This window comes from Myiozetetes cayanensis, unplaced genomic scaffold (genome assembly GCF_022539395.1).
Source record: "Myiozetetes cayanensis isolate MyiCay16 unplaced genomic scaffold, myiCay2020 scf12, whole genome shotgun sequence".
Lineage (NCBI taxonomy): Eukaryota > Metazoa > Chordata > Aves > Passeriformes > Tyrannidae > Myiozetetes > Myiozetetes cayanensis.
In genome coordinates this window covers 12378199-12500740 of record NW_026086826.1, presented here as the reverse complement: position 1 = coordinate 12500740, position 122542 = coordinate 12378199, and the positions used below count along the sequence as shown (strand labels likewise).

The 122542-nt window shown below is 45.9% G+C and overlaps 4 protein-coding genes across 14 annotated transcripts; all 4 read right to left on the bottom strand.

The window, feature by feature from the left end:
* Positions 1–2744: 2744 nt before the first annotated feature.
* Positions 2745–34083, bottom strand: LEPR (leptin receptor). Of its 7 annotated transcripts, none has more exons than XM_050307426.1 (20): positions 33990–34083; positions 29655–33490; positions 29497–29555; positions 27035–27337; positions 25943–26093; positions 20887–21092; positions 18766–18911; positions 17975–18119; positions 15776–16072; positions 15502–15619; positions 12660–12859; positions 11666–11814; positions 11261–11420; positions 11088–11170; positions 10280–10496; positions 9366–9548; positions 8745–8840; positions 8261–8363; positions 7556–7631; positions 2745–5942 (listed from the first exon to the last, which is right to left on the bottom strand). In XM_050307426.1, the coding sequence occupies exons 2-20, from the start codon at positions 29672–29674 to the stop codon at positions 5139–5141; spliced, it is 3516 nt and encodes a 1171-aa protein (XP_050163383.1). In that variant the 5' UTR covers positions 29675–33490; positions 33990–34083; the 3' UTR covers positions 2745–5138. The 7 variants fall into 7 exon arrangements, 6 of the variants coding, with proteins under 6 accessions (XP_050163383.1, XP_050163382.1, XP_050163384.1 ...); XM_050307425.1 differs by having other exon boundaries at positions 29655–29753; positions 33358–34033; XM_050307427.1 differs by having other exon boundaries at positions 29497–29578; positions 29655–34033.
* A 12892-nt stretch (positions 34084–46975) lies between these two features.
* LEPROT (leptin receptor overlapping transcript) lies at positions 46976–52394 on the bottom strand. The gene is made up of 4 exons (XM_050307461.1): positions 52331–52394; positions 51981–52056; positions 50998–51184; positions 46976–49660 (listed from the first exon to the last, which is right to left on the bottom strand). Exons 1-4 carry the CDS (start codon positions 52344–52346, stop codon positions 49544–49546), a joined length of 396 nt encoding a protein of 131 aa, XP_050163418.1. The 5' UTR covers positions 52347–52394; the 3' UTR covers positions 46976–49543.
* Positions 52395–53381: 987 nt separating this feature from the next.
* Positions 53382–97395, bottom strand: DNAJC6 (DnaJ heat shock protein family (Hsp40) member C6). Of its 3 annotated transcripts, XM_050307434.1 has the most exons (20): positions 97193–97350; positions 88445–88574; positions 74850–75000; positions 73989–74038; positions 73754–73902; positions 69947–70069; positions 67526–67659; positions 66681–66875; positions 66208–66325; positions 65445–65524; positions 65072–65265; positions 64898–64978; positions 63791–64237; positions 62102–62254; positions 60674–60742; positions 59812–59946; positions 57935–58195; positions 57293–57438; positions 56560–56736; positions 53382–55590 (listed from the first exon to the last, which is right to left on the bottom strand). In XM_050307434.1, the coding sequence occupies exons 2-20, from the start codon at positions 88455–88457 to the stop codon at positions 55489–55491; spliced, it is 2778 nt and encodes a 925-aa protein (XP_050163391.1). In that variant the 5' UTR covers positions 88458–88574; positions 97193–97350; the 3' UTR covers positions 53382–55488. The 3 variants fall into 3 exon arrangements, with proteins under 3 accessions (XP_050163391.1, XP_050163390.1, XP_050163389.1); XM_050307433.1 differs by lacking the exon at positions 88445–88574 and having other exon boundaries at positions 97193–97395; XM_050307432.1 differs by lacking the exon at positions 97193–97350 and having other exon boundaries at positions 88445–88634.
* A 1638-nt stretch (positions 97396–99033) lies between these two features.
* AK4 (adenylate kinase 4) lies at positions 99034–113399 on the bottom strand. 3 transcript variants are annotated; one of them, XM_050307456.1, is made up of 6 exons: positions 110833–110973; positions 109175–110564; positions 104369–104488; positions 102929–103101; positions 102515–102633; positions 99034–101696 (listed from the first exon to the last, which is right to left on the bottom strand). In XM_050307456.1, the coding sequence occupies exons 2-6, from the start codon at positions 109332–109334 to the stop codon at positions 101582–101584; spliced, it is 687 nt and encodes a 228-aa protein (XP_050163413.1). In that variant the 5' UTR covers positions 109335–110564; positions 110833–110973; the 3' UTR covers positions 99034–101581. The 3 variants fall into 3 exon arrangements, with proteins under 3 accessions (XP_050163413.1, XP_050163412.1, XP_050163414.1); XM_050307455.1 differs by lacking the exons at positions 109175–110564; positions 110833–110973 and adding an exon at positions 113165–113399; XM_050307457.1 differs by lacking the exon at positions 109175–110564 and having other exon boundaries at positions 110833–111091.
* Positions 113400–122542: the final 9143 nt, after the last annotated feature.

The window sequence follows — 122542 nt, the reverse complement described above, 5'->3', positions numbered from 1 at the left end:
GGCTCTGGGTCAGCACTGAAACCCCCGAGTTTGATTGCGGCACGTTGGAAAAATCTGGATGCACGCCACGGCCTATGGACTTAATTCAAACCTTGATAAAAGTAACTCCTATTGCTTTCCCAGCAGAAGGAGGACTGGAAGAATGGGATCCTTCCTCTTGCAGAAATTCCCACCAGAAACCTGCATTTTAATTATCTTTTCTGCAACAGAGAACACATAATGTGGAACATCCACAGCAAAATCACAGTTTGGGTAATGACTCGAAGGATGTATCACTCACTTCTGTGCTTTAAAATTATGGAATCCTGGGTTGCAAAGGACCTTAAAGGTCATCTAGTTCCAAGTCCTGACATAAAAGCAGTTTTGTGTTATTATCATAAAACTCTGACTAAGGGGGCACACTGAGAGTTAATGGAGAGCAACAGCGAGTGAGTCCCTGTGTCCCAGAGAGATGCAGGGATACCTTGTCAGTGATAGTGGTATTTTACTGCAGTAAAACTAAAATAAAGTGGGATAATAAAAGCAACTGTTTTGTATAGTACCATATTACTTAAATAATATTTGAGTATTATAATATTTGCATATATGTATTCAAATAACTATAAAAACTCCCTCCAGAAGTGCATCATACTGAAGTATTTATTATAGGTAACCTTAGCAGTCTCCAAAAATCAGTACTCCTCCCCCAGCACACCAATTTTTGGGTTAGATTGGGGATTTTTATAGAAGGACACACAAAAGGAGTGTGTCCTGTTCCTGCCTCCCCATCCCCAGCTATCCATTGGCTTCCCAGTTCCAAGCAGGTTCTCCAGGAGCTGATCAGGGTGAGCCCAGCAGTGGGTGATGCAGGGGGGGAGGCAGGTGAAGATTTCAGGCCTTGCCCATGGAGGCCTCATGGAGATGGTGGCTATAAAAAAAATACCTAAAGGGGTAATTTTGTTGCTTCTGTGTTTATTTAGAGACCAAAAATACCCCCACCAGCCTACACCAACACACCTGTGTATCCCTTGGAAAACCCCCCAACTTTCCATGTGTTCACTGCTCACCTCCATTGGTGTCTCTCTCCCCATCCAGTGTCCAGCTGCAAAGCCCAGTTGCATCACAGGATTTTCCTCAGGTGTCCCAAAATAAGTGATCCATTGATCCTTCACACTTCCCAGGGCAGGGGTGGCCATGCCTGGCCTGTCCCCTGGGCTCTGAACTGCCTGCAGGGAAGATTAAGGGTGGGGACATGGGGGGTCCTTCCCCCTGAGCAGGGAAGGGGAGGTTGGGACAACCCATCCCGAGGGACTTTGTGGCTTTTCAGGGCGCTCAAAGGCTTCATGTTGCCATTTCAGTCGCAGATCATCCTGAACTGTGACTGTGGGGAGCAGGAGCTGCTCACAGCGATGCCTCAGCTCTCTCCAAATAACAGGGACACCTTGCAGTGTCTCAGCACAGAAAGATCCTGCTCAAATTCACGTGGGAAATGCCAAGCCCGGAGCAGACTCCAAGCAGTTCGTGCTGTGCCAGCAGCACCAATGGAGGAGGATTCGGGCAGGAAATCTGCTCTTCCATCAGTTACTGCTACACCTGCCCACATGGACACAGCAGGACCAGGTGTGTGAGCACCAAATGAGCCAGATCAGAGAATCCCAGAGTCATTCAGGTTGGAAAAGACCCTTAAGATCATCCAGCCAAGCAAAAGCAGGGACACCTGCCCCTGATCCTCTGAGCTCTCCCTGTGCCCAGCTGCACAGTGTGGGGCACTGCAGGACAACAGGATCTCACACTTCCAGAGCGAGCTGAGAGAAATGTGTATCAGGCAGCAACTCTGGGCTCCTCAGGTCCAGCCCTGCAAAGTGACACTCTAAGGATTTTCCCAAATTAAAAAAAAAACATGTCGATGAGTGAGTTTTCCAGTGGGAAACCCTGGGGCAGGACTGGCTCCCAGACCAGGTGATGGCTCGCTGTGACAGGCAAACACCTGCTCGCCAGTGACAGCCACTGACAGAGGAGACCCCATCAGACCAGGGGTGAAGATGAAGGGCATCAATTGAAACCCACTTTGTCCCCAGCAACCCTGCTCCTCTGATGCAGATCCCAGCATGACCCTCTTCCCTACTTTCTCCCTGTGTCTTGGCAGGGACTTCCCAGGTCTCCTGCCAAGAGAGGCAGCAAGCACTGACTCCTGGCTCTGTTCCACTCCAGTTTCAAGGACAGCTCCTGCTACAAAACTCCTTCCAGCTCCTTCCTCTGTCCCTTAGGCCCCACGGACAGTTGTTTTGAAATGAGTAGGAGCTCCTATTCTGATTACAACAAAAATCACCTTACCTTCCAAAGCCACCTTTGCCCGGGCACTGCACCTTCCCATCTCTGTCCCTACCACGATATTTTGCTCCTGCCTCAAACACGTGTAGTGGCTGCACTGTGGCAGAAGGAGCTGGCTGGAAACACAGAATAAACCCCTGTGACCCACCACAGCACGGGAAGGCCTCAGCTGTGTTACACAAATAAACTGACCTGGAGCTGAGGTGGAAAATAACAAGATAACTTGTCCCAGCTCCTCATTTCCTCTCCCAAAGGTGGCTGCTGTCTGCAGGAGCGGCCGGAGCTGAAGCCGTAACCGGAGCCAGGGCAAGGCAGACGCAGCAGATGGTGGGTTCAGAATATGCAGATTTTGGCTTTATGTGAGAGCAGAGAGAGGTGAAGAGAGGGATCGAATGTCCATTTGATCCGGATGAAAATGCCAGACTGAGAAGCAGTTTCAGGAATTATTTATTGGATAAACTGGTACAGCTGTGACCTCAGCTGTGGGTCGGGACCTGGGTTCACCTGCACGACCAGGAACCTCAGGAAGGGATTCTGTCACTGGGTTCTACAGTAATTACACCGAAAATCTCTTTTTGCTGAAGCAGAAGAGACCAGCTCACATTTGCTGTATTTCCTACCTCCACAGCAGGACTTTTGTAGAGCAGATGAATTTGTTTTCCTAAGGAGCAACACTTGGTCTGGCCATTTGGAAACACCATGGGATGGCAGTGCGAGGACAGGCTGGACTCCCAGAAGTGCTGCCACCACCATCCATCGAGGGAAGACCCTGTGCACTTCTCCTAACACAGCAATTCCTGAGCACAGCTGCAGGCACAGTCCTGCATGACAGGGACAGAAGATTAACTCCTGCATTTTCCCATGTTCCCAGGAAAGCCTTCCCTGGTTCCCTCAGCTGATCTTTCCCATGGTTAATGCTACTCCTGTCCTTACAGAGTTACTGGGTAAGGACTGTGTGCTCTAAAATCAATGTGAGCTTTTCATGTCTTGAGAAAGATGATCTTCACACACAACTAAATTAATTTTCTGGACACTCACCTCCCCATCTTCACACTCCAGGGGATGTTGGATCTGATGGACAAACCACCTGGAGAGGCAGAACCCAACAGCCGAGCCTATTCCCGGGACCTTGGAGTTGTGCCATATCAAGTTCCCATGCCAGCAGGAGGGAATTCCTTCTCTCAGATAAATCCTAAGCCAGCATTCCCCTGGGTGCTCATCACAGCTTTACCCCTGGAATGCTGCAGGAACCTGCAGGTTTGTCCCACAGCCTCCAATCATAGCGACAGCAAGTTTTGGGGTCCCCAACACAAAACATCTTTTAATCCCTTACCACACACAATATTTTTGAAACCAAAACATCAGATCTGTATCACAGTCAACATCAGAAATGAAGCAGCCCACAAGAGCCAGGTCAGCAGCTTGTCCAAAAAAACAGCAGTTGGGTTTTGTGTGAAGCTGGGCTTAAATTCACACTTGCTTTGGTTTTCACTGTTGTTGCTTGGTTTTGCCTCTGTTAAGTTTTACAGAGATTTAGCTTTGGAATACACAATAAATTCATCCTTCTTAGCTCCTCAAAATAGTTCTCTGAAAAGGCACATGTACAAAAATATTTACCAACTATGAAGTAAAAAAACACCCAGATTTGGCTTGCAAATAGGTGTGGGCTTTTTTACCTGTCTATCCCAGAAAATACAGCCAGGATGCAAGACCTGATTTCCCTCCCACCTGGAGCTTTCCCACTGAGTGGAGTAGGGCCATGGAGGCAAACTGACTTCTCCAAGTCTATACAGACAGGTTAGCTCACACAAGATCAAAAATACAGGTTCCTTGGATCAAATTCCTGTCTTTTCCACTGCAGACTCTTAGGAAAGCAGTCAGGAGGGATGTCGGTTTTATGGTAGTACCATTTGTACTGGAATCTTGTGTTCAACAACAAAAGTGTGGATGTTTAACTTCCAAACATCAGTTTATCCAGGTAACACCCACAATTAATGGAAACTCAAGAATTTTTATTCTCTTCCTCTTCTTGAGGCTTCCCTGAGCCTTTCACTGCTTGACCCCTTCCGTCCAAACACATCCAGCTCAACTCAGCCCGTAGCATTCAGTGTCACAAATCATTCCCAGTGAAATGACACATTCAAGCTCTCCCCCCCACAAACCACCTCCTATATAAATATTTCAGTCTACATATCAGGTCACTCCTTGCTCCCTCATCCTCAGGCTCCCCAGGTGAACCCTAAAACCAGAACATGCTCTTTGAATGCAGTTTGAGGAGACACTTCACTCCTGAACAGAGAGAAGATGTGTGTGTGGGTCTGTGCTGCCAACACACGTGCTCTTCCCAGGGGAAAACTGTTGGACAACAAGAAATGGAGGGAAGCCCAAGGCTACAGAACCGGATGGAACCCACACCAGGACAAAGGGACAGTCAGTGACTGCACAAGAAAGGCACTGGGTTCATTTGGTGGATGGTGTTGAATCCTTCTGAACCCCTGGTGGGTGTATGAGAGTTTCCCAAAGCCTCTCACTCCACTGTCTACAGCACCCAATCCGATTTCAAGTCCAATTCTTCACTGGAGTTCTCAGACCTAACACCTCTAACAGGCACCACCAATAGGTAACCTGGTACCTGAAGTAACTTGGACAATCAGATCTCTAAGGAAAGGCCTCACATTTGAAAATTAGCTCAAGGGATGGAATTTTATCCTCCTAAAATCCTGGCACTTAAACACAGAACCCAGCTCCAAGAGAGCTCCTGGAGGGAGTCAGGAGAGGGAAAAACAGGGGAATGCATCAACACCTAAAAAACCACCAGGAGTCTCAAATTATGGTGCGATGACAGCAGAGTTTTTCTCTGTGGCCTCCTTTCCCTTGGCAGCAGCCATCCCAAACTGTGGCACATATGGCACCAGGGCTTTGGGCTTGAGGCTACTTTGGACAAACCCACGGACATCCGTCGGTGTGTGCTGGAGATCCCCCGTGTCTGTGAGCAGATCCCTTGCATGGAACTGACACAGCACCCCAGAACTTTCTGTTAGAAAAATATCATTTTCTCTTTTTTCCAATGGAGTTATCCCAAGGTAACACAGGCTCCGCTCAGGACTGTCCATGAAAGCATCGTCGTGGTCGGAAGGCTCTGAAAACCCCTCTGAAGAGATAAGGGAGAGGGTCTTGCTGGGCTGCCTGCCAGGTGAGCCAGGGAACACCAGAAACACCCCACTTCCCACCTCCCAAGTGCTACCGGAGAAGGCACCTGAAACTGTGGAATCTTCTGCTAAGAAGCGCCGATCAAAACAACTGCTTGGACTCATTTTCCGCTCGCAAAGCCCATCGGATCGGGAGTTGCCGATGACAGTCGCGTATTTGAGGTCGATTCCTCCACATCCCTGCTCCTCCTGGGAGCTCTGGGAGGAACTGCTGCTGTTGAAGTGGCTGCTCGAGCAAGCAGAGTCACGTTCAGAGTCTTGGGCGTTTGGAAACATGGAAGCAATTCCTAAAAAATCTTGTGTGTCTTCTTTTTCTGGAGCTTTGGTGACACTGATGTCTTCCAGCACTATCTCTGCATCCAGGAGAGGCTCAAATGATGTGGCTTCGGGGTGCTTGGTAAAAAGATGCTCAAAAGTTTCAGGCTGGAAGAAAAGAGATATTTTAATGCTCATCTCTTGCTTAAAAGCTTTACTGCAGTAGCAAGATACTGGTTTTATGGATCACAGAACCAAACACCCGAGTGCATTCCCAGGGCACTCTCAGGACCTTGGAGTTTTGCCACATCAAGTTTCCACATTGTTTTTCAAGAGTATATAGTTGAAAATCCTCTATAATGTATTTCCTCAATAGATTTAATCATTTATGTGTCAGCTGAAGTAACTTTCCCTGCTAGGATTGTATTATACAGGGTCAAATTCAGCCTGTCTGCCTTTCTGGAACATCTCCATCTAAGCAGCAGGTCTATGTTCTGGGTGAAGAGAAACACCTTTTCTTGGGAGAAATATAGGATTTATTACTACCTAATATAGGTGTGTGTAAAATATGCAGCAGGATGAACTGACAGCAACACCAGCACTCGGAGAGCTACAAAGGAAAACTCATTTGAAAAACAAGTACTTCCTAATGAATTCAGGACAAAACAGACTAAACCCAGGTTTTATGTAATCAACAAACCATGCTTTACAGCAGGGAAGCTGCCAAAACAATGAGGAACTGGTCAAAATACTCAGAGGAGTGTGGAATTATAGCAAAGAGTGTACAACTCGTGCATCTTGGCCTTCTGCTCCCTCCAAACTTGCTATCGGTGTTGCCTCGGCCCTCGCGTGACAGGACCGATTTCTGGGTGACTTCAGCACTAGTCCCACATAAGTTCATCACCAAAATTAACAGGAAGCTTTTGAACAACCAAAAAACCTTGTCTCCCCCTCATACACCTGCTCTCCTAAGGTAGGTGGTTTATCCTGAACACAGGTGTTTATATCCCTGCCCTCATCCCAGCCCCCGGAATCTGCTCTCTGGGCACCACAGCAAACACAGATAGAGTTGCCCACAGGGATTAAACCCATCCCATCCAAGGACCAGGGGTTTTGTGTGGCAAAGGCCACCATCTGTCAGCTCTGACGCATCACTCATTAAAGCCTGTCAGACATTTATCAAATACAATGCATAATCCAGTGTCCTGGGAAATGGAATCCTCTGGAGGATCAGCCAGGACACAGCTGGATTTCCACAGGAGATGCATGTATGGCATGAGCTAGGCACAAACTGCATTAAACAACAGGCAAGGAGCTCCATAAAACTCAGGAGAAAAGCCAGTCTCAGGTCACCAGCTCCCAGACTTTGCTGACCAGATGGAACTAGATCCAAACCCACAGGGAATCTCAAGCACGGCCCTTAGATGCTCTTTTGCAATTACCAGACCTAAATCTGGATTACTGTCTCAGTGATGATACCCTGGGAAAAGGAGAAGCTTTGCTGGTGCAAACTAAGGTGCATAAACCTTCCACCCTCGGGATTCTACAACTGATTCACTAATTGCTCTAAAATTTAAACATTCAAAAGAGGTCGTGCGGTCTGGTCCTGGCACTTTTCCAGCTCTTAGCTCTCCGTATTGCTGACTCCAGAGGCTTTGAGTTCTTCCTTCAGAAGAAGTTAAGCAGGGTCTAGGTCAATCCACAGGTAGAGCCCAGTCCTGAACTCACAGCAGCCAGAACCCCTGGGCTGGGGGCAGCAGCATCTCCAGGGAAATACACACCTGCTGAAAATTAACTCCTTGTGCCCACGAGCAATTCTTGGGGTTCGGAACATCCTCCCAAAGCAGCTTCTTCATTCTGAAATGTCAGGTAAATGCTGGAGTTGGTACTGTTGTCATAGGGGCTGTACTGTACAGAGAAGGAATCTGTGCAATTTTATTTATCCAGAGCACTACGACCATGAAACATTCATGTTAGATATTATAGGTGGCTGAAATTTAATGCAAACTATAAAGAAATAAAGAAGTGACATACCAGCTGGCAGTTCTGTAAATTATCAAAGGTACAGACAGTCTGTGCTGGATGACCCCAACCCACCAATGCCTGAAGGGGCTTCAAGAGATGTGGAGAGAGACTTTGGACAAGGGTCTGGAGGGACAGGACAAGGGGAATGGCTTCCCACTGCAAGAGGGCAGGGATAGTTGGGATGTTGGGAAGGAATTCTTGGCTGGTGAGGCCCTGGCACAGGTTGCCCAGAGAAGCTGTGGCTGCCCCATCCCTGGAAGTGGCCGAGGCCAGGTCAGACAAGGCTTGGAACAACCTGGGATAGTGGAAGGTGTCTCTGCCCATGGCAGGGGGTGGAACTGGAAGAGCTTTAAGGTCCCTCCCAATCCAAACCAGTCTGGAATTCTGTGAAACCAGTCCAGCAGACTGGGACCAGTGAAGCTGCACCACCTGGGACTTTTCGATGACAACAAAAAACGTACCTTTGGTGTGAAACCAGCAACACTCCCAGCAACAAAACTGAGGCTGAAATAACTATTGGCAGAACCACGGAGAGGCTGCCATTATTCTCATTTTCAAATCCACCTGGAAATAAAGGAGTTCAGATATTAATGCAGAAAAATAATTTGTCTGCAAACAGTTTCCAACAGGGAAATAACACACAGCAGAAACAACTGCTTAAATGGGAAAAAGCCTCAATAAACAGTGTCATTGCAAATCAACAAACCTTTCCCTTGAGAATAAATAGACAAAAATGAAGGAATTATTTTAAATAGGAATTTAGTCTCTCACTGAACTAATTCTACAGAGTTTTCAAATCAAAACTACTGAAGTCTGTTTGTAGTTACATTACAATTGCTTCATTACTAACATTTTTTTCTGGTAAGACAGAGACTTTTGCATTTAAAGGTCACTTTTACAAGCTCCTATTTCATAAAAGACACAGAGAAAGATCCTGTCAGTCACCTTTGCTAAATTGATCCGTTGCTCTGGCTCTGCCAACTCCTCCAGCAAACACAGGGTACAGACTGAACTGGTACTTCTCAATCAGAATAAAGTAATCTGGAAGGAGGAAATCAGCCTTTTGAATCCAAAATATTATCCAACTTTTAGACAATTCCCTCCACAGAGGCTCTGGTCACAGATCAGAGTTCAGATCAACCCAGAGAAGGCAATAAGGAAAATCATCCTTTATAGATCCCTACTTTAATATCACAAGATTAAAACTATTAATCCATCCTGGATAATCCAGCATTATTCTGTCATGGAATTAACACTTTCATGGTGCTACTGTAAAAACTCCTAAGTTTAAAGCCAAAATGCAAATGAAAAGCACATACTAAATTAATTAGTTGCTGTACTCAATATTCCAGAACTAATTTTATTGTATTGCCACAAAGTGAACACACTCCTGAGCCTCACTCTGTTAATCTGATTATTAAAACAGTCAATCCTCTAATGATCATCAAAAATCAGTCTGTTAGTTCTTACCATGAAAGACATTAGAAATAAAGAGGGAGTAAAATAGGGCTCCAAAATCTCAGTAAAATGACATATTATGTGTTATATTTTCAAGTGCACACTCACCATAAATGTAATATTTACTCATATTTGGAGGAACTCGCACCCATTTCGTCTCCTCTTCTTTGTTAAGGTTCTTCCACTCAATAACAAAGGATGTTATCACATAGATTTGGGGTGAGAGAGTCCAGACCACGACGACACAGGTGCTGTTCACGGGGTAAGCGCTCAGCGACCGCACGGCGTCCACTGAGGGAACAGGGGAACAGCCACCATCAGCATCCATTAACTACACAGCACTGCTAAATTTCAGCACTTTAACACTTGCTTCACTATCTCCTACCTGATCTTCAGTTCACATCAGCAGAGATGTTTCTCTCTAAGCTCAGTTTACACCAACCAGTCCCAAAGATTAAACAGATCAAGTTTCTTACAGACATCAAATATCCCGTTTCTCACGTGCAACTACTTATTTATCTTTAACCAAACAATCATCAGCAAATACTGAACTGCCAGGAATAAACACAGCAGAGAGCAGCCAAATCCATGAATTGCTGCTCAGGAAGTCAAGCCAAACCTCTGAGAACTCTGCACCCTGCCAGCCTGTCAGGTGAGCAGCCAGAAACCCAACCACACTTCATTTTGGAAACAACAAAACATTCCCCAGCAGGAATGTTGGGTGTTCCCAAGACAAAGTAGATGAAAAATTAGTTCTACAGTAGGATTTAATTTTTCTTCGTTTAATTACTTTATATGCTGTTAGAAGGGAAGTCAGCCCCATAACAGAGAACTTTTTTCCCAACCCAAAGATCACAAGGATTTTCATACAGTGGAAATTTCAGGTTTCAAATAGTTTTCTTGGTGCTGAATGTATCACCATAAAACATTTCTTATTCTGACAGAGGGAATTTTATTATAAAGAAAGAGCATCACAAGGGTTCCTTGTGATTCCCAAAATGGCTGCTCATCATTGTTCTTACCTTTGCTCATTTGCTGTGAGAGGGTTAAATTAAAATTAACTGAAGAAACTCCAATGGAATTCATGGCTAAAACTGTGATGGTGTGAGTGTGCTCCGTCCATGGAAAAGACCAAGTGGTGCCATGATCAACATATTCCACCCAGGAGGTGTTCCCTGATGTCTGGTGCTTTATGATGTATCGGCTCACGCTGCACAACGAGTGGTTCTTCATCAGTGGCTGTGGCAAACACGGGCATTAAGTCATGTCCCTGGCTCTGATTTCCAAAGCAAATGTTATTTGGGCAGCTACAATTTTAAGAAAATATGACCCAATATATATATATATATATTCTGTAGCCTAGCTCCAGTCCTTCTAGCCAAGGCACTGGAGTCCATATAAAGACTTAATTCCTTCTGTGCCTCTCTGAGAGCTGACACTTATTCCCTCTCTTCCCAGAAGAAGCAAAGACAAACTTTTAGATTCCTACAGTAATTCACTGTTTCACACATTTTTCAGGGTTCAAAACCCAGAGCAGCCAACTGCATACAACATGGGCAAACAGGAGTGAGCAGGCACTGAGGGACTTTTTCCTCTGTCCTGCATCAGCCTTCAAAAGCCAAGAAGGAAAAATCATCTCCAACAACATATCAGTATTACAAGCAGTATTCACCAGGATCATACAACCATTATTCACCAGATTCCAAGTCCCATAAGCAGTGACTGCCTGAGTTTGGCTCACAGGGAAGCATGTGCTTGTCAGACTCCCTTTTTGGCACTTCTTCCCATTGTTTGGAACAAAATAAAAGACTAAAATGTGGCTGCTCTCACCTTCCACACGAGCGTAACGTTCTTCTGCCTCCTTGCTGGATCTTCGGTAACGATTCTCCAAAATTCAGGGCCTTGCAAGGGAGCTGCAAAATGACAGTTTGGAAGAACAGTGTCACTCCTCAGTCTGGAAAACACCAGCACAGATCTCAAAGTGCCCCTGAAAGGACCCAGACCTCTGATGTCCTGCACAAGTGTTTGGGCTGATCCGCTCCAGTCGCTCCAGTAGCCGGCTCCGTCCAGCTCCCTGCACCGCACCTGGACAACGTACTCCACACACAGCTGCTCAACTTCGATCACAGCTGAGCTGCTTGGGGGGTTTGAGACTTCACAGAGCTGTGACACAAAGTTAAAAAAATGTAAAATAGAGCAAAAGGCTGTTTAGGCAGCTCTTGGAGTCAAAACTCCTGAAAATTAATCCAAAGAGAAAGTGGGATAAGCAGTAATATTCCTTTGCTAGATACTGCAAATGCTTATGCCTGTGATTTCTTCCATGCCATACATTCCATAAAAACCAGTTACACACTAAATGACAACACTGCAGTGATTCCTGCTCCAATTCGGACTAGAAAAGACAGTACCTCCCATGGAATCTCTTCCCTGTTCACTGCATACCGGATCTGGAATTTCAGATCACTGTTTGTAAACACAGGGTTTGTCCAGCTCACGTTCAGCAGCCCCACATTCCTGGTGAGTTCTGCTCTGATATTGGAAGGGGGAAGCGGCTTCACTGGAAAATTGGAAGAGAAAAAAATCAACTGTAATATCTGCACTGACATTTCTCATTAAATCCAATCATGATGGATTACTTTTTCCTCATCCTGGGGGTAGCAGGTAACATGTTGTGGCCTCTGCAATTCCAAGGAAAGCAGGACTGTGCTGCAAACACATAATCCATGGGCATGTTTCCTTGTGTTTCATTTTAATTTCAGGCACAACAGGTTATTTTGGTGCTGGCATTTGGTACCTGCCCTGGGACAAACAGCTAAAGATGTTCACATTTGTGTCCAAAAAATATCCATTGAACGCTCTGAGTCACAGAACAGATTTATAAAGTGTGATATGTACATTTTTGAGTTTTTGAAAACACTCAAGCACTGCTCCTGCCTCTTGATTTATACAAATTTAAGTGCTGTGTGTGTCACAAAAGAAAGTTTGCATAGGCATGAATGAGCATGAACAGTCCCCATGATTTTAAATTAATATATAACTGCGTAAATAATACATACTGTGCTCCACTTATCAAAATAAAAACTAATTGAAGACATATTAGGCATGAAAAGTTAGATAAACCAAAAATTACCCAATTAAAATCAAGCTGCCTTTTTCAATATAACATTTGGGTTTTGTGTAGGGAAAATAAACATGCATGAACAGGATATTTAATTTTACAGGTATTAGGTGCAGTTACAATCTGCTCCTGTGCCAAGCAAAATGTATGGAAATAACATGTAATCCAAAGCAATATCAAATTTTTTATGTTCTTTAAGTTATTTTAAATGCTGTGGAAAACTTTAACTACACCATCTAAGAACTGAAACCCAAAGTCAGAGGTGTGCATGAACCTCAACCTACCCACATCTGCTGGAATGACACAGGCTGGGGAGGATTCAAGTGTTCCTAGGAAGTGCTTGAACTCTATCCACAGGGTATATCCAGATAAAAGGAAAATAGGCTGAAATGTGCACTCGTAGGAATGATTCTTCTGCAAATGGCATTCTTTCACCTCTGATTCTGGAGATGGGCTTGGAAAGTCAGAACAATAAATTTGGCTCCTTAAAAGAGAAAAAAACCCACATTCAGTTGATACATTGCAATTCTAAGCTGCTCGTGGCAGCAACAAAATAGAAGTCTGGAGGTAATTAAAACAAATAGTGTCACTGGAACCATCCTGGGGGGTTTGATGATTATTTGGGCAGATCTTGAACTTGAATCTGCACTAAATGGCTAAACAGCACTGCAGTGTCACTCCTCAAAGCTTTGGCTCTTTGCCTGGAAAAAGCAGGACACGAAGGCTCTCCCCGGTGCAAAATGTTTTAATAGAAGACTAATGACAAGAAGAAACAGGTACAGCAAGAGCAGCTCCATAAACTCATCAATCATGTGATTTGAGGTGTTAGCAATAAACACAGCAAGGCAGATCCCCTGCCAAGAATTCATTCCAGTCAGAATGACTTCCAAAATACCAACTGGAAATCAGGGGAAAGCTGCCACACAGACCAATCAGGCATGTACAGTGAGGTCTCCAGGAGATGGAAATCCAATAAAATATCAGTTCTGGAGGCTGCTTTTAAAATAGTGTTATCACATCTGGCAACAGAATAGAGGAGACTGGCTTCTGGATAAAATGGCCCTGGATAACTTGTTGGAAATGGAAAGTTTTCAAATTTCTCCTAAGCTTGTGCACAGCTCAGACTTCTGGTGAGAGGGGCCAGAGAGGGTATTAGTTACTCAACTGAACCACAAGAGTTACACTTGGTTGAATCTCTCCTCTTCCTGTCCTGTTTAATACCGATTAAAGCAGTGCCTTGTGCTTTGGAGGTTTGGTTTGGCATTCCCTGCTCTCCCAGAATGATTCTTTCGGAGCTGTTTCTGTTGGCAGCACTGACTGGAGAGGAAGATGTAGTAACAACCCAAGCAAAACAAAACCCCAGCAGCCAAACTGTCACACACATCACTGCAGGGCTGCATTTCAGCTGCAAAATCTCACAGCAGCAGTAACTCCCAAGATTTCTTTTTTTTATTTTCCACTCTTTCAGATCTTACTATGAGCAAACAACCAAAAAAAAACCAAACAAAAAAGAACAAAAAGAAGGATCACAGTAAGCACCAGCTTTTGGGAAGGATTTGCAGGCAGTGTTAAAGTCACTCTTTGATCTAGCAGGAATACTGACAAATGTACAGATTATCACCTCCTACTAGAAAATAACATTTTTAGCTAAACCTGAACAGTGAAAAGGTGGGAATAAAAAACATGGCAAGAGCAGCATAGGTTTTATTCCAAGCTCCCTGCCCAGCAGTACACTCATTATAGTCATACTTGTGAAGACAGTTTAAACAAAACCTACCTTAGCAGTCAGCCAGTCACTAATCCTGCCTGAAAAGCCTTTACTTGAAATTTCAAGCGTTCCAGTTATTGCTTTAGTCCAGAAAACCCTGAGAAATATTCACCTGGGTACAGGATACTTCAAAACTTCAGTCTACCTCCAACAGAGAAGACAGTCTGTCTTTCCAAAGGATTAGGCCCTCATTAGTTTGCCAAAATTTCTGCATATCCAGTCCAACAGAACAGTAAGATTGGAGATTTTTTTCCTCAGGAAGGGTTGTCTGTCTGTCTGTCTTGTTTATATAAAGAGTAAAGTAGTTCTAGGAAACTCTCAAGCTCAATGTATCAGTAACTCAAAGGGATTCTTTAATTTCATGGTAAAACAATACTACCAGGACCAATATTTGTGCAGATGAATGAAGATAAGGGTGATGGTACCACTGATTTCATAATCAGGTTTGTATTTTGCAAACAATCATGTGTTTGCTCCACACCACATCCCAGTTCTCCTGCTCTGTCTAAAAGACAGACAAAATTAAACTATCTGAAAACCAAACATCTGAAAACTGAGAGCTCCCCCTCTCTGGGAGTGTTCAAGGCCAGGTTGGACAGGGCTTTGGAGCCACCTGATCTAGTGGAAGGTGTCCCTCTGCCCAGGAATGAGACGAGTTTTGAGGTCCCTTCCAACCCAAACCATTCTGGCATTCTAGGATTCTATGAATTGCTGTAGTCAAAGATGCAACATCCCCTTCATGAACTAAGATTTGATTCTCTAAGCAAGATTTTTTCCATCTGGAATTAATTTATTTCATCCTCTATTTTTATCTGTCTGCACGTAGAAAAAAACATAACAGAATTATAGAAAAATCAAAGACTGAATGGAGACCTCAAGAGGCCCCACGTCCTACACCTGACTCAGAGCAGGGTTAAATTCAAAGACAGATGGAGTTGCCCAGGGTCCCATCCAGTCAGGATCTGAGAGTCTCCAGGGACAGAGATTCCCAGGCCATTGCTCCAGTGCTCAGACACTCTGTGAATGGACTTTTTCCTTATTTCTTTACGATTTGTTAATATGAGCAACCAGAACAATTTTTATAACAGACCCAAGCAAACCACTTGAAGAGAGCTGGCTCCCAAAGCTCATCTACAGTTTTGAAGATGCTGAAAACCACAAATAGATGTATGTTACGTACTCAGGTATCCGTGGTTCCCTTCTGCACACACAGTTACACCTTTGGAGTTCCAGCTGGGAAGAAATCCAGGTTACGGAAACTGGAATTTTCTAATTGCATGTATTCAGAATTCTTTCCTGGGATAGTATTTTGAGCAATGCTTTCCTATCATAAAGAGAGAATTAAAAGCTCTACATACCTGTAGTATCTTAACTGCAAGGAACTCCCAGGGAGCAACATGTTTGGGTTTGCAGACCAACTGCAAGTCATTTTAGTCAAGTATCCATCTGTTTCACAGGTGATATTAATATTCATATCTAATTAAAAACACATTGAAAGCTTATTAATAAAGATACAATGGTTTATACAAAAAACAACGCTCAATAAAAGCTCTTGGAGTTCAAATGGAAATATTCTGACCTTACTATTAAAATGCACCAAAAGGAGAATTTAAAATCCAGCTGGAATCTTACCTACTACATATAATTCAGCGTATCTAGGATGACATTCCCTACTTTGGTGACAACAGTACAATGTGTCATAGAAGAAACTTCCTCTAGGTTTGGTTGCTTTCAAGTTGAAAAGAGTAACTTTGCTTACGCGATCGCTCACAAGGGTATAAAGACTGGCTGGGATTTCTTCTGCTAAATTCAGCCACCAAACAACCTCCTGGGGCTCTACAATCTTGCTTTTGTTTTTATAGATGCAGTGAAATGAAACATTAGAACCAGCACTGGTCAGGATCTGAGGAGGGAAGTACAGGACTTCAGCTGCACAAAAGGGAAGAGAGGGGAAAAAAGCTGTTGAGATCAGAAACTGAACAAAAAGAAAACATAGAAAATAGCAATTACAATTATTATTATCATCACCATTATTATTATCATTATCATCATCATCCAGTTGTATTTCTAGCTTCTTAATCACTGTTAGCAACTACAATGCAGAGGAGCAGAAATTATCCTTGGACTGTCTCTCTCCATAACTCATGTTTGTAAATTCTGATAAAAATAAACTTTACTATCCCCGGGCAAACATGAATGAAATGAGCAGAAAATCACTGGAGGGTACAGTGGAAGCAACACACAGCAGCACAAAGGAAACATAAGAAAATTAATCAATCTTCCCAGGAGCTGCTGCTCCTGTTCCTACTGAAGTCAGCAGATTAAAGTCTCAAAAAGTTGTTTTACAATCTCAGCAGTGTAATTAACACCAAATGGTGGCAGTGGTACAAAAATTCACTCAGGCATACAGCCACTGCATTTCCCAAGGATGTAAAGATGCACAAGCTGAGCCTCCATCAGTCAGCGACTCAGGGGAGGTACAGGTGTTGAACACCTGCTGGAATGGAGCAGTTTGCCAAAGATCATCCCAAAGCCAGCATGAAAATCCTTAAAAGGTCAGGTTTACTTTCAGCAGAGGAACCACTTCAGAGATTTACAGAATTTCCCCAAAATACAGGCCTGCTCAGAGAGCAGAGCACATTTAGGATACTGTCACTGTCAAGGCTTTTCATGTTAAATATATATCAGAACATGAGGCTCATCAGTTTTACAAAACCAGAACTCCCTGCATGAAGAAGTTAACCCCTCTCTGCTGCCATCAGGTTGTCACACTGGGATTATTCTGCTGATGAGGTGTATTTTTAATACAATTACATATCCCATAAATGGAATTAATAAAAAATAATCTAACAGTAACTACTGCACCTCTTTTAAATCTGTATTTCTCAATACACCCATAAACCTTCTCTGAAAATATCAGTACATACATATGTGAGAGAAAATGTGTAATTCACCCCTAAAAAATTCTCAAAGTTATGTAGTTCTATACATAGACACACTTTTTTTAATTAATTTATATATCTATATATAGATGTATAGATGTAAAGCCAAAACATTAAGGGCCAGTTAGGCCTCTAGACCTATAATCAGGCATCCTGTGCATCATGTTTATTTGCCATGAGGGTGTGTGCATTTTCAGTTTTCCTGGGAAAAAGCTCCATTTCCAAAGTCTAGTTCTTTCCTCAGTACTTGGTTTAAGCACACACATGACATGTTTAGCCACAGTAAGAGGTGTCCATGTAAGGGCTCAGGCAGAGCATTAGTTCTGGCATGGAATGGGTCAGAGGATTCCTGGGACAGCACAGACCAAACCATCTCCAGTTAATCCTAAGCAAAGCATGGAAAAATCCAACAAAAAAAACCCAGAAAGGCGGTTTGTGCCCAGCATTACACACCTAAGGGGGTGTTAAATGTACTCTGAACTGTGTTCTGGGTGTCCAGTTCAGCTACAAAGTGAGAGAAAGCATTAGAAGAAAAATCTTGTACTGAGCAGAGGTTCAGCACTGCCAACTGTCTTTTGAAATGGAAAAACTCTTGGAAAAAGCTTTTCCTGGGTCTGAAGAGCTGCTGGGTGAGCAAGGCTCAGACATGGAGGTGTCTGCACATGCACTGCCACTGCAGTCTGCACATGTTATCCAGAACTTCTAATGCAGGTCTGGCACAGAGAAAAGAGCTGAGCCTCAGGTAAAGCCAGGCACGAAGAGAAGCAGAAGGGGAAAGGGCTGCCACAGGATTTTTCAGCCCATAATGCCCTCAAATACTCATTCCACAAACCAAATAAACTGGGACAACTGTTCTGTTCCAAAAGACTACTCACTGCACCTGACCTACCTCCCAAACTGAGATCATAGGGTGTGCTCCAGTCACTCCAGAACCCAAGACCCTGGTGATTCCTGCACCTCACTTGAACCAAGGAAGAGGAATCAAGTAGGGTGTTGTCAATGGCCAGTGAGGCTTCCAGAGCAACTTGAACCATCTGTTGGATCATCACCAGCCATTATTGTTGTATAATGAAACAGGAAAAGAGAAAGACACAGAGGGAACCAAAATAATTAGTCAAGAGAGTAGTTTTTAGGTAGCAAATTGGGTAAAAAAGCTTTCTTCTTTAAATTTACTGTGAATTTGATTCTGGTAGAAGCTGCATAACTCTGTGGAAAACAAGTTACTTCATTACAGATTGCTAATTAATGGCTGCTTTTTATTCCAGAGCCAGTTGTGTAGTAGAAAAAGTAACTCACTAATAAAATCTACAAATATTAAACATACACACATGCATCATAGAATTTGGGGATTGCTGAAAGAAAAAGGCTTTGCCTTTAGACTTCACAGAATCTAGGATTTCATGCAAACAGAAAGATGGGAGTTTGTAAGACCCAACAGGAAATGGGCCTTTCATCCCTGTGTAATGGCTTTTTACAGATGTGAAGTGCAGCTTTCCCAGCTCAGGGAAAGGCAGCCTGCCATGCCCAGCTCCACCAGACCTGCCATGTTCCTCAACCCACCAGAGCCTCTACCCAAAGACAAGGAGGGTTGTGAGGAATCCTGGGCTGGGGAAGAGCCCCCTGGCCTGCACTGCTTCATGGGAAAACCCTGGGAAATCCAAGAGCACGGAGCTGCCTCACCTGCCAAGTGCTGTGCCCTGGCCTTGCAGAGATCCTCACTTGGTACTGCAGAGGGTATGGCAGCAGTGCAGGGTCAGACCAGCACATCTTCACCTCACCTCCCTCTGTCATTTCCAGGTGCAGGTTCAAAGGAGGTTCAGGCTTTACTGCAGACAAATTCATTGATAAGTTCAGCTCCAACCTCGCTGTCTGTGACTGTTGGGTTTTACTGAGCCACAACTCTCTCACCTTCTCTTTAAACTCAGTTCTCAAGAGCTGCTCTACAGCTGCTGTGTGACACTGATGTTGTGCAGTATCACTGGAAAAGTGTGCCCTGGCACTGTTATATAGTTGGTGATCACAAAGTGCTGTTTCACCTCCTGTTTGCCTTAAATCTACATGAATTCCTTGCCTTGGGCCATGACTTTTCCCAAGCACTGACTTACCTGCCTGGCTGAAAAGAGGGGATGGGTAAGAGAGGGATGGGAGAGCTGAGCAGATCAATTTGCTCCTTAGAAGACAGGAGATAACCTCCTCATACAAAGACTTTCTAAATATTCCCATCCTTCCACAGTGATTCTGGCTCTGAAAGAAGGTCTCCAGTAGAGCTGCCTTAGGGCAAAGTAAAAATGGAGGGTTTGGGAATTTCCCACAAGGATGAAGAGGACTCTCTGGAGAGGGGAATGGATGGGCACTTGAGAATGAGCACTAGGATTGCAGTCACACTTCCTCAGACAAAGCCAAGGACCCCAGGCCCTACTTCCATCTGTTTCTCAGACCTTTACAGATCAGCAGCCTTTTGGTTGGCCTTGTCCTCATTCACAGAGTTTCTCTGTTACAAAACACTGCAGGGTGAGCAGCACGTGCAAAACTGAAGAGAAAACACTCCCCAAACATTCCCATTGGGCAGTGGGGATGTGTTCCCTTCCAGTTCCATCTGCACTGAGTCTCCAGCTCTCCAAATTGTCTCATCTAAGCAGTATCACTGGAATCTCACTCAGTTATACCAACAACCTCGTTATTTTCAGTATAAATTCACTCCACTAAGTCAGATCTTATTTAGTTATTACTTATAAACCATCTTAAAGCAATTAAATTCATGAAGCCCAGAAGGGAGTGATTTGGGAGGAGGCAGAGCTTTGAAAACCAAAGTCAGAGGCTTTTACATCACACTCTCATGAATCAGATCACACTTTCTGAACACAGACAATGATGTCTGTTCTGCTGACGCCACCTGCTCTACTATAAGCAAATAAAATCCACATTACACAAGCATTCAGAGTTTTACATTCAAAATAATTTTAATTGAGCTAAATCTTGGCAGAACATATACTAATATTATGCATTTTTAAAACACACTTCACTAAGCAGAACTAAGTAATTATGTCATTTTAAATACTGGCAGACTCGAGTTTGAATTTTTAATTTTTTCCTGTAGCATAATTTAAAAGCAGCAGGATGAAAAATGCAACCTCTCCTCTTCAAAACCAGCTTACCCAGAGACTTTGTACTGATTCTGTCTGCAAAGCACATCAGTTAGGAAGAAGCTATAAAACTCATAAGTTTTTAAATTAATAAGAAGTTTAGAAAACTTCAATTCCACACACACACAGAGCTGACAGACTCCTTGCCTTTATGGAATTCACACAAATCTGCAGTAACTGGGCATATTGGACAGCAACACATATAAAATTCATAACGTCAGTATAGTTTAACTTGATCAAACACAGAGGAATGTTTTCCAGCTTGGACAATGCTGGTGTTGAATGTGTAAGGAGGGGAAGCAGCAGGATGACAGAGCTGGTTGGGAAGAGAGGTGGGTTTATTTGTTAAGTAACTTTTGGAGCAGCTTTCTTCTCCCCTCAGTTTTTAAGTCCTCAGCCACACGGACAGAAAAGCTCTGTCAGAGCCCCACAATGAGACACAGAGAGGCTCCGATTAGAAGGGAAAGAATTAGAAATAACAAGTCCATTGACTGCCTGGCCTCCGCTCACTTTGGTTTGTACTGGAGCCCAGACAGGCATTAGGAGCTGAGAAATCCCAGGAAGCCTTTTCCTGTCCTGTCTGTGCCCTCCTTTTCCAGGAGAGACATCCTGCTGCTGTTGCCCATTAAAAAAAATTGAAAATATAGGTCATACTCACCTATGTCAATGGGCTTGACTGACAACAAAGGTGACCACAGAGGTGTCACACCAACCAGCATCTTCAGCCACATGATGTAGGTGTGGTTGAGCCTCAGAGAGGGCACAAGACACTCACATGTGTCACCCTCAGTGCAGTCACACTGAGCAACCCTCACAGTCCCCTGGAGAGAGCTGGTGGACACATCTCCCAGGGACAGCTCCGAGCTACAGAGGGGAAAACGAAACCATGAACCAAAACAAACCATACACCAAAACAAAGCACTATTTTTTCTATATCTCAGGAGGTCTGTCCATCTGGATAAGGTTTATTTACAAAAAATAATATTAATTGATGAAAAAAGTAAACATTGTAACTAATGGTTTTGACTTTGCTGCTTCTCCCTTTCCAAATGGTTTCCAAGTAAAACAGTTAGCAAGATTTCATTAAAAGTGTTCCTAAGGCTTGGCTTTAAAACAAATGTGTTACAACACTAGATGATACCTGTATTTTACTCAGACCAGCTCCTGACTCTTGAAGGTCTCATTCCTAGATCCTTCTTAAGCACATAAAGTTAGTTTACCTTCCAGTGGACTAATTGTCAGCTCCCTGCACCCTCCCCCTCGAGATTATGTTCTAATTTCTCTTCAGGAGGCACTGAAATAATATTGAAACAATTTCATATTCCTTCCAGCTTCTGCTACAATGAAACATTACAAGTAATGATATCATCATGGAACAGACTGGGTGGGGAGGGACCTCAAAGCCCATCCAGTCCCACCCCCTGCCATGAGCAGGGACACCTTCCACTGTCCCAGGTTGCTCCAACCTGGCCTTGGCCACTTCCAGGGATGGGGCAGCCACAGCTTCTCTGGGCAACCTGTGCCAGGGCCTCACCTCCCTCACAGCCAGGAATTCCTTCCCAATATCCCATCTAAACCTACTCTCCTTGGAACCAGCAGTTCCCAAAGTATTCTTTATTCTCATTTCTAATCCATAGATATTCTTCAGGCTCTTCCCAACACAGCTCCATGTTTATGGAGTCCTGCAGGTATTCAGTGGCACAGGCCTCTCTAAGGTAGGGAATTTAGAGTGTGAATAGTTTGTGGCCAAACTTCTCATAGCAGCAAAGCCAAGACAAATCCTGACAGTTAAACCACCTTGGATTCTTTCCTGGTTTTGACTTTTCATCCTTAAAAAAAAAAAAAAAAAAAAGCTGCTGTTTTGAACTGTTCCAAAGTAATTTTTGGAATAATTTCTGTGCAGTAAGGGTTTTGTTTCACTAATTCACAGAAAGAAATTGAAGTTCAGAGAAAAGAACCTTTCTGTACATTTTTTAAATAGTTTTATAGCTGGCATGACTCATTGGAACACTTGAATTCAAGGAGGGCAGAGAACTAAAAGAAAGGACAAGATTTTCTGTGCTTTTTTTGGTTTTAGTCAATTTGCTGTCTAATACTTTTATTTGAGTGTAGAGCACAGGGGACTGGGCATGATTCACTGCTTCTGTTACCATCCCCTGCCCTACTTAAAGAGGAAAAGGTCAAAACCAGAAGAATTATGGATTATGGGAAGAGAACTTTTAAAGCACAGGCTGGGACTGCAGGAACCCCACTGGGGTCAGTCCTGGCTCATCTTGAGTCAGGGCCTCATCCCCTCATCCTGCACTGATCAACACACACAGTGCATCCCCCTCGGGATGAGGATATTCTGAGGCTGGAAGGAAGGATTTGTAGCCCCACTCTGCCCTCCTAGCACTGTGCTCTGCAGGAACCACCCCACAAGCTCTGCAAGTTCCTGTGAAGATGCAGTTCACGTTTATTAACGCTCCAGCCAGCCAATACTGACATTCCTAAAATCATTTTCACCAGGGCTCACAGGCTTTAGGACACAAGAATTATGCTGATGGTATCTGGCAGACACACAGCTTTTAAATTACTTGGAATTACTTTGTTTTTGTAGTTGTGGCTCCATTTTTTTCTCCTGAGTTCTCTTTCAAAGACTTTGCAGAATTTTCTTTTAAGTTTCCCTGCTTTCTACTGTTTCTCACTGATTTTATTAGTCTCAAAAAAAGCCACAATCGATCCATAAGAATGTAGTCTTTTCATCAGACCATGTCTTTGGTCTGACCTATTTGGAAACTGGTTACCACCACCCCACCCCCTAATCTTTCTAATCATTATTTCAGTTTTTAACCATCAAAATGAACTTATTGCACCCAAAAAATGGTGTACAGGAGGAAAAGTGGTAAAGAGTTTTTCTCCTTATTATGCCAGTGTCAGTGCTACTGACTCATCAACCCTCACAAGTTCAGGAGAGGTCAGTGCCCTCACATAGTAGAACGAGAGGAGAAATTTGGGGCAGACTTCAAACAAGTCAAAGGCAGCATGACTTTCAGCTGGAAACAATGGGACTAAAGCATAAGAAGAAGGAAAACAATGAAATACTGCATGCCCTGAGCCATAGAAATAATTAATACTGCCCAAGGTTTGCTTTTCTCCTCCACTCCAAACCCTATCACAGATTTAGTCACCACCTTAACACCTCCTAAATATTTTATATTTTGGTGCACTATTCAACTCTATTTCAGAAGGTGATGTTACTTATGCTACATTAATCTGTGGCCCTGTGGTGACCTTTGAAACTTTAAATGTCTTGACTGAATTTCAACCACATTCTTGCAATTGGAAAAACGAACTGAAAATAAAAAGTCAAAATTATTTTAGGAAGAAATACGTGAACTTCTACAGCCCCTCTAATTTCAGGAAAGGTACATCCCATGCAGGTAGCTATGAAATAAAGGTACTACTGTAATTCTGCTCTCAGTGTATCTATATACTGTGTTTGTACAAGCACCACCTTTATTAGGAATCAGTGGAGCTGTCCAGGGTTCAAGGATTTTCCATAAAACTATTCCAGTGCATTTGATACATAACAGCTCTAGAAGAATCCTTCATTGAGAAAGCTGCTCTGTCAAACTGGAGAGCATCTGATGGCTGCTGAGCTCATGGGAGGATAAATCTCTGATGAAAGGCTGATATCCTCTGGCTGAAGAAGGCTCGATGTATGACTGATGAACTCAACTAAGACACCAGTCTTGAGGCAAACTGGATGGCTTATCCTTCAAAAATATGGGAGTCAAGTCTCAGAACTAAAGGAGAGCCCCACAGGTGCTTCAAATAAGTCAGAAATATGAACGTGCTTTATGCACCACCATCTGCTGAAAGGGCAAGTGATAATCAGTGCTCCAAACGAAGTTGGGAACATTCATCTGTGTCACCCCAAAGGGATCCCTAAGGCTAAGGCATTTCAGCTCATGGAATTAACCACTGGGGTTTACAACATTCCTAGGAAGATCAGTCATTTTTCATAGACAACTAATCTTAATTATCTAATTTGGAATAATCTTTTCTCTCCCAAAGCCAAACCAAGGGGAAGGTGAAGCTGCATCATCACCTTTGCTTGAGCCTCTCCCAGAACATGGCACTGGTTTGGGCAGAACAAAACATTTCTATTCCAATGATACCGTTTACAGGTGGAAAACTGCTGATGTGTAAAATAAGAGGATATTTCTTTAATGCTGAAAAAGATAAAAGCTGGGAAGGACCCAAGCTTTTTTGTTGTGGATTCTTCTAGGTCATTATTTTTGTGCATTGCCTGTCCTGTATGTGAGAATTCTGGCTTGGTCTCCTGACTCCCAGGGAGAAACACATGCCAGGAATGCATATTTTTAAAACTGGGCATATTTTCAAAGTATTTTGGCTCATGTGAATAAAATGTTAAGGTATCAGCAAGCCAACAGGGAAAGCTGTCACCTTACCAAAGTCTGAAATGCTTTCCCTAACTGCTCCCCCAGCACGCAGGGACCCCAAAGGAAAAATGTAAATACAGATTCTGGGGGAGTGAAACAAGTTCTTCAATGTCAGGGACAGCTCTGTATCTCACCTTTGCAGCAAAGAGGAATCAAACAGAGGAAGGCCAGGAGGACTCTGGTGAGTCCTTAGGGCCTGCTCTCCTAAATTACATGGCACTTACTGAATTCCCTTCATAACACAAAGAACCTCTTCATCCCAGCTGAGACTCCAATCTGTTGTTCCATGGATGTTTGGCATACCAAAAAAATTCACTACAGAGATTAGTGCCCTGGGAGCACTGGCAAAGATCATCCTATTGCAGTTGGGACTGGATGGCAAAGTCAGATTTACTCCCATAAACACCCGTGTAATGGTATTTCAGAAATCAAAGTAATGAAGAACCCACTCAATCCAAACCTGATTTCAGCTTTAGAGTATTCTGTCAGCTAACCAACCATATTTATTCCTAGTTAATACATTTGCTTTCTACCCTGACTACAGAAATGATTTGTAGCAAGGCACTGTTTTGTTACGTTAAAAGACATCAGCTGTAAATTCAACTAAATCATCTATTTAAGTTTATCCTGCTTCCTAAAGAAATTAACTGCCTGTGTTTATGCCATTCCTTCCAAGCCATCAGTAAGTCAAAAAAAGCAGCGTGGTTTCATGGAATCACACAGATCTCTTTATAACCAAATTAGGCAGTTCATACACATAAGACCTGCCCACCCCACAGCCAGGGTGATTCCATCTATCACCATTCCAGGGAATAGTTACCACAGTGACAGCTGCTCAGGTGAGTGTCTCTCAGAGGCACTATTGGGATTAGAGTAGCATTTGGCACTGCATTACGTGTCAAGCACCATAATTACTTCAAGAGAGACAATACTATGGTCAAAAGCAAATAAAAGGCAGAACCAAGAGGGCAGCCTTAAAACTAAGCAAAGAAACTTTAACAAATCAATATCGATTTCACTGAAGGATTTTAAGAAACACAGAAGACACAAAGGAGGAGGACTCTTGATTCCAACCACTTCTCATTAAAGAAACCCAAATTTTCCATATTGTCCAAGATTACTTTTAGACAAGACAAAGGTACATAACATAATCTGCTTGCTAAACTCAGGCTACCACTGTGCTGCAACCTGGAATGCTGATATTTTAGAAAATGCTTTCAGATTTCCAATGTCAATAGTGCTAAATTTAACAGAGTCTGTACTTACCCAGCATATAAAAGATTAACCTTCAAGTCCTCTCTCAAGTGCAACCTCAAAACCCGCAGGTTACAAACCAACAGGTCCAGCTTGCCTTTAATCCAACATTCCATGTTCCAGTTTGAATCTAAACAAAAGAAAGGGATTACCCATTCCTGACCTATATTAAAACAAAATAAAACCACAACTGAAGAGCCAGGATACAATTCACTCACAACGAGAGGACAAGTGACAGATATTCATGAAGGTGAGGATGCACCACAAATGTGCAAACGTTTATGAATAATCTGTATTGAATTAGGTGCCCTTAAACACTTGCAAGGCTCCCAGTCTGTGGTACTGCAGCACTGGTATTATTAAAGAAGGAATGTTTTTTACCTGGCTTTATGGACAAGGCTGCAGGGTGGAGAAAAAAGAAGCTGCTGCTTCTGCTGGTGGCTGTGTTGCTGTTGTGAAGGGGGACAGCTCTCTGTGGCTGTGCTGTGGGTTTGTGCACATGCAACTGCAACACGTGTGACAGACTTCAACAGAGAGTCTTTTGTTCCGTGGGGAAGTTCTTGGAAAATGAAATTCTACTCTACCGAGCTCAGTGAGATTCCTGCAGGCCAGTATGTTCCTCAGAGACTGAGGTTTACAGGAGGAGAAAAAAACAGCCTTGGAAAAAATAATTCTAATCCATGTACAGATATTTACTAAAGCATCACAATTCATGTAGAAATTATGCCATTTGCTCTCCATCTTCCCCACCTCCTAAAGGAGATTAAAGCCCACATCCATAAAAAAATATATAAAATATTTCTCATAGTGTGTAAACTCCTTTGAAGTTCTGGGCTTACATCCTCATATACAGTGCTTCATATTTTATTCAGAACTCTGCTAGAAAGGCAGCTAACTTTTTTTCCCCTTTGAAACTGTGCTCTACAATTTCCTTCATCTTCCACCACAGACCTCTGTGAGGAAGGATTTTACCACACTGTGTTGTGTGCCCAGGATAAAAGTGAATCCCCACTAATACAACCCAGCCCTCTCCTCCCAAACAGCAAAAAACCCCAACCTTCTTTTGAAGAAGTAACTTCTTCTGCCCTTGAATGCTAAACCCACCTATTTCCTGAGAAGCAGAGATATTTATTTCTGAAGGAATAAACTTCCTTGCCTGCAGGCTCGCTCTGTACAAAGAGCAGTCAATGTTGTTGTCACTCCAAAGGCAACACAGAAAACTTTCTTCATTCATTAGAGGTTTGATTTCAGATGTCCCATGATGGTCTCTCCTCAAACCAGACCAACTCTCAACTCCAGCAGAGAATGGGCTCAAAAATGTCTCATTCAGCAGCACACAGGGTAATGTAAAGTTCCTGGGAGGAACTGGATGGACCACACAATGGGCAACTGCCATTTGAAGAGAGTCTGCAAATATAAAGGCAAACATATTGGAAATAAACAAAAAAGTCTATCTTGTCAGATAGAGAGCGGTTGGTGTTATACAGAAACACATAACATGAAAATCAGGCTGTTTTCAGGGGCTATTCTATGAGTTGCTGACACAATTACTAAAAATATGCCCTCTGAACTGGTGCCACAGCTGACAGATGTCAGCCTTTCCTCCCAAACTCACTACACCTAACCTTTGGATTTCTCGGCCTCCTGAAATAAGGCCAAGATTGTAGATTAAGAACTTCTTTGGGTTAAAATGCCTTATATTAATCCAAAACACAGTGAATCCTAAACCCAAGTTCACACACTCTACAGGTATGAGTCTCATCTCCCCTGCAGTGCTGGAACACATTCACTCCAGCTCTTAGAACACAGCTCCATTTCTGTAGGAAAAAAATAATCCTGTTGTAAATATAAGACACTGTAAATATAATCACACTGTAACTGTCAAATACCAAAGGACAGTGTTACAAGAATGTATGACTGGGTGCATTATCTGGGAAATGAGATGCAGAGAAAGAACAATTTTTTCCGTCAGATCCTTCAAAATGAAATTGCTCTGACCACATTTGCAGCTCTTGTTGGTAAGTCAGAACTTGAATTCCACTCCCGAGGATTTTGAGAATGATGAGAGTGTGGGTTTTGGAGACAGCTTACTGTAAAACACTGTGATTTCAAAGATTAAACCCTAGTTACAGAAAGGCATGTGGGTCATTTGTGCACTTTGCACTTAGCTGTTTGCTCAGTAAGGGCATAAATATTTTAAGCAGTTCATTAGATAGAAATTAATTGATGCTCTATGCTTGCAAGGGCCAAAATAAGAAAAAAAATGTAATTTCTCCAGCACTGTTTGATTAATAGCACAGAAACATGAGCTAAATAATAGAAAAGTACAAAAGTTTTTCAAAAAGGTAGGTGCAGTGTGTTATTATGCAGAGTGTTAAAGTGTTTAGTTTTCTCTCTCCACAGATTTTGTGTTGCCACCCTCCTGGAGGCTCCTGCTCTTTCCTTCTCTCCCAGTTCAGAGTTTGTGCCCCTGTAAACAGCAGCTTCAACAGGCCTCCTGGCTGCCTGGGGAGGATGCACTTGAGCAAACAGAGCCTTAGTCCCTAATACATGATTAAAAAAGGACAAACAAGTGACATGAAGCAGGACAGACAACCAATGCACCACCCAATTCACAGCCCGTCAGCTCCTCTTCTAAGGAACAACTTCCCCCCACATATCACACCCCAAGGGATTAATTAAATCTTATCAAGTCAAAATGTGTGCAGCTCTGTCTCACTTCTTCAGAAATGTAAGAAATAACGTTAAAATGACCCAGAGGAAGCCCAGAACAGCAGCATATCATATATAGCAAGATAAAAAAGATGTGTATGTATTAAAAAAGGTATATAGAAAAGATACAGAAATCTAATGATTTATTCATCTTTTATAAAGACATAAGATGACACAAATTTTGAGATTAACTTCACTGGATTAGAGTTTGCTTTCTCCCTAAGCATCATCATCAAAAGTCTTTAATAGTTCTTATTTTAATAAAAAAATGAAAGGCAAATACCAGCTGTTCCTGAACAGCATCTGCCAATATTGTTACAGACATTTCCCAGTTAGGAAACCAGTTTATTAAATCCAACATTTGCAGTCAGTTGAGCACCCTTTAACAGCCCAGTGCCCATGGAAGCAGGAATATCAGACTCCTAAAAAGCTCAGACTCAGAGTGACACCTTGGTTACACTGAGAAACTTTGCAGCTCTGGTGGATAAGGGATCTTTCCTTACGCTTTTGGACCTATTTGGGTAACTAAACAAATCACCCACAAATTTCTATCTTATCAAATTCTGACTGGGGCATTTATTTGAATGTCTTGACTTACCACATACTTTCTACTGATGTTTCCTGAGCTTAAAAGTCAGCTCACTGTTTTGGGGTAAGAGGCACAGGCACAACCCTGGGAGGGTCAACATTTCAATTCCACACAATGACAACATCAAGTTCTTTGTATATTCTAGATGCATGCTGTGATAAGATACTAATCCAGAAGCATGACTTGAGACACTACTTTGAAACAGAAATGTGATTACTCTTTATTCTACACAACTTCCAACAGACTGGTTTTTTTAGTAACTTACCCAACAGCACAAGCATGGTCAGAACGATTTGCCAATACATCTTCTTTTGTAGAGCTGATCTGAAAAACATACAGAAATTTAACTGAGAGCTGACAATTATCAGTCTATTATTTCATTAGGGTTTCATTTTGGTGCACTTCATTTCATTTGATACTCACACCTTTGTAAACACAATCATAGAATCCCAGGGTTTGGGTTGGAAGGGACCTTGAAGATCATCTTGTTCCACCCTGTGCTATGGGCAGGGACACCTTCCACTGGACCAGGGAAAGGAAGAACAGGCCAGAAAGGAAAAACAAAATCAGAATGTCATTTGAGGAAAAAAGCTTTGCTTAGAATACCAATTAAACACAAATACAACTCTTTCATCATTAGGGCCCTCACTCCTCCAGGCTTTTGCTGATCACTGTTCACCTTCTGGGTTTGGTCTGAAAGGCACCACAAACCCAAACAACCAAAATGTCCCAGGGATACCCAATTTTCCAAGTGCAGCATAAAGAAAAGCACTTGGGCACCCATTTCAACAGTGAAGACTTCACTAAATTTTACAGTACTATTTCAATATTGTTCTTTCATTTCAGGCACTTTGTCCTTTTTTATTTTCATTCCATAGTTATACAAATTCTGTTCAAATCTAAATATAAGCATTTTTATGCTTAAAACTCCATAAAGGATATCAGAATAAAACAGAGTTTGGCTGGTGTTGTATTTAACCAGAACTGAGTGATGAGTAAAACCTACAGCTCAACTCAGACAGCAAATGCCAGGGCAAGAAATCATACTGAGGGAATCCCTCCAAAGTATTCCATTCCTTAAATATTTCTGAGAACCGTTTCCTTGAGAACATCAATGTAGCCAAAAGAGTCAGTGCCAGGGTTATGTAATCCACCTGCCTTCCAGTTTGGGGCTGCATGTACTGTTGTATATTATCTGTATATATGCAGACAACTGACCAGTGAAGTGACAATATTCCAGAATTCTTGTCTCCCCACAAGAAAACCCCTTGCAAATTCAGCTGGAGCCAGAGCTGAGCCATTTCTCCAGCACAGACCATCTGCACTGTGGTCTGCAAGATGATTCAGTCCCATTCACTTTCTTCCCACTCACCAGGTTACAATCAGGATACATTTAAGCTACATTTTCAGCAATTAAAGAGGACAGCTCAAATTTTCCCAGCCCCTACTTGAGAGAACAATTTGCCTCAGCACGGTTGTCAGATGGACCTGTACCTCTTCCATTAGCCTATTCCTAACAGGAGAGCCATGAAGGCCAGAGGAACGACCTGGCTCCAATCTGCTGTCAAATCTGTCATTTCACAAAGATACAGGCAGAGACTATTTCCAAAAGGCTGTAATTGAAGTTACTCAGATTTTCTCCAAATTTCTGAGAGAAGAGAAAAAAACCCTCTAAAACCAGTTTACTTGACAGCAGTGTACATTATTTATACTATTAAATGGTTTAATGAGAAACGGTCCATATCCCTCTTTTACAGGTGCAACAAAAATTCCCTGTTTGTAGCTCAGCCACTTCTCAGCAGGAAACTGGCACAAATCACTTCCATATGTTGTACAAGAAGATTGGATATACATTTCAGAAACTTATAAAATTATCCATAGGCCATGGATGTTATAGTTTCCTCCATGCAATACCTACACACACTGAAAATAAAACAACTACAGGTGCCCAGAACCCCCTACACCTTAAAGAGGGAAAATGATAACTATATGTAGTCTACTGAAGATAAAGGCTTTGTCACTTCCTGCTAGAAATGAAAAAGACTCAGGAAGAATTCCTTCCTGGAAAGAGTGTTCAGGCATTGGAAGGGGCTGCCCAGGGAGGTGGTGGAGTCCTTATCCCTGGAGGTGTCAAAGGAACAACTGGATGTGGCACTCAGTGCTCTGGGCTGGGTGACAAGGTGGGGATCAGGCACAGGCTGGACTCGACGATCTTGGGAGGGCTTTTCCAGCCTCAAGGAATCTGCCATAAAAATGACCAGACAGAACAATCAAAGAGATTCTGATGTCAGCACTAGTTCAGTCATAATGAACAATATTTGGACCAGGAGGTAAAAATAAAGTTCAGACCAGCTTGGACATCTTCTCTTCCTACTTCTGTCACATTGATTTTTACAAAGGAGTTATTTTCCAATCCTGGCTCCAGCAACATCCATGAACCAGTGCTGTACATGATCAAAAAGCTGCACGTCCCCAGCATTTTTCTGTTCAGAGTTCAATCTTCCTTATGTAAACTCTATAGGGGAATTGAGTAAAAAGAGATATCTACAGATAAATCCCAGGGCAGGATAAATGTACTACTGGACCACAGAGGGATTCTCAAAATCTTTTCCAGTGACAATATTGAACTGGCCAAAATTTCTAATTTCACCATAAGAAAGAATACAACTGTTACCAGAACAGTTACAGGGAACAGGGAGCTAAATAAGGAGATTTATTAAAACTTGTAACTATCACTTTATCCCAGAGAGTGTAAGTTAACACAGCAAGGATAAACCATTTTATGTATAACTGGGAAAGTGTCCATAAAAAGGAAGGAATCAGAGTCCGTTTTAACACATGTATCTTAAAAGACTGTGTTCCAGAACCACTGACTTTGCTGTTGTGTATAAGAAATTTTTCCATTTCTTATGTAAATAGTGTGTTTTTCTCCCTGCCAATCACTGTGCAAAACACTTCAGCAAGTAGAGTCCCCGATTTGACAAAAACACTGGATTAAAACCAAAACACAGCCAAGGAGGACAGCAATGAAATAAGATCATTTTTCTTTACAGTTCAAGTGAGAAGTCACAGAATCCACTGGCATTTCAACATGGGAAACATTTTCAGCACAGCCTGAAACAAGCAGGACCCACAAACACCCACACTGGGCACAGAAAATATACTGAAAGTTTTCCTTTTCCTTCTGGAGCTGTTTTTTCTTCAGTTTCTTGTCTCAACAACTCACATTTCTGCACATCTCCTTTCTGAACCTCAGGAAGAGGGGTTGAGGTGAGGAGGGGATTGCAGAACGAGGCAGGTCTACCTGTCCAGGTTGAACAGAGGGTGGCACTGGTGGATCCCTACAACCCATCCCAGACACAGCGGAGCAGCACAACCCCAACACCGACAAACTCAGCTGTAAAATCCTCACCAACTTTCACAGAGGCACAGAGATCACATGAGAAGTGTTGCAATGAGCCAATGATGAATTTCAAAGCTTACAGAAACGTATAGAAACCTAATTTCCAGGATCTCCTATTTTTCCCCAACTAATGTAACCTACACACACGGGGTCTAGAGCTCTCTTTTTCTCATTCCCACTCTCTCAAAAACCAACAGCTGCCTGTTAATGGGAAACAGGAACATAATACTGCAGTCATACAAACTTTTTACAAGCACTGCACCACAGCTGTTTTTAAATATTTCAAAAATCTCTATAAAGCATAAAAACATTTTAGTAATAATGTCTATGCACAGCATCTTCTGACCTGCTTTTTAAGGGTGCTGAGGGCTTCCCAGTCCTGTTGATTTGGGCAAGACACTCCTGGGCATGGAATTTCATTGCATTTGTTTGCCATTGAGTACATTAGATATCATTATTAATAAAGAGTTTGGAGTAAGTGGAATTTACAAAGCAGAAATATGTATGACTTACACTGAAAAATTTTGCTTTCTAATACTAAAACTTTAACCAAGGCAACCCGAGCTGGGCAAAAGCACAGCTACAAAATCAGGCTCCAAGTCTGCTGGTGGAGCCCTCCCCTGAGACTTAACAGTAAAATGTCCCAAACTCTAAAGAGTTTCTCCAGATTGTACAGTTTCCCTTGTTTGTACCGAAAATACCCCCTCATCCACAGATACTCACGCTGCTCACAGGCAGCTTCCCATCACCAGCCCAAGATCCAGCAGCATTTTCTCCTTCATCTTCACTCCACAGCGCTGAAGTTTGGGCACAGTCTCAACATGCAATCTGAGAGACTTGAGTTTCATAAATACTCCTGATTTTATGCCAGCAATAGAGAAAAGCATTTTTAATAAAAACTCTCCCTTGTGGTTTTTCACATGTATCTGTCTTTTCTTATGTGCTGCTGGAAGCAGAGCTCCTGTGCTTACCTGGCACTTAGGGGTTATACCACGTTACAGCCACGCTTGGTAGCCAAGGGCTCTCATTATAAACGCTGTTTATAAATGCTGTATCACTAATTAAGTTTCCAAAGTGCTCTTCTATCAGAGCGGGCTATCACAGCTCCAGCAGCATCAGGAATTCACAGCCTACGTTCACTGAGATTTATTTTTCTTTTGCTTCAGAATTGAATCTCGGGGAATATACGGAGGGGAAGGGCCGGTTTGGGTACGCCGTGCCTGCCTCTAAAATCTCCTGGATTCTGCCAGGGGAAGGCAACGCTCCCCCTCCGGCTGCGGTCAGGGGTAACCTCAGGGGGGTGTTTGGAGAAATCAGAGGGGGGAAAAAAGGAGAAGAAAAGTAAATTCACCTACCTGCTCCTCTTCGCTCCCAGAGTCCCGACCGACAGCCGAAGTGACACCGCCGCCGCTCCGCTGTCCAGCCCCGGCCCCTCAGCCTGCCCCGGCCCCGCTCCCTCAGCCGCCCCGCCCCGCCCCGCTCCCTCTCACGGCTCCTCACACTCAGCTGAGGGAGCTGGGGGGGCTCAGCCTGGAGAAAAGGAGGCGCAGGGGGAACCTTCTCGCTCTCCACAACTCCCTGACAGGAGGGTGGAGCCAGGTGGGGGTCGGGCTCTGCTCCCAGGGAACAAGGGACAGGATGAGAGGGAACGGCCTCCAGCTGTGCCAGGGGAGGGTCAGGTTGGGTATCGCGAAAATTGCTGCCCAGGGCAGCGGTGGAGTCCCCGTCCCTGGAGGGATTCAAAAGCCGTGTGGATGTGGCACTTGGGCACATGGGTCAGTGATGGCCTTGGCAGTGCTGGGGGAATGGCTGGACTTGGTTTGGGGGCACTTTTTCGATTTAAACCCTTCTGTGACTCCCTGAACACGTGTCCCCTGCAGGGCACAGCCCGAGCCCCTCCCAGGGCAGGGACAGGGCAGTGTTTACCCCCGTTTATTTTAATTTCTTACAAACAGCACTTCACTGAACAAAATAAAGTTCAAGCCTTCAAAGAGCTGCCAAGCAGTGACGTGGGACATGCATTTTGGCCCTTCTGTACTTCAGTGTTTGTCCTGATGAACAAAGGGCTGATACATGTAAAGCAACACCAAGTATTTAACAGGAACTTGCAATTATAAAACAACACACGAAAGTTATTTCAGGGAACTTAAAGTCGAGGACTGAGCCCTGCTAGAAAAGACAGACTCAATGATCTTGGAGGTCTTTCCTAACCTTAATGATTCAATGCACCTTTAATCTTCCTTGTGCTCATCCTTTTGGAAAAGACAACAAGAGTTTAGAACCAGCAAAGCAGAGACTGATTAAGCCACAGATGGGTGCAACTGATGGGGTTTTTTACCATTTTTTTTTTCCAGCAATATTATTTTTTAAAAATTGCAAAACCAGTATCTCTGCTTCATGAGGTATGAAGAAAAATATTTATATTTACCTACTGCAAGCTCTTCTCAAGCAACAAGACTGGAATTATTTTTTGAATAGCGTAAACAGTTCTTTCAAGGCTGTAGGAACAAAACCACTGATTGGCTTTAATTTATTTATTGACTTTCCGTAATTCATGATCCATTTCCTCAAAACAGCATCAGCCAATTTCATTCCTTATTAAAATGACCACCAGCTCTTAATTGTTAAATTCTATTTTTAAAACATATTCGTGTTCTAATACCTCAGTTTGGGAAATGTGACCACATACAACTTGTGCCTGAGGTTAGGAAACCACTGAAGTTTTTGTGTCCCAGACTTTCACAGCATAAACAAAAGCTGTCAAAATCCACCACTAGAAAGCCCCTTTTTATTTAGGTTAGAACATTTTCAGATAAACATGTCACAGAGCAAGTTTTCTTTCACTTCCCCATGTACCACTGGTGTTCGGTGAACCAGAAAAAAAAACCCCTACACAACCTCCACTAATGCATATTTATTTATTTTTAAAGGGTTTTCTCCTCCCTTAATATCTAAACTAAATCTTCCTGAAGTTTAATCCTCTTACCTTTCATAGACATAAGAAGACAGGTAATTCCTCTTTTCTTACATTGTTGTCTCATATCAATCATCCTTTGTGCAAACTTAAGTTCCAGTTCTTTCTGATCTTCATAGATCATCTTTTCTGGAGACCTACTAAGGCTGATCTTCTCACTCTTCTACAACTCTCTGACAGGAGGGTGGAGCCAGGTGGGGGTGTAAGTGTATTCATTTAATAAAGATAATCTACCTTTCTAATTTAGAGCAGGATTAGTTCCTCCCCAGTATTCAGAAGTTCTCTATGGACTCGTTTCATTAAAGAAAAAAAGGTTTAAGTGTTGCTTTGGCTGGAGAAACTCTTCAGAGCATGCACCTTTACCTTCCAAGACAGAATCACTTCTTGTTAGGTGTCCAAACCTTGTTGACAGGGATTCACTCACCTTGGAGGCACAAAGGAATGAATTCCATCATTTAACAGCAGAGGTGCTGCAGCAAAACAGGGATATCAAAACATTGACTCATTTTCTGTCATCATCAGGAGAGATCTTTGAACAAGGTGTAATATGAGATCTCCTTTTTCTGTCCTTGGGGTTAAATTTAATATTAATGAAAAACCTGCCTCATATTGTAGAACTGTATTAACCTTAAACCCTTTCTCCAGTGAACTTCCTGGTTTAGATACTTTCCCAATTTGCTATGAGGGGATGCTCCCTCTCCCAAAAAGCATGCAGGGATCACAGAATTGTGGAGTGGTTTGGGTGGGAAGAACCTTAAAGCCCATCTCGTTCCATCCCTTGCCATGGGCAGGGACACCTTCCACTATCCCAGATTGCTCCAAGCCCTGTCCAACCTGGCCTTGGACACTCCCAGGGATGGGGTAGCCATAGCTTCTCTGGGCAACCTGTGCCAGGGCCTCCCCACCCTCACAGCCAAATTCTTTCCCAATATCTCATCTAAACCTACTCTCTTTCAGTGTGAAGCCAATCCCCCTCATCCTGTCACTCCAGGCCCTTGTCAAAACTATTCATCTTTTAAGTAACCAACGCAAGTTTTTGCCACAGCAAGCCCAGGGAAGTTTTCCAAATGGAAAGGATGAGCAGAAAAAGCATAAAACCTTGATATTCATAAGATATGACTCTTCATTTATGCAGATCTGTAATTACTTTATAATCAAAGCATAATTTGAGAAGGCAGAACTGCCACCCCAGGGAACAGCACTGGGCTGGGAGCTCCACAGCAGCTGCTCATGGAGTGGGAGGAAGGAAGAAAGGGAGGAAAAGTTAGTGGCACTAAACACCCTTGGCTTTCCAAGTGTTCCAAGGAACACCTCTCTCCTGTTCAGCTGCACCAGTGGAATAGGCAGAAGGAAAATCTAATATTTTGTAACCTATTCCTAATTTTTTTTACAGTTAGATAGCTCCAGCTGTTAGAAACAAGCTGTGAAAGGAGGCAGAAGGGAATGATCTACAGAAAATTAATTACAAGGGATTTTCATCCCTTTTTAAGCCTTCCTGTGGCTGCAGGAGAGGTCCCAGGTAATTAGTGCTGTCACCATTAGTGAGGCCCATTTCCCAAGGGCCGAAGTGCAATTTGGCAAGAAGAAGATGCTGAGTGCATTCAAGGGGGAAATTGCAGCAAAAATACAAGTTGGGCAAAAAAAAGTGGTCCTTCAACAAGCAGGCTCTGTAGTTAAACTTCCATTTTGACATATCTATTTACTGGGCTTTTAAATAAAAACACCAGTTACTATAGTAACATTTACATCAGAGGTTGTACTTCTGCCGCCTCTGAGGTACAGAAAACCAATCTGCTCTGTTCACCTTTGTACTTCACTCCTGCAATATTTTAAATGACATCCCTGTTTTCTAATGAACTTTTTTTTCCCTAAGTATTTTCCTCCTCAGCTTAGAAAATAAAGCACATTTGATCTAGTTTGCTTTTAAATGACTAAGCCCTGTGCGTGGGAACATGACTCCTGGTTCCAGGGAGAACAAGAAGAGTGGATGCAAAAAAGAACACTGCAGTATGGGGAATTCTCCCCATCCCTGGAAGTGTCCAAGGCCAGGCTGGATGGGGCTTGGAGCAACCAGGTCTAGTGGAAGGTGTCCCTGCCCATGGCAAGGGGTGGAAAATTAAGGTTCCTTCCAAGCCAAACCATTCCACGAGTCTACAAAATAAGACAAATTTTGCTTTTCTAGTCCTGCTGTAACTTAGTTTTCTCTTGTAGCAATCATGGTAAAATGACAGATTATTTTTACTTCCTTAGACAAACAGTCCCCTCCACACCTTTTATTTTAGCCTGTTAGAATGGCAAAGCATCAGAGCCCATTCCAAGCTCTCCTCTGCTGCCCTTTCAATTTTTTTCCAGTCCTTTATCAGTAGATTTGTTATCAAGTGCTTCTGTATCTCTGCTTTATTTCCACCCCTTTGTTTACTTTACGAACCCTACAGCGAGTACACAAAACAGAGCTCCTAAGGCTCCTGAGCTTGCAGAGCCCTGGTTTAGTGCTGGAAGACCTACCACGCTCCCCATGAGGTTTTCATGGTTAAACTCTGTTCTTACTCTAAGGCAGGCAGGTATTTACACAGCAACACATGACCCTCTTGGGCAGATGAGGAAATGAAAACACCCAGGGTTCTCAATTCCACTAAACTGAGATCATGCCTGGACCTCACAGGAATTACAGCTGGAAAATACAGGGAGCAGAGGATAACAAAGAGTGAAGGTAATTCAGACACCTCTCTGAATTGCTTTTGTTGACTTGCTTTTTCTTTCTATTTTTCCACCTGATTAACACACATTTGTATCAGATTGTACTGAAAACCTTCACGGAGGGACTGTGGCACAGCCCAAATGCTGCTGGTCATGTAAAGTTATTCTTTGCTGATGTCATAACCATGAGAAAGCCAGGATTTGCTTTTAATTCCAAAGAAAGGCATTGTTTAGTCTGTTATCCCCACAGTCCCTACCAGGATGAGAGCACCACTCAGACACATCTCAGTGAGAAGAAAGTAAACACCACTACTTTTTCCCCAAAGGGGGTGGTGGTGGAAATCTATTTCCAGAAGCACTTTCTAAAACCTGGCACCAATCTGAGTTTCTCAAGTGTGTCATCGAGCCCAGAAGAGACGAATTCACAGAACAGAACTGGCAAGAGAGATAAATGGGGGAGAAAACGAGAAGGTATTTTGAATAAATGCCTTCAAGAAAAAAAAAAGAAAAAAGCTAGGCCTTTTAGCAACTTAAATGTTTCTAAACCTGGCAGAAGTTCAGCTTGTGACATTCACGCACTCAGAGAAAAAAATACCCAATAAAATGGTGTAATTCAAACTTTTGTGCTTTTGGCTATGGAAACGGGATTTTACTTCAAGGGTTTATGTATCAGTGATGAGTTTCAGCCAACACAAAACAGAAACTGCAGATACTTCATGCCCACAAGATATGAAAACCATGGAACAGTTGGGGGTGGAAGAGACCTTAAAGATCATCTACTTGATGGAAAAAAGCCACCATTTTTTCATGAAAGCTGGGGAACTTAGAGAATGGGGACAAGGATTCTCATCTACCTTGTCCAACCACCCTAAAAGGGAACAAAAATCCTAAACAAGAGAGAAAATCACACATCTTTCATGGCTCTTTTCAGATGCATTGTTCTTCTCTGAAATCAGATTATTTTACCTAAATAAGCAAAGTTCTACCACAGTGTGCCCACTTTTCAGCTACTACTGACCACAAGTTTAAGTACTAATTTTAGGGTAATTCAGCATCAACCCTGGAGGATCTGGGTCTCAGTCTCCAAAATCTTGGCAGTATCTCATCCATAATAAGATGCACTGTGATCAAGACCTATTAGACAGCACATCTTACATCCCAAACCCAGAGGCACTGAGGCCATGAGACATCCTGTGCAGCAGCAAAGACTCTTCTGGCTCAGTAACTTCTCTGAGCCAGATCTCAATTTCAAAACATCAGGGAACATTCCACCGTAAGTGACCAATTGTTTTGGAAGGAAATCAGAAAAACAGGATGGGGAAAAAAGGTGGGGAATGGCTGGATCCATATGGTGAGATGTTGACATTCTGCATGACTTCTTTTCTGGACAAATATAATGCGTGAGAAGGAACAGCATGGGGGAAAGTAAAAGGTTATAGAGTGTGTGATGGGAAAACAGGAAAAAATGGGTTAGGAAGGCCAGATATGGGAAAAGGCAAGAACAACAAGCAAATGGACCCTGCCAGGGTGGAAATGATGTGTCCAGATAGTGCTGGCACAGAGGAGCTGTGACCAAAGGGATGCTCATGGGATTCTGACAGGAGGGAAAGGGTCAACAGGGACAGAGTCCCCACAAAAGAAGGGTGAAGTCCCCGTGGAGGGGATGGTGCTGCCAGCAGGATGGGTGCCAGACCCTCAGGCTTAGGGGCTGGTGGGAGCACTTGGACACTGGATTTTGAAAACTCTGCCCTCTCCTTGGCAGAAAAATGGGAGCAGTAAGGCAGGGGCACCACACTCAAGCAGTGCCTGGGACAGCTGCTCCCTGTTACAACAGCCCCATTTCTTGGTGCCAGGTGGATTAGCCTGGAAGTAGCACATGGAGAGGGTGTTCTGTATGGCTTAATTCCCACAGGAAAGGTTCCCTCAGACAGTCCCACCACCCTTTGCCTCGTGCTCCTGCACAAGGAGGTGAAGGCTAAGCCAGAGCTGATGTTGGAGGAGATGAGAGGAACAAGCAGGGAAGGGATCAGCTCTGTCACTCTGGGTTCTTTGGCAAGGACCTCTCCAGACACCAGAACCTTGAAGTCTGGCTCTGAAGGGGAGCAGACACAAATTTCAGTCCTTCCACACACAAAAATGCCCTGAATTTTCATTGCATCACAAGACTAGACAAGAGCAGAAAAGATTCAGAACACATTCCAGTCTTTCAGTCATATCCCAGGCCTTGCAGCCTGTTTGAAATGTCACAGTTTTGCACAATTACAGATCCTCTCCATGTCCAAACATCAAGGCTCTCCCTTATTGATTAGTTATTTGAGCCAAAAGGTCTCCACTTGAAGGGTGTCAAACACAAATCTAATTCTGTTTCAGACATGCTTTCCCTTCAGAAAGGTCATATTTAATCCAGTGTTATTCCATCATGGATCTGGCTGCAGGATATCTGAACTGCTACTAATAATATGGCACCCATGAACTAATAATATGCTACCCATGAAAAACCCAACTAAACATCAGCTTTTTCCCCTCCACATCCCCACTTTTTACTCCCTCCAGTTTCTTTGTATGTGGATTAAAGGAGAAAAAATTGACTATCGAACATGATTCATAAAAGTAACTCCAAAAGGTTTCATTGTGGGTCAGAAGTTTTGATGTCTAAATGGGAACAAAATAGCCTAAATCCTGCTCCAAATAAAAATACAGCCATAAGGAATGACCTATTAGTGCAATTTAAAAGCTAACTGTTATCAACTTAACGCGATTACTGAAAGTGCTACAGGAAAACAGGCATTGAATGACCCTCAAAACAAGTTTATCCAAAAAATTCCTCATTACCTGCCCACTGCAGACCAGAAAATACAATTATCTCCAGTAACTTGTACCACCTCACACAAAACTGAGAAGAGCTGGGTACAATAACATCAGGCAGTGCAATATCAGACAAACAGGTGGAAGAATGATGGTTTTACCCTTTGATGTACTCACACAAAGCTTTTCACAAAGAATCAAAAAGTTCAGGATCTCTTTGTAAATGATCCCCCAAAATTGGCTTTATTTCTGTTTTAGGTGTAATTATTCTTGTCACTAAAGGAAAAGGAGGGTGCAGAGGGATCAGTGCTGTCATTAACTGTGACTTCCATCCCCTGTCAGAATCAATCACTGCATAAACAGAAGATGAAACAAATTCAGTTAACTGGGCCATTTTCATACCAAATCCAAGGTACACAGATTTTGAGAAACCATTTTGAACAAACCCTTCCAGAGCACCTACTTTCAGGAATCAGTAAGCAGACTTTAGGGTTTTATATTTAATAACAATTGTTCTACCCTGTATAGAGCTTAAGACACAAATAAGAGTTTCTATTTAAAATAGAACATTAAAAACAATCCAAATATGCCAAATCAGAGCTAGGGGAAAAGCTTAAAACTCTTTTAAAAATTAACAGAAGCTTTAAGATTTAGCAAAAGGAACTCACTGTATAGTTCAGCATCAATAAATTATTGATGCTGGAGTCCTCTCAGTAATCATGATCAATCTGTCACTCTCATTTAGTCCAATTCAACCCCCAAACAACTGATTTCCAAGAGCAAAGTTCTTCTGTCAGATATTCTGTTTTTTCAGTTATTTAGGTGACTTGAGGTAGAAAAACAGAATTTTCTGTTTAATGTAGACACTATGGCTTTATTTTTAGTCAGATATTTTGTTCCATGTTCACATCTGAGCAGGATCTCAGACAGAATTCACTGAAACCACCAGGAGGCTTTTTGCTGACTTTTAGGGGATTTGGGGTTAAGCTTTTAAGTGAAGATAAATGGTGAATTTTGAACATTTTTCTCTACACAGGGGCAAATCAGGGATATAATCCAGATGCTTCTGCTGTGCCAGCTGCACTGGGAGATGAATGAGATGCATCCTGGTATGGGATTACTGGCCTTATCTAGTAATGCTGGATTTGTATCACAATTAATACACAATGTCAAAAGGCACATTCCTTAAGAGCACGTGCCAGTTCCTCTGGAAATAAGGACTCAGTCTCAAGGCTGTCCATACACCTGTTCTCCTTAGGCTCTGGATAATCTTCAATACACCCCAGGGTGGAATGAATTTGTCCTTCCAGCCAAGCCCTCTGCTTTCACTTGTGCATTTGACAGAAAAGTGGCTACAAACAACACAGTTTCGCATCCAGCACCTCAACACAAACCCAAATTCAACGCCAAGCCTCCCCCTTGGATGAGAGAACAAGTTTTAAAAGTTAGGCAGTGCTGTGGTTATAAAACACAAACTCAAATTTATCCCTAAACCTGATTGTGTTAAACATATAAGCAAACAAAACCAACAAACAAACATATAAAAGAAGCACTTGCTTGTATGCTACTGTAGGTTGTGGCTGTTCCATCTCTCCAAGTGTCCAAGGCCAGGTTGGAACAACCTGGTCTAATGGAAGGTGTCCCTGCCCATGGCAGGAGGTAGAATGAGATGAGCTTCAAGGTCCCTGCCAACCCAAACCATTCCAGGATTCTCTGATACAACAAAGTCCTGATTTTAACAGCAAAGACACCAAAAGACAAATGAGGACAAGGACAATCAAGGCAAGAGCACTCCAAAGGAGGAACTGGAATTGCCCAACTCTGGTTAAGGAAACTCATCTCAGAGGGGTTTCTTGATGCAGCTGAGGAAGTCAGTCCATACAGAAGAACACTGAATATTTTTAGGCTCTTTCTGTCAAAAACCAGTAAGAACTCAGTCATCAATTCCCATCCAGAACTAATGAGTATTTTATGACACAGTTCTGTCTAAATTGCCACTTGCCTGCCCCTCCTTCCATCTCATTAATACCATCCAGAAATGACTGTTTGTGAGTTCTGAATGCAGGGCTGGCTGACACCCAGAGGTAACAACAGCTCAGTCCCACCAGGGCAGGGAAGCCCTGGGATGGGTGAAATTACTGACTGGGAGACCTTAAAAGTAACTCTCCTATTCCAGAGGACCCTGCAAGTGACAACCAGTTGCTTTGTTTTCAGTGGAACGAGCTAAAGGAGGAGCAGGGAGGGGACCCTTAGGCCCTGCTGTAGGCCTGGGTTTGTTCAGGGATCTGGGGGTTCCAAGGGCGATCCCAAGAGTTCAGGTGAGGGCTGCAGTCAGGACAGAGCTGCAGCTCAACACTTGGAGCTGGGACCTTCTGTGCCTCCCTTGCAGGGCTAAAACTACTGAAAGGAGATGAGGAGAACAGAGCAATGATGTGGCACAACCCTGTAAAAGAGGAGAGGGACAAGATACCTGTGCTGATCTTTAGGCAGACGACAGGGAGTTGAATAATCCCAATCCTGAGGATATTTGCTGAATCTTAATTAACTCTGCACATTATTCACTTCTGAGACTCCCAGGCAAAGGCTGTGCATTTTGAAATTGTTTCCAATGACTATCAGTCCAGCTATTAAGATCCTTGAAAACTAAGATCTTTTCTGCAGCAAAATGTTTGTTAGGAATGCAATCTTCTTTGAAGGAATAGGGAAAAAACACAGCATGTTCTGGACTGGCTATGTTTCTATTACCTGACTTAAAAGGTAAAATTTACTTTCTCTGTGCATGAAAAAGATGTTGCATTTCTTAATATTTTAAAATGAAACTAAGAGCAGAGTTGTCTTTTGAGACTTATTCCATGGGAAATGCTTTTATCATTATGCAGTTGTTTGAAACATCTTAATGTCTCCTTGCAATCACTATTTAGTGATAAAAATACTGGCCACACAGGGTGACACCGAGCTGTGTTACTAGAAACAAGGACAAGCTGTTAAATCCTCTCCTGGGTGAAGTGTCCTGTGTTTAAGACAGGGATTTGTGTGAGGCACAGCCAGGAGACACAGAGGGCCAGTGAGTCCCACAGTGACTCATGAGCACACTCAGATTGGATTCAGCACCCAACTGGATTAGGCCTTTCATCCCTCCTTCCCCACCCCAGTGATCCCAAATTCCCACTAACTCCCAAACTTGATCAGCAGCCATTACAACTATTGCAGCTTTTGTTTCTGTGTGGTAGAAAGGCTTTTTTTTTCCTCTTTAAAGATGGAAAACCAGTAACAAAAGCTCCTGTTATATTGGGATGCCCAGTATGCCCCAGACTTGGGCACAACAAAATGAGGAACGAAATCCTAAGCCCAGACCAAACAGTCCCAACAAAGGGTAAGCAAGACATACAAATGTCACCATCAATCCTCCTATTCCAAGCATATGCTTTGTAAGGCACAATAAATACAGTTTAACTTGTTTCCAAATCCTCGAGCAAACAAAAACATCCAAGCAGCAGCTGTCAGTTATTCAGACTGACCAAGAAAAGGAAAGCACCAGTCACTACATTGGAAAATGAAGCTCAAAGAGGGGATAAAATTAAAATTCACTGGCACTGAGAACCTCAGCTGAACTCCTGGATCTACCAGACACCAACATCCCTGCTTTTGTCTCAGCACTCCATTTAGAGATTTACAAAAATTGAGCTTGAATATGATTTCTGGGGTTTTGTGCATGTGGTTTGTCTTTTTAACTCCACAAAAGTGGGTAGTTAATTTTATCAGCATTCTCCAGGAAAACATGTCATTGAAAATACAATATAACACAGGCAGTGAATGCCAGTTCAACTGTCAGCAAGCAAAGAGCTAAAGAAGATCTCAGAGTCTCAGAGCACAACACCTGGCAGCTCTGCTGGAACTACATATTTGAAATTCCCCATTTCAACAGACAGCCCTGTTCTAAGTATTCCACAGTAGAGTCTTCCCTATGTGCAACAATCCAAAAGCAAGGCTGTTCTGTGGGTAATTTTGCCCAATTATGTTCAATACACATAAATTACTCCATTAAACAAAGCCATGGGTTGAGTCTCAGCTGAAGACAGCCTTCTTCCTATCCCCCAAGAATTTTCTGGGAGAAAAGAGGTATGTTTTTAGAATTCCTCTCCTCTCCCCAGCACTATCCACCTCCCAAGTGGCCACAAGGACTTCCAGGTGTTGAGGGCCAGAGTCTCCTGCACATGGAGACAAGGAATGATCATCCTCCTGGGAGAGGAAGCAGGGACCAACCAACCAGTCCACCAGAAAGATAAGTATTCAGAGTATTTGTTACAATCTAGAACTAGTCCACAGGAAGTAATAATTCCCCCCAAGAGTGGAACAGCTCCTGCTGAAATACTGGTCATGGGGAATAAACAACTGTGACCCGTTTTTTAATATAACCCAGAGACAGCTCAAACAAATCTCAGCATAAAGGACAAGAGCAAAACAATAAAACAAGATAAATACAAGAACAAGCCATTGGAGAAAATGTTTCCCTAGGAGTGTCCCAGCTGATCTTTAAAATTTAATCACAATTCACCAGCCAGAGCTTCCTTACCTATTTTATCAGGAGACACTTCCCTGTAAAGCCCTCCAGTACACACTGGTCGTGTATTGCAGGAGCCACTTAAACAAATCAATGGCTCATTAGTACCTGGTGAGCATCCAGCTCAATGAAATATAGTCTGTTCATCCATTACCAGAGACCAGAAACAATCCCTGCAGAGCGAAAGATGCAGGATCTTAAAAGTCCTGCTGTGGTAGGATTGAGATCAGGGTTAGAGATCATTTTAGAGCTTTACATCACTGTCAGTTTAACAATACAATTTGATATGTGGTTGACCAGGACAGTTTGTTTGGGTAACTCCTGGGTATTAATGAGCTTACATTCATTTTATGGGATTAAAGTCTGTTTAAAGGTTTTAGGAAGTTGCCTGAGGTCATAACAACTAGTTAGGAAGGTTACCAGCTTTCTTAGAGGAATGAAGAGCCTACAAAATCAGTGCCAGCCTGACCAGCACCCCCTTATATAGGGTTTTTTTCCTTCAGCTAAACATATGTTGTCAGGAAACATCTCTGTTAAGTACAAAACCAAGCAGCTCCAACAAGGGCGGGAGGAATAGGAAATAAAAGTTACACCACACAGATAATACTCACAAATCCAGCAGCAGGTTAAATAAGGGAGCTCAGGAACCAAGCCTAGAGCCTGAAGTGACTCTCTGTGCCAAACATGAGCTGGGCACTTCAGAACAGCATTCCCAAACATTCCTTTTCCAAACCAGGGCCAAGCCAGCAGCTCATTGATCCAAAAAGCAATACACTCACCTTCTCCAAAGCCTGGTTGCTCGAGGTGACTGCTAGGAACAGAAAGCTCCAGCTATTGAGAACAGGCACTCAGCCTTCTCCTGATAGTGGGGATCTCAGAAACTGATGAAATAACTGAGCAGGCTCCACCTTCACGAGCTCTGCTGGGATCAAAATCAGCCACTTTAATACATTCACCACCTTAATTGCAGGAGAACTGACCTGGAGATGAAAGAGAGCTTTGATACCATCTGCACCCCTGCCCACCAGTGCTGGCAGGGTCCAGACTGAAAAGTGGAAGAGGTCAAGTACTACCTTACATCCCATCTTTTTTATGGAAGGCTTTTAAAAAACTCACAGATTTACCATGTACTAAGAGACAAGTGATGATAATTTACCTGCATATTTAAATAAAGCCTCTGCAACATATTCTACAGTAATTCCACCTTCACGGTTTCTGAAATTTGCCATTTATGCCATCAGGAAAGCACCACCAGCTATGCTTTATCTTTCTTCTCACCTCTTGAAATTTAAGACAGACAAATATTTAAGCATCAGATACGTTTATTAGACAACTCAAAAGGTCAGTTTTATTAGACAACTCAAAAAGAAAAGTAGAATGTATTTTAATGTCCATGTTTTAATACTTCATGATCTCAAGAACGTGGCAATCACAGAAGATAAAAACAGTGTTTACAAAAGTCCCAAAAGCTGCACTGCATTCCCAGTTACAGGAAACACCATTAGAGGACAAGGAAGCTTTCTAAAATGCAGCCGCAGATGTTCAGCTGATTATGAAACACAGTGATACAGCCATGTATATGCATTCACAAAAAAATCGGCATAGTATGGAAATTAAGGCACTTTGGATACATAGTATTCACTTCCATATAGGAAAACAATTTCAGAGAAACCACAGTAAATTGCTACTGGAGGATGGTGACAGTATGCCCAGTACAGACCAGCAGAGCACCAGGTTTGGGTGAGTGAGTGAAGTTCTGGTTAAAAAAAACAAAGCAATGAAATATTTTTTTTTTACCCTCTTTGATTCAAGCAAATTTATTTTTATAGAGGCCAAGGAAGACTTCCATGATCTAAACACTGATCAAAACAATTTTAAGAGTTAAATGTAAGAAGTCCATGTGAAAACTGCATGAAGTTCACATTAAGGATTAGTGCATGTAATTGTTTCAAAAGAATAAAAATAAAAAGCATCGACCTTCTCCATCCAACATTCACCTGCTGTTTCATGAGGTCCCCACCAACCCCAGCCAGCCCAAGGGAACACAGCACAGCAGGATAATTTGGCAAAAAGCAATTTCCCTTCAGGGCTGCACTTTCTCCTCCTCCTGTTCAGTTTAGATTGTCCCTGTTTCCTGCCTGTGTCCCCCTGTGCCACCAGCACACTTTGAAAGCAGAACTCAGTTAACTGAGTAGTTTTGCAGCCTTTGGTAGGTAAATGCTAAGGAGTAAAACCACTCCAAAATCCAACCCTAATCCATCAGGAGTTAAATAGAATTGTTAGCAATGGCATTAGGCATTTATAGGATCAGGCACTTAAACTGGGTATTATTGTTGCTGATTTATTAATTTGAGTTGCTGATTTATTAATCTGAGTAAAAAATGCCATTGTATAGGAAAAAAAAGATAACTTCTTCAAAAATCAAAGCAGGGCTTAGACATGGAAATGATGCTTACTCCAAAGAACTTGGCTTTTAATTAGGCCAAATAATTCCATGGGAGTAAGGTCCAGCAGATTTCATCCAGAGCCAGGAAGAAGACACTAAGATACATTTTGACAAGTATGTCCTGCTATATCTTTGATGTACCATTAATATCCAGGAAAAACTGTGCTTTCATGTTAATTCTTCTCTTACCAGAACAACAGTCTGGACACCCTTGAGTATAAAACACAGCATTCCCGAGCACTGAACTGTTCCCCTCACACACAGCTGATATTTCAATTTAAAACATGGAATTAACCTTCCTGGAACCTGATTTGCCATTCCTACTTGAGCCATATTCCATTACTTGGACGACAGAATGATTTCTGTCCCCAGTATTTGAGTGTTCATGGAAAATCCATCCATTTTGAACCTTTGCTCTGGGTTGTATCAGAATGTATTCTCACAAAGCTGCAGTAACAAAACTTACTTTTCTAAGTGTGATGATGTGCATCTTTACCAGCATAATGCTACTTAAAAATATAGTGTTTTAGTGTAATAATCTTTCTTTTTCCCAGACAAAAAAATAGTAATTGAATAAGTCTGTTTTAAAAGCAATGAGAAGAAGCCCTACCCAGAACACTCAGTTCTTTGAAGTTCAGGCATTTCACACATAAAAATAAAGAATTGAACACTAGACTGTGATTTTAAGTGTCCTGAGAGCAGTTTCTCCTATTGTGAACCTTCATAAGACAAGTAATGTCAGTTCTGAGCATTAAAATATATTATTCCCCAAACATATTCCCAACTGTTAGGTTGAGTAGGGACACAGAATATCTTGGTGGGGAGAAAAATATCTTTTAAATAAACATCATAAGTGGAAAGAAGGATTTTTAACCAGGGTTATTTCCTTTTGCTTTCATTAGGTAGTAAGAGAGTTGGCATAACTTATGCTTCATTTAATGTTATCAAGAAAAAAAACCAATAAAATTACAATTCAGGTGAAATTAAATATTAACTCATCCCGAATCAAAGCAGAAAGATTGCCCAAGTTAAGCAATATCAATGAGGATAATCTTTATATTGTTCTACTTTGATTACAAGGTCAAAACCCAACAGGAATGTGGACCAGTGTCACATGTATCAATGTGATATCAGTTAATACCAATTAACCCAAAAGTTAATGCATTTATAGTGAAAAAAACAGGGAAAACTCCTTGTTTTGTAAACTTAGAGGACAAATTTGCAATAGCCATTTCAGATTTGACTGAATACTTTAAGCCAAACTGTCACCACTGTCCCTTTGGCTGAAATGCATCATAAAAAAACATGTTATGGACTGATAAAGCTACATGTTTATGCACCACATGTTATAATACCTATACATATACACAGAGTATGGTGAGAAAGGCTGTAAAATAGTAAATATTACCAGCACCAGGGTGAAGTCCTACCACTGCTCCCAGCTAAAGTCATCTCCTCTCCCAAACACAAGGAAAAAGCCTAAAATAGTAAGGAAAATGACTGCATTGCCAGCCAGCACCAGGCCACAGGCTCCCCATTTGATCTGAAATGCAAGGAAATGGAACAATCAAAGCAAATCAAAGTCCAGGGCAGATATTTCTATGCATTAGAGACACTAAAAAGACTACAGGAAGGTGCTAAGCATAAAGAAAAAGACAAATAATAAATCATTCAATTTATGTGGCCAATTATTCAACTAGCAGCCACTCATATTGCTAATACAACACTTCAACAGGCTAGTGTTACGGTGTAGAATAAAAAAATAATCAAACAATAAGAAAAATAATAAGGAAAATAATATAAATATATAATATAAACAATCTATGCATAATATAAATAATAAAATAATATAAAATTTATATAATAAAACAACTAAAATATTTTTATAATAATGATAAAAACCCACTCATCATAGAAATCACTAAAACATACCTAAATCAGAGAGAAATGTTGTGAAATCAGTGCTCTCCTTTCATAGCCATGCAACAAAATAAAAGATCTCCTTTCAAATAACTAACAAGCATTAAAAAAATGGTCTTGAAAGTAAATAGCCTTTTTTTTTTTAACAATTTGTCCAACTGATTTTACTCAAATAAGCAACATTTAAAGAGTTAAAGATACAGCTGTGAATTAGAGTTCCCTCTCGTGGTCATTCTGCTTCTCCTACTGCCAGATCCACAACTTCAGAACTGAAGCGTCAGGGAAACTGGACATTAAAAATAAACTCTAACTCAGCACACGAGTTTCAAGAAAAACTGAAAGACTGAAGGGGAAAAAATAACACAACAAAAAAGTCATGGGGCAGTTTGGGAGACGGGACAAGGGGATTCTCTGCGTGGCAAATAAATGTGACAAAAATCTCCCCCCTGAAGAGCAGCTCAAAAAGCAAAGAGAAAAGGAGTTAAGCAGAGTTTCCTCAGGCTCTGAGGGGACAAAGCAAGAGCCTGGGAAATGCTCTGAAAACCAGAAGGGCAGCTCTGGAAGTTTGGCCTTTTATCTTTTAACTGATAATGGACTCCAGTCACCAAGTTTTCAGCATCCTAAATGGAGAAAGCAGAGATTCCAAGATAAAAATAAGGAAGCTGGTGCAAGGGGTGATGCAAAGGATCATGAGACAGAGAGGCATGAGATGGAGGAGGAGATGTTATCTTGTATTAGACCAAAACAAATCTTGGGGGAAAGAAAAACAGCTAAAAACTTCTCAGTCACGCAAGTCCTTCATTCAGGTCAAAAAGCAGCACTGACACAACTTCAGCAGACTGTTTTCATCTGGAGACATTAAATAATAAAATTAGAGACAGGATTTACAGGCAGCAACAGTGCATTTAAAGACTCTTCTCAGCAACTGGTGTCTAAAAATAAAAATTAGCAAGAACTTACTGCTTCAACTCGTGCAAGGATTATTGGAAATCCAAAAGCTGAGACAACAATTCCTGTGGTGAAGAAATAGGCCAGTTCCCTGCAGGCACTGCTGGCAGCATCACTATCATCACTCACTCTTCTGGCAATGAAGTGGGGAATGGGGCAGATGAAGTAAAATATCAACACAAACAGAGGCCAGTACACACTGGGAAGGGGGAAAAAGAAAATGTGTAATCAGTTGAATGGATGTTTCAGTCAGAAAAATTATTGCAATGGCTCTAATCCTACTTTACAGTTTTAAAAGGGGAGCAGCCACAAGATTTCACCCAAAAAGTGGCAATCCCACCTCACTTTCCCTGGCACAAGCACTCACAGAGCAGAAACCACCCCCTCACACAACCAAATGGTAATTTGTTTTACATTTGCATCACTTTGCTGATTCAGCTCCCACCGCAGAGGGAAGAGGAACACGAGCAGGATAGGAGCAGCTTTCCCAAATGAGAGGATAACCCGGCTGGCTGAAGGCACACCCCGGCACTCCCATCTCTGTGTCAGAGCCCTCAGCAGCCTCCTCTGCGTTTCGAAGTGTTACAGACACAGAATCACAGAACTATAGAACGGTTTGGGAAGGAAAATACCCCAAAGCTCATCCAGTTCCAACCTCCACGGGCGGGGACATCCCAATTGGAGCCTTGTGGGAGGGTGGTTAAAAGAAACAGGAAATTAAGGGAAAGGACTGTGCGAGGCTAAAAATCGCTCTTCAGCAACCTGGCACAGCGTTTCCAGAGACAGCACAGAGCTGTCTGCGGTCAATTTTTTTTTAACGGAAATGCAAATACCGGCTAAGGAAGTGGCCTTTAATCACAACAAACCGCCACGTGTCAAGAGCCAGGAAGTGGGGAACTGCTGGAAGAGCCAAACAGCTCAATAAAATGAGAGTAAGATCCCAATTAATAGATCTGAAGCAGGAGAAACTTTGGGAAGTCAGCCGGCCCGCTCACCCGTAGTATTCCAGGGCGCAGCCCAGCATGAGGAACGTCAGCCCGATGGCTCCGCTGAAGGACAGGGCCACGAGAGCTGCAACGGCACAGGGCGGGCGGTGAGGCGGCAGCCGGGCATCCCCCCGGGGACCGGGCACCTTCCCCCCGGGGACCGGGCACCACCTCAGCGGGGCCGGGCATCCCTCCCGCGGGACCGGGAACCACCTCACAAGGGATGGGTACCGCCTCCCCGGGGGCCAGGCATCCCTCCCCGCATTCCCGGCCGGCCGCTCGCTCCCGCGCTGAGGCGATGCCTGGGCGCTCCCCGAGCGGGAAGCCCGGGGAAGGAGGAAGGGAAAAGCCCTCAGTACCTTTGACGCCCGCCATGTCCGGGCTCCTGAGGCGACTTCCGCCTTCTGGCCACGCCCCCCCGCGCATCACGTGACCGCCCGCGCTAAGAAGGCGGAGGGGGCGGGAAAAGAGGTTCCCGCCCTCGCGACAGGGGGCGGGGCCTGCTGAGGGGGCGGGGCCTGCTGAGGGAGCGGCCCTCGCGCGGGGCTGTGGAGCGGATAGCGGCGCTAATATACGTGTTTGTTTTATATACGGTATGTGATAAACGTATGTGTGTGATGAGTGCATATATGTGTGGGCACAGCCGCGATCTGAATGCAAAAGCACCGTTTTAAAGCGCCTCCGCCCCTCAGTCGCTGCCGTCTTGCAGGGTACTCCTGAACCCCCCTGTTCTCACCCCAAAAAATGGGCCCGGGGCGCCCGTTTATCTCATGCAGTGCCTTCTCAGGGTCTGCATCATCCCTTCTGCTAATCCACACTGAGAAGGGCACGTGGGTTTTTTAAAGCAATATTTCTCAAGCCTTGGATTTTTGAGATGCCACTTTTGACCCCACATTTTTTACCCAAGAGCTGCCTTTTTGCCCCAAGAATGGCCGTTTTGACCTAAGAACACCCTTTCTGCCCCAAGAACAGCCTTTTTGAGGGAGATTTTGGACAGCCCTTTGGATAACCCATCCCCTGCCTCTCATTTCTTCTCGTTTCATATCTCCATGATAGAGATTTGTCCCCATTTTTCATTATTAATTTTAAATAATTTTGAGCCAAGAAGGCTAATTAAATCGGGCTTAAACAGCTGAATGCTTCAAGTGAAAATTTTGGCGTTGCTGACTTGCCTGGCTATGGGTCTCTGAAGCACATTAGCATAACAACAGCAATGACAAGTTGTTTCCAAAACACCTTAATTTGGGAAAAGCACCTGGAATGCCAACCTATGGATAACCACAGGCAGTAATGACCACTTACAGCAGCAATACTGCCCCTGGCCAGGGCACACCACCCCTCACGACAGGAGCTGTGGTAGGACTTTAACCTTTCAGGCTGGTCACAAGCACAAAACATACCTGAATATGAGTTAATTTGAGCTTTTTAATGTATGTACAAATGTTTCAGACCAGTCACAATTTCATTGAGTATATACCGTATTTACAAAAATTACAATAATTGAGTCAAACAGTAAACCTGAACATTGATAACCTCTGTCACTACCAGATATGACAAGAACTTTTTTTTTTTTTAGTTAACTATTTTGGTATACATACTTCCTAATACTTTCATGCATCCATAAAAACATTAGGGATGGAAGTAATCAAAGCTTAAGTGGCATAGGAGTTTTTTTGGTAGATAAACTTTAATGGATGGATTTGTATCTTGTAAAGGGATGAGTATCCAGAGTTATGTGCTGTGACAAACTCCATACAAAGCTAATGTTGTTTTCATCATTAAAAAAAGTACGTTATAGTAATGAGATCCTTTTTATTATATAGGCATAGGTCACAATATCTACAAATGTGAATGAGAAACAGTAAACCAACAAATCACAGGAACATGATTCACATTCCAGTTATCTCTTTAAATAAGACAAGCACATACTGGATCAAAACATTAATAAATAACATCCAGTTTGTTACTATTATCTTAAGGTCTTTTATATAAAAGGAGACCTATGTGTTGGTTTCACATTTTCAGTTAATGGTAGTAAATAATGGACCAATACAACAAAAGGATGAGTTTTATACAGAAAGCAATGTACTTTGACACACTGTCTTTGCAGTAATAGCTTTGCCACTTGAAAATGTAAGTGCAACAAGTAGTGGATTGTCTTGAAAAACCACCAACTTTAAAGACTCACATCAGATGGCAACCTGTTCCTGAAGCAGTAAATACGATTTCCAGCCCGTCTGCTGAATATCCCTCAAATACAGATACAACATGTTGGTAAATAAACTGCTACCTTTAGTAACTCTACAAAAGAATACCAGATTTTGGGGTGAAGTTTGAATTTGAACTTGCTTTTTAACTAGGGAAGCTGCTTCAGCTTTAGCATCAGGGATATTTCCTTGTGATGTTACTGCTTTGGTCCAATATAAACTTTAAAGAGAATCAATTTGCACTGTATTTACCTCAATGATCAGACCTGGTCACCACGATCTGAAAGGTGAAGTTGCAACAGGTTGCAGCCTGCCAAGAGCCTTGGCCGAGTGCTCTGAAGCTGATAAAGGCATAAAGGTGATACAAGTGGGCTGGGAAAAGTCTTCTGAATCCTCAGGAGGAGGAAGTGTTACCTATAGACTGGGAGGTTTCTAAAACTTTGCAGCAGAGCTTTGATTTATTGATATTTTTGTGTTTGATGGTTTCAAGCTGCTGGTGAGAATTTCATGGGAAATGCAATACACGCTCATTCCTCACTTCTACAAACGTGGATTCACCCTTCCCCCCAAAACTGCTGTTTAACAAACCAGCCAAGTGCTGTTTAACATCAATGACTCGTTGCTTGCTTTAAAAGACACTTGCTGAGGAATTTCTTCTGCACATTGCACTGCTGGACTGTGAGGTGAAGTACAGGATTAATGCATAAAGCAGCGGGCAGCTGCCACGCTGACCTAACCCAGGGTTCAGCTTGGGCTCTATTCAGGCAGACTACACTATATGAGCAATTAAGCAGCAAATGGTGACTGTTAGAAGTGTGTCTAAACCACATCTGAGCACTTAAATTTGATAAAGTTTGATCCAAACCCAATAAAAAAAAAAAAGTACATCGAAGTTTAGGCTTCACCACCAGTTGTTGAGCTCAACTGAAGTGTTGTCATATCACATATCACACCAAAAAAAAAAAAGTAGGAAATTCACCAGCTACACTGTGTTGGAGACAGAACAATTCCACCTTTCCCAGTATGTGTTCTCTCTCATCCCACTGGAATCCAAAGCAAAATATAAAAGTTACAAGAAACTGTAACCCCGAGGCTCTGGTAGTGTGAGCCAGGTGGCCAGAGTTCCTCTGAGCTCAGGATTCTTGAGACAAGTGTTAGGAAACCTTTCTCTTGTTCTTCGTGATAAGTATTAGGCTCTTAGTTTCCTGAAACTTCTGAATTTCCAGCCGGAGTTTGGTTGTTCTGTGACATTTGTGACAAGAGACTATATAAGCACTAGCACGGGTCTGTAGTGGAGACTGAGAAAGTACCTAATACAAGGGTTTTTGTCCTTGGTTTTCAAATTCTGACCAGGCATCGTTTAGCTCCATAAATATCATCTTTGCATATTGTTCATATGGCTGTCCAGTAGCCTGGAATAGAAACAGAGAGAGGGATATCACAGCTCCCAAATCCAACCCCACACAGCTGGCATGTGAGCAGGGAGATTCTCAAGCACTTACTGTTCACTTTCCATGAATTTACACTTATTCCTTGACAAAAGTGAGCTACTCTGGAGGGCTGCTTACCTTCTTTACATTTGAAGAATATCTTGGCCCTTCTGCTCCTCAAAGCTCACAACCCCCCAGGTGTGACAAAGCACTGTCCCAAGGGCATAATAAATGTAAGGCAGGCATGGCAAGAGGCCTTTTACCTGCACTGAAGGTGAAGAGCTGGCATCTGACACAGTTCCTTGATTAAACCAGCATTCCTGCAAGCCTTGGGGCAGCCTACACCTTCCCAAGCCTCGCCCACTGCCCTGAATCTCTCAGGGCCCCCCTTTCCTTAAAAGTCCTCACCATAGGTTGTCCCAGATGGAGTCATTGCACTCTGATCAGCAAGTGTAAGCAGCAAGACCACAAGCTGGGTGATCAGATAACCCGATTATTCCATTTTAGGAGTTTGATTTGAATCTCCATTAGCTGGCACAGTACTGTGGGCTGTTGTCCACCAGCAGAATGGCTGAGAGTCAAAGTGAGGGTGACAAAAGCTGAAGATCTGAGTCTCTGCTGCTTGGAGCGGCAGGTACCGAGCACAGTCTTGGGGCTGAGAGTGGTTACAGAATCACAGACTGATTTGGGTTGGAAAAGACTTTAAAGCTCATCTTGTTCCAAACCCCTGCTATGGCAGGGACAGCTTCCACTGGACCAGGTTGCTCACAGCCATACCCAGCCTGGCCTTGAACACCTCCAGGGATGGGGTGAGAGTCGTCAGATTTTCAGAAATCATCAGAAATAATGAGCTACCTTTTACTAAGCTGTTTGCACAATAAATTCAGCAATCACACCCCACACTTTATAACAACAACGATGTCTGAACAAGTGAAAGTAGGAGAGCCGTACCTTGTCGGGATGAACGACAAGCACTGCCCGTCGATACACCTTCTTCACCTGCTCTGGTGTCACAAGGTCTGCCATACTCACAGGTTTCCACTTGGTCTCCCCTGCCCACAGCACTGTGTGCATTGTGGACAGCAGGGCTCTTATGTTCCTCTCCTTCCCTTCAATCCATTCCAGAACCTGGAGAAAGGAATGTGAGTCTCAATTTATGCCTTACATTAGATATTCCACTAGGACAAAGTTTCTTCATTTGAATAGCAATGACTCCAAGGAGCAGCTTACGTTTCTTTCCATACTTTAGAAAACCTTTGGAAGACATTTGTCTGTCTCTCATGGATCATTAATTTTTATATCCCTGCTAAAAATACTGACTTGGTAACATTTCAGTCATTAGATGGAATAGTCAGAAATTGTGGTTTCATATTTCAAACATAGAGCAGGACAGACTGAATTTCCTTCCCATCTTAATAGATCTGCAGTTTGGCAATTTATTGAGGAGAGATGAGAGAATTCCAAAGCAGGCAAGATTAATGAGGCAGAGGATTAGTTCAATTAGCTGTACCTGCTAATCAGGGCTGGAGTGATGTTGGAAGACCAGCAGCCCAGACAGCAACACTGAATAAGGCACTGTTGATGTGGTCTGGTTGAGGACAGAATTGTAACCTTGGAGTTTTAAACCTATTCAGTATGAATAATGACACATTGACTGTAAACCTTCACTAAGAATTTTGCTTACTTTTAGTTTTTCAGGGTCCATCTCCTTCGCCATTTCTTCTTTTCTCATCTCAGCTATTGTTTTTGGGCCCTTCTTATCCTTGTGAGCATTAAAGCCTTGACCAGATAATAGATCTTCGAAATCTGCAGACACTTTTGGCTTTGAATCTTAAAAAACAAGAACATTTGAAGTTGATATCACAATATGGGTGTATTTAACCCTGTTTTTCTACCCAGGCTACCTCCCTCACTTAATCACATTAACAATCTCCCAGTGCTAATGAGTGTGTGGATTCTCTTAGAAGATCTTAAGGCTAATTTTACTTTTGAATTATTATTACAGAATCACAGAATCAGAGAATGGTTTGTGTTGGAAGGGATGTTAAAGCTCATCTAGTCCAACCCCTGCCATGGGCAGGGACATCTTCCCATGGATCAGTTTGCTCCACACCCCATCCAACCTGGCCTTGAACACTTCCAGGATTATTACTGAAGGCCACTTGGAATACAGGATTTCCTAAATAACAGCACCCTTTAGAGTCTAGGAGAGGATATATCATCAAGTGATCAATGTGATTTACTTGCTCGAGAAACCTGCAGAGGTGTTTGAGCATTACATCAACATCAGGAGCCAAGCTGTTGGGTGGAACTCCGTGGCCCTTACCAACATTAGCGGGTCCTTTCCCCCGTTCTCCCTGTGCTCCAGGCACGGCTGAGAAGCTCACGTTGTAGTTGGGTTTGTTCTGAGGGGAGGCGTGGGGCCCGCTGGGCTGGGCTTTGGGCTGAGCCTGCTGCCAGGAGTACCCAGCTCCCTGCTGCCAGCCGCTCCCGCCCATGGGCTGCGGCGACGGCTTCTGCGGCGACGGCGGGAACCCCCCGCCCATGCCCGTCGGCGTGGTCGGCTTGCTGGCAAAGGAAGGGCCACCTGCAGGGAACAGGGAAGGGAGGGATAGTGGGTGTTACCAACAGGGTATTGACTTGCCTTCCCAAAAGGGAGGCTAAGAAAAATCCCCCAGGTGTCTGGTTTCTGCTCTGCCGCAAACTTGGTTCTGCAACATCAAGCAAAGCCCTTCAACTTCCCTGTCGTTGGTCGGTGAGCTGGTTAAAGGACAGCACCTGCCTTTGAGGATTGTACAGGAATTGGAGGAGTGGGTGGTTGGGGAAACACAGGGAAAGCTCTGTGTGTGTTGTGGCAACACAGAATCACAGAATGGTTTGGGTTGGAAGGGACCTTAAAGATCTTCTAGTTCCAACCTCTCTGCCATGGGCAGGGACACCTTCCGCTAGACCAGGTTGCTCAGAGCCCCATCCCAACCTGGCCTTGAACACTTCTAGGAATGGGGCAGCCACAGCTTCTCTGGGCAACCTGTGCCAGTGCTGACATCCAGCTGACATGTGCTGAAATTCTATCTCCTCGTGCTGTGCTGATGTAATACCATCCCACAGAGTTGTGTGTTTCAGCACCTTATTACATTAGGGGATGCTTCTCTGGCTCTGTTTGGGGTGGGAGGTACCCAGTGTTAATGTTTTATTATTTGAGACTGACATCCACGCTCGACTCTGAACTCTGAAATGTGTCATGGAAACTGCATTAATTGCTTTAGACTTAGTCATGAACAACAAAAATGTGGTTAAATGTCCTGGGGATGCCAAGCCATTTGTTTTTAAACCCCACAACTTTCCTACAGAATCCATGCTTTAAAAGCACCTCGATGACTCTGACATGGGTGTTGGCAGAGTTTTTATTTTGCTCCTGCAGAGCAGCTTGAGATCCAGCAGAGGGAACTGGGAAACCTAATTCCAGAACCATGCTGGTACTGACGCAAAGGGGAAAACAAACATCAGACAAAACCACAACGGCTCCAAAGAGCTGAGGGCAGTGACAAAGGGAAGAAAAATCTATTTACCACAGTCAGAGAAGCTGCCATGCTGGGGCTCAAGGAAAATGTCAATAATTTCTCAGAACTGCCTTTTTAACTCTGGAGTTGAGGGTTTGCTGATTGTTTTATGTGATAAAACAGGGGGGAAAGGCTTGTCTGAGCAATCAAGCAAACAGCTCTTTGTAGCCAGGTGCAAATACTCCACCTTTAAAATATACTGCAAATTAGAGGCAGATTAATGAGATTCCACAGGTTTCCCCACAAAGCACAAAAATGAGTCAGATCTAGAAAGAAACAATTCCTCAAGAACCCCAGTAGCTTTGAACAGTCTCCTATGCCTGTTAGCAGTAGTTCTCTAGCCAGAGTTAAACACAGAACATCCTTAGCCAGAGTGTGTTTAGACTTATCAGAAGTTATGCTTTGCAGTCCTGGGAGGTCCCAGCTGAGGTCCCAGCATGTTGCCAGCAGATTTTTTGACAGAGGATCAAGAAAACCACAGATTTGTGAGAGCTTCCAGAGAATCAAGCAGAAAGCAAAGCTTGACAGCAGCATTGGTGTGCAGGTAGGTTGAGAGGGCTGTCACATACCAGGCTGTTCAGCCTATTTCTCTAAAAGAATGCTGGTAATTTATTCTTTTATTTACTTCATAAGAGATGCAAACCTGCTAAACTCGCTCCAAGAGTCCCCAGGTCAGCAAACGGATCCAGTGTTTGGGGTTTAGGCTGATGAGTGGGAGTGCTGTGGAGGGATCCTGTAGGACTGGTGGCAGCAGACTTACTTCCCATTCCTAGGCCACCTTAAAGGGAAAAGGCATATGGATATATATAAAACAAAAAAGAACTCGTTTTTTTATCCCTGTTTGCCATGAGTGCAGCTCTTACCCAGTGCTCAGTCACATGGTGTTAGTAGACTGCTATTAAAACTCAGGCAGGTTCCTAAGCAGTCTCAGCTCAGCGTTGGCCCAGACTAGTTGCACACCCACTCACAATTAGGCTCAGCACAGGAATGTTCCCTAGACTGTCTGCAGTGACAGAATAATTACGACAAAAGGATATATTTTAAGAACTAGAAGCCTTCAGGAAGCAACTTTGGTGGGACATACCAAATCCCAAGATTAGAAAGAATCGTGCAACTCTTTACCAGGAATGCACAGCACTTCCCAGGTCCTTCTGGTGGCTCTGCACTGGAATGAAACACACCTATGTACACCCTCACCAAGCACCTGTCTGGCTCTGAGGAAACAAACCCAGATTTTTTTGAACAGAAGGAGTTTAGAAGTCTTTAGCCAGATCCTCACCTGGATGGCTGGGAGACCAGGACATCAGGTACAGCAAACCTGCTGCAGTTCAGCTGAGATAACTGATATATTCATTGAGGTTTTGGTGTGTTCCTCAAAGTTTTAAGCAGCAGAAAGAGGGAACCTGTTCTCTGCAGTCACTGGCAGCATTTTCCCTCTGCCTCCCTCTCTCAGGGCTCCTTAAGGTTTGTATTTGCTAAACACCCTGAATTTGTATGATACGTACCTGCTTTGTTAGGCCAGTCCCAACCACTGGAAACATCTGGTTGTATGGAAACTGTTGGAGTGCTAGAAGCTGAGGAGAATGGTTAATATGAATATCTCAGAGTAGTACAGGAAAACCAGCATAATCCAGTGTCTTCTAAAAGATACTTGAACTCTATGAACAAGGTCTATGAACCTCTAGTGGAAGGTGTCCCTGCACATGGCAGGGAACTGGAACTGGATGATGTTTAAGGTCCCTTCCTACCCAAACCCTTGTAGGATTCTATGAGTCAAAGTCCCTCCATGTGAACTTCTCCCCATGATGGACATTACAATTTTAATGTTTTTTTTCTGATCTCGTGCTATACAGAAGTAAGTGGGGAAGGACACAGATTTACAGTGCTCATTTTACGGTAACTTTGGTCAGAGCCTTTATATACTTATTTATAAAATCTTTCCTACCAGAATAACACAGGGGGGGCTGTGTTGCTGAATACATCTCAACGCAAGAAAATATTCTACATGAAAAGGGCAAGAGAAAACAAACAAAGCAAAGCAGCCCACAGAGATATAAACCAGAAAGGACACACACAGCCCTTTCTTTAACACTGTCTCACATAAAGCCTGGATGTCTAAGGCATTCACCCTGGCAGCATTTCGTTATCCACAGATACCAGCACTGTCATTTAATACCTCACCATGCTGGGATGCCATTGAAATTCCCTTCATTAGTTCAGCCAGCTCCAAGTGTGACCCCATGTCTTATTCACAGAGTGAATATCCAGTACCCAAGTCTGGCAAAGCAAAGATGTGAGCAGTGCCAGCAGCACACTACTTGCCTCCCTGGACATTCCAGCTTTCCAGGGAGATGGTTACACCCAAAGGGCATGTGTTAGATGATCAGACACAAACAAATCCATTTCTGTATGTGTTTCAGAGAAGGTTACAACGTTAAATTTTGGCATGGGGGGGAGAAGGTTTTTCGAATGAAGAGGAGAAGAAAGTCCAATAAAGGAAAAAAGATTCCTTCTCTTCACATAAGAGTCAAATTCAGCTGTGAATTTGGTCAGGGTTACTACTCACCAAAGGATGTGTGTTTTCTCTAGCAGGCCCTGCTGTATTTAGTCAATTAATGGTAGTTTGGTTCAAGTGAGACCTCACAGCCACAGGAATATGAGAGCAGACATTCTTCATGGTCTCTTTTTTTTTCATTTATATAAATAGCTTATTAATTAAGTCTAAGACTTGAGCAAAATTAGGCTCATCCTACCACACTTAAAATGATGAATATGCTTTAAGTCTGGAGAAAAAAAGCTCTTTCCTGTTTAGTGGGGTTTCTGTGGTTTTGAGCTGTTTTATGGTGAGCATCAGTTTGTACTTAGTGGCTCCATGGCTGTTTAAAAGCAGCATTTCACATTTATTTAAATATAGAAGAGCCTCCCTCTCTTACCCATGTGAAAGGGATCACTGTGCACAGTTGGTGAAGGGCTTCTTGTGGCTTGAAGGAAAGGATCCCCAGGGACAGCAGATGAACCAAGGAAGGAACCCAGGAGGTCGGGACCCGCTTGCTTGGGGCTACTTCCAAATGGATCAAAGGCAGTGGCTGTAAAAACACATTTGAGAAAACTAAATTATTCACTTGTACAATGAGTTGGCTTCAGGGGAAAGACACTAGAATAATAGAGAATAAAACCTAATACCTGCAGAGAGCAAACAGTGTGAGACTGTGGAGGAGCAACTGGAGGGTATCAGTACCCCAGCCAAATTCTGGGGTCCCAGAGAGCCCCGTGACTTGGTCAGGGCAACACATTGACCCTGTCTTTGGTTTCTGAAGAGAGGGGTTGAATTTAGGAACAGGAAAAGTGAGTATTTAAGTACTCAGACACTTCAACTTGCACAAACTGCCAGTACATAAATGGATGTTGAGGGACAGCCTGGAGCTTGAAGTTAGTGCCCTGATGCAATTCCTGCTGAATGCAATTCAAGATGATTTCAGGCTGGCAAAGGTTACAAATGTTGGGGGTAAAAGGGTAACATTTTAGAAATGCTTTAGAAAATAACTGGTATCTTTTCCACAGAGCATCACTTGTTACAAAAATCCAGTTCTTCTCAAACTCCATTTTTTAATCAATTTTTTTAGTCATCTCACTTTCCTGTAAAAACCCCAAGAAACCCAACCAAAACAAACTCCTATGAAGTCATTCAGGTTCTTACTTGTCAACGAATTTAAGGTAAAAAGCATCCTGAAGAGAGATGCAATATATGCTACTGTAAGAGAGATACAATCCCTACAAGCTGTGTACTGTGTTAATGATGCTACTCATTACTTATGTTTCTCAGTCAATTACTGCTCTCATCTCACAAGCTCTTATTCTTGCTTTCTTGGCTTGGAACAATTTAGCTGTGTGATCCTGGCTCTCCGAAGCACAACAACAACACCCATAAATCTTTTCCTGATCTGTTACTGCACCTCTGCCTTGTGAGATGTGTCTGCATGACCTTCCACCCCTGGGCAAAAGCCCCAGACTGAGCCTACAACAGCCACAGCAAGATGAAGCTTCTCCAGGTAAAAGTGATCCCATTTCTTCCACTGAATCTTGTATTCTTCTCTTTTTTCCCTTCCTCTGTTCACTTAACCCTCTGAAACATCCCTCTTTCTAACATCTATCCCACCATTCCTTCTGCCCTCCTGGTCTCACTCTGTCTTGGAAGAAACAAAATTTGTGTATTTCCTAGTCCAGGATCAATATCACAGCTCCAGACCCACTAAGTTAAAAGAGAAATTAAATTCAAAGTGCTGTGGATCTAAAAACCTGAGAGGATTTGTTTTTAAACTAACAATCTCCTCATGTGCATTATTGGACACATAGGAAGAGCAAAACCGAGGATCTCCAGTGGCTGTCGGTGTAAGGAGCCAGCAAACATTTGGGTGTGCTCCAGTAGAGACTTCAGGGAACAAACTGCTTCATGCTCTTGGCTGTGAAGATGCACTGACCGAGGCTGGTCTCTTGGGATCCCTCACAGCTCTCAATTTTCACGAAATGGGGGTACCCAAGAGAAATCCAAAAGCCCAGAGCTGCTCACCCAGTGGGTTCTCAAAGCACGTGCCCCAGGTCCCACACGGCACAGCCACCATTACCTTCTCCCACCCTTGGGGACGGGGACGGGGACGCTGAGGCCGCGGAACGCCGAGGAGTTGACTGCACAGATCCAGGTCCCCCCACATGGAAAACCTCCTCAGCAGCAGGCTGTCCGCTCTGACCCGGGGCACTCGGCCCTCCAACCCCAAACAAATCACTCAGCAAGTCAGAGTTAGAGGGGGCAGCCGTGGGCTGTGAGGGAAAGCTCTTGCTCGTAGGGCTGCCATCCAGGCCCAGCAGGTCCACATCTTCAGGAGGGGGTGGTGCTGGGGGTTCTTGCTGCTTTTTGCTGTGTTTTGGTGTCCCATGGGGCTTGTCACCGCTGGCATTACTGTGCTGACTGGAAAGGGACAAGAGTTCGTCATCTGACTGTTCGCTTTCCTCATGCACCAACGCTGCTCGATCCTCTGAGGTGGGGTGAGAGCTACTTTTGTCAGATTTCTGATCTAAATGATGATTAAAAATAAAATTAGGTATCTGTTAGTTGTGTCATCACAAAGGTCCCGTAAAAGTCAGCTTACAAGCAGAACACAAAGCTACTGAGAATATCACAGCAGTGTTTTGCTGCATTTTACATTAAAAGTTGACAAACTTCTTCCCCAAAGGGGTGTCCATCCATGGCACAGGCTGCTGAGGGCAGTGGCTAAATCCCTGGAGGGATTTAAAAGTGATGTGAATGTGGCACTTGGGGACATGGGTTAGTAGCGGCCTTGGCAGTGCTAGGACTGCTTGGACTTCATGACCTTAAAGGCCTTTTCCACTCTAAATGATTCCACGGTTCCTTTGCAAAGATTAACCTAAATTTATCATCAAGGTTTATTTAAAGTTTTAGCATCAAGGAGGCCTCAGGTGAAGCTTCACACTAGAACTATGTCAGTAATCACCATACACAGCACAGGCCAGCAATGTCTGAAGAGGACATTGTAGGAAATTAATTCCCACTCAGTTGCAACATAAGGGTGTGCCCAGCTACAGCCCTGTGATCTAATGGGAAAGACATGCTACAATGGGATGCTTCAGCCTGACTCTGTGCTCCAAGGAGGGGGGAAGAAAAGCTGTTTATCTTGTTCAAAGCAGATTTTACTTTGGAGACCCAGCCTGTGTACCTTGCCAGCTGAGAGAGGAGAAGAATGCACTCTGCCCAACGTTCCTGATGTTATCCTGGGGTGAATCCGTGGGACCTCTGCCTGCAGCACAGAGCACCAGAGACATACAATCAAGCTAAACCAAGCTCAGTCTGTAGGCAAGCGTGTAAATGGACAAATCTCTGCTGCCCTTACCTGCCAAAGCAAGAGTGTCCTGGTGCTCCTGGTGAGAGGAGAAGAGGATGGATGGATTGATGTCTTTTGTCGTGAAGTTCTCCCATGGGGGAGTCAGTTCAGTTTGTCTGTCTGTGGACTGTATTTCTATGTCCAGTATAACATGAAAGAGCTGAGGATATTTGTCTGGAGAGTCACAGGCATCCAGTTCAGGCCTAAAGGGGACAAGAGTGGTAGAGTTTTAAAGGGAAGAATATTTCTGGCAAGCTATATAAAGTCTTCCAATATATGCAGGCACGGAGACTTCTCATATTTCATCTGTGACTGTTCTCCCTTGGCCTTCATAAGGCTTTTATGTGGCAGGTATGATTAATGTTCAGCTTCAGATACTCACTTGGTGAATTTTAGAGTGGTTGTTCCCAGGGCTATGAATCCAGTATGAAATTGAATTTGGAATATTTGTGTGTTGGTCATCTGAAAGAAAACCAACAAAAATCAAACCACAGAGCACCAGACTGAACAAGTGCTTAAATTCATGAAATTAAAATAGCTGTTTGTATGCAGATAGTTAGTTAAGTCTACCCTACTACCAGCTACTATATAGAATAATATTAACTGCTGCATAAGCTGATTCATTCTGATTGTTCCACAGGCAGCAGATTTTTCCTTCTCAATAGTCCCAAATGTTTCAAATATTTCCATCTGCCTTAAACCCTGCTGCTGCAACCTCCATACAGCAGAAAGCCTTTATAGCCTTCAGGTCCTTGCTTCTCTTTATTTCTGGGATCTACTCATCAGTTTTGCAATTAAATTATTTATTGGTTATTTTATTTATTTATAAATAAAATAATTAAATGAATGTTATTAATTATTAACATAAATAATTGAATTAAAATAGGATTTGGAGCAACAGGTTTGGACCCCAGGAAAACACAGGACCCTTTCACTTGCAGTAGAGGCTTGAGGAAAATATTATCTCTACAGCAACCAGCACCAATAACAAATGGAGAAGAGAAAAACATTCACTGGTCACTCTGCCACTTGAATATTAAGGTTTCCAACATATAATCAGGCAAATTATCAAGATCCCATGTTTAGCCACTTCTTGATTCCCCACATTGCCTCTACCACACAAGAGAAGTTAAACAAGCTCCTACTTTGGCTTGAAGACGTCCCCCAATGGTGGATCTCATGTGGTAGACAGAAACAACAACATCTCCATGGACAGTGGCTCCCAATGGAATTAGGACTTTCCCTTCTTGCACACGGTATTCTCTTCAAGGGGAAGAGAAGGAAATCCACAGTTAAGGTCCCTTCCACCACCCATCACCAGGGTCAACATAAAACTGTCATCTCCCTCAGGGCAAGCAGGGAGAAGGAGCATTCAGTGCTCTGCTTGGTGTTAGGGTGAGTTAAAACAAAAATATTTCACAGGGGGAACCAACACAGCACTGACCAAGGCCACCACAGGGCAACCTCAGACTCCCTCTGGCTTTTCATTCCAACACTAGGCACTAACTTCCAATTAATTTCAGTTAATATCTGCATTTATCAGGCAGCCTGACAAAGTTATTAGACACGTTCCAGCAAAATGAAGCTCCTAAGGATGGGAGGAGATCACAGAACTCACTTCATCCTCTCATACTCCTGGGCAGTGGTGAGGATCCTGGTCTCTCCGCTGAGGATGTCGCAGAAGGGCCGACAGCCATTGCGTTGCTTGTTGAAACAGGGGACAGGACTGAGGGTGACTGACTTGATAGTGAGTGGTTTGCAGTGAGGAATGATGGGCTTGTCTGCTATTAGATCACAAATATATCCTATGTACCTGCAGGCAGAGAAAGCCAGTGCTGAAATCGCCATCCCAGGTGTCCAGTTTCCGTTTCATACTCAAAGTCTACCTTGAAATCCAGTGAAAGTACTGTTCTTCCACGGGTCCAGGACTGGAGTTTCCATGTCCTCCAGCATCCTTGCAGCTGACACAAAACCTACACTTCTGCTTCTTTAAGGATGCAGCTGACACAGGGAGGGATTCACCCAGGCCCTGCTAACCACAGGTTCATCACAGGACGGTTTGGGTTGGAATGGACCTTTAACAGTCATTTAGTCCAACCCCCTGCAATGAGCAGGGACATCTTCAACTGAAATAATAGAATGATTCAGCTTGGAAGAGACAGGTGAAGTTCAGCTCTCTGCCCAGGGCAGGACCAGTTTCACAGCTCTGTCTCAGGCCTGGGTTATGTGCTGGGGTATTACCCAGCCAGGAATCTCCAAAGACAGCAATCCCACGGCCTCTCTGGACAACCTATTCCAGCACCTATTCACCACTTCACTGCTTATTTCTGAGACGCAAAGTGGAGTCTGAACACCTGTCTCAGCCTCGGGCTGGGCACACAGTGCCAAAACACACATGACAGGGACTCAGGCAGTTTTTAGCATGAAGAATACGCCTCATAGAGTTTAGTCAGGATCCTGTACCTCCTGTGAGATGGCCACAGTACAATTCCAGGTCTCTTTGTGTTCAGCAGGTGCATGGCAAGGCCAGGACTAGAGAAGAGGTGACAGAAACAGAACATGGCGCTGACCAGAACCGCTGAGGCTGCACGGCCATCCTGTCAGAAGGGGCAGGGGAAGAAAAGTGTGTATCAGAGAAATCCTTAAAATTCCAGCTCTCCATCTTTCCTTAAATCACAAAAAATCATTTCTCCAGAAAAACTAGGATTGACACCACCAGCTGATGAGGATTTTTCTGTTCTGTGTCATTTGTTTAATACCCAGGACTTCAGCGAGTGGCAGCAGCCTGGATCAAAATTAAGATAATATCAGGGAGCAGCCAAAGCTGAGGATGGTTTAGACTTGGTTTTAAAGCCCATAAGTATATTTTGTTTGCAAATGTTGGTGTTTCATGGGTGCTCTCAAACTGTAATATTACAATTATTTCAAACATAGGCCTGGAAGTGACTACAGGGATCAGTGTACACCCATCCCACATGTGCAGGTACTTGTCTAAGAGAATTATTCTGGAAGAGTTCATAAACAAAGAAATCCAGCCCAAGGCTCCCTCACCCGAACACCTTCACAGCCCACAAGCTACAGAATGTTCCTTAACAAGTCTATGGGGATTTTCAGGGTGATTAAGGATAAAAGTACATTTGCTGGGTCAGATCGATGGACCAAAAATACAGAAAGAGCAGGAGAAAATCAGTGTATTCCCAGTGCCCTGGATCCCTCCTGTACCCAGGAGTATAGAACAAGATGAGTCATGTGAACTCTACCCCAGCTCTGGTGAGCCAAACAAAGAAAAGTCCTTCCACCAAAATCCAGGTCTGGACATTCATGGCCCAGTGATGGGTATGAGAACCTGCTCAGTCCTGCCAGAGTACCATGGCACCCAGCTCATCTCCCACGTGTCAGAGGGGACGGAAGATCCCAGAACTCAAAACTCATTTCCAAGGAAGAAGTAGGAAAGCTACGGCCCCATCAGGCAAGCAGTCCCCTCAAAGTCTGGCACAAGTTAAAAGTTATACAGAATCATTAAATCCCAGAATGGTTTGGGCTGGGAGGGACCTTAAAATCCATCCAGTCCCACCCCCTGCCATGGGCAGGGACACCTTCCACTATCCCAGGCTGGTCCAAGCCTGGTTGTTCCCAGACCCAGACCCTGGGAACCTACTTGACGTTAACAGGCAGTTTGCTTTTTTAAGGTTTAGCCCGTGCCAATTGCTTCTGACAAGATCTCTCAGGTCCATATAAACCAAGGGGGCTTCTGCAGACTTGTTAGAGAGTGTTGGAAAGGACTCCCTGTCCTTTACAGCATTATCCTGATATTCATTGCTCAAAGGATAGTAAAGGAATTTGATTCTTGAGCTGATTTCCAGGACTGGAGGCATCAAGTGCATCTTCGTCTCTGTTTGAAGGGAATTTACATCCCATAGCCTCTGGCTGTGCTGTGCAAGGCAGAAATGCCAGACTCATATGTGAGGTCTATGCAATTTGGGATCAGTCATTTCCTCCGTTCCTCCCAGTTTATGCTGATCAGGGCTGACAGCCTCCTGGATTTAATTTAGGCTCCAAGAGCAGAACACAACTCTCCTTTTGGGCATTGCTGTCAGTATGAAAGACCGTATGGGGTAAATTACAAATTAGTCCTACAGAATCACACCACTGCAGCTCATCTACACTTTGTCCTGTGCTGGATAACCCTTGTGGGAGATTTACCATTTCAGCTGCGCCGCACAAAGAGCAGCAGAAGGCAGCTGGGCTCCTTCAGCCAGACCTGACAAGTACTGATAGCAAGAGACTTCAACATTCTCAGATTCACAGTTTGACAGAATTCCCATCTATGTGTGTTCTGCCCAATTTCCATCAACCTTCAGTCTGCAGGCTCCGTTTTCTCCTGCAACTACTTAAAATAAAATGTGAAGTTATAGAATCCCAGAATGGCTTGGGTTGGGAGGGACCTTAAAGCCCATCTAGTCCCACCCCCTGCCATGGGCAGGGACACCACCCACTAGACCTGGTTGGTCCAACCTGGAATTGGACACTTCGAGGGATGGGGCAGCCACAGCTTCTCTGGACAACCTGTTCAGCTGGGCAAATCACAGCAGGCTGGCAACTCTTACAGTAGGTTCTCAGATGAAATTCAAACCTTTTTGCTCCTCTACAGTTCACTGCTAGAACAATTGTAACCTCTCTGGCTTTGCATTCCTGCTTCTTGTTCAGTGTTACCCCTCCCAGCTTAGCTCTACAGCTGCACATGGAAGATGAAGTCCCTCTCTATGAGTTTTATTACATCCCTTTTTCTTTTAGAAGCTGCCCCCCCCCTTGCACACAGACTCTAGACATGCAATATGACTTATGGCTCGTCACGTGGTGACTTTTTGGTCACTCTGTACGTACCATGCAGTGGATGACACAGACATTTTTGGGGTTCTGCTGCAGCCAGTTGTGCATGTTCTTGCAGACAGCGTAGAGGTTGTGCAGACTGGGTGCCTGTCGGACTGGCCAGCTACATTCAGACACCTGCAGGAAGGGCACCAGCAACAGAACCAGCTTTGTAAGAGCATTAAGCCAGGCCTGCTTTACAAATGCTTTCTGCCCAGAAACCTACTTCCCTTTTACAACCTACAGTTGTGCTTGAAACCTGCTCCTTCTCTCCCCATGCATAATTCTGCGCCGTGACTTCCATGAATGATGAGGAGGCAAACAAAAAAGCATTCTCAGTCAAAAAGCATAACACTGATGTGTTGGCCCTGACTGCACATTTTTAAAAATTTACATTCCACGTCAGATTATCTCAAGTGCCCCTTTCATAATGCTCCATCTCACATTGATTTCTGCCATATCTAAAGCCTTTGTACAACCTGTCCCTAAAAACTACTGCTCTGATTTGCAAAGGGTGCTGAGCATCTGTTGTTCTCAGTCGTTTTGTGTCACACAATTTCCAAGCTCTATGTGACAGATATTAAGCTGATGAAAGGGAAACTTCTGTTAAAAAAAAAAAAAATCATGTCTGAATAAGTATAGTTAATATATGAGCCAGAAAAATGAATGACTCCTTAGAGCTGAAAAACCACAAATCCTAAAGTATGTCTAGTTACTATTCATCAATGTACTAGTTCTGAGTCATAACACTTATCTCCAGAACAGTCCTTGCAGTCTCAAGCAGCACATCAAATAGCCTTAGACAGACACCTCCCTTTCATCTGGTTTTAATTGAATTTTTTTTTTTTTTAAAGGCATTTCTGGCTAGAAGAAATTTAAAGGAGAAATGTCATGAGGCTTGTCCTCAGACAAAGAATTGGTTTTCTCTCTCGGCTGACATTTGGATCCTGCTTAATGAGAACAGGTAAGGAAGGAGATGATCTGCCCAGATGTTCTTAAACAGACATATGATTCCCATACCTGGTTCATCTCTCAGAGGAAGGAAGTGCTCCAGGTTTCATAAAACTTGAGCCTGAGGTTCTGTCTTACACCTGCACAACATCTTGGAGCAGAACCAGTCATCCTGACTCAAACCAGAGAACCACCAAGCTGTGTGTTGTGTCAAGTGACAGCTCCAAGGACTCCCAGGGGATGCAGGGACAGGCCAGGCTGGCAGGATTGCCTAACCCAGGAATCCATCCTGCTGGCAGAGCTCTGCTTAACATTTGGTAGACTTTTGTCTAATTTAGTATCTAATTAGATATTTGTCTAATCACTTCTTAGACTCATGAAAGTTTTTGGTCTCCAGAATATCCCAAAGTTCAGCTGTGCCCTTGGTGAGCAAATGCAGGTTTGTGTTGTAGAAACCATCCAACAAGCCATAGCATGTTCAAGGTTTGGAAGGCAGGGAATGACCATTCCCTATTCATCCTCTCTGCAGCATTATACTCATCCCCCACCTCCTCCTGTCTCGAGAGTTATGGTTTGTCTCACATCCTTCATTTTCCCTTTTAGAATTAATATGAACAGTGACCCTTTCACTGACGATCTTCTGAACAAACCTCACACCAACACACTGTCAAGCATCTGGAAAAGTCATTATCACTTGTCTAGTAAATAATATACACTTCCCAACAGTCCATAATTATATATTTATGTTGCCTATAATTACACATCTGCCTGTTGGTTGGCAATTAAGAAATTAAATCCGCTCTATGTAGCATTTTGTTTACATCAAACATAACCTCCCCACCACTCATGACACACAACCTCGGGGGAAAGTAACAGGAATTCTTCTAGAGCTCTGGGAATGAGCAGCCAGAGATTGTTTTACTTTAGCAGTAGGGCAGCAAGTGCCAAGAATGTGACCCATCGGGGACTCTGAAGTTTGGGTTTGTTTAATGTTATATTTGTGTTACATGTTTTGAAACTGCTCAGGCTTCCTCAGGCAGATGTGAGGTCTCCTCTGCTTTCCTGTTGGGGACACAGAGAGAACAGAGCACAACAAGGTCTCAGTGTAAGGAGTCATAAAATGGGTTGGTTTGGGAGAGACCTTAAAGCCCATCTCATTCCACCCCCTGCCATGGGCAGGGACACCTTCCACTGGAGCCCAGGTTGCTCCAAGCCCCGTCCAACCTGGCCTTGGACATTCTCAAGGATGGAGCAGCCACGGCTTCCCTGGACAGCCTTTCCCAGTGCCTCACCAACCACTCATAGTCCCCTGTCCTCCTCGAGAGACTGGGCACCTGGGGCTTTGTGACCCACTCAGCCACATCCAGGCAGGAAAATAGCCCAGCAGGACATTAATTCATCTCCCTCCTGTGCCACTACGCAGCAGAGTGACCTACTTTGATCTCAGGAACAAAAAAGTTTTCAAGAATGTAGGAATCCAAAAGCTTTTCATCCTGACATGCTGATCCACAGTAGAAAACAGTCTGAAGGTGATTTCACCTCCTTGATGGCCCATTAGTATCTTTTACAATATATATGAGGTTCAACCTTATAATTGTGTCATGTGTTGTGCTGTGCACCTTCATTTTCATGTAAAATACTTGCAATCAGTACTTTCTAGCTCATAACCTGAAAGTACAACATTTTATTAAAAAATGCATCTTTTTTTCCCTGTATGAATCAGGGCAGTGGTTACAAAGCACCAGGTCGTGTTTTGAGAGTGATGTACAAAGTCACCTGTTAAGATTTTGAGTAGGCAAAACTCAAGGTTGGAGGAGTTATAGACAGATCATACAACAATAGAAGTTTAAAGCTGGGCTGTCAGAAGTAGATGGACCTTCCTCCACCCACCAACAGCAAGTGATGCACCAGAACCAATCAAGACTGAAGATTCAGAGCCCTTGATATCTTTTAATTAGTTTTTCCTGTTCATTTACTCATCTTTGCAGTCATGGCTGGTTACTGATGGTCACTGAGAAATTTGCTCCATGAGGGAGTGATTTCTGGTGATCAGAGCAATTGCTGAAGGTAAATTCAGCTATACCTCAAATGAAAATTAAATTAGGCTTACAGATTAGATTCATTTCCCCTGACTGAGGGTTAAGCCTGGCAACTGCCTTTGCCTTTTTTGTTGAAGGCAACAAAAAGTTAGAAATTAAAAAAAAAAAAAAAAAAAAAACAAAACAACAAAACACATCACTCCCTTGTGGGAGAAGGAAAGAACAGGAAGTTTTTGGAAAGATTAAATCTAATCTTGCATTTCACCAGCAGCATTTCATAGAGATTTCCTCTAAAAGCCATTAATGAACCAGAGCCTCGCAATGCTCCCATAATGCTGCTCTGGTTATAGAGAGGGAAACTGGGCCACCGAGTGGAGGTGGGTTTTTAAAGTCACAAGAGCCAAAATGCCCCTTAGAACCAGTTTCCAGTCCTGTGCTTTGCCTGCTAAGGGACCCTGCTTGATTAGAGCACAGGATTGTTCAACATGAAAATAATCTACCTTCTTATACTGGTGATTTCTTTCAAAGCCCTTTCATTTTATTCTTTATTTCTCTTCAGCAGCTTCTAACAGCTCTGTAGGAGCTCCGAGCAGCGCAGGCTCCACTCAGTGCCTCTTTCTCACATAAGAATTATGCCCTGAACTTTCCAGCTCTTTAATCCCTGTGATCCCAGGCATCAGCTAAGACCCAAAAACCACCACAGCAGCTTAAAAACACCTCTAACTCTTTAATCATCTTCTTACATTCTGCCACACTCAGAAACAGGACCTGGTGCCCCTTTTCCCAAGGAGTTTCACCCCCTCCTCCTGTTAAACCCTTGGGAGACACTCACCCTGTTGTGGAACTTGGCACTGCGATAATATTTGGGGGACAAGTTGAAGACGGTGTAGTGGTCGGGATGTCTGGAATCCAGAAACGTCCTTACATCTTCAATGTGGTTCCTGAATCCCAGCTCCACGCCTTCAGCTGGAAAAGACATCACTAGGAAAGCAAGGAGAAGCCAGGTTGAGTCTTTATGCAATTATGGGATACTACAGGTTGGATTTATTCACTAAAGCAGCACTTACCTATGATTCTTGAGGTAATGTAAGAAATATCCAGCTCCCCCTTAGTGTAACTAAAAGAAGACGAAGCAGGAGACAAACATTACAAAAGCAGCACATTAGAGGAATCAGAAGAGTGTTTTCCCACAAAAATCTACTTATCACACAAGGAAAAATTATCTTAAAAATAGGTCTTAAGAGGGAGCAAATGGCTTCCTGCAGACAGTGACCCAGCCTCCCTCTCTACACATGCAATTAACTGGCTGCAGGACTTGCAAAAAAGGTCCCTTTTCCCTTTTGTCATTAATTTTCAGTGCCACTTTTCCAGAGAAATCTCTGGTAGGTTGCCACTTTGCAGATCCCTCAAAGCCTCTGAGGTCTTGCATGCATTAAGTTACTTTAATTTCTTGTAGGCCTGTATCCCTTGGGGGTGGGCAGAGAGCCAAGCACAGGGGAGCACATGCCAGCACAGTCACCAAAGCAAAGTCACCTCAGCCCTTTCTTAGATTCAACAGGTGGATTTAGTGATGGGAACATCAGCAAGTAGAGCCTCAAGAGAGGGCATCGATATGAGCCAGTTTTCAGTGACAAAATATTTAAGTGGTAGCTGAGTTAGAAGGACCCCACAGAGAATCCTCCAGGAACTGGAGACCAAGTGCACTTGGCAGGGGATGCTCATTTACTATGAAGCTTCAATTGTTTTACTTTGGATTTCCTGCTTCCTTGAGGTCAAATACCAATTATGAGACAGAATCAAAGAAGCCACTTGTGATTTTCACCTCCTTCCTTCATTGTGTTCCCTGGGAGTTGTGCTGTGCTATTCAGTTGGCAGCTGGGACTGGCACCTTGCAGCCAGTGGTTTTACCTGCTTCAGCTGTACCGTACCTGGCAACAGACTGCATGACCTTGGAAGATGTGTCTTTCAGGGTATCCTTCAGGTTATCCTTCAAATTGCTGAAGAGTCTCCCTGCTCCTCCTTTCACCATATCTAGCAAGCCTCCCCCATAGCTGGACTCCATGTCTGGTGATGAGGCACCTTCAAGTACAACAAAATCAAAGGCAACATCACTTGTTTGGAACAAACCCACGGAGCCAACAGTCCCACTGCACTGGTCAGACCCAACATATTCCCAGGGGCTCTGCCAAGTGAAGGAAAACGTGGCTTTACTGATCAAAGTTAAGACTTCCCAGAGATGAGGGATGGCACATTCTTGCCAGCTGAGCTCAGAAACAAGTCTTAAGATGCACCAGAGGTGGTTTGGGTTGGACTTGAGGAAGAAATTTTTCACAGAAAGGGTGATTAGACATGGGAAGGGACTGTCCAGGAAGGTGGTAGAGCCTGGAGGTGTTCAGGGAATGACTGGACGTGGCACTCAGTGTCATGGTCTGCTTGACAAGGTGGTGTTGGGTCATAGGTTGGAATGGATGATCTCAGAGGTCTTTTCCAACCTAATTGATTCTGTGATTCTGTGACCTTTAAGATCCCTTCAAACCCGAGCCATCCTATGATTCTAAGCTCCCTCATCTCTCCAGCCGATCCAAAGCAAGACCAGCTCTTCATCATGAAGTTGATTTGTTGGTCACAACCAAGGCCAAACCAACAATCACCTCCACAGGGGTAAGAAAAAGGCCCTCACTAGTTTATACAACACTATATATATATATATATATATATATATACATAAAAATACATTTGACTGCAACTGGATGACTGAAAGTTTTCCAGCCCAAATCATTCTGTGATTCTACGATAAAATGATATTTTAATTGCTTATCAACTATAAATTAAGCTCTTGACTACTTTAAAAAATGGATTTCTGTTCACTAGGCCTCAACTATTTTGATCGTAATGAATTTTAACTATATTAATCATATACATTTGTTACCTCATTATCTCTGGTTCTAGAGCATGTCCAGGAGTGGTCTTATATACACACTACTGAAATATTGTTCACATAATCATCATCATCATCATCAAAAGAAATATTCTAGAGGCATTCAGAATATTAAGAAACAAGAAAAAAATGCCATTAAAATGCTAATTTACTCTGTAGATTACCAAACCCATTTAAGTGGCATTCACCCTTTCAAACCTGCAGTGAGATATCAATAAATCCTTAAACTGGAGATTCCATGGGCAAAGTGATGTTACTTATTCCCCAGTGCTTAATGCACTCTGATGTCACGATCCACATGCACCTCACCCCTGTGCTAGACTGGTAAATTTAGAGGCCACCTCTTCTCCTCTGCTCTCTGCCAGCTTCAGAACAGAAGGCGCCTTCTCAAGGAACAGTGATATTTCTTTTGCCAAAGTACTTGCAAGTCTTCACTTCAAATATGATTAAAGAAAAAGAGAAAGAAAAAAAAATCAAACTAACTCGTTGTCTTGAAGTATGGACTCAGCGTTAGATCTCTCCTCAAAAACTTTGTTTTCATGTTACTCTGTGCTAGAAGAGCCGGGGGTGGAAGGAGGAGGAGATGTTCAAAAGGGACTTTCAGTTCTGCAGGTCAACTTTTAACAGAAAGGAAGGCAGAAAGGTGGTAGCTCGGAACAGGGAAAAGGGGACAAAGGGATCAGAGGGCTGATGGCTCTGGACAAATTCTTACAGTTGGAAGTGCTGTAGGAGAGGAGAGAAAGGCTTCAAGAGTACAGAAAACCTAGAATCTTTAGAAATCCATCTGAAGATTTAAAAAAGGGAGAGAGGAGGAGAAACAGGGAGAATTAAAATTTCACTGTATTTCTCAAAGAATCCATTAATTCCAAGTTTCCCATGCCCACTAAAGCAGAGGAACAGAAAGGATGGCTAAGGAAGAAACAGAACAGGGAGGGTCGAGCCCCACATCCCACACATGTTCCTTGGATACCAGCCACCTCGCAGGCATCACCACCGCTGCCACTGCACATCCCTGAGCCCTGCTCAGGGACAGCTTTGTTTGCTCTCATTGAGAATGAAAGTCCTGAGAAAAGAGCAGCTGAGTTGTCCCTCCAACCCCTGGCCAACCTGCAGGGACTGTGACCTGTGCTGTGGCACAAGAAGAACCAAGGACGCTCCCTGAGGTGGAAGGGACGTTCCAGTGGCTGCTCGCTCTCTGGAGGAGCAGGAAGGAAGGTCAGGTTTCTCCTGCAGATAAGGTGATCACCAGGAGCTTCATGAGGTGGTGAGTGAGCAGCTCAACAGCATTTCCCTGCTTGGAAAGATCTTCCCACCAGACTCAGAAGGTGAACCCAGAAGAGGGAAACAGTTCTTTCCCTCAGCACAAAAACAAAGGGCACATTTTATATTGAAATGAAGTGCCCAAGGCACATAACACCCTCTCCTTCTCCTTCATCCCACCAGGAACTGCATCACAGGTGCTTATCTGTTTATGCTGTGACCAAAGCCAAAATTAAAACTCACAGACCCCGCACAAGCCCCAGAAGCATCTCCCAAGGAGAACTTAGAGCACCTTCCAGCACCTAAAGGGGCTCCAAGAGATGTGGAGAGGGACTTTGACAAGGGATGGAGGGGCAGGAAAAGGGGGAATGGCTTCCCACTCACAGAGGGCAGGGTTAGATGGAATACTGGGAAGGAATTCTTCCCTGTAAGGGTGGGGAGGCCCTGGCACAGGTTGCCCAGAGCAGCTGTGGTTGTCCCATCCCTGAAAGTGTTCTAGGCAAGGTTGGACGGGTCTTGGAGCAACCTGGTCTAGTGGAAGGTGTCCCTGTCCATGGCAGGAGGTGGGATGGGATGAGCCTTAAGGTCCCTCCCAACCCAAACCATTCCAGGATTCTGTGGCTCTGGTAGGTCAGGAACAGGAGCTCACAACCTTATCTGCATGGAAATAGTTTGCTGCAAGTTGTAAACGCAGGAACTGCCACAGGAGTTGGAGTTGCTGCCTGGAAGACTCACTATGAAGAATCAGCCTCTATGTAAATGAGCTGCACCCTGTTCCTTGCAGGACAAGAACTCTTTATTTACCCAGTTATTGGATACTCCCCAAAGGCTCAGTGAGAGCAGTGCTTCTGACCTGTATTTGTAGCACATGTTTCAGTGGGATCACTTACTGATAGCAGCCTTTTCCTTTTTAACCCTGGAACTTTTAACCCAGGGGTTCTGCTGCCAGGAGGGCTCTTCCTGACCAGCTCTGCTCAGCGATGGCAAGGATGACCTCACTGAGGTGCTTCAAGGCACTGGGGCAGTGTGGAAAGAGCCAACTTCATCCAGTGGGTTCGTGAGGTGAAGTTTAGATTTGTTCTGGTGGAAGGACTTGCTCTGACCCGATGCCTGCCCTGAGTACAGACTGTTCCATGTTCAGAATAAGCCTCCAGCAGCCACCAAATACAGCAACAACCTGCTGCATTTCCTTACAAACTAAAACATCCCATAGCAGCATCCTGGCATGGTCCTTCCTCAACAGCAGCCAAGGGATAAGATTCCAGCTGAAAGAGCCCTTGCTGACAGCACCAGCCTTGTGTTGTACAGAATGGGAGCTGAAGAGTGTAGAAATCTTAATTAAAGCACTTGAGTGCTCTCCTGGCTGATTTTACAGCACATCAGGAGAAGGATGTGCAGTGCAGGGGGAGAACATCTCCTCCCAGGGCAGAGAGAGCTTCAGAGGAGAAGGCTGTGATCGCCAGGGGAGTTCAGAGGGAGGTGCTCCTGTACAGGAATGGCTGAGGGTGGTTCCCCTGCCTGCTGTCCCACCATGACCTGCTCACCAAAGACACTGGTGTTACACCAGCACTTGCAGCGCTTCCCCAGGACAGCTCTGACGTGCTGGGAGCTTCCAGAGCCTGATACTTGTTATTGTCAAAAGAGACCCACTGTCAGCTGTCTTCCCTTAACAGGACCAATCCATCAGCGTTTGTATCAGCCAGCCTAGGAATGCACAGGAAGAGGGAAAGAAACTGTGCTGTAGGCAGAGGAAATACCCACCTCCCCCCACCCCCAGAGAGGAACCCTCACCTCACGTCCCCTCGCTGCAGTCCCATGGGCAGTGTTTGTGCTTATCCTCAAAAGCAAAGACACTTAAACCAGTCCAGCTTTCAATACTGGGTTTTGGGGCCAGTCCAGCTTTCAATACTGGGTTTTGGGGCCAGAAATGGGTGAATGAAGCAGATGTGACTCTGAGTGGTGGGGATATTTTGACCCTTCCACCATCACCTGCAGCTGGAGGGTCTGTGGGGCACCACAGAGGGACCAGAAACAAAAGGTCACACACTGCCACCAGCTGATGGAGATGCTCACTGGTTGGAACAAGTGAGAAATTCCTGATTTTGAAGCTTTCTCTGAGAAATCTGCACACCTTGGTCCTCATCTGCCTGGGAAGGTACCTGAGCACCAATCCCACCCCAGGCAGCCCACAAACCCTACCAACCACAGGGAAGGAATTCCAGCTCTCCAGAGAACCAGGAGGGGAAATGAGCCGACATTTAAAAGGCATTTAAGACTCTGTCAGTCTGAATATTTATGCTGATGAAGCAATTCTGAGCATGAGAGCAGGGAGGTGAAAGCAAGAAGTCTGGAAATTGAAGATTAGCAGAGAAGGACTGTGTTTCATAGGTTACTTAGCAAGAGTAAACAGACCTTTTTGCCTGTAAAGGGCAGACAAAAAGCAGACATGAAACCATAGGAAAGGAAGCAGGTTTCCCTCAGTCTGCCCAAACTATATGTAACAGTATCTTCAATGTCAAGTGATATATTTTTGCTCAGAGAGCTGCTGCCTGTGCTTTCTTCAGGAATGGAGTGAGGAAAGAGATAAATATTCCCTGTTCCTTGTCTTAGAATCACAGAATGGTTTGGGTTGGGAGGGACCCTAAAGCCCATCTCATTCCAATCCCTACTGCCGGGTAGAAAAGCATTAAAGCCTTCACCTCCCACCCTCCCAAAATAGTGGTTTGGGAGTATTAAGTACCCCTCTGTACTCTCTTCCAGTGGTACCACAAGATCCTGACACTACAATGAGAAAAAACTTGTTTGCTACTGTGTACATGTCCAAAATTCCACATTTCTGGAAGTTTTTAGCTGCTCTCTGCAGCGATCTCCCTCCTCACAATTATTTCTGGGAGGAAGGAAGGGTTGTTTGCTTGTTTTATCCCCTGAGACTCTTACCCAGGCACGGTGCGAGAGGGGAGCACAGTGGAGATCACCCTGTGCCTTGACAGAAAGGGCCCTTTTAAAGTTCCCTGAGCTGAAAGAAGTCGAGGCCGCTATTGTTGTGGCCTTAACAACAAAGCCTGGATTGTTTTTAAGGAACATTCAACAACAAAAAAAAAAGATACTATTTGTGCCTCTGCCTCCCCCATCGGCCCCGCCAGCCAGCGGAGGAGCAGCACAGCTCACGTTCCTCCCACATGCAGCTCTCCCAGCAGAGCTGGGAATGTGGGACGTGCTTTCCCACCAGCATTAAGGGATAGAAAGCTGCTACAACCCCATCATCATATTTGTGGGCTGTCCCTTGGCATTGCAATGTGTGGAGGGGAGGAGGAGAAGCCCTGGGGCAGGAATTGCTGCAACAACTGCTATTGGAGCATCCTTGTGTAGGTACATCGTGTTTGGGGGGGGTATTGTGTGCAAAAAAGGGAGAAACAGCCCAAACTATCCAGGCAGAGCAGAGTCAGAGATCCCTGGATACCCACAGCCTTCCCAACTCCTGCCATTCCCCACATTCCATCTTTCAGGGGATTGCAAAACAAACCAGACATCACCAGAGGAGTTTAGACTCCTGTGTCCAGGGGCAGGGTGACAGGAGTTTCTAACTGCAAATCTCTGGGCAGGTGGCTCCTTGGATCCAGTGAGATCCAAGGGCTTCATTTGCCAGCTAGGCTTGGAGTAACCTGATCTCGTGTCCCTTCCCATGGCAGGGGGTGGAACCAGATGAGTTTAAGGTCCCTCCCCATCCAAAGCAGCGATTCCATGACTCTGTTTTAAGAGCACAGCCTCAGTGTCCTGAAGCCCAAACCTTCCTTCCAGCTGATACCTCTCATCTGGACAGCTACAATTTATCACATTTAATCAAAATCTCCAAACCATCTATGCTGTTATAGGCATTTGAATCCTCTCTTAGATCAGATGTTGCCAAAGTGTCATAATTACATCAACTCTAATGGTCACTGAGTGGTGTTTTACAAAGGGGCCAGGGAGAAAGCAGCAGCAGCAGGAGCTGCTAAAACAGCAATAAAGGGGCATTCACAGGAAAAGAAACCTCTTCTACCTGCAGAAATTACTTGGAAAGTTCCTCAGACTTGCACACCCCCTGAAGACTGATCTTTTTTCCCATTTTTTAGCTACCAGTCTCATCTGTCCCCTCCTCCACCACTGTCCCAGATTCCTAGTAGAGTTAGATTGCCTACAAGGCTGAGCACAGATATCCTAAAGTGTTATTCCATAAAAACAGACAGCCAAACGTGTGCAAAGTAGGACTGCAGGACAACAGCAGCAGAGCAGCCTCCAATCACTGAATAATCCCATCACTGAGACCCCCGAGCCCAGGTTTTGCTCATCCTGACACTTTAAGGAGGCACTATGCAAGTGGAAGGCTGCTTTAGGGAGTGTAATCCCCAAGAAAAAAAGGTTAAAGCTCCTAGAATTGATTTTAGCATGGACAAAGAGAAGCTTAATGATGTTTGGACTCTCCAGGGGCACAGGGAAGCAGAAGATGCATCATGAGCCAAGGAGCCTAATGCAAGATAAGGGCTCATCAGACCCCAAATCACCTGAGATTATAAACCAGTGTTATCTCTCATCCCCAAAACCTGTGTGGTTTGGCTGTTTAGCAAGAAGTGTATTAACAGTGCAACTGATGAAGACAAGACCCCGCAGTTCCTGAGCACGAGGGAAAAGCTGGATTTGCCAGAGGGGAATCCCCCAGAACACAGCCAGCTCCAACAGGAGGGTACAGAACAGAATTCCAGAATCCCAGCATGGTTTGGGTTGGATGGATCTTAAAGCTCATCCAGTCCCACACCCTGCCATGGGCAGGGACACCTTCCACTATCCCAGGTTGCTCCAAGCCCCATCCAACCTGGCCTTGGACACTCCCAGGGATGGGGCAGCCACAACTTTTCTGGGCAACCTGTCCCAGGGCCTCCCCACCCTCACAGCCAGCAATTCCTTCCCCATATCCCATCTAACCCTGCTCTCTGGTAGCAGGAAACCATTCCCCCTTTTTCTGTCCCTCCAGACCCTTGTCCAAAGGGTAAAGCCAGAATTTCTTTCCTAAGCTGGCAATCAGCACGAGACACATCCCCAGCATCACATCTTCAATAATTTATTCAACTGAGGAAGTAGTTGAGCCTTTTTTAGTTGTTGTTTGGGTTTGGTTTTTTTACTGCAGCCTTCCAGCAATTAGCTGGTACTGCTCCATTCAGGCCTTTTGCCTGGAGTAGATGGAAACTGCCTCAAAACAGGAAGGTTTAGGTTGGATATTGGGAAAATTTCCTCCTGGAAAGGGCTGTCCAGCCCTGGCACAGCTGCCCAGGGCAGTGGTGAAGTCCCCATCCCTGGAGGGATTTAGAAGCCATGTAGATGTGACACCTGGGGACATGGGGCAGTGGTGGCTTTGGCAGTGCTGGCTCGGACTTGTTGGTCTCAGAGGGCTTTTCCAACATGAGTAATTCCATGATTCTGTGTGTTCCTTCTGCTGTTGGACAACACAGGGTCCCAGACCTCCCTGGGGAAGCGCTGGGAGCCGCTGGCAGCACACTGCAGGGTAGAGGAGCTCAAGAACCCTTTTTGTGCTTTGCCATGACAAAATTGTAGAACTAATATTGCATGAGCCCAAGGCTTTTTATCCAAAGGTTCATTTGAGACTGCTTAAATGTAAATCTCATGGAAATCTGAAGAATTAAGGTATTTCTGCTTTTACTTGAGAAATAGTAACTAAGGAGTGCTGCTTGTGCCATCAACCAAACAATGTGGAGGATTTACACAAAGAAGGGGGCTTGCTCCCATTTTTTAGAAGAGCAGTGATATTGAGAGGGGAGGGAGGGAATTACCCCCCAGTATCTGCCAAATTTGTTCCATTTGTTATGTATTTGCCCCTGTGAAGCTCATACTACAGTGAACAAACTGCAGGCAGGGCCACCAGCACAAACCATGAAATCAGTCTTTGAGGTTGATTGACGTTCTCTCTGCTTCTCCTCCCTGTCAAAACAACTAAAAAAAGACAAGACTCCTGCCAACAGCAAATCATTCAAGTGTCCAAAACACACCAAGCAAACAAAGGAGTTGTTAAACTGAACCTCCCCATTTGAAAACGCAGCGAGGAGAGAACACAAGACAACATTGTCAGCGCCGCTCTTTGTCCCTGTGCCAGTGACATGGAGATGTCTCTCTTCTGACTCAGTGAAAAGGAATCACCAGAGTACAAGAGATTATGTTTGCAAGTGTAAAACAGTTGAAGAAATCTCAACTTCAACACTTGCAATTTATTTCAAATGCTCTTCTTTTGCAGCTACTCTGCCTGAGGAAGCACAAGCCAGTCTATCCCCCAAGTGTTTAAAAGATATTTTCTATATTATCTAGATTATAAACACCACAGAAGAGCACAGAAAGAGGTTTTTTCCGCTTTCATAACATCTATTCTTGCTGTTACTTTTTTATCTTATTTCCTAGAACCTCTTCTTCTTTCAGTGCTCAGCCAGCTGCTAAGAAAGCTGGCAGAGTGCTAAGAAAGTATTGAATGCCACAGCAAAAACCCAAATAAATTGCTTCTTTGCCTGTTTCTCATCTTGTGAGCCCTTCCAGCAACTTGAAAATAAAGAGACAAAAGCAGTGCTACACTGATGCTCTGCTTGGAATCTGCTTTTTGAAGTCACAGTGTTTTGTGTCCTGTGAGCTTCAGCTTCAGCTCAAGTCTCTCTTTGATCCTCCCTTCCCTCCATCCTCAAACCTTCAACCCAAGTCCAGCACATTTTCTGGAGGAACTGGCAATTACCAGTAACACACAGTAACATGTGCTGTGATCCTGTTCCTATACTGAATTTCCCAGGTTCGTGGAATTTCCCAGGCACAGCCACTGGACACAACCTGGGGAAGACCATAGAGCTCCTTCCAGTGCCTAAAGGGGCTCCAAGAGAGCTGGAGAGGGACTTTGGACAAGGATATGGTGGGACAGAACAAGGGGAAATGGCTTCCCACTGCCAGAGGGCAGAGTTAGATGGGATATTGGGAAGAAATTCCTCCCTGTGAGGGCGGTGAGTGGCTAGGATGGAATTCCCAGAGAAGCTGTGGCTGCCTCATCCCTGGAAGTGTCCAAGTTCCGGTTGAAGAGGGCTTGGAGCAACCTGGGATAGTGGAAGGTGTCCCTGCCCATGGCAGGGGTGTAATGAGATGAGCTTTGTGGTCCCTCCCAACCCAAACCATTCTGGGATTCTGTGGCAGGGTCAGAGCCCCTCTGGGTCAGCTCCCTGTCCAGCCATGAGGAGATCCTGCCTTCCAGCAGCGACCCCCTCCCACACAGACCATGCTCTTGGTCCCTGGCTCTTGTTTCTTTTCCCTCTCCACACTAAGCAATACCAGTCCTAAAGGATATTATGCCAATAATCATAAGCACTGGGAAGTTACAGCAAAGCTGTAACCTCTGATTATTTTCCTTGTAAGAAGCTGTTTATGACACTGTGAGTCTGCATTAAGAGAGGATGCTTTAGGGTCTAATACTGTGCATTAGCTTAAAGAAATTAATAGAAAAACTCAACATGAGCCCACTTTCTCAGCTCATGTGAGTTATTGTCACTGCAGAGACAGCAAATACAGGCACATTTGCTAAACCAGCAGCAATTTGCGCCAGAATTGCCAGTACGTGGCCTTCAGCACAAATCCTGACCTCCCCAACATGTCTAGTTGCTCACTATTAACCTACACACACATCTCCCACAGAGCAAAGGGCAGTTTCCTGTGCCCAGAGAACAATGCCCAAGTGTGGAGGGAATTTAATACGTGGGGAGAGGAGAGAAAGGTTTGATTGTCCAGCTCTTTAACTTCATTGAGGATGGTCTTCAACTGCAGAGATGTGGCCAGCAGGACCAGGGCAGTGACCATCCCCCTGTCCCTGGAACTGGTGAGGCCACATTGAATCCTGGGGGCAGTTCTGAGTCCCTCACAACAAGAGAGACATGGAGGGGCTGGAGCGTGTCCAGGGAAAGGAACGGAGCTGGGGAAGGGTCTGGAGCACCAGGAGTGGCTGAGGGAGCTGGGGTGGCTCAGCCTGGAGAAAAGGAGGCTCAGGGAGGACCTTCTGGCTCTCTGCAACTCCCTGACAGGAGGGTGCAGCCAGGTTGGGGTCAGGCTCTGCTCCCAAGGAACAAGGGACAGGACAAGAGGAAACAGCCTCAAGCTGTGCCCAAGGAGGTTCAGGTTGGATATCAGGGAAATTTTCTTCCTGGAAATGTCTGTCCAGCCCTGGCACAGCTGCCCAGGGCAGTGGTGAAGTCCCCATCTCTGGAGGGATTTAGAAGCCATGTGGATGTGGCACTTGGGGACATGGATCAGTGGTGGCCTTGGCAGTGCTGGGGAGTGGTTGGACTTGATGGTCTCAGTGTCCCCCATCCCCTGGTGACACAGCTGTACCTTCAGACTGCTCCACTCCTCAATTGCCAACAGCCACTTTGATAGCTCAGGCAGCAGCTGTTCCACCCCACAGGAAACCATCATTTAAAATCGGGGGGGTGGGGGGGAAACAATATAAGGACAGTCAGGCAACTGGGAAGGACTTAAAGGGCTCAGATTTGGCCAGGGTACCTCAAGGATTTCACCTTTAGGGTCTGACCCCTAATTACTCAGAGAAGAGGCTCCTCTGCCCACCAAAACCCAGCAGCACAGCTCCTCTCCACTGATATATGTCACCAGTTTATCTCACCCTTTTCCTTCACAAGGAATTTGGGTCTCTTTTCCCAATGGAAATGTGCTCTACCACTGCCCATCTCGGGAGTTTCAACTTTGGCATCATTTGTGGGAGGATTCTCAAGTATTTGTAATATGAATCTATTCTCTACTTGAAAGAAAAAGCAACAAAACACAGGGGTGGGTGGTGGTTTTTCCTTTCTCCTATTAAGCCAGAATCCCAGCCATCTTATTTTCCTGTCTTTCTCTTACACTGTTCCCTAATCCCCCCCTCAACTATCCATCTTCAGACTGCTCCCTAATCCCCCTCCCACTCCAACCATCCATCTTCAGGCTGCATGAAAGATAAATCATGTCCCACCATTCATGAGCAACTTCAATTACCAAATCACTGGAAATCACAAGCACACCTGGGGAGTGGATGTGGTTCTTTAAGCTTTTGTGATTTCATACTTTGCAAAGAAAAATGGCTTTGCAGTGAACTGATAGAAATTAGACATTTATCAGCATAAAGTCTTCAGATGAATAAGGCAGATACAAGGATGGAGTTCAGAGCATCACACTCAACATAGGGGTTTTTAATTTCATGTGAAGATTTAGTAACACCCACAAAAAAGTCCTTATTAAAGAAAAAAAGCATTAAAAAACAATTCAAGGACCACATTAGGGCCTCATGTTTGTTGCTGCTTAAGTGTCAGTGGTGTTGTTTCCAGTACCTGTAAAATTTAGGCAGTGAGAGTGAATTAAAAGAAGCAAATTCTGGTTAACACAGATCTCTAAACCATCAGCTTCCAAATCCCACAGACAGCCCTTGATCAAGCCCCTGTGTTTAAGGGGAGAACGTCCTAGAAACTGATAGAGTCCATTAATACAATTCATGCTCTGGGACAGAATCGCAGTAGCTGGATTGTGGAAATCTTGAGTATTGCAGAAAACCTGTAAATAAAGGTATTTTCTGGCTGTCCATGAGCACTTTTTTTTTTGCTCAGCAGGGAGAGGACAGGCTTGAAGAAAGCAAAGAGAATGACTGCAATAGCTACACTCAGATTATACACCAAGATGATGCGAGACAAAGCCTTGGCTTGACACCTGCCTGGGTGTGAACATCCCCTCCCACAACACTCCTGTGTCTGGTCCCTGCACTTCTAGGAACTCATCCAGGTAATGGCTTTGATGATAGGTATTAAACTGCCCACAACATCTAACCATCCCAGCAGATGGAGGAATCCAAACCACTGGAACACAGCAGCCTACTGTGAGTAAGGAGCTGCTGGCACATCCTGTCATTACGAGCAATTGCAGCAGAGACATCGTGGCAGCAAATTCAAACATGTTTCTGAAGTCTAGGAGTAAAAAAAGTTAAAAAAACCAAAGACAAGCCCTAAAAGAATCTTGAAAACAAATTCAAATGGCAACTCAAATGGGAGAGGGAGGAAAACATGACTCTCCACCCTAGAAGTGTTCACAGACAGGCTGGATGAGGCTTGGAGGAACCTGGACTAGTGGAAGGCATCCCAGGCATGGGTTGGAATGAGATGAGCTTTAGGGTCCCTTCCATCCCAAACCAGTCTGATTCTATGAGTCTTATCATGGAGAAATTAAAACAAAAATCAAAGTAAGACTCTTCCCACCTAAGCCCAGCCACGGCTCATTAGGGTTTTTTATTCCCTAGAGAAGAGGTTACGACATTAAAACAAAGATGATGTGCTTGTGGAGTGCCTTGGGCCCACCCTGTCCTTCATGGAGTAGTACAGGAGTTTTTATTAGGAACTGTAGTGACAGGGTAGAGAGTAATGGGTTCAAACCCTGTGAGGGTGGGGAGGCCCTGGCACAGGTTGCCCAGAGAAGCTGTGTCTGCCCCATCCCTGGGAGTGTCCAAGGCCAGGTTGGACAGGGCTTGGAGCAACCTGGGATAGTGGAAGGTGTCCCTGCCCATGGCAGGGAGAGGAACAAGATGGGCTTTAAGGTCCCTTCCAACCCAAACCATTCCAGGGTTCTCTGATTCCATGCTGCAAGATCACCCTGCTCTAACTACTGGACATCATATGTGGTCTCCCACAACCAAACAGGGTGTTTCCCTGGGCAAGTCTGAGCTTTAGAAGTTCTCTGCAAAGGCTGTGGATGTTCATGGAGATGTGAACAGCCAATGAACCAGAACCAGAGCCAGTTCCTTCCGAGGGACCACTACAAATCCATCAGATGGGTACTCTCGATTCCTGGCCATCCAGGCAAATTTGAACCTGTGATTTAGAGGTGAAGAGCTCTCTATCCCATTACCAGCCATAAAGACCATCTGGTCCCTTTACTCCCTGATTAAAAAAAATGGTGCATGCAGTGCATCATCTACCAGAATTAATCCAACTCAGTTGGACGAGTGCTGTCCAGAGGAGGGGGGGATAAACAAAAAACAAACAAACAAAAATTTAAAAAAAGAAAAGTAAGGATAATTCTGGGAAATAAGTCAGTTGGGGAAAGATCCCAAAGCACCCCATCCATTTTAGCTTCGGAACAAGCTTTGTCCCTTGGCGGGGGGTGAGGCGCTGGATCCCTCCATCCCACCGCCCGCGCGTGGACAAAGGGCCCTCTATTGTCCCCGGCCGCCACCCCCAGGCCGGCGGGGCCCCCCCACTATCGCGACAGAGCCCGCCCCGCCCGTACCTGAGCTGTCCATGGTGCTGCCGCCCTCGGCGCGGGGCTGCGGCTGCTGCTGCTGCTGCCGCCCGGGGCTCCGGCCCGGCCCCGGCCCCGCCGCGCCGGCCCCGCCGCGCTCAGCGCCGCTGTCCACGAGCTGCAAGGATTCATAGCCGTCACCGCCGGGCTTTTTCCGGTAGCTCCCGAGCAGGCTCATGGGCGAGCCGGGCGCGCCGGGAGCTGCTCCGGCGCCGCGGGCAGGCAGGGAGGGAGGGATGGAGGGAGGGAGGGAGGAGGGATGGAGCGGTGGAGGGAGGGGACGGAGAGCGCTCCGGCCGCCCCGAGGGGAGGGGAAGGGCGGGACCGAGCCCCCCCGCACTCCCCGCCCCGCCGGAAGCGGGCGGGGAGGACGCGGCGCCCGGGAGAAGCATCTTGCGATGGATGGAGCGGCCGCGTCCTCCCCCACCGCCAGCTGCTGCGAGCCATCAGTGAGAGCAAAAGTGCTGGGCTGACACCATTTCCTTCCCCAGGAGGTTGTCCCTGCGCTCTGGCACGCACAACCCGCTCCCCGGAGCGGTCCTTGGGCCGCACAGCTGGCACGGGGAGGTTCTCAAGCAGGGATAGGCATTAAGAGCTTTCTGTCACACCAGGGAAAGGTGCGTTCCCTGGGAGCGGGCCAAGGTCACCGAGTTCCGGGCTGACACAGCCAGTTCTGCAGTCAGAAGAAGGAGGGATGGCACAGCAATGTTACACTGAGCCTCCAAAATCCTAAAGAGCATCCCTGGTCCAGTTTAACACCGGGGCTGGATGAGTAACCAGAGAGGGTCCTGTGTCATGATGGGCTACATGGGATGATGCATCAGCATCCCGAGCCTCAGCCTGTGCCACTGCTGGCTTCAAACTGGTACCACCCAGCTGAAAACTGGTGCCACCTTCTGCTAAACCATTTTTGTTGTTCACATGCATTTTAGCTGTTCACATGCAAACAGATTCTAGACTAACACAGAGTGTGGCCTTGGACAACTGATGAATTGCATCTTGCTTGTTTGCATTTTGCAGCCAGGGCTTGTAGATCATAATTTCATTTTGCATGGAACAGAGGAACTGAGGGATGCTCCAAAGGAAATAGCCACTATTAAACTCTTCTAAATGGATTTCTTTGTAATATAACAAAAAAATAGAGCCTAAAGGAAGCCCTGGAATCCAGATATGAGCATGCCATCAATCTCTTGCAGAAAGGAAAGTCCTTTGCTGAGAAAACTACTGTGGATTTGCTTCTAAAATAATATCACCAATAAGCGAGGCCAGGTTGGACAGGGCTTGGACCAGCCTGGTCTAGTGGGAGGTGTCCCTGCCTATGGCAGAGGTTTGGAATAAGTCCAACCAAATAAGTTCCCTTCCAGCCCAAACTGTTCCATGATTCTGTGATTCTAAGCACTTGTGTAGCAATACCCATAACTTGGAATTTCACTGACACTTGGCTTAAACTTTCCTGCTTAACCCTGCAGGGCAGTGGACAGCTGGTCCAGCCATACCTTGTCATGTGCTATTGTTTATGTAACTCCTGAGATTTTATGTTGCAGAGCAGACAAGGTACATCTGTGACCCAGAATTTGCCCAGAAAAGCCCGAGCAGATTTACAAGCGGCAAACTAAAATGAACTAACCTGACGTAAATGTTTGCAGTCAGGAGCAGTAACAGCTTGAACTCAAGGTGGGGGTTCTGTGTGTTCTACCCCTCATTACCAGGCTCAGTACCTTAGTCTGTACAGAGCAAAACGTGGATTGCAACACTTAATAGTAGGAATGGGTCTGACTCCCTCTTGGCACCCATATGCAGCAAGCTAATAAGGAAAACATAAAATCACAGGTATTTTCTGAGCTATTTTCTATATTTGAAGAAACTTGGTCTAGTGGAAGGTGTCCCTGCCCATGGCAGGGAGATTGGAACAAGGTCTTTAAGGTCCAACCCAAACCATACTAGAATTGTGTGATTTTTACTAGAGATCATCTCTATTTTTCTCTACTGGTCAATTCAGGATATGACAATTCCTGTGCTCTGGGCTAAAAATGGGAAATTTGGGGCTTTCAGGAGGATTTTCATGCATTTTGCTTGTGCAGATAACAACCCAAACACAACAAAACAGGCTCTCAAAACAGGGGGCACATGAAGGCTGGGTAGCATTTCCACGAGCACCCAAACCCACTTGCACTGGAAGGAAGTGCAGCCTCTTAGAGGGAATGACCTGGGGAATCTGGCACAACACAAACCCTGCACAACTTATCCCATCTTAAGCCATCCCCTGTGGTCTCCAGCCTGCTCTGCTGCCTCCATCCACCAGCTCCAGAAGCTCAGCTTAGGCAAAACTCAATATCCTAAATCCAGAAGTCATCTCTCACTGGTGAGCAGGAAGGGTCTGTCTGCACTGGGCAGCAAAAGGAAAGTCCAACTGAAAATGTTCTCCTGGAATGAGGGTACAGGGAAGAGGAGATGTTCCCCTTCTCTGAACACCATAAGAGGTCTGGATAAGCTGTGCTTATCCATGTGTTTTCTAGCCCTTTGGGAAGTTCAGCTGAAGAGAATATATAAAGCAATATTCCCCTCTCCCCCATTTCTTCCTTTTAAGTTCATGAAGAGCCACATGGTTTCTCTCTCTCAGAGATCTACAGTATAAAAAATACTACAACAAAAAACCTCCAGACCACAATCAAAATACATGTTGAATTGCACATGACTTTCAAAAGTGAGGAAGGAAGAGGTAGGGAATCAACTCCTCAGAATTATTCATTGCCCTCCTTGCAGATTTATTGATTGGTGGCTGATGCCACGACAGACTATAGATGAGCCATGATTGATTGGCAGGGCTGGCAGGGGCCACGAGGGCTGGGGGGGACATTGAGGACATGCTAAGGAGGATTATGTGTTGCTCAGGCCTCGAGAGATACAAACCCTCCCTGTTACTGACCTTGGAAAAAATTGATTTGCCAACGTCTACCTCGCTGTTTTGCTCTGTCTGGGTTGCAGCCTCTCCTGGGTAAAGTCTCTCTTCGTAGCTGTAATCAAGCACCAACTGTACTGAGGTGCAATTTCATTTTCTCCACCTCTCCTCCAATTAGCTGAACAGTGCAGGTGAAATATTACACTCTTAATCCTTCACGAACACAATTAAGCTGGGGGGTGTTGTTATATTTAAAAATATAGCTTGAAAATTAATTTAATATCTGGAGCAATGCTTTTAAAACTCAATATACTGAACATTGTTCCAAAGACACTCCACTGTGAGTGCTGAACTCTCCCTGCACAAGGTGTTTCTGCAAGAAGTCCAGGTGTATGTGTACAGAGTCATAGAATCACAGGAGCACGGAATGGTTTGAGTGGGAAAGGGGCCTTGAAGATCATCTAATTCCAAACCTCTGCCATGGGTAGGGACACCTTCCACCAGACCAGGTTGCTGAGAGCCCTCAGAGTTATAGAATCACAGAATCACAGACTGGTCTGGGTTGGGAGGGACCTTAAAGCTCATCTCGTTCCACCCCCTGCCATGGGCAGGGACACCTTCCACGTGTTTTGTGAGCTGTACAGCAAGGATTACACTTCCTTCCCTCTCATCTGGAGGCTCCATTCATGGCTTGGGCAGTGCCATGGGCTGCCCAGGAGCATCGATCCCCCTGCACTCCTCTGGGAACGGGCACATGGCAGCAAACGGGTCCAGGCTCTTGGTACTGGGCCAGAAATATGATTTCAAAGCAGTGTCTGGACTTCTGCTGGGGATAAATAAGTAGCATCTGGACTGGAATCAGTGATGGCCATGTGGTTCCTTTCTCTGGATGTAGGAAGTATGTCCATGCCTGGCTTTGCTGGAGGAATAAGAAGCTGTCACAGCCTGCCTGTGAGCATTGTCGTGTTCCCAGCGTGGGATGTGGTGTGCCAGGGGCAAACAGGGCTGATGTGTGGGGATTCATGTGGAAAGAGGTGGGTTAAATGACCTAATCCCTCATTAACCTGTCCTGATGTTCAGGAACTTCCAAACTGGGTCTCCCTGTCTTGTTCATCTCTAACAAAAAGCAGACAGGGCTCTGAGATGGTTTGGGTTGGTTTGAAGCATTAGACTCAATTCAACCTTTGTTTTCCTCCATTAGAGGAAGCCTCGAGCCTTTGCTGCAGTGAAACCCAGCACAGTGTCAGTGCCTGGCTGGCAGCTGGAGCTTCAGCTGCTCAAGTGTCCCCACTGAGGATGACTTAGGATGTGACAAGTGTTCAGCTCTCTCTCCACCTTCTCTCCCATCCCTTCCTCACCCTGAGAGCCCGCACCATTAAGTGTAGCGCTGTGTCAGCATATTTTTTATTTCATGCCTTTTAGTCTTTGTTAAAGTGCTGTCAGGGATGATACACAACTTACTCATTCCAGCCCAAGACTTTATTTTGGAGTATTCAAGGATTCTTCTGGCTCCTCAGCAATGCTGAGCAGCAGAGCTGCTTGCCAAGGGCTGTTGGAGATGCTAAAAATGTACATGGTTCACAAAGAAAGAGGATAAATGTATGGGAAACGGATCTATAAGAGGCCATTAAATAGGAACTGTTGGCTCAGGAAGTCCCTGTTGGAAAACTGGAGGCTGTACAGCCATTCAAAAATCAGGTATTTTGGTAAAAATCAGATATTTTGTGGCCTAACTACCATTTATTCATCATTTCCCACTCACTGTGAGGTGAGTGGTTAAATTCTAAGAAAAATCTGGGCATTGGGTGTTGTTTGCATTGGAAAATGGCCTTTGGTAAAAAACAGGCAGAAAAATTATACAACCAAGCGTCGTCCTGGGGTTGCATCAGCTCCAGCTGCTGTGCTGAGGGTCAGGCTCCAGCAGCAAACAACTTAATGAAAATGGTCAGGTCGTGGCTCTCAGGTAGCTCCAAACAAGGATCCCTCAAGGAAAGCAGTTTTTCCATGAAAACAGAGGGAAATCACAGCTGGCACTGCCAGCACATGCTGAAGACTGTTACCCACCTCACCCACTCCCATGGTTATTGCACTTTAGGATGTATGGGATGACGGTTCCCAGGGCAGGAATGGGCCACGGGACACTTATCCTCACTCCAAGCTTCAATGGGACAGATTGTCTTGGATGGATATGGAAGAGAGGTCATAAGGGACAGGATGAGGAGATACAGGTGAATCTGATGGCACAGGAGGGTTGGCCAGAAACCCAACATGTCCCCATGAATGTGGTTCTACCATCTGCCAGAACTTGGTAGCACAGTTTTGATCTAACAGGAAACATTATATTATTGGGGCTTTGTTGCTCTGGCTGCAATATAAAACATTAAAAAATGATGTCTAGCTCAGCTCATGCAATCTGCATCATCCTGAGGCAGTTTGGGTTCAGATTTATGACACTCCTCGTTTCCAGAGTGATACTCAAGCAGACTCCACGAGGCTGATGCGGTCACCCACAGTGGTGGTTCAGTCCGTGGGGTTCTGTGCAGTTTGGGATGCGGTTCAAGGGGAGTTACACCCAAGTGCATTGGGATGTGAATAGATTGCAACTGGCACAGGTTGCCAGGAGAAGCTGTGTCTGCCCCATCCCTGGAAGTGTCCAAGGCCAGGTTGGACGGGGCTTGGAGCAACCTGGGATAGTGGGAGGTGTCACTGCCCATGGCAGGGGGTGGAACGAGATGAACTTTAAGGTCCTTTCCAACCCAAACCATTCCAGGATTCTATGGCATTGGATACAGGATGCCAGAAGTTTGGTCCTCAGGGACATCACAGCCCCTTGGAGCCAGGAAAGGATAAGGCTGGAGATGGACACCTTCATCCTTCTCCTGGTGACCCATTTACACCAGGACAGGTAACAAACCCCACTTGGCTGTTTCCCACAGCACTGACTGAATCAGGCTCTTGTGGATCTCACAGCTTGGTCTGTCATCTGGGAGTGCACTCCTGGAATGCCTTCAAGACACAAAAGCTCCATGGACACACAGATGGATAGTGCTGACTCAGCAGAGAGCAATATTGCAGGGGCTGCTCTGCAGCACGTGGCTTTGGAATAATTACACCGTGTGGCTCCCAGGCTGGGAGTTATGTGTGGTTGTGCTTCAGTTTAAATACCTGCAAAAATCTGTTGGGGTGGAAAAGAAATTCCAGGAGGAAATGCGTGCCAAGAGGAAATGGGAGAGCCTGGTGCATCCCACCCCATCATGCCTGGGTAAGAGACCCAGGCGCAGACATCAAAGCACAAGGAAACCTTTGCTAGCTGAGAGCAAACTGCTCTATCTGGAAAGTTTTTCATGAAAACTATTATTTGAAAAAGGAATTCAAGTGGGTGTTGGGTCATTTCTTTTTTGCTTTACACATGGTTAGGGAAAGGGAATAAATTCCCAAGTTTCCTGCATGGCAAAAATCCCGTTTCAGAGAGTTTGGAGCAAATCCTGGTCCTTGCCTCAGTCTCCCTGCCTGATTTTGTTCTGCACATCCAATTTCTCCAGCCATAATTCAGGGATGCAAATGATATAATTTCCCATCCTCATTATTTCTGGCTGCTGAAGACAAGGATTTGTTCCATAGAAAGAAATCCATATGTTGTTTAAAGTGCCTATCAAACAGGGCCTCATACACTATTGGGATGTAAACTACTGTAAGAGCTTGTAAAAGATTGTTTATAGTTCAGTATAATAATATTTAAAATTATGATAAAATGCTAAAAATACTATAAAATATTAACTTATTAGAAATATTAGCATAAAGCATAAATTATTTATACTTTCATACCAATAATAAACTACTATTTATAGCATTTTAATGTGGAGAGCTTCCCACGGCTACTTTCTCCACCCCTGAAGAAGCTTCTATAATCTAATTTTTATGGCAGATGGGAATTACAATATCTCTGTCTGGTACAGGCACAGCTGGGATTTCCAGACCGTGTTCCCCCAAATCTGAGCACTATGGGATGCCACACACTCAGCAATGCTCAGACCCCTCCATGAGAAGTTCTGTGGCAGCTTCTGACATCTCCTGATCTCTGGAGCATCCCATCATCTCTGGAGCTTTGGTAGGGCTGGGTTAATGATTGGACTCCATGATCTTATAGGTCTTTTACACGCTGAATGATTTTGTGATCCTGGGAGAGGAGCAGCCACCCCTTTGAGTCCAGCTATTCATTGTAGATGGGTTATATCCTTTCCTACATCCCTCTTGGGCTGATGGTACTAATTCCCTTCCCAAGCCCAATTTTCACCCCAAGACCAAGGTGGCACATCTGGGTACCAATCCCTCTGTCACCAACGATTCCCTTTTCCACACACTCCTCAGGCTGCTATCTTATTTTTACAGCAAAGCAGGATGGATTTCAGCAAATCCTGTCCCAAAAATCCAGCTTTGAGCACTGGCAGGCCGCGGGTGCAGCGGGAGGCCCCGGGATTAGGCTGCAGCAGGGCAAAGCTGCCGGCACGGCGGATTAGTTGGGTCAGCAATTAAACACTGGCGCTTACGCTGCCGGCAAAAACCGGGCTCAAGGACAAAATCAGTTCCTCCTTAAAGGCTGCAGCCACTCCAAAATGCTGCATCTATCAGCTGGGAGCATTTCTGGGATCATAAACAAGGCGGCTGTGTCACTGCTGGCTAAATATAGTGCCACTCGGGTGGCCACCGTGCCGCCTGTGCCACCGGAATTGCTGGGTACACTGATTTTATTTGGTTTTTTTTTTTTTTTTTTTCTTAGGGATGGCTATGACTAAGAGAAATCCACGGCTGGATGGATAGCAGAAGATGGAGGCCCTGCTCCAAATGCAGGAGAATAGAGTCCGGAGTTTGCACACCTGATCAAAATATCCCTCACCTTCCTCCTCCTCTTCCCTCTCCTCCTCCTCCTTTCCTTGGCAGTATCCAAAACAAGACTATAGTAACAACAGGCACAAATACACCAGCAAGACATGAAATATGTCCTGGTTTAAATCACAGTGCTCCCATGGTGATGCCAATGGGGATAAACACCTACCTGGAGCTGCAGGGGGCAGGAAGCCCTGACAGCCACCCTGTCCCTGCTGTCCCCTCCTGGAGCACCCGGCTGGGGCTGGCTCAGCAGGACCACAGCAAAGGCAGGGATGTCTGCATTTAGCTACATATTTGCTCTCTTGTTTTGGCCTGAAATGGGGTTTTTAAAGGCAATGCAGCTCTGTTATGCTTGCCCCAGCATAACAAAATGGGGGGGTTGAAGGTCAGCTTCCCGGGGGATTTGCAGCGAAAGGCATTTCTGTACTGACATCTCCACCAACACCCCTCCTGCAGGAGGGACAGTTCTGTCCACACAGAAGCTATATAAGTAATGATCCATTACATTTATTATTTTAAGCCTGAAAAACAACATTTTTTTATTTCAAAAAGGCTTAATAGCTCTCACAGCCCTAAACGCACAAACCCCTATTTTGGGGTGCAAGAAGAGATGCTCGTGTGCTCATGTTCCTATCGAGGTCTACGGAGCCGGCAACACTCAGAGTCATCAAACCCTCCATGCCCAGGTGTACCTTCCCAAATTTCAGCACCTTCCCATCAGGTGCTGCCCTGCCAGGAGAAGCAGTTTTCGGTGCAATTCCTTCCCTCAACCCTATTATATAATCAGACTTCAAAGCAGGGGTTTTTTTTTGCTTTATCCAGAGCTGCGGGATCCCACCGTGTCTTCCCGGTGATTACTCAGCACAAATGTGCCGTAAACAACATCCCCAAATTTGCTCGCGCCCCGTCTCGCTGGTTTTCCATGGAGAGCTCATGGAAGCTTTGCTTACCTTGTTCCTCAGCCCCGTGCATCCTCCTCTCCCGGCTCCTGCTCAGCGATGGGGAGCCCGGCCGTGTCCCACACGCCGGTTTTCCGCTCGTCATCCAGCGGCAATCCCGGGTCACGGGGCGACGGCCATGGGTTGGGACGCTGCCGCTGCCTGGGAACTGCGCGACGCTACGGGGCCCTGCCGGGTTATTTTTGGGATTACAGAGACTCAGGAAAGGATGAGGATGGAGGCAGACATATCACATCGTCTAAAATGTGGCATGGATTGGGATCTGGAGTCTGCAGCTCTGAGCCACCCAGCGCAAACCTCAGCCAAGCTTGTTTTTTTTTCTCTAAATTTTTTTTCCTGCTTTTTGGAGAAGGTTAAAGGCTGGATGGATTCAGCAGAGATGTGGCATGTTAAAGCTTTGCAGAGCTGGGAAAAGGGCAGTGTGCTGATCCAGGCACACCTGGGGTGCTTCCAGGCAGGCAAGCAGTATGTGATGCTGTAAACATACAAATTGGAAATAGAATCATGGAATCATTTAGGTTGGAAAAGCCCTTTAACAGCATAAGAGTCTAACTGTTCCCCCAGCACTGCCAAGGCCACCACTGAACCTCCCAAGTGCCATAACCACAAAGCTTCTAAATCCCTCCAGGGATGGTGATTCCACCACTGCCCTGGGCAGCCTGTGCCAGGGCTGGATAACCCTTTCCATGAAGAAATTTTTCCCAATATCCAACCTGAAGCTCCCCTGGTAAATTGGTGGTGATGACTGGCCAGAGGCATTCCAGCATGTGCTGCAGGTCAGGCTGTAGGAATGGAGACGTGTCCCTTGTGCCCCCTCAGCTCCCCTGACAGCAAGGCTTTGGTCCCAGCTGGATTTTGGCACTCTGCACATATTCCTCTGCTTTTTGACCTTCAAACTTTTGTTTTCAGACTGAGCTCATTTTCTAGCTTTTGCAGCTTTTTCCTCCTTGTATTTGTCTGCCCTTGCACCCTCAGGCAGAGCTGCATTGAGGCAACACATCCCTCCTCTGCCTCTGGATTGCCATGATCCTTAACCCTGGCTTCACCCACACCCCTTCTGCTGGCTCTGGCTCCTTCACCCGTGGACACCAAGGCTGACCCTCAGCTGTGTCTCTGCTCTCTCACCTCCCAGGCAGCAACTTGGCTGCTTATCACACTGTTGTTTTACTCTCCTAATCATTCCTGCTTAGTCCAAACATGGAACTGGGAGCCCTGAGCTGCTATTTGGGAATGAAAGGAAAAAGCAAAAAGTGCTGGGATCTGCAAACTGGTGGTGCTGGGAGGAGGCACTTCAGCTTAGGGTGTCTAATTCCCAGTCCCAACCACACGTGACGGATTACACGGGACACAGGCAGCAGCCAGAGCCTCACTGGGCCTAATGCTCTCCAGGACTTTATTGGGGGAAGTTAAACAGGAAAAAACACAAACCACTTTCTATGCAACAAGGTGTCCCTGCCCATGGCAGAGGGGTGGAATGAGATGGGCTTTAAGGTCCATCCCAACCCAAGCCAATCTGGGATTCCATGATTCTATGATCAGGATGGAAGCTCAGGAGGAAGTGGCATCATCTGCACTGTCAGAATTGGACTTTTAACCAATATTTTTGATTATATCAAATGATATCAAATAATGTATCCTGGGTGTAAGACAGGGCCCAAACAGCAGCATTGCTCCCAAGCCCAAAACCAGAGAGATTTTCCATGTTCAAGTGGGTATGCTCTGCCTCTTCTTTCCCCCTTCTCCTCCTCCTCCTCCTCCTCCTCCTCAGCTCCTACAAAGGAACCCAGCCTTGTGAAGGTATAATGCACACACACACACTGCCAGCACAGGGATCAGCAGGAGAAAACCTTTATTGACATCGTTTGAGCAGTAGCAGAGCTGCAGCGATTCACCAGGAAGAAACTCCAGGAAGAAAACTCAGTTTGACATTCCAGGGGGGAGACCCTCCTCCCACCACACAGTATCTCAGGTCGGTACAAAATTGCTGTCACTTTACAAAAGGTCTAAGATTCACAGTTAAGTACCAAAGGGGAGGGTGAGGGGGATGGGAGGGATGGGACCCCATCCCTGCTGGAATTTGGTCTATGAAAATGCACCGTATGACAAGTCTGGTAGAAAAATCCATCCTGAGGGCTGGACATGCACAGTCACAGGATTTCTACACCTACTATAGGGCTCAGAGCCTGGAAAAGAAGCACCCAGGTGGCTCTCCTGCAGCAAAGGCATCTGCAAACACTGTCCTGCCACTGGGCAATTGCATGGGAGAAGTCCCACTTCAGGAGGAATTTTGCAGGAGGGAAGGATGAGACACAAAAGGTGGGCAAGGCAAAACAGGGGGCGGCTCCTCTGCCCAGCATTCAGCCCTGGCAGAGCCACCCACTGTGGCCAGGCTGCTTTTATAGCCTGAAGAACTCCCTAAAAAACTCCATCCTCCCCATCATCTCCTCCCCTTGTGTCCAATGCTGTTAGAAAGAAAACAGCACACACATTTTGGCTATTTCTAGATTGGTGTTAAAACCAGCCCAGAACTTTGTCTGAGGGTCATGGGAAAATCTAAAATCTTTCTTAAAGAGGATTTCATTGGGGGGTGGAAGATTTGTGGCCTCCCAGCAGGGCAGCTCCAGGGAAAAGGAAAGGCCCCTGGGGATAGCAGTGAAACCTGACAATCCCTTTGCTCCCACCTGGAAAATTCCCAGCCAGAGCGGGGTGGGAGCACTCCCCTGGCACTCCCACTTTCACCCACAGGCAGGTGCTGAGCAGGTGGCATGTGGGCAGTGACTGTGTGTGGAAGATGCACCTTCTGGCTCCTTTAGTGGGAGAGCACCAGGACAAAGCTGGCTCTGACAGAGAGAGCAAACATCAGGAGCTCTTCCAACAGCACAAGGATGGAGGAGGCTCAGCTGGGATAAATAAACCTGGGAATGTGCTGAACTTTCCCATGGAGCCCATGCATCCCTAAAAAAACCACTCCCCCTCTCCTGCTGCAGGGCCGCTCTCCAAGCAAAAATAAACCCAGGGACAGTCCAGCTGCAGAAACGTGCCCAGGCTGCTCTAATTACTCAAAGAGGTGTCAGGGAGTGACAGGTTTGTGCCCTCCTATGAGCACCCCTGGCAGGCAGCTCATCCTGCAGATCCATCAGCTCCCTGCAGACATCCCAAAAGACGATGCTAAAATTCAGCGCTTTTTGTTTGTTTGTTTTAAACCTTTAAAAATACACATCTAGCTTTTTCTTTTTTTTTTCTTAAATACATAGTCTATAAAATAAGGCAACTCGAGGAGACAAGGGGAATGTCCCCATTGCTTAGGTACTGCATCCCACCACCAAAGAGGGTGACGGTACTTCCAGTTGAGAAAAGTGACTCTGCCCGGCCCCAACACACTCCAGTGGTGCTGTAAATCATGGGGAAACACCTCAGCAGCCCCTGGATGCATCCCAAGGAAGGAAGGATCTCTGGGATTTCATGGATAGGGAGTCACTTTGCCGGGGATGCTGCAGCCACAGCAGGAACAGCTTAGGGAACCCCTATGGCCAGGAGACCTCAGGGACAAAGGCAGCACAGAAGATGGAATGAGTTGACTTCTCCCCAGAACCGAAGCACACAGAAATCTTTGGGAGAAACTCTTATAACATGACTATCTTGAAGTATTAAAAGCTATAAACAAGGTAAGCACAAAGGAGTGCTACTCATTCCCAGCCCAGATCCTGTTCAATCTCACAGCATTCCAAAAAATAACAGACTGTACAGTAGCTTTTTATAACATGGAATTCATCTCTCTCTATGGAAGGAGTACAAGTGTGTGTTTTTCCTCCAGTGTTTCCCCTCTTTTATGTGTATTAATGCTGGAAATGTGATCTTCACATCTCAGAGCTTTGTAGTATTCACGTTTTCCATGTTGCTCCCCAACTCCCACTGGGCTAAGTGTTGCTTTCTAGAGCTTTATTTCTCTGAGAAATAAATTTAATATAAAATAATTTATAGGAAAGAAACCTCAACCTAGAGAGTACTCAGCAGTAAATAGTCCTGTGGAGCAACAGGATGGCACATTGTAGGCTCAGACAGGGGCTGGGGGTTGGAAGGGGGTGGCAAGGACACCATGGCAAGCTGTGTAAACCTGGAATGATCATTACCTGGGTCTGCATCACTGATCCATGATGGACCATAGGCAGGAATAATTTATAGCCTCAAAAGAGGAAAAAACCCACCCTTATTCTAACAAACCTGACCTTATAAACAAAGATCTTTTCACCCTGACACTGGCTATACTGGTACCCACCAATGGCACCCAGTACACCATCACCTAATCTGAGCACAGCCCTGGCACTGCACAGAGGAACCAAATCCATGGTGGAGTGAACTCCTGGTCCTTGGCACGAGTGTTTAGTTCTCCTCGTCTGAGAGAACAGGTGGGATCTTGCTGGACAGCAGGGTGTACACGTAGGGCCAGATTTTGTTGGTCTCAGTGCCCGAGAAGGAGTGAAGGATGCCCCTGCTCCTGGAAAAGAGATGGGAGAAGAGGTCAACACCAGCCTTCCTGAGGACAGGGGTATCCACAGGCAGGTGGGATGGGGCTTGGAGCAACCTGATGGAAGGTGTCCTGCCCATGGAACAAGATGGTCTTTAAGGTTCCTTCCAACCCAAACCATTCCAGGATTCTGTGATTCTCCCCCTCTTCTGCAAGGGTGACTTTGGCCACTCAAGGACCACTTCTGCACTTCAAAACACTCCCAGGATCTCGCTCCTTTTCAGTAGTGGATTGTCACCCTATGTTAATCCATCTAGTCCCAAGTTGGCCAGGGCACAACTGCCCCAAACTACCAGGGCACAAGCCCTGAAACTCTCCTGTGCTCCCAGCAGACCCATCCAAGCCAATGCCGGGGCCTTGCCCTTCTCCTGCCCTCTTGCCAACCACTCCGTGCTCCACTCAAACCCCTCAGGGCCCTGGACTGATTTGTTTTGGACTCATGGCATGGACCACCCTGGATCTGTGCCTTCTGTCACAGCCCAAATATCCCTCCCATTGCCAAACCCAGCAAAGCCCTTTATGGAGCCCAGCAATACAAACAGGAGCTGTGAATTCCTTTAGATCAACCTCCTCCCTCCAAGGAAGGCCCCTCCTGGGCCAGGGCTTGTCTGCAATGGAGGGCTGGGCTTGTGCTGCTGAGCCCAGTGATCTGCATCCCAAAAATCTGTTGGGGCCACGCCGGGGCTCCTGGGGCTGTGGGGCTGCGGGCACAGGACTGGGCTGGTGAAACAGCACTCAGGCCTGTTTTTACAGGCATGCTGTGATTTTTTTCTCATGGTCCAACTCACTTGTACAACTCTATTACAGGCTTTGCAGCATCTTTGTACTTTCTGAGCCTGGCAGCCACGGCCTCGGGTCTGTCCTCCTCGCGCTGCACCAGGGGCTCGCCCGTCAGGTCATCAACACCCTGCAGGAGAGAAACACCATCAGGGGACATGGCCACCAGCCCCATCACCCCTCTGGAGCTCCCTGACAAACAGCTCATCCTGCTCTGCCCCCATCCAGCATCCCAGACAGCAGTTAGCATAAATCCCATATTCCTATTAACCTTTCGCACAACTCCTCCAGGCAAATCGGTGCTCAGTGCTACTACCTGGGATTGCTCTCTCAATGCTTTTCTCAGGATCCCAGCTCATGCAGAAAAAAACTTGTGTGATCTTTTCCTTTCATGGCTCATTCCCAGCTGCTCCCTGGGCTCTTACCTGGACGTGGGGGGGGTTGAAGTCCATGTTGTAGACCCTCCCACTGCCCGGGTGGACCCAGCGGGCGCTCAGACGATCCTTCAGCGTCTCGAAGGGAATGTTCAAGCTGATCACCAGGTCCAGCTCACAGATCCTGTCCAGCGCCTTGGCTTGTCCCAGTGTCCGAGGAAAACCTGTGCAGGCACCACAATGGAAAGGGGCTGGAATGAGAGGTAGGAAAGCAGCAAGAATGGAACCAAAGCCATCCATCACGCAGCTCCAGAGCTGCAAACCCACTGCAGCTCCTCCCTGTGCTGTAGCACAAGTGGTGTGAAAGGCAGACACCACCATATGGCTGCAACAAAAAATAGCTCCCACAGCACCAGCTCCTGAAATATGACACATAGGTCGCTGTGGGCTCAGGTTTTCCTGCAAAGACGTGTCTGGTGTCCCTGCACGGGGGCTGGGGGCAAGTAGGAGGGAACAGGCAACAGCAAAACAGGAAGAAATGCTGGAATTACAAGGAAAACCTGAAGGAAACAAAGTGCTGTACACAGATAAGGGACAAGCTTCTGGTTTACATGGAGGGCATCAAGGGTACTGTGATCAAATGATCCTGTCCTCTGAAGGTACTGGGGGGTGCCTTTGCTTTGGAAAAGCCAGTGAACAGCTGGGAGCAGAGAGTCATAGAATCCCAGGATGGTTTGGGTTGGAAGGGAGCCAACAAGAAAGATGGAGAGGGACTTTTTACAAGGGCCTGGAGGAACAGGACAAGGGGGAATGGCTTCCCACTGTCAGAGGGCAGGGTTAGATGGGATACTGGGAAGAAATTCTTCCCTGTGAAGACAGGTTGCCCAGAGAAGCTGTGGCTGCCCCATCCCTGGAAGTGTTCAAGGCCAGGTTGGATGGAACAACCTGAGTTAGTGGAAGCTGTCCCTACCCATGGCAAGGCGTGAAACAGGATGAGCTTTAAGGCTCCTCCAAACCCTTCTGGGATTCTGTGATTGTTTGATTCCAGTTCCAACTCTGCTGCCATGGACAAGGACAGCTGGCCTTACCTGTTTGCTCACAGCATCTCCTCCCCCTCCACCTCAGGTGGCTTTTGGCTCTGAGGAACCACTTCACACACATGTGGAGGCAGTAAGAGGTTTTTCTTGGCGTTTCTCCAGCTCTGCTCTGCTCTCTAGCTCTGCTTCATGAACAACCCATCCCCTTTCCGTGCCTTTCCCTTCCCCGGCCGCGTGCCAAGTGCTCAGCTGGACACGCACGTGCTGCTGCCAAAGGCAGAGGATAGAAACACTCACAGGCAGATGTCCCTGCCAGCAGGTCGGCTCCTGCCTCCCCTCCCTCCAACCAGCAAAGGCACCTTCTGGCTTTTCTCTCTCCCGGTATTGCCAAACCATTAGCAGCAAGCTGATGTTTTGAGGTGGGCTGGCATTTTCCCGTCCAGAGGGGACTCACCATCGAGCAGCCAGTGCTGCTCCCGCCGCTTCTCCAGCTCCGTCATCATCACGCGCGTGATGACGTGGTCGGGCACCAGAAGGCCTCGCTCAAGGTACTGCTTTGCCAAGACGCCAGCTTCTGTTCAAGAGAAGAAGAAAAAAACCCAAGAGCAATAAAAAAGATCCTCATGACATTTCCAATTAAAAAATATTGCTCCCCCTCAAATCCCGCCTGTCCTTTCAAATGGCTCATCCGTCGCTCTGCTCGTAACTGCTCTTGATAGCTGGGGCCACACGGTCATTTTGGTGCTGGAGAAATGGAAATACCTGAGATACCTGAGAGCAGGAACGTGGTGATCCCAGCCAAGCCTTTGGCTGACAGAGCAAGGGGCACCGGCACCAGCTGGATGTGCCAACACGTGGAGTTCTTTTGGTTCAGGAGATGGATTCAGTGCACTTACAGGTGACACTGGCACAGGTATGGAATGTCCTGAAGACACTGAACCTGCTTCCCACCCACAGGGCTTGAAGATTTCAGAGCCTGCACTTCAGATATGCTCTGATAAGAAAGTTATTCCCAAACACAAATTCTTGAGAACATAATTGACGTGTAATTGCAAGGTAAACACTGCTCCCTGGGCTCCTGCATCACTCAGCTTCAGCTGCTCCTGGAAGCTGGAGAGGGACTTTCGACAAGGGCCTGGAGTGACAGGATAAGGGGAATGGTTTCCCACTGACAGACAGCAGGATTAGATGGGAAACTGGGAAGGAATTCCTCCCTGTGAGGGTGGTGAGGCCCCAGCACAGGTTGCCCAGAAAAGCTGTGGCTGCCCCATCCCTGCAAGTGTCCAAGGCCAGGTTAGAGGGGGCTTGGAGCAACCTAGGATAGTGGAAGGTGTCCCTGCCCATGCCAGGGGATGGAATTAGAAGATCACAGAATCACAGAATGGTTTGGTTTGTAAGGGACCTTGTTCCAACCTCCCCAGTTTAGATGGTCTTCCAACCCAACCCATTCCATTATTACAGTTTGCCTGTGGTTTTCTTTGAGCCACTCAGAGACACAAGGAAACTGTTTGGGGAATCAAATATTCTTTGCCCCCATGTGTGATAAGTCCTGCTCCTGTCACCAGGAGAAGTCCAGCCCCTTTCCCCTTGGACCAGGACCTGACGGACACCTCTTCTTCTCTTCTTCCCACAGCAGCTGAAATAGCATTTGTCACCAGAAATGAACAATTTTGCAATCTGTTTTTTGCACGATTTCTCGTGAGGACAGCACATTTTAGCCCTCTCAAAGTATGAGTCCTCTCTAAAAATAAGCCACAGGAGCCTGCATTTGGAGGCAGGCTCTGGTTTTCCAGGCTGCAGCAAGATGTCAAAGTGGGCAGCACGTGCACCTGGCTGTGGGATGAATTCCTGAGCTGCAAGAGGGGGTTTTTGCAAGCTGTACAGTTCTTGGAGAGAATTCATCTGATCTAAGGGAGAAACCAGCCTGAACAGATCCCCCTGGGAGCGTGGGCTTGGGTGTGTGCAGGAAACCTTGTGAACTCCCGAAATGATCTGCAGAGGATGCCTGGCTGGAAAGCGGGGCAGGTGGGGCTCCTGGGTTGAATCCAGAATCCAAAGGAACTGCTGGGAAAATGCAAATATCCTTTCCCACTGTGTGTGACAAGTCCTTCTCCTGACACCAGAAGAGGTCCAGCCCCTTTCCTCTTGGACCAGGGCCAAGAATCCAAAATTTTGGAATCCAGAATCCAACCTGGCTCGGAATGGGCAGGCAGCCGGCGCTGACTCACCGGCCTGCGGGGCTGAGTCACCGCAGGGACCGGGATCACATCCCACTCCCTCTGATCCATAAAGGCATTCCAGCTCACCCTGCTGAGCAGCTCTTTGCTCAAGGCCACAGTGATTGCCAGGAACGGAGGGCAGAAAACACCTTTTCTCAATGACAAGTTCTCTGTCACTGCCCAGACGTCACCGGCGCTGCCGGCAGTGATCCTGCTCGGCAAAGCAAAGGACTCGGGGATGGAAACAATACACTTATGCAACCAGCACGGAGACCTGAGAGGGCAGAAATAGTATTGCATCTGCCTACACTGTTTGATATTTATTCACACGGTCTGCACAGTGCCAGAGGCTCGCAGGGAACGTGCTCTCTGGCAGGGCAGGGCTGATCCCGGGGGCAGGGATGTCCCTGGGGCAGGGTTGCTCCCAAGGCAGGGCTGCTCCCAGGGCAGAGCTGGTGGCCACGGAGGCTGGAGCTGCCACAGAAGATCTGGATGTCACCCTGAGGAGGGGCAGCCATCCGAGGGACCGGCTCTGGCTCAGCAGGGCTGCTGGAGCTGGGCCTGGAGCTGCAAACCAAAACACACCGAGCCTCAGTTGGGGCTGGGAATACAATCTGGGAATACAGGCCCACAGTCCTGCATCCCAGAGGCTGCAGCTTTCCCACGCCTCCGATACGGGTGGACAGCTCTCCACTGCTCCGTGATGGACAATTCCTGCTGTTGGGAATGCTGCTCCTCTGCACCTGCTGTGTGTGCCGGGGGCACGCACCAGCACAGGGACATGGAATGCATTACCATGAGGGTCCACACACAGAGTGCTGACTGCTTCCAGGAAGCTCCTGGAGCTTCTCCCTCCTCCAAAGCACAGGCAGCACTGCCACCCCTTCCCTCCCTGAGGAGGAACAAGCATGGATTTCCCATGAAGGACCTGCAGATCTGCCCAGTCTCCAGACCACCAACACCCAGGATGTGCTGGAATGCATCATCCCAGCAGACACAGTCCTTGGTGTTTCTTCCAGGCAGTCTTTAACTCCAAATTTAACATTTGCTATCCCCTTCCCAGTCAGCCCTGAAGTCCAGCCTGCTCCAGGTAAGACCCCCACCCCAGCCCTCCCTAGCCTCAAGCCAGAGGGGAGCAGGGTTTGGGCAGTCCTTCCCAAGCAGGGTGGAAAATCCCAGTCCCCCACCATGAGGAGCTGGGACTCATCCATATGGAACTGCACACCACCAAATCCCCATCTGGTATGGCTGGGTGCAGACAGGGGGTGCAGGCATTACTCTGCAGTTACTCCAGGTAGCAAAGGGCTCCTTAGGTGCTGTTTGTGCTGAGCTCAAACCCAGCCTTTTGACCCGTGGATTTAATCCCATTAATCTAATGACCATGGGTTTAATCTGCCCTTTAACTCATGGGACTTCAAGCTCTCAGTGGTTTCCCCCACGTGGCCCTGATCTGTCCCTCTTTATCACAGCAACACAGTCACAGCCCTGAGGGACGTGTCCCACCCCCGAGGCCACGATCCACACAGCAGCCTCCCAGGGCCAGGAAGGACTGGCTGGAGTAGAGGCTGTTCCCAAACACAGCACTCAGCAGCCTCCAGACCCTGCACGATAATCCTAGACTTTCTGCCCTGTGGCAAAACCTTTAGCATGTTTTTTTCCCTATTATTTAGGCAACAGCAACACAATCTGGACTAACAGAGAGGAGAAACCTTGGGTGTGAACAGGGCAGTGACACCGTTGTCTGTGCCCCACTGCAGTTAAGCCACACCAGATGTCACCCCAGTTTTGGGACCCCAGGACCTTTTTCCTGATGCAGATACTGCATCCAGGGCCTTGTTCCAACCCTGTCCTCAGCATCAGGGTGTCATTTTGGGGAGCTGGAGCCTGGAGTGGCCCCAAATTCAGGCCATGACACTGGATGAAGAGCAGGATCTGCCTGGAGGGCAGCAGCTAGTGCTGGGGGAGACCCCATGGCCAGAGCACTGTGGCTGCTCCCACACATGGGGATATAGCAGGGACCCCAAGGAAAAGCAGAAGCTGCATCCTCTGAGCTCCAGGGGACCACCAACCAGGCCAGTGTGGCTCTGCTAGTCCTTCCCACCAGGAAAGGTGGGAGAAGGACTGTGGGGCCAGCCCACTTACCCCTTGGAATTTTGTTTTGTGTGTACCTTGGAGGATGCTAACAAATGAAATCCATCACGAGGAAAGGACAGGAACCACTTCTGTCTCCAACAAAGCTCCTAAAAGGGAGCAGTGGGGCAGACACAAGACTCACAGACTCTCAGCCAAAGCCAATTAAGTTGTTTTGCAAATTAACTGCAGAGTCCTGGAGCCTGGAATGCCACTAGCACCAGAGATGACCACTCGGGTTCCGGGGCAAGTATTGGCTAAGGAAATGGCTCACCACCCTCCAGCAGCCCTGCCTAGCACCAAAAACACAGCCTCTAAGCCTTCCAAGATGTTGAAAAGGCCTTTTGCTACAGCAGAGCAGCTACTCACTGAGAGACACTAATTAAGAGACACATGGGCGGCAGCAGATGCACTTCAGAGTTGCTGTAGCACAACTTAGAGCCCTTCAGGAGCAGCCACACGTTCAGTGGCTTGGCCTGGCTGTGAAGTCCTTGTTCCCTGAGAATGCCAACATGGACACTGGCAGCAAGCCTGGGACACTCTCCATGCTGGCTGCTCTGGCTTCCTCTGGCAGCTGGAGCCCTCTGTGCCCCCCCAGCCTGAACCCTTAGCCACGGCCACTTCATGTCTGGCACTGGCAAGCAGGAAAATCCCTGGTGCACTGACTCTCTAAAAACACTGGATTCACGGATCCCTTTGGGATGATGAGCCTGTAATGACTCTGTTGGTATTGCAGAGCCCCAGCTCCCCCACAATGCAAAGCCAGTGGAACAGTTGATAAACTTGGTAAGAGAATCTACTTCCACCTGGTTTCCCCCAGAGCTGGCACACAACAGCACAGTCATGTAACAGCTTGTCCAAAGCAAATAGCAAAAAAAAAAAAAAAAAAAAAGCAAATAGCTGGAGCTTACTGAGAGCTGTAAGCAGAGGCCGAGTCAAAGGTGGGACCTGAACGTCACACACATGGTTGGTCTCCTTCTGAGTAATTTTCCCTGCACTTCTCCGTGTTGTTTCCTTTGGGAAACTGAATGTGCGCGAGACACTTTGGGAAACACCTTCACCTAACCCCATTCACAGCCCCTTCTTCCTTCTCCAGTGTCCCCAGAGAAGCCCTACAGCAGGAGCATGAACTGAAATATAAAATTCAAGACAGTGACTCATTCAGAACTTGATCGTGGAAGTTCCCAGATGGGCACAGTCTCACCATGCTTCGCCTCTCCACACGTTGCACCTCTGCTGGCTTTTCACCCCGTCTTTCTGTCCTTCAGCCAAAGCCCTGACAGAGATTTTCCAACTTTTCAGCCTCCCTCCAGAGGAAATATTATTGTCTTTTTTATTTACCAAAGGAAATCTGAATATTTTTACATGAGTGACCAGCACAGGGCTGTGTGCAACGCCCTTGCACCACGCACCTCTCCAAAACTTCACCCTCCCTAATTTTTCTCCCTGTTTTCATCACCCTTCTAAAAAGGGAAATCACTTCTATGTTCTCTGGCTTGTTTTGTCTCCACACCGTTTCACCGTTCCTCTGCCCGGTGAGTCAGCTTCCCCCCCCGGGTCGGTCTTTCACACATTAGCAGAGGAGAGAAGGAACTGCTGGAGAAAGAAATACGCTGGGATTGCCTAATGGCAGCTGCAGAGGAATCCGAGCAGGAGCTGGGGTGCAGCACGGCTGCTCCAGAGCCTCACTGGAACCAGGAGCACCTCAGCAGCCTGGGACACGGGCACAGCACATCCCATCTCCCACGGGGTTTGCACTTGGATGTCAGACGGGATAGGCAGGATTGCTGTCAGTGCCAAAAAAAGAGTCTCGAGGGGTAACCTGTGCAGGGTGGGTGCTGACACCCACGTCATCCAACTCCCTGCTTCTGGAAAGGGGTGGGGGCACACCCCGTAACACCCCCAGCCCTGCAACAGGGCACTGCACATCACAGCCCCTGGCCACAGCACCCCATGACACGCAGCAATATTCCCAGCAGGGTTTCTCCTGTGGACAAATGCGTGTTCCCAATGCATCCCTCCCACCGTGGGTGTTGTGCGGGCACAGCGTGCACCAGCATTCCAGCCATCTGCCATCCACCGCTTTAGGTTTTCCCCCCATCCCTGAGCAGCCACCTGAGGCAGGATGAAGTTATTAATAACACATAGACGCCGCCGTTAACCATCAGTGCACGGGCAGGTGGGTTATTCCTACCGACCTCTCCGGAGCTTAACCACCTGGCACAGGGATAAAACTGTTGCGCACCCACGGCACCCGCGGCATCAGACCCCACTTATAGCGGGCAGCTCCGTCAGCTCAGGCTGGAAGGGAGAAGGCAATGAATGAGCTGTGCCAAATCCACGGAAAGAAAACAACCTGTGGTGTATCGGGGTGGGGGGGAGAGAGGGGGGGGAATGTGCATTCCATCCCATCTCCATCCCCATCTCCATTCCACTCCCATCTTCATCCCCATCCCTATCCTGTCCTCATCCCCATCCCATCGCCATCGCTGCCCCGTCGAAGATGCGCGGGGCAGGGACCTCCCGGTCCCACCGCTCTCCCCGACGGGGCGGCCCCGCGGGCACTCACCGTCGCCGCCGCCGAGGCTCTCCCGCAGGAATTGCCCGCTAGAGAGGTGCTGGAGCCCGAAGCTGCGGGCGATCCTCTCGCATACCGTCCCCTTGCCCGAGCCGGGGGGTCCCAGCACCACGGCCCGCAGCAGCTTAGAGGCCATTCCGGCTGCCAGAGCCGTGCGGGGCAGGACACGCGTCAGCCGCCCCGGCCCCGCGCCGCTCCCCCCGCACCGCCCGTACACATCAGCAGGGCGGGGGGAGCCCCGCGGCCGCTCCGCTCCCGCCGCCCGCCCGCCCCCTCGGGCCGCGGCACCCTGGGACTTGTAGTCCCGCAGCCGCCCGCGCAGCCCCGCGGCCCGACGGGGCCCCCGCGGCTCTGCCCGGCTGGGCTCGGCTCAGCTGGGCTCGGCTCGGCACGTCCCGGCTCGGCGCGGGGCGGGCACAGCGGCGGGAGGTCCCGGAGCCGCGCCGCCCATGGAAGCGGCTCCGCGGGATCCCGGGGCACGTCCCGCACGCCCGGCACGGCCGTGCCCGCAGGGAGCCGGGGGGGGCCGCGGGGAACCGCGACCACCGGGGTGGACACGGCGGGACGGGAGCGCACGGGCTGCGGACGCGGCCGGCGACTGCAGCCCGCGGTGGTACCGCTACAGCCTGTGGGGGTACGGCCGGCGAACACAGAGCCCGGGAAGGCACAACCTGTGGATGCGCAGCCGGAGAATCCACAGCCCGCAGAGGGTGCACAGCCTGTAAACAGGCTGAAAATGGTCGCACAGTACGCGGCGTGCGATCGCAGCTGCACATGGCACAGCCTGCAGACACAGAGAGCGCAAAGTACACAGCCCGCGGCGCTCAGGGGCTAGTGGTACCGCCGGGGGTGTGTGACCCCGTGTGTGTGCGAGTGTGTGCCATTCCCTGTGTGTCTGTGTGTCATTCCATGTGTGTGTGTGTGTCATTCCGTGTGTGACTCCATGTGTCTGTGTCACTCCCTGTGTGTGTGCCATTCCCTGTGTGTCTCTGTGTCATTCCATGTGTGTGTGTGTCATTCCGTGTGTGACTCTATGTGTCTGTGTCACTCCCTGTGTGTGTGCCATTCCCTGTGTGTCCCTGTGTCATTCCGTGTGTGTGCGTTTCACTCCATGTGTCTGTGTCACTCCCTGTGTGTCGCTCTCAGTGTGTGTGACTCCATGTATCTGTGTCACTCCATGCGTGTCATTCCCTGTGTCTGTGTGTCACTCCCACTGTGTGTGTGTGACTCCGTGTGTCTGTGTCATTCCGTGTGTCACTCCCTGTGTGTGTGTCACTCCATGCGTCTGTGTGTCATTCCATGTGTGTCACTCCGTGTGTGTGTGTGTGACTCCATGTATCTGTGTCACTCCATGTGTGTCATTCCCTGTGTCTGTGTGTCACTCCCACTGTGTGTGTGTGACTCCCTGTGTCTGTGTCACTCCCTGTGTCCGTGTCACTCCATGTGTGTCACTCCCTGTGTATGTGTGTGTCACTCCATGTACCTGTGTCAATCCACGTGTGTCACTCCATGTGTGTCACTCCCAAAGCCCGTGTCACTCCCTGCGTGTCTGTGTCACTCCGCGTTTGTGTCCCGGCGGGCTCTCCCCCGTGTCTGCGCACGGCCGTGCCCGTGCACACGCGTGTCACACGCGTGGACGCCGCGGCCCCGGCACGGCCCCCGCGGGGTCCAAGGCACGGCCCCGGCACGGACGTGCCGGGGCCGTGCCTGGACCCGCGGGGCCGATACCGGGGCCGCGCGCCCGCGAAACCCCCGTGCCCGCGCGCGGGGGCGCGCACCCCACACACTCCCCCTTCCCCCCACCGTGCGCGCTCCGCGCCGCCACCTCCCCTCACCCCCACCTCCTCCCGCCCGGAAGCGGGCCGCGGGTCACGTGCGCGCGCGTCGCTGCCATAAACACGGGAAGATGGCGGCGCTCACGGCTCCCCCGCCGCCCTGTGCTGCGTCATGGCGCGCCCCGGCCCCCGCCGGCCCGCAGGTGGGTCCGGTCCGTCCGGCCCGGCACGGCCCGGCACGGCCCGGCGCCCTCACGGCCGGAGCGGAGCTGGGGCGGAGCGGGGCGGGAGGGAGCGCGGGGGCCAGCGCGCGCCGCTGCCCCGCGCTCTCGGTGTGGGCGCGGGCGGGGCCGCCGCTCCCCCTCCCTTCCCCCCTTTGCCCCGGGTGGGTCCCGGCCCCGGAGAGCGGGGCGGGGGCTGCGCCACTTCTTGTCCCGTCCCGTGGCTGTTCCCAGGCTCCAGGTAACCGCGGGGAAGCACCGTGGAAGGAAAAACTTGGGAGGGAGCGGCGGTGGTGGCGGCCCGGGGGACCGGCCGGGGTCCCTCACCCCTCACAGCCGTGTCACCGCCCTCACGCCGCTGCGTCCCTCGTAACGAGCTGTTTGTTTTTTCTCTCCCCTTCAGGCTCGCGGAGACTTGTGTTAAAATCGCGCTGGCCGAGGTGGAAATCGGGTTTTCTGCCCGAGGTTCTCTGCAGAGTGAGAGCAGCTGGAGGATCCTCGAGCTGTGCGTAGGGGGTGGGGAGGGACGAGTCCTGGGGTTGTGGCCAGGGAGCATCCACAGTCCCAGCGGCGCGGTGCTAAGGGAATTTTGGTTTGTGTGAAACAAGTGGAAAAAAACAGGTATAATCGCCAGCCCCAAAGGGCAGGAGGTGGAGCTGGAGTTTAAAACCCAGCCAGGCCAACTTAGGAGGGTTTCAAAGGCAAGAACTGGCAGCAAACACTGGAAACTAGAGGATTTTTTTTTTTTAAAAAAAAGCATATGGAAATATGCAATTGCCTCAGCAATAACAAGAACAAAAATGTGTGCCAGACTCCAAAACTAATGTGGGTTGTGCTGAAAAGGGTGTTTTTTTCAGATAATAATGGAGAACCTCCATCACCTTTCTGCATCAGGTTTGTGTAGCTTTAGTCTGGCTGAAGCAAAGCAAAAATCAGTGTGTGTGTGTGTTAGATGCAAGACAGCAAACTGTTTGTATTGGAGTAAGAGCTGGATTCTCTAGAGAAAATGGCACCAGCCCTTGGAATGTGTGTGTAACTCCAACAGTAGTTGTGCCAGAAGGTGTTGGGATTTGTTCACCTTCTTTTAAATGATGTGATAGGAACTGCTGGATCGTGGAGAAAAATCTGAATACCGTGATCAAAGCATAGTTAAATTGTAGAATAGTGATTCTTCTCTCATCACCTCAGCCTGTGAAATGTAAGATTCCCCATCCTACACTTGTGCCACTGCACTGAAATCAGTAGAATTTTTCACCTGGAATACCAGTGGTGTTGTAAAAACATCTCAAAGTGAGAGCAAGTAGTTCATTGGTTATGCAGCTTCTTTCTTTTTCAAAAGTCACCATTATATGTACAGAATTTATTGTAATTTTTAGCAAATTTTTTGTTGTTTTTTTCCTACCAGCAGCTGATTCCTTAATGATTAATCCACAAACTGTGGCAAATCTGCAAGTTTTGGGATGCATGTTTAAGTCATCTGTGTCATCTTACGTCAGTATTGCATAATCTGTTGACTGTCCCCTTTTTATGTAATGTATGTTTGGAGTTTGTTTTAAAATGTACAAATATTTTTTTTCCCCTGCGTGCTGCTCCTTGGATATTCCATGTTTGTCTCTCCATTGCCCTCTGGAGTTGCAAACTTGTAAGGCACCATTTTGGTGGCTGGATCCAGCAAGTGTTACGTATTTCTCTCTTAAAAACAACCTCTATAATGGTCTCAGGACATGCTCTTTGCCAGGTGAGTTTACTTAGAGTGTTAAAAAAACCCCTCCTGGAGTTCCTTCTTCCTCCTGGTGGAAACATAAAAGCGATTTGTGACCATCCACATCATAAATGAACTTTTATAAGAAACTTAGTAACACATTAACTTTTACAATGTAAAACTGTTGGGTTTTTTATAAACTCATTTCAAAACTTAATGTATCTGATTCCCTTAGGCAAAGTGCGGGGTGCAGAAGTTGTTCCATGTTGTTTTCAGGGAAGAAACAAAACAAAGAAGGGGATAAAGTTGTAGAAAGAGTTCAATGATCTTTTCAGCAATGCCTGTTTTTAGAGAAGAAAAAAGGCAGGATAAAGTACAGGTTGATAGAAGCTTGTAATTTAACTACTTTGCAGTGGGATTGTGTATTTCCCAATTTTATATGTGGATCCCATGAGCTAAAATTGCCAACTTACCTGGCTGGCTGCCATGGTACCCACTGCCTGTCTGGTCCATGACATTCAATACTTGAGTAGCATGAGCCAAATGCTGTCTGGCTCCAGTGGATTTAAGGTGGAAGAGAGGGGTGCCCCTGTTGTCTTGCAGAGGTGTGGTTACACTTTCTCCATTAAATCCAGCGTGGGTGGATTTGGCCAGAAGGAGCTGCTACTGAAAACACTTTGAGCTGTGCTATGGAATCCACCATGGTCATTAAGATAACACTAATTATCTGGATAATTTTCTGGAGTAAAACTCAGCTGCAAAGCCTCTGTGAAATGCTTTCCCCTGCAGGGCAATGTGGGGTTTTTGGGACACATGAGGGATGAGGAGGTGGAGGACATGCCTGTTGGGCTTGGCAGTGCCACGGAGGGCTGCAGTGACTGACAGGCTGCCCTGGCTCAGTTATCACAGTGCTGATGCTGTCTCTTGTAAAGGTACAGTACTGTGATAACTGAAGGATGGCAGCCATCTGAGCTTCACGGGATCCCGGGAACGACAGCCTGCTCACCTGGAGTGTGCTCCTTTGACCTGTGTCCTTGGGCATAAACACACAATTTATCTGAATAAAGTATTACACCGTTCGCCTGTTTATTGACTGCTTTGTCTTGGGAGGTCTTCCAGAAATGCTGTGCTTTGGGAGTCTGCAAAAAAGGTTCCCAGAGCAGGGTCCTGTGCTGTGGTGACTATTAAAGCACAGAAAAGAATGAATAAAGCACTACAAAAAGAATGAATTACTCTGTAGCAATACAGGAAATTGACCCCTATTTAGATACTTTCTAATACTTCTTGTTAAAGATACCACAGTCTTAGCTGGCTGCTGTAACTCTTAGGGACATGGGTTATTTCAGTCTCAGTGATGGAGCTGGGACAGTCCCATGTTTGGGGCTTGTCTGACCTGTAAGTGGGAGACTCTGAATTTCCCGGGTCATTTCTGTAGCGATGTCATCAAAATCCCTGGAAAGGAGGAGTAGTCCAGGGAGCCTGTGCTGCTGACTGATGTTTGTGCTGTGTGAATTAACTCTGCAGTGCTGGGATGAGACAGCAGAGGGGCCCCGCGGGCCGAGTTGTGGTGAGAGTGTGAAATGCCAAGATTTTTGCATAAAGTAATCAAGAGACCTGCAGAGATGTTAGTGCGGTGCCTGTTTTGGAGCTTCCCTCCTCGACGAACTGGTGGCCCTCAGGCTGCCGAGGCTGGTGCAGCAACTTCTAGAGGTCACAGTTATTCCCCATCCCGATGTTTAACATGGTCATTGACCCAGTGGTGTTTAGAGAACTCTTCCCTGTGGGCTGGGTGATTCACCACCATCCAGGCCTTTGCCCTGCGCTTCCCTGCAGCCCCAGCTGCTGCTCCTGGGAGAGGACAAGATGGAATGAGCTGGTTTGTTATTTCTCTGCTCTTCGCTGGAAGGTGTTGGGGGCAGCCTGTGCCAGGGGCTGTTGTGTGGGCCCTGGTGGGTTGGGTCTGTGCAGCTGTGATGGAACATTTTGCCAACGTGCGTCACTTAGAGGGGGGGAAAATATTGTTGATGTCACGAGAGTGGCTTGAGTCTGGTTCTGGAGGAGGGCTCTGTCTCACCAGAAGCTGCAAATGATAAAAGAGACATGCTGCTACCAAGAGTTTAAGTTCTAGATTAAAATCTGAGACGAGTCAAGCCTCAGCTTCCTTTTTCTGAGGGCTGTAGGCACCCCTTGACCAGGGCAGGGATGTGCTTATCCCAAACGTTAAAGCTGGTCATCCCTGCATTTGGTTGTACAACAGCCACATGCCTGTGCTCTTCCTCTGTGTCCCGTGCTCCCATTCCAGTTACAAGATGAACAGGAAAGAAGAGGAGCTCTAGGATTTTGGAGTGGGAGCATTTGTAAGCTTGCAGGCTGCCCAGGTCTGGGTTTCATCTCTTTTTAGTTGTGTCTGCTGTTGGCTTTGGATCCAGCAGGCCCTCAGTAAACAGGCATCCTATTTCCTGGAAGAAAGGCAGGTGCCACGGGGTTTTGAGCGGGAAGCAGCGTGGCACCCAGCCTGGTCCTTGTGCCATCCCAGGGACAGCTTAGGGTGTTCACTGATGAAATAGTCAGGGTGCTGACCCAGGAAGTTCTGTTTGTTCCCATGGGAAGCAAGTTAACTGCTCAGAGGCAGAGAGGTTTGGTATGGACCAGGTCCAAGGAATACGGTTCCTCACCTGCCAGGCTGTGGGTCGGGTTTGAGGTTAATGACCAATCCTCTCGCTTGGAGGGACATTTAGCACAGCTGCTTTGTGCACTGAGCACACCCTGCTGCTGCTGAGAGAGAGCAAAGAGCCTGCAGGGGTGACTTGTGCCCCTGACTTCACATCATGATTCTGGTTTCCTGTCACAACAAGCACAGCCTCGAGCTCCGGCATGGGACAGGAACTGAAACACTGGCTGGGCCTGAAAACAACACCTCTCCACTCACATTTACCAGTTTTATCTCCCTCTTCAGCACAGTGGACATAGAGTCCATCTCTTTGTCCTGTAGCTTCCTACTGATATGGGAAGGGGCAGACTGATGGGTGTGCTACGTCTAAATACTGCTGCACACGAACAATGCAAGTATCAAAGAGTGTTTTGGCAGCAGAGCACTTCCTGCCACAAACGTGTTAAAGCAAGACGTAAACAACCTGCATCCAGTGATACAGGCTCAGAAATAAGGTCCCTGAGGACCATCCGTTTTCTGATAAAACTTGCTGTAATTTATGGGATTGATCCCAAGGCAAGGCAGTTTTCATGTGGCACGTCTCAGCTGACATTCCAGATGGGTTTGTTCTAACCCAGCGGTTCTCAGGCGCTTTCATCAGGAAAGTCCCTTTTCCCGTCTGGAGGCCGTCGCCTTCCCACCCACGTTTTGCATGAGAAGAGCAGCAGTTGTGCTCCTGCACCATCTCCTTGGGGCTGCAGACAGGAATGGCTGTTCTGTTCCTGGCTCCCAGCCACAAATCTGCCTTTTAAGGGTCGAAGTTTGTGCTGGCTGGGAGCAGAGCTGGCCAGCCACTATCAGCTTCTGACAACAGCAGGGTAAAAGACATCCATTGTGCCAGCACTCAGCCTTGAAACCAGGTAAGGATGTTGCCTTTCCCAAAATGCTTCTTTAAAAAAAATAAAAACCCTTATTTTATTTGTACTGAAGTGAAAAGAATCCTTCCCGAAGAGCTTCAAGCACTCAGTCGTCATTTCAGAGTTCAGCAGTGCCTCTTATAAATCAGACTGTGTTTTAATTGCAGACACTTGAACTTGAACTCAGACCTTCTTGTTTAAACATCTTTACAAAGCAAGCAGCCCACTTGTGCAAATATTAGATGTACCAGAATGTAACTTGAGTTTAGGTCAGGATAAGTAATTTCTTGGTGTGAGCCTGGAGATGTTGGACAAAGTGAAATGAAGACTCTGATGAAGTCTGTGTGATCAGAAATGTCACCAGCTCTGCCATGTGACATTATTTTCTCCAGGTGCAAAGGTATATTTTTGGTGTTGGAGCTCCCAAAACCTGCTCATTTAGAGCACCTTGCAAAATGTCACGAGCTTAACGAGAATTCAACGATACTCGTTCATTACAAATATGCTCAGCTCACCTCTGGGGATATTTTCACTTTCTTGGAGTAAAATCAGCTCTGTGTATTGGAGCTGCATTCCCACTCTCACTGTTCTCAGTGGAGCACTGTGGTGACATTCCTGCTCCTGTTTCCAGGTGAGAAAGGGGTCCTTTCTCACTCCCTGCAGTAACACTAATGGCAAGTGCACGTGTCTGTTACTGGGAAGTAGTGCCAGGAGTCCTGTGTGAACAGAGGATGGATGACATAGTCCCTTCTCCTTTCTGCATAAATTATTTCTGCCTGTATCTCACATTCTGGAGACAGCTACTCACTGACTTGTTGGATTATATGTAAACCCTGCATTTTTGTCATTAGCTTGATTCACCAAGGGAAACTGTGACTGTATTTGGTGTGTAATCAGGGACAAAGGTACTCATTAGGGGCTGAGTGTTTCAGTGTGGTGCAGTACCAAAGTTTCTGCAGTCATTTCTGTATGTGGGCAGATGAGAATCTCAATGTTGCACAACTTGGTACATAATTTGCTCTTCATAGCATTTCACAGGAGTAGGAGCAGGGCATGGATCTATGTGTGGATTAATATACCTTTATACAAGGTCATTTATTGTTGGGCAAATGTTACAACCTTTCTGGGACCAAACCCTGCTAGAGCCAGAGGAAGGACCCCTCTTGACTCCAAAAGGCTTTGGCTCACACCTGTTCAAAGGTGAAATTCAGATCCCAATCTCAAGTTCCTCCTTGACTTCAAGAGGATGAGAGCTGTACTTAGTCTGGGGGTTTTTGATGCACGTGGAGGGGAAAAAGCCTCTTTCAGCCATAGCAGAAAATAGGGAAGAAAGAGATGAGGCTACTGGGGCTGTTCCTTGGCAGGTGGTTATCAGTGCTCCCTCTGCACAGCCTGCTGCCTCCTCCCCACGGTGAACTGAGAGCTCACTATCGACTGCCCTCCATTTTAATTAACTCCAGAAGCAGGCAAAGTACACTGAATAATTCAGGAGAGACACGTGTTTAAACATTTGCACAAGCTTCAGATTCCTCCTACCTAAAAATAAGTCTGTGAGAGAGTGAATGATTCCTGTTGGAGGTGTTGGCGGATGGACAACAGAGCCATGGACCCCATCCCAACTCCCAAGAAGACACCATCCATGGGTCTTGTCCTTGCTGCAGGGACCAACCTGGGGCTGATGGTGGTGGGAAGTTCATGGAAATGAGGTGAGGGCTGCACACACAAAGGCAGCACCAGCATAGGCAGTTTGGGTCTGGTGGTAGCAAAGAGCCCTGGAGAAAGGGCTGGTAGAGGAGCAGGTGGGGTCAGTAACAGGTCTGAGCATTCGTGATTTAAATGTTACAGGTGTAGCTGTTCTCCATAAGTGGGAGTCTCACTTCTGCTCTTTTTTTTTAATAAAAAGAGCGTGACTTTAACAAAAACACTACAAACAAAAAGGCGTCAGTGTTTTGGAGCACCAGAGCAGAAGCGATTCTTCCAGAGGGAAGTGGATGAGGAGTCAGTAATTTTCCTGTGGAAGCACACTGATAAAGGCTGTGCTGATGTAGATTGACACAGATCAGCAGAGACAACGTGAGAAGCTCCATGATCGTGTTTTTCATGTGTGGCCAGAATTACCTGCTGATCTGGCATATTTCATAGGCAAGCAGTTTCCTTAAACATGTTGGCTCACATTCCCAGAGTGATAAAAAAAATCATGTTTCAGAATAATTTCCTCCTGCTGCAGAACAACCACATCTCCAGACAATATGTGACACCACCCCTCAAGCATCCAAAGCCTTGCTGCATTCTGGTTTGAAATGTAGTGCTCCAGGGGACTCTCTAAATTAAAATTTCCAGAGGCTTATTGCTAATGAAGCCTAATTAATTTTGGATGTAAATGTACCCAGCTTCTGCAGTTGCATTTGCATACCCATTAAAGGAAAACTCATTTTAATCACAATCCATAGTGGATGTTTTATCTGAAAATTATTAGAGGAACACAGTGTCTGTTTAGTGCCTTCTTAGTCTATGCATTTTTCACTTTTTCACCCCTTTAACTCAGCTAAATTAAAAGAAACACGTCACAGCCTTTTAAAACAACTGCATGAAATACAATTTCACTGAAGAGGACATGAGGAAAAACAGAGTTACATAAAATGGGAGAAAACCCCTACACTGCTCTTCACCTCCATAGGTTTCCTAGTGGTGATATTGCTTGTCCTTAATGGGGAAAAAAGTCCACTTTTCTCCAGATTTGGACCTTGTTTGCCATCTTGCTTTTATTTCTGAATCCTCTGGGCCATTATGAGCAACATTCTTCCTGGAAACACAACCCTAATTCTCTATCTCCTCATGACAGAGGGAGCGGGAATAGGGCAAACGCCACATCAAAATGCAGCTTTGTAACCCAGACCAAGGAACTGTAATTTCCAAAAGTGCCCATGAGAAAAACTGCAGCAGACAATGAGCTTTGGAAGTTGTCCAAGCAAGGCTGTATATCTAGTGATTGATTAAAGATTTCAGAAATGCTGTGTGCTCCAGGTTACGTGTGTTCCCGTGAACGAGACAGAGACAGGACAGGAGACAGCAGACCCGCTCTGAGATGCCGGGCAATGACCTGGGATATGTCCCTAGCCATGTACACAAGCTCTGTGGTCTGTGGACCAGGAAAGACTTGATCAATATTGTGTATTATTACAGAAAGGTGGACACTTTGATGCCAAACATGGCATTTGCAATCCTAAAACATTTCATTATTGCTCTGGGTGAGGTCACTGCTCTGCTTCATCTCTTCCTCTGCTTCATCCCTCCCCCCCAGCAGACCCACTTCCAGATCAGTCAGTGCTAGACTTGCCCTTGTCAAAGCCAACTGTTGCACATACAACTTTTTCTGCGATATATATATCTCCCAGAGAAAATATCCATATATATCCATATATATCCATATATATATATATGGAGTTAGTATATAAGCAAGAGCATTGTCTGGCTCTAGTGGTGTGACTGGCAGGTGGCCAGGCAGCAAGTGGTTACCTGTGAACTGTGCCAGCTCCAAACTCATCCTTCTGGAGACAGCTGTGCTGGGAATGAGCTGAAGAAAATGCATTTGAGGTTCTGGGCAGAATTGATTTGTCTTTGTGGATTTTATTAGTCTGCTTGAAGCACAACAAAATGTGCTCACTGAACAAGTCAGACTTCAGGGGAGAGGGAGTTAGAAGTAGGATCTGGATCTGGACATTGTCACCACCACAACCACCACTAACGTCCTTTGCAGCTGCTCTACAGCTCTTTACACAAACCCAGTTTCGGCTTCACAGCAAGGGAACTAGAGGGGTATTTTTCAGCAGAGAAATGTGGGGAAAAAATTAAAATAAAGCTGGTTTGTTATGAGGACAATGAAGAACCAGAAAGGTGGCAATGGGAAAGAAACAGGCAATGAAGACAAGCAGCAACATGAACACGCCTGATGCAGGGTTGAGACATGGCAGCAGCATCTTCACACTCCCCAGCTTGGAGCAAAGTGAGTGAATCCCAGCCAGGGATGTCGGGAATGGAGCTCCATGTCACACCTCCTCCACACGGCTGTGCCAGCTCACTGTGCCTGTGCAGGAAATCCCCCTCCAGCCTGGCTTTCAGCAGCTGCCACGGCACCCTTGGAACAAGGGCTGCTTTGGATGGGCAAACTCTAATCTTTTTTTTTGCAAAGTACATTTGAAATATCGACATGAAGTACCTCTCCTTCCCCAAACTGAGATTATTAGAAATCCCACTTAGCTTAAAAAAAAGGGTCGAGCACTGTATTTAGAAGTAGTTAATTACGAAGACAAAATTCACACCTTCCTGATGTCTCAAAATAAATTCTGTCACTTGCTTCCAAGCAGAGATGAGCCCTCTGAAATCAGTATCACCAACACAGTTTCATGCATGTTCTGTGAGCACAGGAAGTTTAAGAT

Excerpts from the sequence above, each read along its gene's own strand:
- LEPR (XM_050307426.1), bottom strand. The coding sequence starts at position 29,674 with ATGATTGTGTTTACAAAGGT. Across the intron at positions 18,120-18,765 it reads CAGGGCACAGCACTTGGCAG|ATGGTTCAAGTTGCTCTGGA; the intron begins GTGAGGCAGCTC and ends ATGATCCAACAG. Across the intron at positions 8,364-8,744 it reads AACGGATCAATTTAGCAAAG|GTGGATTTGAAAATGAGAAT; the intron begins GTGACTGACAGG and ends CTTTATTTCCAG.
- DNAJC6 (XM_050307432.1), bottom strand. The coding sequence starts at position 88,634 with ATGAGCCTGCTCGGGAGCTACCGGAAAAAGCCCGGCGGTGACGGCTAT. Across the intron at positions 73,903-73,988 it reads CATTACCTCAAGAATCATAG|TGATGTCTTTTCCAGCTGAA; the intron begins GTAAGTGCTGCT and ends TTGCTTTCCTAG. Across the intron at positions 67,660-69,946 it reads TCTGTGTCATCCACTGCATG|GATGGCCGTGCAGCCTCAGC; the intron begins GTACGTACAGAG and ends CCCTTCTGACAG.
- AK4 (XM_050307455.1), bottom strand. The coding sequence starts at position 113,393 with ATGCTCCCTGGCCACAACCCCAGGACTCGTCCCTCCCCACCCCCTACG. Across the intron at positions 104,489-113,164 it reads CGGTGACACGGCTGTGAGGG|AAGCTGGCGTCTTGGCAAAG; the intron begins GTGAGGGACCCC and ends TCTCTTGAACAG. Across the intron at positions 102,634-102,928 it reads TCAACCCCCCCCACGTCCAG|GGTGTTGATGACCTGACGGG; the intron begins GTAAGAGCCCAG and ends TCTCTCCTGCAG.
- LEPROT (XM_050307461.1), bottom strand. Across the intron at positions 51,185-51,980 it reads TGCGCCCTGGAATACTACGG|TGTGTACTGGCCTCTGTTTG; the intron begins GTGAGCGGGCCG and ends CCCCCTTCCCAG. Across the intron at positions 49,661-50,997 it reads TCCTTGCACGAGTTGAAGCA|ATCAAATGGGGAGCCTGTGG; the intron begins GTAAGTTCTTGC and ends CTTGCATTTCAG.